A 144,179-nucleotide genomic window follows, 5' to 3' on the forward strand; every position below is an offset into this window, starting at 1 on the left:
CATGGGATGTGCTGAATTCCTCCAGGGTAAGAGCTAAGTCATTCTTTCAAAAGACAGTGAGGATACACTAAAAAACCCTGACTCATAAAGATGTTGAAATGGGACTATGCTTGGACTTTGAAATGAAAGTCATCCAGGACCTGCTGAGACATGCTTGAACACCTCAGGAGTACCAAAATTCTTCCCCTAAGTGCCAAAATGAGTGTGATTATGGATGTGTGTGGATATGACTTGATTGCTGTGGATGATCTTGGAGTAGTAAATCAATACCCTTTGATTTATTGATAATGCCATACTTCTGGGACCAGACTATTCATTTACCTCATATGTAGCTACTTATATTGGAGCAGGATAGAAACTCTTTCAGTCTGATTATCCTTGGAAGAAACCACAACCCAGAGCTCACAGATAGGACACGGGGCTTTTCAGATTAAATAACTGCTGACCAATATCCACATAAGCAGGTTGAGGTAGCAGAAGGGAATACATGTAGCAAATCAGGAATCACTGCATTCAGGCTTGTCCTTCCTAATTGCAAGGTACATTGATAAGTATATTATGTCACTCATGTAACTAGCCATGAAACATGACCTTTCTGACAGCAAAGGACGTAAATGATTGTTTAAATTCACACAGAAGTCAGAGGTCAGTGCTTACCTGGGTGGGTGAGAAGGGAAAAGTTCAGAGCGGCTTTTTCTTTCTGCATCATAGTTCTTCATATGTGTCTACATCTATCAGTGATACATTTGCCAATAGGTAAAAAAAAAATCTGATGACCTGACTAGAAGCAACACCAGCCCTAAAGGAACAAAGGAACTGCTCCCTGCAGAGTCACTTTTTCTTGTCAGTGAGATGAGTAAAGTAAAGCCTGCCAGCAGCACAAGGGAACATGGCAATTCAGCCTACAAAGGATCCACAGGTATCTAGAGATTTCTGATGTTCTGGAATTGAAAGAGAAATCCCTCTCTGAGCCATGAGTACAACCACAAAGATTAAAGAACAACCCCTGTGCTGAACCCTTCATGACCAGAAAACAATCAATTGAAGAACAAAGCAGTGAGATTTACTGCAAACACAGGAACTTTGTGTTCCACTGATGTGGCAAATTAAGTTTTTCGTAACACTCCATTACTGACCTCTCTCCAAAGCATGGTAATTATACACAAACTTTAGATCGGTAACCAAACGGAAGTAGTTTTATTTCTTCCTGATACAAATGCCAAATATCACAGCCATAGACATCAGCAAAAAGTTGTTCCAAATAAATATCACAGCTTGATAACAAATTTAAACACAGTAATTATTGTATAAATGATTAAACAAATTGTATTATTGCTAGCAGAATAAGCATCTCCAGGGAAAAGAGGATTGAATACACAATCTGGAAATAGATTAAATATATATATATATATAAAATATACTCAGTTTATTGTTTGGATAGATAAATATTAATATATTTGTGCACATCATTGGGAACGAGGCACTTATTCAAGTTAGTATAAACAAGGCCACTTGTTAAGTAAAAGGAAAAATGTTAATAAGCTTCCAAAACATCTTGCTGAAATCTGAAACCTTGAAGCCATAACAAAAAAAAAAAAAAAAGAAAAGCATGCTGCAGATGTATTTATAGTTCACTGAATTGTAAAAAATCCAATTTCTTAAGAATGGGACAAATCCAGCATGCCTTATTGAAAACATTGTGATTTTTTTCCCAGGAAGAGGACTTTGGTATCTGATTCAGGAATCTTACTCATGCTTGTCCAACTTTTCAGTGTTTGCTTTGTCCTTTTCTTTGTTATCGTCATTTTGCACTATAATTTTATATACTGTTACAAAAACATTAGTCTGATTATCCCCATCAACCTAAATATTTTACGAAGTTTTAATCAGACACTGTTCAAAGCAGTGATCAAGTTGTTTACTGGACTAAATATTTGGCTTGTATGGGTTTTGATACGGTTTTATAAAAACAAGTAAGAATTAAAAAAAGATTTTGCCTGCAAACACCTTTAATGATGTTTTGGTCTGGTAAAATTCAAAAGCAGAAAAATAGCTCTACTGATAAACATCTAATTTCTGTATTTTATATATATTTTTTTAAAAAAAGATCATCTCTGCTTATACAAAACAGGCATTTCATAAATATTAGAATGTTTTATTATTTACATGTGTCCCATTCTACCGTTGAATCATTGGCTGCTATTACCAAAACATGCAGGTTCTAGGAGAGAAATTCTGCTTTTCTTACAGTGATGTCACACATAGGCACAAAGGCAAATTTGATCTTAGTGTACATTTGCAACGTAGTGGTGAACTTACTAAATATAAAAGGTATCTGTGGATTAAGCCTTTGATCAATCTTGCACACATAATACATGAATCACAAAACCAGAAACTTCATTACAAGAGCAAATTGATGTCAGGTGACTGGGGTAAAGGTCTAAAGCATTGGGCATGGCTTATGGATAATTGTTTCAGGCTAGAACTCAGATTAATTAAAATAAAAGATGACTGCAAGAGTTTAGTAATGGAGTTTGACCCTGCAAACATCCTTCAATTAAGCTGTCTAATCACCACCTTCAGAAAACCTAGAAAAGGTAGGAGAGATCCTGACCTGACTTATTTTGTGAAAAGCTGATGAAATCCTATTAAATGAGTGAAGTCATAACAACACAATCCAGTGCAAGACATACCAGCACGAGTCTCTCTATGGGTATATTCACACTGTACCATGAATCACAGCACAGATATCCCTAGGCCAGTGGAGCTTCATGAACCTGAGTCTTTATGGCTTACAGGACAAACATGCAGAATTACCAGGTCAGGTCTGTCTGTGTTGACTGACCCCCACAACCAGGCCAGAAAGACTTCTGGATGGATTTTTTTTTTTTTTAAAGTTCAGAGGCAGCATTGTGTGCTTACAGGCTGCTTTCAGATTTCATCCTGCCCTGCTAACTGATCTCTGCAGCATGATCCCTGGAACACCAAATGCCAAGTGTACTGGGGACTGCCTCGACCCCCCACCACAAGATGGTGGTGGTGGAAGGGAAGAGACATTTTAGCACAGTCTCAACATTCTTATTCAGATTTTAGGTAGTTTAACTCTATTGAGAACTCCATTGACTCCAGTGCTTTTTGACAATCTCATGGACAGTGGGATCAAGCGCACCTTCAGCAAGATGACACCCAGCTGTGGTGTGGTGTGGTTGACTTGCTGGAGGGAAGGTATTCCATCCAGAGGAACCTGGGCAGGCTTGAGAGGTGAGCAAACCTCATGAAGTTCAACAAGGTCCTGCACCTGGGCCAGGGTAATCCCAAGCACAAATACAGGCTGGGCAGAGAATGGACTAGGAGCAGCCCTGCTGAGAAAGACTTGGGAGTGGTGGTGGATGAGAGGCTGGACATAACAGGCAACATGCACTCCCAGGCCCAAAAGTCAACATATCCTGGGCTGCAGCCAAAGCAGTGGGGCCAGCAGGATGAGGGAGATGGTTCTGCCACTTTAGTCTTCTCTTGTGAGAGCCCATCAGGAGCACTACATCCAGCTCTGGTGCCTCAACATAGGAAGGACATGGATATGATGGAGCAAGTTCAAAGGAGTGCTACAAAGATGACAAGAGGTTTCTGGCACCTGTCCTATAGACTGAGAGAGTTGGGACTGTTTAGTCTGGCCAAGAGAGAGCTCTGGGAGACTTTACAGCATCTTCCAGTCCCTGAAAGGGGCTTACAAGAGAGCTGTGGAGGGACTTTTCCCACGAGGATGTAGCAATAAGACAAGGAGCAATGACTTGCCTCTGAAAGACAGTAGATTTACATATTAGGAGGAAATTTACTATGAGGGTGGTGAGACACTGGCACGGGTTGTGCAGGGAAGTCCTGGATGCTTCATTCCTGGAAGTGTTCAAGGTCAGGTGGGATGGGGCTGTGAGTAACCTGGTGTGGTGGAAGGTCTCCCTGCCCATGGCTGTGGGGTTGGACCTACATGACCTTGAGGGTCCCTCCTGACCCAGGCCATTCTACAATTGTATGACTTAAAGGACTTACTTACATCAAATGCTAAAGGGACAGTTTCCTGAGGTTACATAGCTTTCACAGCCAAGGATTTGACAGGGACAGAACAGGCTGTGTCTGGATAAAAACTGACACAGGACACTGCGGATCCAAACTTGTCATGTTACCTAAATCAAGAATGCTGAGAGAAAATTAGAATTACTCCTGCAGAAGTACTCGTTAAAAAATGCCCAACAATGACCCAGCATGTTTGTCAAAATATGCTATGATTATACAGCAATAAATACTACTTGATTCAATCAAAGGTTAATTTTTTCTTCTCTTCTTATTATTTAGTATGATAACTAACTATGCTGGATTCAATATCATGATTCCTAGGCTCAGTTCAGCAGAACCTTGTCCTCTGAATTTTGAATCTATCTTCTCTAGGTACTGAAATACTAATGCTTGCATTTCTCAACAGTGGATGTGCACTAAGAAATAAAATTTACCTTACAACACTTCCATGATCCATTATAAACTTAAAAGGACATAAGTATCCAGTTTTAGTGAAAACCAAAATTTTTTTCCTGGATTTGTTGCATTCTTTGTCTTTATAGAAACATAAATTTATAAAAAAAAAAATTCAGATTAATAGATGAATAGGAATTTGCAGGAAAGAGTATGTATTGAATCCTGTGACATGCAAATGTTTATAATGCTATGCTGTATAATCTAGCTGTCTTTTGAAAAAAATCAGTTACATATAAGAAAAAAAACAAACAAAAAATAAAATACTGGTACAGATTAAGTGACGTAAAAAACTTACAGGAGGGAGGATCCATGCCTAAGAAATTCCATCACCTTTCAAACTATTTGTAGACATTGAGTTCTTTATGAGAAACAGTACAAAATTTTACAGAAGAGTGTGAGGATCCCTCCTCTCAAGTATTATGTGTTTCTGAAGAAAGAAATCTCCTCTCTTATTGCAGACAGGATATATAGCACCTTTTTTCAGCTTCTTTTATTCTTTTGAAATGTCAGAAAACAAAACCACAACAATAATGTCTCCCTTACAATGGAGTCCCTTGAATTGCTGCTTAAAATTAGTGCATGGTATAGGGACATCAGGGACATTTCCTTTCATCCAAAGCTGGAGGTTTCGTTCAGCTTCTTCTGTTGTTGATAATGGCAGTAAGAGCTCAGGATAACAAATTTCAAGTATACCTAGAAACACACTCCTCATGAGTCACCATTATCTGCTGCTAAAAATGTGCAGTTCGAGAGTTTTTATGAGGCACTCTGGACACTCTGGTTTGAATACTGTGGTCTTGGAATCAAACCTCTGAGCTGTCATGGCTGTAATTATGTGGTAGCATCATTGGTTCATTGCTGCCTGACTCGTTTGTGCTTTCCTTCTTGTCAGAATTTTGTTTCCATTTTAGCAGCAAAATGATAATTGCAATTAAGCAGATGGCAAGGAAAATGGCAGCAGCCCCACCAATGATTGTGACTAAGCTGATTCCTGCACTTTGGTTATTCAGTTCCCTGGGGAGAACACCATTGAGTGCAATCTCCCTTTGAGGCACCTGCTTCTTGCTGCTGCGATCCAGGGCTATGTGCTGTATGTTCGTTCCTCGGTTGCTCTCCACTCCAATGTCTCTTGCAAGTTCTGGGGCCTGCTCAGCTCCCCTCTTCTGCCTTCTCCGTGTGGATGCTCCTGAGCTCCCAGCACTGAGGAGCGAGTGGTACTGGTGCTCCACGCTTCTTTTGCCGATTCCGCGGTTAGCGTTCTCCTTGGAACGCACGGTGTAGATTGTATGCACATACCACTCCCTACCCAAAGACACCTGGAAAGAAACATTTTTTGTATTTAAACACACACACACACACTAAATATGGACAGCACTAAATGCAGAGGAAATCAGTCTCTCTTCTGAACTGAATGCCTGGACAAGCACTTTCAAACTCATGCACAGATAACTCCTGTCTATGTGGCAATGTACACCAGAAGAGTTGTATGTTCTGCCAAAATTTTCAGAGGGTTTCGTCTCCATTCCTCTCCACAGTCAGACTGTAGCTACCAAGTGCAGATGAAGAAGGCTATGGCCTTGGCATGGTTTTGGTGCTATTAGTACCAAAAGCCATACAAAGTATCTTTAGCTGTGGATGGGCCGCAGAAAAGGCACTTCCAAACCCAGCATACCAAGGGATTAGGCCCTGGCTGTGACTCCATCTAAACATCTAAACATAAGAAAGCAATTGTTTACTGCAATGATGGTTGAACATTGGAACAGGGAGCCTGTGGAGCCTCCTTCCACAGAGATGTACAAAAGACAAGTGGTCATGGTCTGGGCAACCTGCTGTAGGTGACCCTGCTTTGAGCACAGTGTTGGAACAGTCAATTTCCACAGGTCCCTGAAAATTATATCCACTCTGGATTGCGTGGGTCCCTGCAATCTGTGTGAGATGATACTACTTTCATTCAATTTCTCTCATCTTTCCTGGATACGTACAAGATTTGGCATCCACAAGGTGCAATAGACTTGTCTGAATACTATCTTAAAGCTACTGCCTGTTAATTTGAATAGTTGCAGCCCAGTTTTGTTATTTTGAGAAATAACATATTTTCTAATTTACTTTTGGTTTTCCAAGTATTTTTCAGGATATACTTTTGTTTATTCATATTCTCATTTTTTTGACAGGAAGAGGACCAAAAATCATGGCATTGGAATCCATGGAAATGGATTCCTCACATAAAAAATGAGATTTCATTTTCCTGGGTGCAGATTTGAAACTATTTTTATACTTTTAAGTAGGCCTTTTTGTTAAGTACTGTACTGCTTACAATTGGACCTTTAATATTGAAGTGGCCAGGAGTAGAATCAAAGTCTCCTTAATATTTTTCCTACTAATTTATGCACTTGAGTTGTGCATGCAGTTTTGCAAATACTAGAGACAAATAGCAAAGAGAGAACTTTTTGGCTGGGTTGTATAGATCAAAGACCTGAATGTACACAGCTGAAGGTTTATATATTATTAAGAAATAGTTGCATGCTTTAGCTGTCAATTTTTTAGGCTTTCCAGTGCTTCACACTGTGCAAGTTTGCAAGGCAAGAATTGTACAGAAAACCATGAGTATCAACTTGATTTTGATGAAGCTTACTATAAATGCTTAAGATTTTTAATTTTTTGTCTTTTAGAAGTGAGATGGGAAGAAAAAAAACAATAGTGTACAACAAGAATCTTATTAACTTCTTAAAAGAAATGTGCAAGAACAATTTGTGTAACTTCTGGTTAGCCTGTGGAATTATACAAGAGAAAAGCAAGGGTATCCCAACAGAAACACTTTAATAAGTGTTCCAGATTTTATATCTATAAGTTTCTAAGTATCTATAATTGTGTTTGATTGTCACTAGAATCAGAATAAATCTTTCTTTTGGTTTCAATTTGACTTACAGTTAACAACAATACCTGTGCAAGTGTTTCTTCCTTGGTTCAGCACTCTTGCCACTATGCTACAGAAATCATACCTGAAATAGGGGAGTTGAGTCTACTTTGAATCCATCAGAGCCTGGCTGTTTAACTAATGGAATTGCTTCAGGATCGTCTATTGCAAGTTTTGCATTAAAAAGTACATTTCCAAAGCTTGTGGCTTGTGTCTCTGGCTGAGCTTTGTCCTGCAGGGAGGGAAAAATCTTGTAAAATACAGATTTATTTCTACAAGGAAAAACAGTTTTAGCATGTATTTGCAATGAATAAATTGTGTAGTTTAAACATGATATTTTATGTAGTCTAGGGTAATACTACTACAAGAGAAAAGACACGAGAAGCACTTGTGGTCCCATCTGACTTGTACTAACTTCTACCTAATCTCTTGTCTTTCTGGAATAAAAGGGGAAAGCACTAGAGAGCAACCATAGTACAATTCTTAAATAAAAAAGATATATAAATGTGGTCTGAAATGAAAGTAACAAGTCTATTTCCCAGACTAAAGAAGCTCCATTTCATTTCATTAAAAGTCACATAAATTTGTTTAGATTACTATATAATCATCTTACTTAAAGTTAACTCTAAATGTTGGGCATCAGGTCTGTAGTTACCTGGGGTTACTCTACAGTTATGTTCAGGAAGGAAATTAGACCAGCCGAGCCAACTTTAGAGGTATTTCTCTTACCTGTGGACTACAGAGGCAACCTGGATGGCTAACTTTGCAGTATACACTAGATTTTGGATGGCTAAACATGAAACAAATTACAATCCCTCACTTGCATGTCTCCTAAAATTCTCTCTATGGTCCATAGATACAGACAACACAGAGAAAAAGCCTGTCTTGGGATTCTAACATGGGTCCCACTCTTACTGAAGGTAGCTCCCAGAAAGATAAAGAATAGAACCAGGAGGGAAAAGGCAAGATACTGCCTCCATCAGTTCATGTTAGCCTGGAGTTCAAGTAAAAAATTTGGTGCTGTCAAGAACATTTTAAAGAACAGTTGGGTTTTGGATAAAAGCAAGTTATAAAAAAAATTAAAATACATATCTCAGCATCCTCACAGACTCACAGAATTAGAGCACTTACCACAATCTTAAACCTGTACAGAAGGGATGGAGAATCAGCAAGGCACCCATATTCAGTGTTGGATGGATTATATTTGGGTACATATCCATCAGCTCCTGTGCACAGGAAAACCTTCTCGATGCTACAGTAGAAGGAATCACCCAAATTCTGCACTGGATCCACCATCACCCGACCGTATATGATATCACCTGCAAACAGTGCACACAGTTCACATCTGCTTAGACTGAACATTTAGCACAGCTCTGGGGCTGAGCAAATAAAGCCTTGTTAAAAAGCTTAGTGCAACAAGCACAAACCCTTACTCCTAGACAGCAACAGGATCCTGATAGTGTGGAACAGAAATTAAACGTGCATGATCTATACACAATTATACCTTCTGAGAAAGCAATGTCACTTTCCTGCCCAAAGCCCATCGAGCCATCAGACAGCCACAGTGTCTTTTTGGAGAGGAGGAACATCTGGGTGTTCAAGCTGAACTCAGCAGCCACTGGGTCACTGACCTAAAACCACAAAAGCATAAGGCTCTTCAACAAGACTTGTTAATGAAAAAAACATAGCATGATCTTAAACTCTTAAAACAAAGCATGATCTTCTCCCAATGTACATTACTTACCAGCACAAACCCTTACTCCTAGACAGCAACAGGATCCTGATAGTGTGGAACAGAAATTAAATGTGCATGATCTATGCACAATTATACCTTCTGAGAAAGCAACGTCACTTTCCTGCCCAAAGCCCATTGAGCCATCAGACAGCCACAGTGTCTTTTTGGAGAGGAGGAACATCTGGGTGTTCAAGCTGAACTCAGCAGCCACTGGGTCACTGACCTAAAATCACAAAACCATAAGGCTCTTCAACAAGACTTGTTAATGAAAAAACATAGCATGATCTTAAACTCTTAAAACAAAGCATGATCTTCTCCCAATGTACATTACTTACCAGCTCTGCACATCTACATGCAATAATACAGTTTAATAAAAAGATCTCCTGGTATTAGACATATATTGCTATGTATTTTATATGCAAACAACCTTTGGATTATCTGCCTCTCTGATATTTGATAGTATTCTAGGTTAGTTTCTTCCCACCATATTTTTCAACATCCCAGCTAAGGAGGTGTCCAGAGCAACTTATGTGTCGGGGTAACATGAGGAAAACTTTTCCCTCAAAAACTTGTCTCTGAGTTACCACAGCCTGTTTTTTCTATTCTATTTTCATTCTTACACACAAGTCCCACCTCTGCTTCTGATCCTCTGTCAATATTTGAAAGCACACATTGTTGAAGATTTATTTGCAAGTATCTGTTCTTCTAATGTGCTGCAGATATATCAGATGTGAAAATGCACCAAATCATTTGAACATCTTTTTATGCTAGTATTTATATATTTGACACACTTATCTATGGTTCTTCCTCGATTACATGAAAAGTATAAAATTAATCAATATTTTCAGCAGCAATTTTTCATGGGACCATAAAACAAGAAAGAAGGCTGTAGTGGTTTTGAGGCAAGACAAAGGCAAACTATAAAGCAACATGGCATAATAAAAGGGAAATTATACAGTGAATTGAGGAACTGGGGGAGCCTAAAGTTCAAAAGGATGCAAGTACCTGAGGAAATAATGTGGAAGACACATATATCCAAAAAAAAAAGAGGAAAAATAACAAGAGGACACTAAACAAATAAAAAAAAGCTAACATATATATGCATATTTATGTATATATATGTATATGTATGTATAAGTGTGTGGACAGGAAGGAAAGAAAACAACAAAGAAAATGTTCTTTCTGGCTCATGGACAAGGGTCCATTTCACAACAGAGTCCCAAAACTATCAAAGCAACAGGATCTGGCAAGAAGAATGTACAGCTCAAACCTTTTTATAAATGGAGTGCTACTCTTTAGAAAAAAGGAACCCTACCATCCCAGCCTTTACAAAGAAAAAAAAAACCAAAAAGATAAAAAATTTCATTCCCTTGGAATGTTTCTTTCTAAATGCCTGAAAAACAGGCCATTGGGTTGTAGTTGCACAAATAGTTGATTAGCACAACTGTTTTCCAGCTGTGTTATTTAGGACAGTAGTTTAAGTGTAATTACTTTTATGGGCATTTGAGACATTTTATATGAGAGTTCTTACAAAACAATCTGTAAGGATCTCCTGGGTGAGAAGAGTAACGGTCAATTTATTCTGCCTATTTCCCATGTCCATCAACTGCATATGGATGATGTGGGGAAGCTGCAGATCACCCATGGGATCAAAGCCCACGTAATACTCAGTACCTCAAGGAACAGAGCACTCTTGAGATTGGTTCATCCCAGGACAACAAGTATCCTGAGTATGGAAGGGCTTCTGTCAGGAAATAGTGATACACATTGAAAGAAAGGAGAGGAGGAAATAATTAGGATAAAGCAAAGCTTGGAGGTTGAATTTTTTTTTTCAGGGAATTCCAGAGTGAGATGGTGTTAATACAAGTCTCACTAGAGTTTCAGGCTACCTGCTTGACTCCTCAGGGGCCACAGAGAGAGGAAAAAGGAGATATGCAGGTGATATATGTCAAAAAAGGAAATGTTGAAACAGTGGGGAAACAGCACATAAATTTTTTTCTTGATTCTTAAAAAAACATTTGTAAATGGTTTAAAACCATTTAAAACTCCATTTGTAAAAGAATGGATACCAATGCTTATTCAGTTTTGCAGAATGACTAAAAAGCCTCAGAGGTAAAGTGCTCGATACTGCTTACTGAATACGTGCTATTGTACTGCTGCTTTTTTGGGACTTGCTTTGGGACATGTGTTTCCATCTGTGATCAGATGGAAAAACTATCATGGGCCACAAAAAGCCCAAGCCTGTTTCACTATGAGTATCTCAAGTAAGAGAGCTGGTCTTCATTTGAAAATTGTTGATGATGGGGGTTTAGCTGGCCACAGTCTGTGACATTGTTGCAACTTTGCACTTCTGCCTATTTTGAATTGACGCACCTGAAACTTCCATATACTGTATTATTAAGGTCTTCGCTAATATAATAACCCTACAGTATCCATTTATTTATTCCAAGGCAGTTCTAATTCTTAGCCACAGCTTTTACTTGTAGGCTACTTCCAGGCAAGAGTTAGGTCTCTTCCTAGGCTACTTTGCCCATTTTGCAATGATTTTTGCACATTTTTTGACCTTTCTTTGAAATATCAACACCTTATTGCTCATACTAGGATCAGGAACAAATTGTGGTTTAGCATTGCTATGAGTTGCTTTAGAGTCCCTAGAAGTAGATTAGAAGTGCCAGACAAAGGCTGAAGTGCTGAACTAGTATAAATTTCCCTCACCCATTCCATTCAAACTTCTTCAAAATGTTGAAATGTGGTTAACTCTGAGGAGGCAGGTTTCACATCAGATCGTGTATCATCTCTCTTCCTTGCCAGGACTTAATGCCATATCAGGAATCATCTGTTCTCCCACAGGTGGCATAATGCCAAATGAAAGCATAAAGACTGCATACATTCCCTTGTGTACTCTGGCTAAGTCAACAGAAAAGTGATTGTGTACCCCTGACTGATATGGATTTATTCTGTAAGATGATTTAATAGCATAATCTATACTATTAATGAGCATGAAACCACAGCCACACTGTTCCAGGATTGGCTGTACTGGCCCCAGATAACAGAAATTATATAACTTCCTCCTTACACATCCCAAGGTCACGGTAGCCCTTTTGATAACCTGGAAAGCTGGCAGCTCATGTTCTCTTAACTATTCAACATGACCTCCAGTTTGTTTTTTTTTAAACCAATGTTTTCTACAGAAGAATCCACTTCTCCATAATTTTTTCCCAGCTACAGAGCTTCACAGCTGGGCTTTGTGAAAGGTATGCTGTTTGCCTGTTACCATATGTTTCCATATGATCCATATTGCTATGGTGCAGATTTGTTATGGTCACTTTTGTGAGTTTTAAAGCTAAGGAGTGTTGCCTATCTACACTTCCCTCTACAGTCAGTGAGGTAAGTTCTATCTTAAGACTGAATTAATTTTCCTCTGGAGGTTCCACTTTTAATACCAGAGACCTAACTCTGATTTGGTGTCAGATGAAAACCTTCTAATAATAGTTTTATATTTTCCTAATTATCTGATAAAACTACTTACTACCAAATCTAACAGACAAAAAAAGAACCCCCAAATGTTACTATTGCATCACAGTAACTGTCCCCTAAACTAATGGTTATTTAGCAGGAGAGGAGTATGTGCTCTCCCACCAATTTAGGATTGCCTTACTGGCAAGAAATTCACTTTCTAGTACTATTATTACAAGACCAACAAATGGCAATCAAATTAGAAAGGAAACATGATAAAGATGACATTGGAATGGTACCTGCTGGAATCGGATGTCCAGATCAAAAGTGATGGGCTCTCTAGGGTTGCAGATCACGGGCAGGCTGTACTCCTGATGTGGGGCAGTGGTGCAGGCTATCAGCTTCACTGTGTACGTTCCAGAATAGTCCCGAACCTGGACACAGAGAGAGAGGGAGCTGTACCACCAGCATCCCAAATAACAGGCTGGGGCAGTCGAGGACTTAGTGAGGGCTGGGGTTTTACCGCGAAGTCTGAAAGGAAGCTCCACTGCTGGACTGGCAGGTTGTAGGTTGGCTCGCTTCGGATCAGGCTGAGGCTGAAAGTGAGGCCCGGGTGGTCAGCTGACATGACCATGGAAGTGAGAGATGAAGCTAGAAACATGCCAAAGAGACAGATTTGTCACCTTTAGTGTTTCATTGCAAACTCTCAGAGCCTGAAAAACATTCTCAATGATTTATAAACCATAATGCCATAGCGGATGTTAATACCTTCACAGGGCACTGGGTTTTATTAACTGAAAATAAAATAAATTACAGTCAGCTCAGCTGGGCCTCCTTGATTCTTGTTCAAGTGTCTATTCAGCAGCTGCTTTTGTACACAACGAAAGAACTGTATGAAGAATAAATTTAAGCGACAGTCAAAACAGTGAGAGTGGTATGGCAGAGATCTATAATCCCTCCTCTTTAAACTTGTCTCTGCCTATAGGCAAAACCAAACACACTAGAGGACAGCTGAGAAAAAGTAGAAGCACCATAAAGGAGTTTTATGTGTTAAAAAAACCTGAGTTAAACTAGAAGAGGTTTCCTATTTTTTTTCTCTTCTCAGTGTTGTTCAGCAGATTTAATTTAGTTAGATATTCTTTTCCATAGCTGGCATTCATGCTCAGATTTATGTCTGTAGACCGAGTCTTACACCTGTAATTATTCTGAATAAAAGGGAGTGGGTTTAAAGGGGTTTAAACAGATTAAATTGCAGGAACAGGTCTTCAGCAATGACTAACTGAATGTCAGTGAGAGTGTTATATTAACAGAATGATACAATGCCCACACAAGACTTTTTCTTGCTTTCTGAAAAAGGTCTCAATATCTTAGAAAAGCTGTTATATTAACAGAATGATACAATGCCCACACAAGACTTTTCTTGCTTTCTAAAAAAGGTCTAAATATCTTAGAAAAGTTTCAGAAAAATGTCTAAATATTCTAGAAAAGCTTCAAGTTAGAAAAGAAATTTTAATGGTAAATTTCTATGGCAACGTAAGTAAATAGTAATTATATCTATGGGGTTAAAAACATATATCTATAGATCCCTAATGGACATAATGGCATAGATCTTCATCCTTCATAAATCAGGCTCTTCATCAAGTGGAACTATTTGCCTTCCATCAGATTAATGTATATTTTAACAAGTTTGACAACCTGAATACAGTCATCAAGGAAAAGTAAGAAGTCTCAAGCAGAGGAAAAATCTGTATCTTTACAGCATAGTATCTAAAAAAAAATCAGCCATCAGAAGCAGAAATATAAAAAAAGGAGGAACAGTATCAAATTTGGGAAGGGTTTCTTTATTCTGTAGTGCTGCTAAAGGGTAGGTTACACTTACCAGGATGGGACATAACAAACAGACCATGAAACCGGGCTTCAGTCTTGAAGTTGACAACCAAGCGTCCCTCTTCACTGATGCGCATGCTGGTCGGGAACAGGGAACCTGCCAGCAGAAACCAATTAACAGGAATTAATTAACCAACTAATTCCACTTGCAGGTGACAAAGAAATCACACTCCTGTGAAACACCAGACCCACTCTTTTTTGCATGTCACGTGTTTGGGGGGCCCACTGGTACTTTTTGGGTTGACTCCAGATTCTTCTCAAACAACAACTTACACAGTGAGGCCTTGAGTTTTCAGGACGTGATGTAGCTTTCAAAGCATACAGGGAACTTCCCTGCAAAGCCATGCTTTTACATGTTACCATGGACCCACACAGCTGCTCTAGTATACTCAGGAAAATCCACAAAACACTCTGTGCTGAGGTTCAGGAAGCATGGTCAGCTGCCAGGGGGATTTGCAGAATGAAGACTTTTATTTTCACCAAGTATTCAGGCTGACTCCTGTCAATGAAAGCTACTTCAGAGATGCCCTTTATCAGTGCCTCCCTGCCTACTGTGCCAAGGCAGCAACCATCAGCATCAGTTGGAGCAGCTGGTTGTGAACTTCCACACCAATCTGCTCTAGGGTGCTGCAATCTGTGAAACTCCTTCTGACAGGCTTTGCATTGCTGGCAATTTTTGGCATGAATTTAGCACAAAACACAGGCCTTACATATTCTAATTTCAGATTACAAGATCTTGTAACTAGAAGTAGTTTGCTTCTGTTGCTTGCAGCCAAGACCCTTTTCTTCTTCTGGTGTTCTGCAAATCTTTAGAGTTTAGGCATTTCCTCCAACACTCCCTTACAAACAGCCAGTGATGTATCACCATTCTGCTTGCCAGGAAAAAGAAGGAAACAGGAATGTTCCCCCATTAATGTGCTGGAAATCGAACACACCAGTGACAATGTATACCACCTGTACAAAACCATCTGTACCAACCATATTTCTTGGTACAACACAAATAACTACATATTCATGTATGAATTAGGACTTTAGAAGACCTTGACTGCTTTACAGTGCTACTTGGAATTTATGTAAGAAAATTATATTAATTAAGAGGTATGGAAAGAAACTGGAAACTAGTTAACCCCTTCCTGCCCAGAAAACAACTGCTGAAAAAATACTGCCCAAGTGAGACTGGGATATGTTGAGGGTTGTTTTGTATTGGTTGTTTTCAAAGGGAGCTGAAAATGTTCAGCATCTCCAAAGATGCGGCCATCAGCTTCTTAAACAGAGAATTAAAAAAATTAAAGGTGGTAAATGGTGGCATAGATGCACCACATAACTGCTGAGACAGAGAATTAGACCTGGTTGTTATTTGGTGACTAGCACATCACATGATCTGCGGCATGTGGCTTATTCTTTAAGCATGGCATGACACATGCTTCATTCTTCATGCCCGGGATATGTTGAGGGTTGTTTTGTACTGGTTGTTTTCAAAGGGAGCTGAAAATGTTCAGCATCTCCAAAGATGCGGCCATCAGCTTCTTAAACAGAGAATTAAAAAAATTAAAGGTGGTAAATGGTGGCATAGATGCACCACATAACTGCTGAGACAGAGAATTAGACCTGGTTGTTATTTGGTGACTAGCACATCACATGATCTGCGGCATGTGGCTTATTCTTTAAGCATGGCATGACTTCATTCTTCATGGACTGCAGATTCCCCTTGCTGCTCCTCATTTCCTGCTCTCAACATAAGGACAGAAATGGCACAGCAATGATTTCTGTAGCTCATATACAGATTTAGCAGAAGCAAAAAGTGATTTTAGGTTCCCAGGAGTCGTGAAATTGTGTATGTACATAATTACAGCTGGTCCCTATATTCTACCTTAGATTGAGAGAAATAGGAAACACCTGAAGTGTAATGCTGGGAAATATTAAGTAAATTTGCATAAAAAGAACAATGCAGCACACTGCTGTAACTATATATTTTAATCTTGCACATACATCTGTACGTCACTATTTGTAAAAAGTAAATGAACTTTTTTAAAAGATCAATTCTGCAATGATAGATTTTTACTTGTTGACTAGTTATACTCACAAACATTTACTGACAGTATTTAACATATTGTAGAAAATCTCAGAGTTTACTACTCTCACACAGAGGACAGGCCCCCATTATACAGTTCTGTTTCTTTTTAATGTTTCATAACATTTTCAAAATATCAAAAGTTTCTGAAACTGGCCACTCATAATGAGAAAAAAATGGTATCACAGGAAAGCTTCAATTATTTTCATTAAAGTGTAAACATCTTGTGTACTAACAGAATTTGGTTACATAATGAAGTTCTGAGTAGATATAAATGTTTTACATTTTGCACATGCACTTCAAATATAGAATACAATTGTCTTTCTTTGTGGTAAAAGAGCTGATGTCAACTTTACATGATTTTCATGAACACTCCAGCAGACACCTGTGAGTGCTAGGAAATTACAGATTGCAACTGATAATAAATGAAATTATTAAATTTTTTTTAGTGTTGGAATCATTGAAAAACCATCCTGCTGTGTGCAAACTACACTCCTAGTAACAGAGCATGAGTTCTATGGCAAGAAACGCAACACCCACCTTGGAGCTCTGCTTCAGGCGGGCTACCGATCCCGTCCTTCCACAGGATGGCAGTGTCATACACAAACGTCAGCCGCAGCTCCGACTGCAGGTCGAAATGCTGCCAGCCCCCGACACCCACTGGGGAGTGGAAAACATAAGAGACGTACAAAGGGACTCTCAGCGTGACATAGGACTGCACTAGGTTGAGAACCTATAAAAAACAGAATTGTATATCAGGGTTAGTGATCATGAATGGCAGCATTGCACAGGCAAGCTAAATGCATGAGAAAGGGAAGACAGAACTTGAAACAAATACTGTGACTCAATGAAATTCTCTTATTGTAAATTACAGATGAAATGCAAAACCACGTTTCAGTGGTTTTCAGCTGAGCTTGCATCCCTTTAAGCTTCATCTTTGTAATTCAAACTGATAAAACATAACCCCCCTGAATTTTGACTCATCACTTTTTCTCAGGTTTTTTTAGTACATAAACATAACAGCTACAAATGAAGGCTTTAGAAATTTTTCAAATATGCTTTTGCATTTGCTCTATGGTTATGCCTTAACCAACTCTTGTTTACATTCGTGTTACTATCAACTAAGAAACTCTTCTGGAAGATGCTGGAATTGCTCAGATGTCATAGCAAGACTGAGTCCTTGGACTCTACTTAGCCACCTCTGGAACTCTTTCTTCCTCTGTGCATGGATGATAGCTAACACGCTGCATGCAAATACAGAAATCATTCTGTTCTTTACTGTCTGGAAGGGCTAAAAATAATACACAAGCTGATATGGATTTAAAAATAGAGCCTTTCTTTATACATTGTACCAAACAATTGTGCTGTAATTACGAAGGAATTACATATTCTTTATGTATACTTTTAATGAAAACAGACAGAAGAATAGTATCAGTAAACTGTCACCTCTAAAGATAGCCCTTCATGATACATGGATCTAAGCCTGTCTGAAGAGACTTTATGTTTGGTGACAAATACTTTGTCACTCACACATCTCTGAATGAAATGTGCAATCCAGATCCTTTTATACCATTCTGGATTTTCTTTGAAATACATAGAAGGAAAGACATTGACATCATCTCCCATTGGGAAACTTTTCAATGTCAAAAAAGCTGTTGAATTCTGATTTAGTTCCAACAGAAATTCCATATATAAATTTGCACATCTGAACATTTCCCTGATTACCTTACATCCTTCTAAAGAGTGTTTTGCATTATCAAAAATCCCCAGCATTCAAGGAAGTTTACACGGAAGCTGGGTTCAACCAGCAGCAAGTCATGGGGCTGAATGACCATCACCTTACAGCTGCTTTACACTTTGAAATGCCTGGCAGAACATTTACCAATATAATGTGACCACAAATTTACTGCTTGCACTCACTAAATACTTTGACCTAATTAAGGACTTCATTAAGGCAAATGTTCATAGTTGCCATAACTCACTTTCATGCGTGACTCTCCTTGATCTGCACTCTCTGCTAACAAAATGTTTTTGATTTATATTGTTTGACTCATTCCATAATATGTGCTAGCATTTAGATAATGGTCATTTGGAAACACACAGTATCACAGAATCAAAGAATTTTAGGGGTGGAAGGAACCGCAGGAGATCACCCAGTCCAGGCCTCTTGCCACTCAGGGTCACCTAGAGCAGGTTACACAGGAACATGTCCAGCTGGGTTTTGAATGTCTCCAGAAAGGGAGACTCCATGACCTCACTGGGCAGCCTGTTCCAATGCTCTGCCACCCTTCTTTCCCATGTTGTGGTGGAATGTTTTTTGTTTTAGTTTTTGGCCACTGCTCCTTGTCCTGTCACTGGGCACCACTGAAAAGAGTCTGGCACCACTGAAAAATAAAATACTAACACAGACTGGTAGATGAGATGCTACAGTTGTACATTATATTAATGCTTTGTTGGTTTTACATAAAATCAAGAACTTCATCCTAGATATTGGATGACCAATTAAAGTTAGACAAAAAATTTAGTACCATTTAAGTTGCAAGTTTATCTTTAGAATATCTGCATGAGTATCTGAGCAATTATTTTGGACACAAATTCACTAAATTGCTCTAAGTAACAACATGATATTCTCACTTCTATTAAACAAAAATATATAGCAATGAAGCAGCTCTTGAGTGTCTCATGGTCTGCCTTTGATTCAGGAGTAACCTCAAAAATTTCCTGGACCAGTATCAAGAAGTGAAGGAATACATTTGCTTGTATAAAAAATATATTACTATTGTAAGGTCATCCCAGACAAACTGTGTTGGCTTTTCTATCTCCCTTTTTGTTCTATATCTGGATGCTGTACAGTAAGAATTAGACACTGAAGTCAGAGATCTGAAATTTAGTTTGCTTATAAGGAAGAGAAAAAAAGTATGTGGAACAGGATTTAATATATGTCCATTATTTTCTTAAATAGAAGCATACATAATACTTAATGACAAAGTAGAGGACTGGAATATCAAAGTGAGAATTTAATGACCTTGAGGATTAGAATAATAGCAGTGAGATGAAATCTTATAGCTTAAAGTATAAGGTAATAGAAACCAGTCATAGGGATTTCTGTAGAAATGAAAGACATTCATTAGACACAATAGAGGGGAAAAAAATTTTGTTATGCGAGTTGATCACATCATAGCTACGACCTTCCTACCCTCTCCATGTGCTATGATCCTAAGATAAACTGAGGAATGGGGTGGAAATTAGAAGCATGCATGCCATTATTCAGAGCACTAGTGAGAGCTTATCTGGAACAGCTTTGATCACCCATGCTTGAACAAGTCTAATTTGCATTGTAGACTGCAGAAAAAGAAATCAACATAATCAGAGGAATGGCAAAACTATCTGATGAGAAGAGTCTAAAATAGCAGTGTTGTTGAGCCCAGTACAACAAAGGCTGGAAGGGAGTAAGAATGCTGTCTATATACATCAGGACACTAAGTGCAGAGAAGGGCCACTGATGATGAAAGATAGTGCTGACATGGGAACAAATGGCCATAAGATGGCCATGACAAACACAGCCTAGAAACCCGAAGAGTTTCCAGCCCTCAGTGTAGTGGCACTCTGCAAGAATAGTGAGGCCATGAAATCCTATTAGGATATAGATTAAGTTTACTAGTGTTGGAATGACATTATATAGACTTAAGGCAGAGGCCTGGATCCACAAATCTCCTTCTAGCTCAGTTCCTTATGATAACACATCAAGCTAAAAAAACCACCCCTCATTACAAAGCTTTTCTTGGCTTTCAATGTATCATTGGCTCTTCATGCGTGCTTTACATAAAGCAATCCACTAATGAGGTTTCTAAGCCACATTTTAGAGGTTTCTTGCCTCCATTTGATGGGACCATAGTGTTAGAGACGTCAGTTTATTTCCATTGGTCAAAATCTAGTAGGAGGATCCCTTCTGGGGCAAGTCTGCTAGGAACGCTGCTCCTTTGACATATTACCCCTGCTCTGGGGCAAAATATGAAATCTCTCCACTTCCTAGGACTGTACAATTTAAAAGGCTGTTCCCTTTTACTAAAACCTGCAAGAGGTATCTGGACAGCAGAGCTGCTTGCCTCAGCCTAGGAATTTATTTGTGCACTCATGTGCTTCCATCTGTATTGTTGCCCTTAAGTGTGATTCATGGTATGGATGGGGAAGGAAGAATTTGTTGCTAACAGCTCCTTGAGTTTTCATGCACAGGCACTCATGGACTTGCAAGTCTAGAGGCAAACCTACAACACTGATAGTCAGAGAATTACTGAATAAATAAGTATCTCTAACAGTAAATGAAAACTTTTAAGAGCCTCTCATTCCTACAGTCTCTTCTTCTGTAGGCAGAAGAGAAAAATCTCAAGACACAGTATATGAAAGGATCTTTTCAATATAATAAAAATAAAATAAAGAGGAAGTCAACTGCAAAGGAAAGCTGTGTCAATGTGAGCGGACATTGTCCACCCTACCCCCCAAAATGCATCAATGGAATGTGTTACACAGATGGAGGAGTTTGACTTCTCCAGCCCTCCTAATAATGCTGTTTAGATCAACATGAGAAAACATTCTTTCCATTGAGTTATCTTTCTTTTCCAGCACTTAGTGCAAAGCCTATTGGGAGTAGCCAGCTGTTCATTTTATATCTCAGTGTGACACTGATGAAACCAAAAGGGTGACTTAGAGCTGTGTAAGTGTAAGGTCAGCTTAACTGCTGTGGAGAGACAGAACAGGTGCATTATGTACCCATGCATCCTATGCACAGGAGAGTTTACCAGTTACACTGACAAAATTACATTCAGTAACATTGATTTTAAACAATAATAAGTTGGTGTGAATTTTAGTCTTCTGATACCAGGAGAGAAATACAGACTACAGCTACATTCCAGATGAACTGGGGAAACTGTGTCTCATACTCCATGACAATGCCAGGTCTGGAGAACCTGAGAAGACAGAAGAAAAAACTTGTTCCAAGGAGGGAACAGACTCTTATTGATAATATCTGGAAAAATTTAGATAAAATAATCATCAAACAGTGCACCTCAAAATTCACGTGTGTGAGAGCAGAATATGATTTATACATTGATCTAAGAAATAAGAGTTTCATACTTTTTTTTTTGTGAGATAAATTATCACTGATCATAAGGTCTGGTTTAGAATACTGACAATTCTCATTTAAGATTTAGAAAGTATTAATGGGAGTTTCTATACATGTTTTTCTTTTCTTCCCCTTTCATATGCAATCTGTCAAACTTCATTAGGTAAAATACACAATTATTTTGAGAATCTGTCACATAACAATTTAGAATATTTAAAATAAAAAATATTTTTAATAAAGGATTTTTGGCATGGACTCTGTTCTACATTTATAGCATGCTTTATTTAGCTGGCTTACATTTCCAGAGGGCAGAGCTTGTCACTGTATGTGTGTCTGTGTACATCGATAGTACTGATAAAATTGGACATTAGAAATAACAAAAGTTTGTGTTTTATTTTGTGTATCTCAATGAAACAGATTTTACATGAAAATTGTATTTTTATTCTCCAAATTACCCTAAGTCTCATTTTCTATTGTATTTACTTGCGATGTCTGTGAATTTGAGTCACGCAAGTTTAACAATGTTATCAATTAACTGTTTACACAATGTCAGTATGGCAAAACTAAGATTTGGCTCTAAGAAGACACCCAGACAGGTAGGTCACAGGTGAAATGCAAAGCAAGTTTGTTTAAAGAAGTCTGAATGGAGAAGAGAATGCAATACAGCCTTGAAATGCCAGTCGCTTGAAAAAATGTAACCTCTGACTTTGTTACACAGCTGGTGCATTCACTTTATAGTTTTTTTTTTCTTTACAGCTTACTAAATGCATGTTTGCAGCTAGAGAAAAAAATGTTTGTCTTTTAGTGAGGTTCCATGTCAAAGGAACATGAGTTGCCGAGTTTTCTTAAACTTGACTGGGGTCGCTAAAGTGAATAGAAAAATCTGAAAACAGAATCTCTGTCTGCATTTTAACAACACCTAGTGAGATTTTCAGAATAGGTGAGTTTTCATCTTAAAGTACAATTTTGGTAAAACTAGTTCCAATAAAGCTGGAAATATACTGTTTCTGTGTAATAAAAATCCTCTGCAGGCTGCCTCATATAAGGTGCAGCAGTACATTAGTGATTTTAAAACCTGTTTGCAGAGGGGATTTTGAAATGCTCAATGACATAAAATGTACAGCATAAATGTGACCTGAACATATTGGAAGAAAGACATTTTCAGTTTGGGCCAAAAATAACTGGTTTTGGAAGAGAAAAAAGTGAAATGTTCAGCCATACTCAATTACCACAGTTTCAAGGTATAAAGTTATACATTCAAGTATTTTACTACATGTTCTTCACCTTCTTGCTCCTATAAAAGACCTGATTAATGAGCAGTCATTAATAAAATTAGTTTGAATGGTAATTTCCTTGCTTCCCTCTTCCAAGTCTGGCAACAGGCTGAAACTACAGGAAGCAACATCCATACATAAATACTTGACCAGAACCACACAGAAGCCTTCAGATGCCAAACTGCCTGGCTACAGCAAACAGGTATAACAGTAGGAAACAGAATCAAATAACACTTCACAGTCCATGAAATAAGTGTAGGTCACTACTTCAGTGTACACTTCATTAAAGTATGGTCACTTGCTTGGTTTTCACTGTCTCATTTTTTCACTTCCTTTCATGAATATCTGTCATTGTTTTAGAACGTGTGTTGGGAGAATGTGAGACGTCTGTAATACTTGAGTCACAATGTCCCCAGGAAGTAAAACCCACCCTTTGTTAGCTACTTGAAAATACCAGAATACTGCCCTCAAATATGTGAGTTCCCCTTTTCTAAGGCCTATACATATCCAAATGTAGACACTGAATTTCAGGCCGTGACTACAGGTTGTCCTAAGGAAAACTGTTAATCATCAAAGCTGAACTTAACAAGGACAGAACTCTAATCCAAATTAATTAGCTCAATTTAAAGAGGAGCACGTCTTTAATTTTAGGTAGAAGTTCTTTAAACTGCACATCTAAGTCCATGTTTAGATACATAAATGCTTGTTTTTTCAGTTTTGGGCAGACCCCAGGAACAAACCGTCACGCTGTATGCTGAAAGGAGTGCTGCATCTAGCTCACACAGGGTTTGCTCATGCACAGAATAATTGAGAAAGAGAGTGGGTCACAATCAAAAGGCCTCAAAGAAAAAAAAAAGAGAAAACTAAGACCTTCTCTGTATGTATTATGACAGTTCATGAGTTCATGGGAACTGGCCAAGACAGCTGCAGCCTTCAGCAAACACTAGGAGCTGTGCCAGAAGAACTGCACCAGCTGCAGGTCTCCTACCTTACTTCTTGCTTACTAAAGTTCATCTTCTTCCCCTACCATACCAGGAGCTCCCATGAAGCGAAGGTCCATATAATTTAAGATATTGCCAGCTCTTAGTGTGAAATCTTACTGTCTGAATCAACATGGCTGTCTTTGACCACACAGGTACTGGAGAACTAGAATCAAGAAACAAAATTTTGAGCCTAAAGTTCTAGCCAAAGTATCTGGTAAATTCAAGATATTAAATTTGCAGTGGTAGCAGGATATGGTAAGAGTGGTTTTGTTATTTATCTGTTCTGTTTGTATAATAGAATTTAGGCTTCCTTTGTCTGCTAAAAAAATGTTGAAAACCATAGCTGTCAGTTTTCTGCTCACAGAAGAGGATTATTAATTGTTCACTGAAGGAGAAAAAAACAACAATGGTGACAACCACAGAGATAGGGCACTGACTGCCTCCCCTCTCAGCTGGAGAGGTCATGTGAAGATAAAGACCAAACCTGGAGAAGAATTAAATGGAGGTAGGGAATACAGGGAGGGCAGTGAAGCGCATACTGGCTGCGGGGAAATGCTTCACTGCTAGAAGTAATTCAGCTTGATATTTCACTTAACATACTGTAACCTTTTTTCCATAACCTAGATGGCAGTAAAGGATGACTTCAGCTGCAGTTTCATGGCTCTCACAGCTCATATTGATCCCTCTCTGCTTGTAAACAAGAGAACTTACATAAAGTACATAATGCTTCTGAAGCCTCAGGAAAGTACAGCTCACTTCTCTGGCCACATTGCCACTTATGCATGTCCTTCAAAACTCAATACACAGGTTCTTCCTATCTACTAAAATACTGCAACGGTACTTATTTCCTCTTCTGTTTATATGAACACAGACATAAATAAGTTTTATTTAGATTCATATTTGTCTAAAGCAGCTATTCAGCCTTTTGTCTAAAGGACACAGAAGTATTTAAAATGGATTCATACCATGTCTTCCTTCCTTTTCACTGAGGAAAAAGTGGCTTGCATAGCTTCATATGCAAGCTTCATACAGATACTTCAAGTTGTGTGTGCTTATGGTTGCTTTGTATGGGAAATAAGAATTTGCAGTTGCATATTGCCTGGGCATAAGGAGACAGTCAAAGGAATGATGAGTCGAAGAAACGAAGAAATGAAATCATACTAAGAACAGTGAAGACTAGTGTAATTGTTATCTTGTGGGAATGTGTAAGGTTTACATCCCACACTTGGATGCCTTCCCTTTCCCTCTGACAGCTTCAAAGACCTTGTGGAATGCACCTGTAGGAGGATCTGCTTTCAGCAGAGGCAAAGCCCAAGCAGAGCATGGACAGTGAGCTTCCAGCATGAAGGCACAGACCTTGAAATGGTCTCTGTAACAGACAAGGAACCAGAACTGATGAAAAAGTAGTGAGATGACATGTCCATCAAGGCCTTTGTATCTGAGACAGGCAGAAGCTCCATTTTATTCTCATCTTCTGATTTAGAGTACATAATCTCTAATTAAGAGGGGCAGAATGTTAAGAAGTTAACCAAGTGCTAAAGAGATCCTGGTGCAATTTCTTGTCAGCAAACTGACTGTATGAATACTGTGAACACTCATGGAGTAAGGTGGACTTTAGGCATGCAATTACAACAAAATAAAATTAAAAAAAATCAGTTTATCTGATTAGATATCTGTATGTCTATCAATGACTACGCTTTTAGTAGTAAATTAGCTCTGTTGTTGCACATGCTTATATATTTCTGTGGGCAATGATACACTTTCCACATCTGCTTTATGCCATTTGGGACTAAAAAAGAAGAATTTGGCAAATAAGTCTACTGAGGTCTCATAGCAGGTGGATCCCTGGCAAAATGTCAGAAGAGCAGAGAAATTATGGCCATTTCACAAAGCAGGCTCATTCTTTTGATAGTGGTTCAACAAGGAATGCTAGTGTACCAGGACAGTGAGTTAGCTGTGGATAGATTCTGATATGAGTCCTTCTTCCAACCTGTAGGATTATTCCCCAAATATATTTGTCTGTACATAAACTTCATAGTTACAGCCACTGTACTCCAGAGCCTGAGTGGGATCAGACAGGCTTATGTAGTAATTATACAGGGAAGATCCAGGGATTAATTTCACTGTCACTGCTCCAGAAGAAATCCTGCACCCTTTTCTTTCCATATTACTATGGATTTCTAGAAATTTTCCAAAGTACACCTGAAGCTCTCTCCAATCTCTTGCTTTTAACTTCCCAACCAGTTTCACAGCTCTGTTCTTCAACCATTCCGTATTGGTAGCTTTTTTTACTTCCTCAACTAGTAATTTGCTGCTGGGTAAGGTGAGAGCACTGTGCTGTCTGCAGTGATGGGTAGTCTCACCTAGTGAACAAGAGATCAGCAAAGCAAAGTTGCTGGTAGGACACTGCAGTCCATTGTTATTAGCAAAAACTCTCTCCAAATGTTTTAAAACTGCTTTTTAAGATATACTACAATGAATATTAAATACCCCAGTGCTATCTACGTGCTAAAAGCAATTCTTCAGAAAGCTTTAATTTTAAGAAAAGACTAAGTTGGCTTACCATACAATAAGAGGGGAATAGGTTTGCCCCAAAATACCCCAGAACTGTATTGGGAGAAAATCATAACAAATTTCTTTCAGAACAAATGATTCTCTTATTTCTACTAGCACAGATATATTGTAAGGGAAATATTTTTTTACAAGAATACAGTACAAAATCAAGTCCCATACCTGTCCATCTGTGCCAATGGTGCCTCCACAATCTGTGAGCAGCTCGGACATGTCATAATAGCTGGTGAACTCCCACAAGCAGGCTTCCAGGTTCAGGTTGCGGTAGAAGCGCAAGGTATTGAAGCCTCTAATTGTTGGGCTGTACTGATAGGGAATGGTCTCTCCAATCACATCTGGATTCTTGGTAGCATCAGTTAAAAAACCATGGTGGGTCTTTACTTCTGTGTAATCCAACAGGTTGGAGCACTTATGGTTTCCAACCCTAGTTCCATCAGGACTAAGTGTCAGCTCAAAGTTGGAGAGCTCTCTTGTAGAAATAACAGGCAGCATGCCTAAAAACATGAATTTATAGCAATATCACTACATGTCAGTTGTCAGACCTCCTTAATTTAGCCAGACTTTGTCAAACACCAAGCATGTTGCGCAGTGCTCTTGCATTTTGTACTTACACCAATTACTGTACTTCAAAATTAAAAGAAAGTTGATATGCTAAGTATGAAAGAGAATTTTACCCACAATAACTGTCATTATACTATGAAAAGACAAATAAAATATTTCTAAACATATTACTATTTAGATATATTATTATACAACATACTATTAAATAAAAAATAGTGTGAATAGTAACTAAATGGTATATTTCTATGCACTTCAAAGGAGCTTTACAAAGCTTAGGTCTAGCTCAATTTATGTAAATTATGCAGTTAATCTGAAAATGCTATTCTTCACATCAGAGACTATGTACCAATACAGTATCTTATGGATCTTGTTGCAAACTGCACTTATTAATTTGGTCCTACTATTAAAGATTACGTTATTAACTTGTCTGTTTAAAATAACCTGACCAGTGAAATAGCTCAAATAACAGCATATTGTATAAGTTCTCCTAACTCCACAGCTGATTTTCTCATACCATCAATATGTGGCATTGTGACGGTCAGCTTGATGAGGTTGGTGTAGTCAGGATCTTCTGGGCCAGTGTAGCGCAGTTTGGCAGAGAATGGCTCTGCTCCAACCACTCCTGATATACGAGGCTGACAAAGACCTAGTGGAAGAAAGAGAAAGCAACCTTACTTTATGGCCACAGGAAACAATCAATACTTTTCTTTCCACTATTTAAGATGTACTTTTCTTCCATGGCACAGGTATCCAAAAGACATGGAGAATTAGGAGAAAGGAAAAATTTTTCTTTATACAATGCTTTACTGTGTCAAGACAGTTTTTTCACCACCTCTATGAACAACAGAAAAAAGCTGATGTGGTAATGTTAAAACGCCTGATCATGTAACCAGCTTTTGTTAGGACTGAATTTGGGATCCAAAAGAGACCTGTGAATCTTGCAGTAGGTGATCATGCCTTACCTTCTGATGTGCTTATAGTGACAATAGGGCTCATAAGCTCAAGACCCTCATTCCCATCAGAATTCACAGCCCGAGCTGCACACTGGACACGAGAACCGGCTTGAAAGTAAATGGAGTCAAGTGTGATCATCTTAGAGGAAGTGAAGAAGGTGTCAAAGTCAACCTCCTTCATGGGGCTGGTCACACCATCGGGGCCAGTGGGGGCACTTACAAGCCACCTGTACTGTGTCAGAGTATTGTTGATGCTTTCACTGGCACATATAGAACCAGTCTTGTCGAAGTCTTCGTACTTAGGATTACAGGCCTGCAGAACAAGGCAGATGTGTTAAGAATTTATTTGCTTCACAGCAAAGGAATTTCAAGTCATCAAGAGTCATTACAAAACTCAATAACATGGAACTGACAATCCCACTAAATCTCATAAGAAATCAACTTATTTTGACAGTGATGTATTTAGCGCTACTAGGGTAGATTAAAGGCTGTATCTAAGTATGCTTACTGAAATAAAATATATTATTTTAAATTGATTTATAGGTGAAAATGTGGCATAGTTATGAAGGCAAAAACTACACTCCCATGTACTACTTTAATTTTAACTTCTCCCTTTGATCTAATTCTGCAAATACACTTTGAATTTAAAGATTTATTTTCTTTGATTCTTTTTTATTTGGAAGAACCATTCAGCTTGTGACATTCCTGTGCAAAAGCAATGTGTGAAAAACAAATTGAAGATGGACAAAACATTCTTCAAGGTATATGAATATTTATGTAAACTTTTCACTTGCAAAATTACTAGTGAAAAAATGAAAGAAGCCTGTATTCCTTCAGCACTCATTTTACAGTCCATGGCACTCATTGAAAACAATGGCTCATCTGTTATCTCCAGTGATATTAACTCTACAAATTAAGGCAGGATAAAGCAGGAAATACTAAGGTCATGCTATCACAGATACAGTGTGAGTATCAATATCAAATTATTCTTAGTGAGGAACAAGTGAAACATCTTTTTTTCTATGCTTTTTCTCCTCCTGAAAAAGAATTCATTATCCAGACAAATTAGATTAGCTCTAAGGATAATTCTAGCTTGAACTAATATGCGTGACTAATGTGTGTGACTCATCACCATATGGATTGATACTGGGTGTGTAAAATCCACTGAAAAAAATCCATATACTGATTTTGTTCCATTTTTTCACAGAGATACTCACTGTGATACAGATGACAGGATAGCCAGCAATGGGACTGCTTCTGTCTTTGGCTTTAGAAGTATCATCATATATCAACAGAGATGCAACTTGAGGGACAGAAGGAAAGGTGACATCTGCCATGCTGTTCATTTCTTCGATGTAAACAATGGCCTTGGCTGTCTGACAATGAAAAGGACAGAGACAGTTCTCTGTGAAAATTTAAATAAACAAGCTGGAGTTCTGGAACTCGATCAGAATACATCTAGCCTTCGAAATATTGTTCCAAAAGAAGTTCTAAAACCTCAAGTGGATGAGCTATTGAGAAAGGGTTCAGGCACTGAAAGTACACTGCAGAGTGCAAAAGGAAGAGCTAAAATGAAATTTTTCTTTTCAGAACAGTGAAGACCTCAGACCTTTTAACCCTGTCTCCCTGCTTTTTTGTTATCACTTCAGTATTCTGGTAGAATCCCCTATGTGCAGTGTATGCTTTAATGCCTGGTGGAAATGGGGTGTTTGTCATCTGCAAAGGCTATGTCTCTTCTGTCTGGAGTCAGACTGTATATGGTGTGACACTGATGAAGCAGACAGGGAGTTTCAAGCACATTTTATGCCAAATCAGAGGAGTATACTGTTTGAATTAAACGTATGCAAGATACAGTACTAAATAACAAGAATGTGAGGTTATTTCATCTTACACAATAAGAATAATATTAACATGATTTTGACAGCAGAAGTCATGTTTCACCCGAAATTACTCTTTTTACAACATGGAGGTTGTATTCCCAGAGAGTGTTTCCGAGAGGACATTAGTTTCTAAGACTGATTATATGAGCAGAATATGTCTGGAATGATACCCTGAAGACTTCAGTCTTTCATTGACTCTGTGGCCCCATCAACATCACTGCCTTGACAACAAACTGTTTTGTTTAGGTGTTACTGTGACATGTAAAAAAGATGGCTTTCTTGTCTTTTAATATACAAGCCAAGATGGTGTGAATAAATCTTAAAATAAGAGTAAAACAATGAGCCAGACAGTAAGTAAGAGGTCTGTTTACCAGATTTTGTTGTTCAGGACTTTGCATAAACTTGTTACCTGTATTTCTGCAACCATGTTCTCATCAGGCTTCAGGTGGACAGTGAAGGCTTCTCTCATCTCCCTTACTCCATCAAAGAGAACTTCAATCTCCACAATGTGCTGTGTTTCACCCTCCTTGAACTCAATTTCTGAAAACATGAGAGACTTAAAAATAAATCTGTTGTTCATAAAAACCTGTGATTCTAGGCCCAGACATGAGAGATGGCAGTTAATACTCACTTTTCAAATTACAGATGTTTACAAATTAGTTTAACCTATTTGATGCTACAAATAATAATAATGAATAGCAGGGGACACAGAAATCACTGAAAATAACACAAATCAAAAGATTTGCAAAGCTCAAGATTCAATCTAATGGATCTTAATGTTTTGAAAATTATCTGGGACTAATTACATAAATGCTGGTAACCTATGTGAATGAACAAAAGACTGAAGAATTCTAAATAAATGGTATCCAACAAAATGTAATAAATACAATGGTATATACCAAAAATAAGGAACACAGCTGTAGCTCCACAAGAATATTGTATTTTGAAAATCACTGTTTCTGAAAAAACTTCCTAAGTCATGGTGATAAAAAGTTCAACCTTAGCTGACTGTATTTGGTTTGCGTGTCAAGGCTTTGGTAGTGGGGAGCTACAGGGGTGGATTCTGCAAGCAGCTGCCAGAAGCATCCTCCAAATCTGACAATGCCAGCTGGCTCCAAGATGGACCCACTGCTGGTCAAGGCCAAGCCCAAGCCCAGCAGTGTCAGTGGTAGTGCCTCTGGGATAACAGATTAAAGGAGGGAAAAAACTGCTGAACCGCAGCAGCTGGGAAAGAGGAGTGAGAATATGTGAGAAATCACTCTGCAGGCACCCAGCTCAGTAGAGAAGGAGGGGCAGGAGATGTTCCAGAAGCCAGAGCAGAGATTCCTCTGCAGCCCCGTGGTGCAGCCCCTGGTGATCCAGGACGTGCCCCTGCAGCCCATGGAGGCCCATGGTGGAGCAGAGATCCACCTGCAGCTCGTGGAGGACCCATGATCAAGCAAGTGGATGCCCAAAGGAGACTAGGACCCTAGGGGAAGCCTGCAGTGGAGCAGGTCTGCTGGCAGCCCTTGTGACCTCGTGAGGACCCTCACTGGAGCAGCTCATGAAGAACTGCAGACCACAGGAATGACCTATAGTGTAGTTTTTGGAAAACTGTTTCTGGTGGATGTGATCTCATACTGGAGTAGGGAAGAGTGTGAGGAGAAAGAAGCATCAGAAATAATGTGTGATAACCAGATTGCAACCCCCATTCCCTCAAGCTAGTCAGAGCTAAGGAATGTGGGAGTGAAGCTACCCCAAGAAGAAGGGAGGGGTGGGAGGAATGTCTTATTTCTCATCACTGTGCTCTGGTTTGATTAGTAAAAAAAATGAAACTAATTTTCCTAAGTTGAGTCTTTTTTCCCCATGCTGATAATTGGTGAGTGATGCCTCCCTACTCTTATCTCAACCCATGAGCCTTCTGTCATATTTTCTCCTCTGTATCTGAGAAGGGGGAGTCATAGAACAGCTTTGGTGGGCACTTACTGTCCAGCCAAGATGAACTCATCACACTGAGTTAGGGAGTACTATAATCCTTGACTGTATTAACTACTAAAGAAATAAAAAGTACAGAAACTATTTAACATTTGTGCCTGGAAAGAGTGAGAGTGATAATAACCAAAATAATAATAAAATATTTCTAATATATTTATTTTTAAAGGATGTCAAATTCACTTTGAAGATGCACAGACATAACCAAGAGAAACTTAGGACAGGAAGAACTTGCAGACAGTGATGTTCTCACTGGTATATAGAAACATCACCATAATCAAAATATACCAGGTGATAAAGACCTCTGCACTCTAAAGAGACAGGCACAAAAAGCAGTAGTGCATTAACGCTGAATTGTATATGGGCAATAAGGCACAGTTAGGTGATAGAGACTGATCAGTGAAGCAAAATGCTGAGAAATACTCTTCCTCTCCAAAGTCTTCAAACCAGGACCAGATGACCTTTCTAAAGGATATATTTTCTCCAATCAAAGTTATTTGGATCAATACAGAAATAACTTGGGAAAACTGGGAGAATTTTGCAATCCACAGTGAGTCTTATTAAGTGATCTAATGGTCCTTCCAGTCCCAAGGGTTATCAAGCCAGGGAAATACTCTTTGTGGTAATAAACTAAAGTATGGACTCTCCACACTTCCTTCAGAGAACCCAATGAAGGATATGGGTTTTGCACTTATGGCTGAATATGCAGGTTCCCTAAACTCACAGGTATTCTGAAACCTGTGGGGAAACTCTGTACACCACAGACCTTTCTCAAAGGCCTGGGGGCAGAGGCTGAAAGCATCTTGTTCTGCAGTAGTAGGTTTCCCCTGAAAACCTTGTTCCCATGTGCTGTTGGTGCACAGCAGGGAGAATGCAAGCACAACAATGCCTACAGGTAATGTGCACAGAGAATAAGTTTCAGCTGACACTAGAAGTTCCTGTGGTTTTCAGGGGAAAGAGCAAAACTCTAAAATACAGGAGCAAAGTGACTGGAATTAGCAAGGTCTGCGTTGATGATTTGCTTGTGGCTAACAAATTGCCTCTTCAGATATCACTAGTGGGAAATGCCACTCCTATGGAATTTGAAGATATAGCGCAATGTTGTTGTTGGATGTTCAAAGGTAAGTCATATATTCCAGCTGGACTGGATGCCAAAAGAGTTTATCCAAAACTATGAAAACACTCCAGCAATGAATGATTAATCTTAAAACACAGAGTACTATCATGCAATATCATAAACTTTAAAAGAAAAAAAAATCATAATGCTACAAACTCCATTAGTCATTGCCTAAAGCAGGTAGGTGGGCTATTGATGGAAAGAAGCTTATCAGCTAGAGAAATTTCTCATTCTGTTGTACAACTTCTTTTCTCATTCATTAGTGCGGAGCAGCAGGCAGTGAATTCAGAAATACAGAACGAAAGCTTTATTATTACTAAGATAGAAAAATAAAAAGAAATATACATTAATTCCTACATACAGCAAATCCCATTATCTTAATGAATTGCTCAAGAAACAACCACATAATCATATCCTATAAGTAGATGCTTCTTCAGAGTAATATTATTACACTCTGCAAATATAACTAAGGTTTAAGTCACATATCTTCCACAATTTCTTGAGCTACGGATGTTTTCAAAGGAGTCACAATCCTTTTGTAAATATCTTCACTGATAATTAGTATACCAACAGCAACTGGCTGTTGTATACCACAGGGGATGTGGTATTCCTGTTCAAATTTAGTTTGTCCCATACTGAATACAAAATACATTTTGGGATGTGGTTGCAAAGTATTCTAATCGCAAAGTTATTTCATTTTTCAAAAATTATGTTACAGTCATGAATGAAAACAAATAGTTGGATGTGATAAGTATGATCCTACCTTCTGATATAGGGTGATAGTCTTCTCCAGAAGTAGCAGATCCATCCTTTGTATGAACTCTCACAACAGAAACTTTGGAATTGTCTCCCAGACGCAGCACCGGGATTTTCACAATTGCTACTTGCCTTGTGTCCTTCGGTTCACTCACACTAAATTTGGTCTCACCAAACTTGATGACAGCCTCTGTCATTAGAAGAATAAAAAGGGGTTTTAGAGCATGCAGATGGGCTTCCAAAAGCCAGCAACAATAAGCTATTCTCTTACTGTCTGCATCATCCCGAATCTTTATCAGCGTCTCATTTTGCTCGCCAATAGAGGCACCAAAGGACGAATCGCTTCTTGGACTGCCAAGAACCAGGCGTAGCTCTTCCTCCTCCTCATGGAAAGTATCATCCGTAAGCACCAGCGTGCAAGGCTTCTCCGTTTCACCTGCAATCATTCTGAAGGTAGTTATCAGGCAGAACTTAGGTGTTCTTTGCTCTAACACAGCACTTCTCTCCAAGCTCAGGGCACCACAGGCTGCTCCTGCTGGCCAAGGCATCCACTTGACACCATAGAAGTTAATGAGCAATGACAGCAGTGAAAGCAGAATTAGCAACCATTACCTTTCTATGGAAACTCATTAAAGTGGAATCCCCCATTCTGAGACTTCTGTAAGACAAGTTTCTATTTGGTATTAGTCCTTTTGTTCTGCCCAAGAAGAAAATGCTCTTTCTCAGTGACCTCTTCTGCAGAATGCACTTAAAAAAGTAAATACTCGCACAAGGAAACAGAATAATAAAACCTTTCTAATGGCAATACTAATTACTAATTACCATTACTAATACTAATGGCAATTTTGTCCTGAAGTTTTATATTTCAAGTCTCTTTTGATTGGACACCCTCCAACTGTGTGGACCTTCACTTATATTATTCTGTTTGACTTTAACGTGTTATAACTCCCACTGATTCCAAGTGACAGTGAATATTGCCTTAAACATGCTTTAGAGTAGCAAACCTCTCAATTTTGCACCCACAAATTAATAGGCCCTGACTTACTAGATGTTCAGAAACTTGAACATCTTTTCTTATGTCTTTTACACAAGCAGCAAGACCTATGAATGGTGTTCAGTGTCTGGCACCCAGCATGACTAGGTGGGCTCTCCCTCACAGAGACTCCTACACCCCAGACAAAAGGAACAGCACAGCAGGAGAGAGATTAGGTCAATTTACTGTATTTTTTCATCATCACACATGCAAATAATGATCAAGGCTCTTCAAGACGAAGAACCAGACCAGGATGCTGACTGTGCTCATTTTCTGAGTTTGCCTTTCCCCCTCACTATAGAAAATCAATTATTCCTTAAGGAGAAAAAAATGCAAAATACTCATCCTGCTTATTGTTACATGGAAAATGCGAAAACTGGAATGAAACTACTGCATATTAAACATGTCTAAGAAGCTTATGGAGTCAAAATATAATTCCAGTATACCTCTTTGTTACTTGTTTTTGCAAAGAAGTGGTAAGGCAACACTCAAGATAAGAGAAAAGTCACTTCTAAGTGGCCCAGATCCATAAATTCTTACTAGCAGGACTCTTCTCTGGTTGCACAGAAGCAATAGCAAAGGTCTAGAGTACAGGACAGCACTAAAAGCTGAGGCCAGCACTAAATAAAGACAGAGTGAACAACCCACTTTTTCAAGAGAACTATGATACATGTCTACAGAAATATAAAGGTTGCAATTTCTGTGATAAGGTTATACCAAGGATTTCATGCTGATGACATAACTTGTTTAAGACTTGTAAAAAATAGCACGTGTGTAAACTTCAAAGGCTAGAAGATCAAACTGCCTTTTGCACATGTAGAAAGAATTAGCCAATATTCTTTCAACGTAGTAACATTTGATTTATTTGCATTTCATCTCTGATGAAATGTGGGATATTAAGTACCTGATATTCATGGGCGGTCTTAGGAAAGCCTTGGTGGGAGAAAAAAATTCAAACAGGAATTAGGAAGCTGTTGAAAGATCTATTACTCATTTCAGTGCAAGTCAAACATATTTACCAGAAATCCACTTTACAAAGAGCAGAACTTCTGGATTTTCCTTTCTGACAGCAGATCTGTACTTCTACTGTGCTGCGCCAAACCTGCTCTTGCTATCAGAAAGATTCTGGCACTCAGGCTGAACCTAAATGAAGATATACTCTTTGTTTGTAACAAAAGAGTATAAGTCTAAAGTGAAGAAAACAAAGGCAACATCATCCCACTGGGCATGAAAAAACCCCAAACCTTTGTTTTCCAGAGTGATCTTTTTGGCACTACTTTATGAGAAGACACAATTAAAACACAACAAAACAAAACAAACAAAGCAAAGGAAAGCAAAGCAAAAGAAAACATGGTAGACTAAAGGCTTGTAAAATAAGATCAAGAACTTACCAGGAAGGAATGTGATGATGGAACTGTCAGTATTAGGTCGTTCTTCGAAGTCCATCATAACCTGAGCTGAGCCTTGCCTTGTATAGCATCTCACAGTGGATGTGTATCGGATATCCCCACTCCTATATATCATGGCAGAAACCTGCCCATCATCTTCATTGGCTACATACACAGATTCTTTAAACTGCATCTTTGGCACTGGGCAGAAAAACATAGAAAGCACATGTAAAGCATAACTACAGAAGTTATCATATCTTCCCTCCACCATTTCACATTTACTTATGCCACACTGCACCAGATATAGAACACAAGCAGCCAGACAGCAAATGACTTCATCTCCAAAATATGACGTAAAAAAACAACAAAAAAAAAATTACTCACAATCAGACACTGAATCATTAATGAAGATGGTGGTCTTGCTGGGTTCTCCAAGGGCAGCATTCATGGGCATCCTTAGCACAAGCTCAAACTTCTCTGTTCCTTCTAACACTGGCTGTCCAAGATCATCGAGAATTATCACACGAAATGTCTGCATATTGACTCCAGGGGAAAAATCCAAATTACGACTGATGCCTACATAATCTACTCCAGCTACCAAAGGAAAAGAGACAAAAATAGCATTACGTATAATTAAAAATAAAAATATCATTAGGCAGTTAATTGTAGATAAATATTTTTCCTTTATGACTTTAGTATTTGTCAAATTCTGGCATTCATGTAAAGCAAAACTGTCTTTTGGTATTTAAGTGGGAGTAAACAATAAAATAAGTCAATATTAATTAATTTTTTGTTTAATGATGATTTGAGTCACAAAATGAGGCAGATTCTGTTCTGTTGTAAAGCAACAGTTTTTCCAGAAAAAGTAATGAAATTTGCTTGAAGTGAGAAATGAAAGTAAGCAAAAAGCTTTGAGAGAGACTCTGGAGATGAAGCAAAGTCTTTTGGAAAGAAATTTCATATTATTTTGTAACAAACATGAAAGTTTTAAGATTAATGTAAAATGGAAAGGAGACAAGGCCAGTGAGCTGACTGGGGGAAGAACTGTTGCTCAGAAGAGTTGTGTAGAACAGAATGAATGGAACACAAATCAAATTCTTCTCAGAGTATATCAGGTGAGGTCTGCCACTTTACTCTTAAAGGAAGATTGATCTGGGTTTGTTTTCTTTTAAGCAAATCAAACCAATCCATAACATGTCAATAAGAAGAAGGCAAACAAAACAAGATACTGACTAAAACATGACATTGTCTTGGAACCAAGGCATTAAATGTATCCAGGACTTTAGGGAAGGACTCAGTTTTAACATTAGTTTTTGGGGAGAATAAACAACAGAGCTCTTGACAACAAAGCTTTGGGGGAAACACTTAAATTGAAATGGAAATCAGGTTTGGAATTCTGTGAATTTGACAAAATTTGGCCAGATTAAAGGCCATCATCAGATACGCACTTGCCTAAAAGCTCTACTGCTGTACTCCCCTAGAGCCCAGCCTTTAAGGCAGGACTCCAGGACTGATAGCTCAGAGCAGCAGATCCACTGCTGCACTGTGTAAGGCAAAGAACCAGGTTCATGGTTTAACAGGCAGCCAGCCATGTCAGAGCTTTCATGCTGTGACCAGAAGACTAGAGAGCTCAAGAGCAGAGCCATCCCTAGCTTTTAATCCTAGAGGTCCTGGCACAATGAATGAAGATCCTTAGTGTAAGGAAAAATATATTTTTTTACCAGAAATACAATAACTTAAATATTCAAGATTTCATAAGTACATCAGATTATAAAATCAAGTTCACAACTGAAGCAATCACGTATTTTTTCAGACTTAATAATTTTCTTTTTCATAAGAAAAATACATCTATGTTATGTATATTGTGTTATGCATACACCATAAACCACGTTCAGATATCCCTGAAATAACAGTAAAGTTACACTCAGGATAAGCATCTAAGGAAGAAAATTTTTATGCTGCCTCTATATGAATATCCTAGTTTAAACATTATGATATGTTTTGTGAAAAAAATAGAGTGTGTTAACACTTGATTCTGCCGACAAATGTTCTGCCAAAGCATCCAAGAACCACACAATGGAAGCAATCCTGTTCCTGAATAGGATACTAGGTAATAATTTCTCATTGCCTACAGTAAAAATGAGAAAAGCAAACTCAGCACACTGCCGGTGATCATAACTGTGCCCAGAGCATGCTCTTGAGGCAGCAATCAACTGCGTTTGTGGCAGTCTGTGTATGAGGATTTAAAGGCATTTCTCTTCATGCTATACTTCATATCAGCTCTCACTCCTGTTTCTCTGAAATTCTGTAACCACTTAATTTGCTCTAAGAAGAAGAGAACTGCGAAGGGCAAGACATATACAATTTTCATTTTATGTGGTTGAAACTGTACCAAGACCCACCGAATGAGCACTTGTGACACGCAGCAGCACGTGCCAGCAGTGTGCTGCAGCACGTGCAGAGTAGCAGCAGTGTGAAAGCAATAACTCACCCTCCGCAGTCACTGGCTCCGACTTGCGCGACCTCACCGTCACGGAGGCGGCTTTGGACAGATCGGTGCCAGTCCTCCAGACACGGACCTCAACGTAGCCAGCACTCTCATCTACATAGTATTCATCATTTCCAAAGTAGAATGCTGGTTCTGGTGAAAGAGGAATAATGTCCATAAATGCTTCTTTACCTTACAATGAGGTTAACAAGAGACCATAAAATCCACATTAAACAGTGGAGAGCACTTTGCTCATCTAAGTAAGTGAAATAAAGCTTCTTTTTGTAAGGTTTAGAATTCTTCTAGCTATTTTTGGCTTCTTTTCAAGAATTGGTTAGTATGGTTTTAGACAGCAATTTTTGTATCAGCACTGTGCTCTTTTTCTTGCCTCCTAAATTTTCAAGTTTTTGTGTCAGCATATATGAATCTGTGTGCAAAACCGAATGTGGTATCTCACTAAACTTGTTTTAGCGGAGTCCTGCGCACAAGCCAGAAAATTCCATGCATTTTTCACTTTGGTGCAAACATATGAAGGTGAACACAGATAACAAAACTCGAATGTTCTCACAGATTCCTGTTGCTAAAACCAGACTGGAACATGACATGCAAGTGGAGCTACTCTTGGTAATGTTTTCCAGCTAACTAAAGGCTCAAATACTTAATTTTAGTTCTCCCACATCTAGCATTTAAAACAAAATCAATCTTATTTCATGTAAACTGAAATATGAATAGTCTTTATCTTCATATTAAAGCTCCACAGTTCATAAGAAAGAAGAGCAAAAAGCAAAGGAGATTAAGAGCTATTCCATTTAACAGACACATTGTTTAGCTTAATTTTTTCCTCCCTTTTCCAATTTTCCTACCCACAGTAATTTCACAAAGTAAACAGCCTTAAAAACATATCCAAGCTTCATCCTGGATGTATATCATCTCCTCTTTTCTATCCTTTCCATTCCTGTTTCAAACATGCAAGATTAATCATGCACAGCCAATGCCTCAGCTTTCCCTCTGCACAGCAGAAATCACAGCTACCTCCCACAAGCACAGAAAGACCTACCCAAGTTCTCCTTGCACTTCATCACAAGTTTCTTATGCTGCCTTGTGAGAATTTATTAGCATCATTATCAGTATCACAAAGTGTTTGAAATACCATGCAGCATACAGCCAACATGAATTCAGTTGGCAAAGATCACAGCAATTGCTCAGTGCTCTATGAGCAGCAAGAACAAAAAAAGAAAAAAAGAAATCCTTTAATATTCCTCATCAATGAAAAACTGCAGTTGCCTCCTTACTTGTCTGCTAAAACTGAAATCATGCAACAAATTAATGGAACTGAATGTATTTACTGAAAAATAGTGCAGATTCATAGACCTCTTTGAGCATTATCAAAGTCATCAACCTTTGCAGGGTGAAGGACTAACTTGGAAGAAGTCTAACCTTGGAAGACAAAAATGTTGTTGGTTCCAATTTAACTTTTTTTTTTTTTTAATTAATTCAAGAGTATGTGTATTTAAAGGTGTGTGTATTTGTGTGCACAGACAGACACACATCGATTTTACTTTATTTGCCCATAGAGCCTGGCTTGTCAGTAGGTGTTTTTATACTTAGAACTGCAAAGCTCTTATCTGAAACATTTTTAATGGGTGAACAGGATATACCCTCTGTACCTTTTGTGTAACTACTATTAACTTTGATGAGAGTTCTTCTTACAGGGATACTGAAGCACTGGATATTAGATCTGCAAAGCAATGTGTCATTTTGACATAAAATGTTCTCCTAAATTTTTAAGATGGACAAAGACTTTCTCAGCCTCTAGACAACAAAAATACAGAATACCTACTAAGACCAAATAGTTATTAATGTGCCAATAGATAGATAAAGGCAGTTAAAAAAAATTATCAATTCTAATACACGTCATTTCTTAAACAGGTTTGCTTAGGGTTCAGCACACTTCCCAAGCCTAATCTTGTTCTTATGTCACAATGGTTCCGGAACTTGATCTGGACTTGGCTGCACCTCATTTTAAGCACTTTAGTGAGAGGTACTCACAGGGAGCCTGCTTGCTCTCAGTTTGCAAGGACAAAGGCCATTGCAGGTTTCCCAGCACAATGAGCATACAGGGGGACAGGTGGAATGGCTCACTGACTGCAATCTGAAAAATCTGAGGAGGTGTGGAAGCATTCCTTTCTACTTACTGGCTACATAGGGAACTTACATGATATGCCTTAAACTAGGTGGAAGGCATAAAATAAAATATTGTTTGTTTCTTACAGCATTATCCTAACACTTGTTTCACTGCTGATGAAGAAAACTCCTCACATACAATTTATTCCTGTAGTCACAGCCAAACAAAAAAAAAATCTACACACTCAGCTAGCTTGCCTTGTACTTCAGAGTGAGTTTTTCACACTTTTTGAGGTATGTATGTTCAATGAAAGACACATTCTGCATGGTTACTCATCCTAGGAAACAAATCCTTACAAATGTTTTCTAAATTCATTTCCTGTAAGCTGTGTTAGTAGCTCCCCAGGGGAAGGAGCAAAGCCAAGTTCCTAACAGGGAAAGCATTGTCTATCTCAGGTCATGTCTGGAAAACACTCTGCTCAATGACTGCAGGCTCACTTACAGCAGACCTTTAATCTAGTAATCACTCTGAAGAGAGACTACTGCAAATTTAATGGTTCCTCTTAGAGAAATAAGAGGAAGTTTTCTAAGGTTTTTTTTTGTTCTGACCCACAGATTTTGCTGGCATGAAGTTGCAATAATCAGAGGAGAAAGGTTAGGAGCTTTAGTCCCAGGTTTCTTGGCACAGAAATGAAAACTTTGCTTCGTTCTTGTACTTAGAGAGTCAGAGGCATATCTCAACTACAGCACTTGTCAGTCATCAAGCAGGAAAACAAACACACTTCTCATGTTGTTAGGAACACATCTAACTTTGAAGGTTCATCGTCAAATCAATGTGATAGCACAAAAATGTTTATTTCCAAAGAGGCTTTACGTTTTAAAATTATATCCTTATAAACTGCTTTAGGGAGACATTGCAAAAGAGTAGGTTGTTTATAAAAAAAATAGTTTTGGCAGGTTATTTAGGACAAACACAAAAGAACAGACTCTTTCATGCTGACACCTTGGTAAGGCTTAACACTAAAGTGAACTTCAGTGATACATGCTGCTACACACACACACACATATACATATGCATATATATACATATACTCTCAGGAGAAAAGAGATAATAGAAGAAAACATACATGGCACTCCAACATATTCAGACACGAACCAGGAGAAGCAGTCTTTACAAATGAACTTATGGCTCATCTTTTCTAGGATTAAGACTATTTATTCCTAAAAGCTTTTGCCTTCCTTCTTTCCATTAACAGTACAAACAAGGCTATGATGTGAATATTATGAGTTGCCAGAGCTAGCAGTAGTCTGCTGTGGTAATACAAAAGGTGCAAACCAGGCTTTGCAAGCCTACAAGCCTGTTCTGGTACAGTCTGGACATGATAGGGCCATGCTGAATCTGAAGTAAGAAGCCCTGATGGCTGGCACAGGTCATTAACTTGGACACAAAATCAGACAAACATGGCCAGATTTGCTGGACCTGATCTGGCTCATACTCAGGCAACACATACATCCCTACACAACGGCTACTTGCATTTCAGGATCAAAGCTGGCATTAAAGGACTATATGATGAGTCCCTAACATAACAGATTCCAATGTTACAAACATGATGTGTGTGAATTGTAGATAGACCAGTTAAGAATGAGACTTCATTAAATGTAAGAAGGTATGAGTGTTTATTTACTGTTTCATAACAGTAAAGGTCACCTTCTGAAATCTCTGTCATATATGCATGTTAATAGCAGCAAAAGAAAACCAGAGAAACCATCCATTACAAAAGTTTTATATCAAAACAATATCAAAGGGGACTTTAAAATCTGAAACTAGGTAGCACCATTCTGCAGCTATTTACACACACTTGACACTATGCAAGCGACTGAGCTTGCATTTAGCACAATGAATTTAATTTGCCAAGTCATTTATTTTCACTGAATGCTGTAGAAGCTGGGGTCAAGATTACAATCGAAGCTCAATTCTGTAGCAAGTACCTATTGTGCAAATGCCAGTAGCTTTTTATTTGATGTGGTCAAAACAGATTATTTTCAAATTCATATGTTGCAATCTTAACAGCTTTACAATTTTCCTAGTAGTGTTGTCATAACTTTTGCAATCAAAAAGCAAATTCCCCTCAGAATCAAAATTGCTAGTTTCAGCCAAATTGCCACAGACATTATCTTAAGCAAATAATGTCTGCTTTTCCATTTGTGTCAACAAATCATTTCTGTCTATTGAGTTAAAAAGGGTTTTTAAAACAATTCTGCAAACACTGTAACAGGATGGATTCAAATTAATGCAATCTTTACGAAACACATCTTGATTCTGTAAGGAAATTGGTGTTTCTTTTTTAATCCACAATGGCAGTGCCATACAATGATTACGCTGGCCCATCTATTAATTACTCTCATTTTATGCAACTTAACCTAGTAATTTCAGTAAAGTAACATGGTGTGAAGCAGCAACTGCTATGAACATTATATATGATTCACATTTAATTAATTTATGGTCTACACTAATTTAACATAAGAATTCATATTTTAACTCATCCTTTATGTTAAAGTGCATCCATGCTTCAGTTTCTCTAGACACAGTACCATCATAAGCAGGCTTGGAGTCCCTATCTAAACTCTCTGCTACATCAATAAGCAAAACTCAAATGCGAGCAAAGCAACATGCTAAAGGAAGCAGACTACAGCTCTAGCTGCAAGAGTGAGGATGGCAGTGAGATGGCTAGAGTGACACCCCATCTCTGGTCACCTGCACCTTCCTTCTTGACAGCCTGCAGTGTTTGTAGCCTGGAGAACAGAGCTAATTCTGATTTTACTTAATGTCAGGCTGCTGATCATAAACAGTGCAGTAAAAGCTCGATGAGCTACAGAGTATTCCTGAACAATGGAGAATAAAGACATTTGAGTGTATGAGGACAAGCTGTGGCTCAACTCGTTGAAGATGTGTGCCTTTAAAGTAAAAATTAATTTTTCAAAAATTTGTTAATTATTATGTACAAGATAGTAATGAGCACTCTTAAATTTTTTCCCAGCTACAAATGGCATGCTAGTAGAAAGGCTAATGTGTGCAGTTCACTCTAATAAGTGACCTCCCCTTGAAGCAATTAATTTACCTTTGTTGGTTTGCTAAGACACATTGATATCTTTCTGAAACACCAAATTCATATATCGGTGAACTACCATATCTCTGAAAATATTTATTAGCAGGGTAGGATTGTTATGATTCTTCCATACCCTTCAGGGTATAACCTACAGACCTTGATATCACTGGAACTACTACACATGTTGGAGGAATTTTTCCTGTGTTCAGTCTGAGAACAGGGCCAGAAGAATTTTTCTGCTGTAAGCAGATCAAGATCCAATCATTTGCCTAAACCATTCCATAATGCAGATAATTGCCTCATTCACCAATGGAAATAAAAATATAAAGACTAACAGATGAAGAAACAGACACTGGAATCTGGTGACACACCCAACCATGATTATATTGCCTGCAGTAACCATCTGAATTTCACATACCTTTTTTCTACTAGCTATACCTCCCACAGAGCATGAAACCAATTCAGAATCTTCTACATGCTCTATTTTTTAAATTAATTAGTTTACTTTTATATAATAAGCCTAGGAAATGGGATTGGTAACATTATCAACAAACTGATGAAACAGAGGCAGACAGATAAATGGAAAGTTCTTGGCAGTAGCACTTAAATATACCACACACAAGGTTCTTCACAAAGAGGTAAAGCTTGAAGGTGCTTACAGTCAGTGATTCAGGTAAAAAAATGAGGGCTACAAACAGAAATGGCGTGAGAAGTTCAGCAGCATTTTAGAAATCAGGTAAAGATACAGTAGCAGCCAGGCAAAGATACAGTATGCAGCTGTTTCTGGCTGATCCGACTTTAGATTTTTGCACTTTTACAATTCAGTCACAATGCTGGTTACGTTGTTTGCTTAGCCAGTGGAAACAATTTCTTATAGGCTTTTCTGCCCACATAGAATCAGAATATATTTAGCTCACCGAGGCTGTAGAAGAAAAGCATGCACGATATCCCTTAACCAGAGCTACTGTTGAGGATGGGACTTGGCAGCGAAGACAGAGCAGAAGTGAAAATAGAGCAGCAGCCAGACTTATCAGACCACAAAAGCAGAGCTCTAATGAAAGAAAATATGGTTTCCTGTATGCTAAAACTTGCTGTATTCTGTGTCTTGGACTTTTGATCCCATTTGTGTGAGAGAGAAAACAGCATCCTGGCAGTGAAGCTAGATAGTAACTGAGTTAATCTTTTGAGGATTCACAAGTTCCAAAGGAGAATCGATGGCATTAAAGCCCAATGGGCTACCGTGGTAACAGTGTTCAGTATCTTTTGGGTCTATATGAGCAAAGTCTCAGTATGATGAGATTCAAAGTAAGGAAGATGATTGAAGAAGCCTTAGGAAAACTGAATGCAACAAGATATCCTACTCAACTTGATTATCCAAATCTTAAACATGCAAAGTACTCACTCAGTTACTAAACTCACTCCCTACAACCATATCCAACAATGAACAGATGAAAAATTTAGAATGGTTTGCTAGGCATTCATTCATTTCCAAACAGTGTATCATAAATGCAAGATCTACAGTACAAAGACCAATGCCATCAAAAATATAATATACTAGAGCAAGACACAAGAGAGAAAGCAGCTCAATGTACTCTTGAGTGAACTGTCATAAACCAATTAGGCTCTGGGATGCAATACCAGTTCACATAAGAACACCATTAAACTCATTCTAAATTTAACAGAAGGCATAATTTTTTCTATAGTTCATGTAATCTTGTGCCTTCTGCTTATTGGCTATTTTGTGTGCTTTGAGTACAAAACTAAAAGTTTTCTGCATTTCAACACTTTCCTCAAATTCTGCAATTTCACTGCAATTCACATAGAAGTGTAATACTGGATGTGTAAGCAACCCATTTAAAAACATACAGTAGTGAAGGCTGAAGAGCTTAGTGCTCCACCAGCTGCATCCCCTACTGTAAAAGAGCCATCTGAAACAGATGTGACAAAGTACTGCCTGGAGATCATGTTCTGTCCTCCTCTCCTATCAAAGGAGCCCAGATCACAAGGTTGGACTATAATGCTAGTTATTAAGCAGATGAATAAAAGTGAGATTAATCCAACATCTGTAGTTCACACATGCATATATATACACACACACCTATAAAATGGGACACGCATATGCATAATAAACTGTAAGCAACAAATAATGCTAAGAAAGCAAATAATAACTGTGCCTGGTTACTCTATAGAATGTCCTACTGTAAGGTATGACAATTTATTTCTGTGATAGGTAGCAAGCAGGCAGTACGTGAAATCTTTAAAGCTATCATCATGGATTGAACATTTTTCACTTTGTTAAACTGGTGATAGCAAGAAGCTATTAGTAAAGAAAACTGGGAGTATAACTTGTCATAAGCTGGCTGTCATCCACTTTTTCCCTTGATAAGTTGCCAACCTGGCCACCTGCCACAGGCTGGGGAAAGAGGAGGGGTCATATAGAGATTTTACTTAATGGGAGGACAAAAGAAGTTAAAAGCTGCTCAGAAGTCCCAGAGGCATCAGACTCACAAGCACTGTAAAACATTAAAGGGAGAAAGCAATCAGAGATGGATGTGCACAGGAAAAAAGGACTAGTTCACTATTTCAGGCATCTCCAGAGAGTGGTGATGGATAGTTGGCCAAATCATGACTCGAGTCTGCAACACAACAGTGGGTATGCTCTGCCTGTATTGTTCAGATTGTAATTAAAATTGGACAAATGCACTAGCAGATGTTAACTTCCAAGATTAATCAACCACCTGTTCAGTTTAAGATATGACAGATCTACTGGCAAAGAAAAAAGGCACATTTGACTGCCTGCCTTGGAGACCAATGGAAATAAGGAGATTCCAACTTGCCTTGTGAGATAAGGACATTCGTCCAATAAACAGGGTTACTAACAAAACGCTTATTTATCATAAGCTGTAAATTTGGCTTAGTACACACTCTGAGAGTTAGTTCATAGTGCCTACTTGCTAGAAGCCAATGCAAAGCATATATTTATACTGTAGCATTGCAGTGCTGACTTTTCAGGCCATTGATAGTAAATATTAATATGTATTTTACACTCCAAGGAAGCTGGAAAAGTGTTAGTGGGTACCAATTTCCAGAACGTGGTCTAAGGATTTTCAAAATTTAATTAAGTGTAAGGAAAGTGACAGCAAATGCTTTAATGAAATCTCCAAAAGATGATATAATTAATCTGTTCAGTTTCATGTCAAACATTCCCTTTCTACATTAGGATACCATCATCCAGTTTACTCATCTGTAAAATATTCCCAGACAGTGCTACCCTCTATCATGTGGATGGTACGAGTGATTGATTCTGTTGATCAGGTGTAAAGATAATGGTCACCAAATCTCTGACATAAATCTGAGTCCTTTGCTTTCCCAGCCTTGGTGTAAAAATGTCAAGAAGAAGTTTGAGCAGCTTCTTGCCTATCTAATGTGAATGAAGTGGAAGAAATGTATTTAATGTACTTCCTGCTGTGAACAGCATGAGTCTTCAACAATTCCACTAAGGCAGGAAGAGTGTTTGTCAGGCTGGCTGTAAGGCTGCGTGCTCTCACGGCAACACTAAATACAGCAGCATGGAATTAAAATCACATGGGGAGACAGCCACTTACAAAAAATGTGTAGCACGCAAAATTACTGGAAGTATTTTCCCTTTAGGTGCAAATTTCCAGCTCTGCATTCACCACACCTCTTCTGGTTTCCAAATGTGATTACGAACTGAGTTTTAAATTTGCCCACAATAAAAAACCAAGTAAGTAAAAGAGAGTCTAAATTAGCACAGCAGTCAAAATATTGGGACTATGAAAAAGCAGAGCTTTGACTCAAACCTTGTTAAAGCATTTTGTATCAGACTTGTGGCATACAACACAGTAACATTGTTAGTGCTGGAACCAAATTACAGGCTCTTCATTCCCATATGAATACTAACAAAAGACTTGGATCTCATTTTCTCTTTCTCTCTATGAAATTATTTCAGAGTCACCGCTTCAGCTGGAAAAACAGAGAGCACTTTCAGGCTGATCTAGTTTAGTTGCTAAGTGCCTGAGGATTAAGGCATTTCCACGGAAGAGCAGGGTCTGAGTGTTTTCATGAGTCTCAGACTGAATTCCAGGATTCCTCTGTCTAAGGAGAATGAAAAGTGCACATTAACCTCATCTTCCTTTTCCTAGATGCATATTTATCTGTTATGTAAAGTGCTTCCTTTAAATGAGCTTTATGCTGAACTCTGTGCTCTCCATGCAGTATAGGTACGTTCTTCATGCCCAGTAGTGCTTAAAACTTTGTATTCACAAATTACATTTCTGAAGTAGGGTTTCATAAATCAATGTATTCAGATGCACCTGATATCCATGGTGACTGGGCTCAACAATTTAGATAATTGTCCTAGGATGGGATGTTTCCTGGGAGTACATCTCTCTTTTCAATAACTATAGAATAATCCTGTAACGGCGTATTTGAATCAGATGTCTAAAGTTACAGAGGCTAATACCAAATGAGATTAGTGCCCCCCCCAGAAGCGGATGATTCACACAGGTCTTTTCCCTATGCATGGTTTTCTTCCATGGTTCACAGTGAATAACTATCACATCTGACTCAAGCCAACCATGTTTTTACTTTTTAGTGCCTTAACTGTAGTGGTATGTGTAACTTTGAATTCAAGATTTCCATGTGAAGTTTTTTCTGCTACTTACTTCATTAACTTAATCCTTTTTTCTATCTAACTTTAGTACCTATCAGGAAAAGTCCCTTCCAAATTAGGAGATGTCCCAATAGCAGCACCAATCTGAAAATTCACCATTCACAATATATAAATATACCAGTACATGTTCTACATACTACAATATTTTTCCCCCAGATTTGGCTTTGGCAGAACAACACAACTGTATAATCCCCAATTAAACTTTTCAGTCGCCTGGAATTTAGTGAATACACTGTAGTTCACCAGAGCATGCCTTTTACTTTTTTTATTGTCAAGATTATATAGCAACTATAGCATTTTAGTTAGACCCTAAGGGCATTCTCTAAAAATAAAAGACTTGGATGGTAGGTGCTGAAGGTGAGTTTCCTAATTAACTCACACTGAATGCCAGAGGAGATAAGACAATGCTGCTAGTGCTGACTTGAGTTCCATAGGAAAGATTTCATGTAGTATTTTTAAACTTTGACCTTTGCTATTTCTGTTGTTTGGCCTAAAGAAGTCAACGCATAATGTTAATCCAGTCACAGTTCTTGGAGACATCACTTAATGACACACTGTGACATTTGTCCAAAGAAACTCTGTTAAGTAGAAGATGAATTTAAACAAACAATGAGAAATATGTATCAGGTGTGAAGTTGAGACTAAAGTGGACCACAGAATTTAGCATTACAGCATTACTATAGCTGACAGGCTATTACAAATGTGCTGAAGCTTCTACCAACCTCTATCTTAGACATCTTCTGAATTAAATCTTACTGTTAAAAGCTAAATATTTTTTTTCCACATACCACACTGGTTTAAATTAGTAAAATTAATTTTGTGCACTGCAAACAATAATAATCAGTGCTGCTAAAAATCCTCTGCTTATTTATGCAGAATTTCAATCATGACTGCCAGCCTGCTAAAGCCTTACAAAAATATGTGCTTGTAAACATGTATTTGTATGTGTATGTGAATGCATTAAAAACAAACATGCAAGGTGTAATCTATAATTTATCTACTCTGTCGTCTGCTCTCTGCTTTTTATAGATAGGACAGCACAACAGATGTTAGATGAAATAAATACAGACTTTTCATGCTTTATATTTTTATTCAAACTAAAAAGAATGTGGTAAAAATTTTACTGGTAAGTGAACTGTTTTTGCATGTGCTGGGATTCTTTGTGGGAGTTCTTTCACTGTAAAGAGAAGTTCTGCTACATAATTTCAAGTACCACATACATAATATTTTGGGTGTAAAAAGCAAAGTGAATGTTTGCAAAGAAGCGTTCCAAACCTATCCTTCAAAAACCCCTTATCTTTCAATATCCCAAATATTCTTTACTCCTACCAACAAACATAGATATTTCAGTTGCTACATAATGAAAATATTCTATTCTAATTCCCCAAACTTCCCCAGCTTTTTAAATAAATCCCATAAGGTTATTCTTTGCTAAATTAATTTGTGCAGAAAAGTTTGTAGCTCTGAGGCAGCTTGTGCTCATAAATGCAGAAACTTAAAACTGAACAATGGTACACAAACTAAATTACTTCTCCTGCTTTCTAATGGAAGTGTTAAAGGAGATTTCTCATTAACTTCCCTAATATTATGTGTGAATTTCATAAAATATTAAGTTTTATACCCTGTTGTGACTGGGACTCACTGAGATTCCCACTGAAGAGTTAATGGTCTAATTTCAGCTCATCTCTGATATTAATTAATGTTTTGGAGAATCATTCTCTTCATCCCAAACTCTCCATATATATGTTTAAGCAGTCAGAACACCTTCAATTTTTGGGTAATCAGCTTCTCCATGAATACATATTTTTAATAGTTACTCTCTAAATATTCTATACTCTGCTATGTACAACTTTAAAGTTTTTGAATTAATCAAAATTATTCATACTGTTGTAGAAGCTCCTAAATGAATAAATTAGTGTTTGCTGTAATAGCAGACTCAAATAAAGATTTCTGTTTTGGCTTGCATTTGCTATATGATCTCCTACTTTACAAGACCTGCTTTTTCAGCCTGTTGTAGTCATTAACGCTATATGATTCCCCAAATGCTCCACAGAGAAAACAAAGTCACCTCTGTCACAGGATTACAGGTGAGAAATTTCAGGCAGGCTGAGTATTTATGAGGCAATTAGCTGGGTGCAGACTTCCTGCCTTGAAGAGCTGCCTTTTGTATCCTCACCTAGAGAGAAATCACTTTGCTGATAATAATGGTCTGTTTTGGCATCCGACTTTCAAAGAGTACTGTGCTATGTAATTGCTCCCTTTAGTCATTAGGAAATATGATGGTGTCACAATAGATGGTTTATGGCCTCAAAGAGAGGACTCAAACAGCTTATCAGTAGTCTTATCTCAGAATTTACAGTTGAGATGTCAGTCTCCAAACTCCACACCTAAATAGGGCAATTGTATCAGGAAGATTTCATGCTATTTCTCCTAGAAAAAGAGCTGTCACACCAATGCTGAAGCATAAAGGAGAGACTTGAGGCAGAATTAATACATGTATTTATGAAAGCAGCTGCTGATACAGTGTACTGATTCTACTCTCAGTCACACCCATTTTTCTAATCACCACCAGGTGTCCCTTTCAAAGCAATATCTTAAATCTATTAACCATTTGAACAAATGACATGATTCTGTCAGTATTTCCTTACTGAGGCAATTTCTAATGCAACTTTACTCTTATCTGAATATTTGCTTTATTAAAAAGACAAAGAGAGTACAAATGGGCACTTCTACGCAGAAGGTCAAATGCAGCATCAATTCAGAAGAAATATAGCTTTCCTCTTGGGAGATGCTAGATGGCTTCTGTCCCATCAGGGCCTCCAGTAGGGCCCTTGCAGCATGATTGAATGGGCCCAAAGGCTTTGCAGACACAGCCTCAGAATCACAGAAAAAAGGCTGCCCATGCAAGGTGACATCTTGGATTATGTCTGTTAATGTGACAGGATAGAAAGGTGCAGCTCCTTGCTCACAATCACTGCTCATGTGATTTTCTCAACCAATAAAATAGCAACACCAAACACTTTCAAAAACCCGCACAGCTTTCCAATAATATTTTCTAATCTCAAGATGGAAGCAGCATGTGTTCTAACCAGCAGGAAGAAAAACAAAACCCACAAACTGATTTGAATGTGAGTTTCTTTGTAGTTTCTGTCCTGCACTGGGGGTATCACTTCAATTGTATGATAGCTTACCGTCATCCTTGTCAGGTACAATGGTAATGCGAGTGCTTGGGAATTCTGCACCAATTCTTCCACCCATGGGCATGCTCAGCAAAACATCAAAGGTCTCAGCCTCTTCATACAAGGAATCATCTATGATGACGATCCGACATGTTTTTTCTCGTTCGTCTTTGTCAAAACGAAGAATGCTGTTGTGATCCTCTGGCCTGGATATGTAGTCAGAGTAGGAAAGTACAGAGGTTGGGGCAGTGCCTGATGCTGTTCCTGTGGCACAAAAGGAAAACAGTCACTACACATACCATGGTTACAATGATCTCCTCACAGAAGTGGAATTTTCTTTTCATTATCTTTGAATTTCTGTTTACTCTTTGGTGGTAAGGTGGGCTGTGGACAAGGTCAGAGGTCTACAGACCCACTTTTGAGATCTCTACTACTTCTGTATATGATACAATGGAAAAGTGCAAAAGTGCGGTTCTTCAAATCATTTGCACCTTTCCAGTCAGAAGGAATGCCTATCACAAGGGACAGACTGACAAAATAGCCCCTGTGAGGATTATCAGTTAACTATCTTAGTATATTGTACCCATATTGAAGATACCAGTGGACTTGAACAGACAGAATATCATGAAAACAATTTATCTGGATTCTAGATCACTTTACACAAAATAATGCTTCAACTCTCCAGATAAAAAAATAATAATAAAACCACAGGTGTAGAAAGCCCATGCCCTGCACATGTATTATTAGTAAGAGACTGAAAGTCAGAGGAGCAACAAGTATGACAATTAAGCAATATTTTTTGGTATAATTTTTTCCAAGATGCAAGCAAACAAAGGATAGCCAGGGCCATTACTGCAGTGCTTTCAGTTCTCATCACTTTCCGATATAAGGGGCTGCATATAAAAATCTTGCAGAAATATAAAGAACACAGGTCCTCTTTACCTCTCCATGATGCTTTTTAAACTGCATTCAGTAATACTCTTAGACAGATTACAGACACGAATGCATTTCCAGTTGAGACTGAAGATATTTAGATATTTAGAAAAAGTAATTAACAGAGTTAAAAAAAATTATTATAAAATAGATGGAATAAGTATTTTTAAATTTATGTCTCTTTTCCACGCTTGCCATTTTGTTATTCTATAGTAGATTCTACTACCTTGCTGTGTGTAGCAGATGACCATCAGTTCCTGACTCACATCTCCACTTCTTCTGACTGGAATAAATAACTCACCAATATCTTCTTCAATAGTATAGGTGGACTGAGGAATAAAGACTGTTGACTCTGCAAAGAAAAGAACCTCATAAAGTCACCTGTACATTAGCTAAGAGCATTTTTGAATATTCTGAACTGCAAAAAACAACTTGCATTTATTGGCAATGCCCCTAAATTGTCAGTAAAACTTGAAGGGTGAGAGAAGTAGAGTTCCATAGTGCTTCAGAAATGGAAAAGTAAATCAGATCATTCGGTCTGAATTCACAAGCCCTTATTAAGTGGTCTCTAATGTGACTGATTTGTTTATCTAGGGTTAATGGTGCAAGACAGTGTTTGGAGAATTTGTTCTCAAAGTCTGTCTTTTTATTATTTCCATGGTATTTAATTATTAACTGTTAACTGCAGAAGTATCAATAGCATAGCTTACACGAGTCTGTGGTTCATCAAGGCCATTATTTAATTTACTGCACCAAGATAACCAGGATAATCATTTGGCATTGAGGGGCAAGGCTGAGCTCCTGACATCTTACTCTGACTTGGACATTTGATTTTAGTTGGTTACATGTCTACACTACTTTTTTACTAGGACACCCAGCTAATACAGGCAGTGTCATAAAAAAGGATATCAGATCTTTTTTCAGGGGAAAAACCCACTAAAATGCATTCTGAACTCCTTCATTATTTTACGCTCATATAATCAGATTGCTGGGTTTATGCTGTAACTGGGAGTCACAACCAATTTTCCTCTTGCTCTCTCAAAAACTCAAGAACAAAAGGTGGCTACACACATAGTTACAAAGCACCTTTACAGTTTCATTAGTGTGACTACAACCCAAACAGAATATAATTCTGTATAATATCAAATTAAGTGATATCAGCTGACTGCACAAAGCAAATTTTTAAAAATTTCAGAGTACTTTAGCAAACAGTGTTCTGAAAATCGTCAGGTGACTTCTTTGAAAACATGTTCCAGGTTGTAGTTCTCCAACTACTACTAGCATGACTTGAGGTCAAAAGCCTGCTTTAAAAATGCTGTAATTCAGGTTTGATAAGACCAAGACTACTCACTATTCTGGCAAGGCAAAAATTCAACATGATGAAAAATATCAAATCCCCACTTCTTTGTTTTAAAGTAAAGCAAAAGGCAGCACTAAAAAAACCCCAACCCATTTCATCCCTTCTATTTCTCCCTTTAGAATTTAGTTGGCAAAATAAAAAACTCTAACCTTCTAAAACATGCAGGAATCTGATTTATTTGGTTTCCTCTCTCTCTCTCTCATAATTATTCAACTAGGAGTAAAATGGCACTATAAAAGTTTAACAGACATCATGAACAACATAGAAGTCTTGAGGAGAATGAGCTACACCATCACAGCTAGTATAAAAAACCCATATCCCTATGCAATCTATATTTCCAATAAAACATTAACAAATGTCCCATACCTCAAGAGACTGGTACAGCTTTCTGAACAAACTCACAGTCTTGATCCTAAAGCCACACAATTCAAATCAATGATTTTTTCACTGGAAGCAGAATAAAACTTTTGATGGTTCTTATTCAGTGAGCTTGGTAAACCCTGAGCTTCAAAATGCTGTTAGGAAACACAGCCCATCCCTCAAAGTTCTCTCTCTAGATTTCTTTTAGATATTCCTTGATTTGCAGCTGCGTATTTAATTTTGCCCTTTGCAACTTCTCTTTATGTATAATTAATACAAATTCTCTGGGACTAAAAAATTTATCTTAATGTAAGAAATACAAAATATTGTTGGTGGCATAAAGAAGAGTCAGCCAATTACCTCTAACTGTGCTATCTTACTGATCATAGAAAAGAGATTTAACACATTTTCAAGTTGTTTCTCTGTCTCATACATGTTGTTTTTCAAGTTAAGCACTATTTTTCTCAGTGATTAAAAATGGATGTGAGATAAGCTCTGGTTTAACTTGCATTTGTAACTAGGAACTAAGACACATGCCCTACACTCTTCAAATGTAATTAAGGAAGACCATTCAAGTTGTATGGTTGTCCAGCACTTACAAGATTTCTTAAGGACAGTTCTGTGTGACTACAGCCCAAGGGTTCAAGCGTCTGGATGCAGCTGAAAAGATGCAAAGCAACCAGAGCATGAAGAAAGAAGAATGAAAAAATTCTTCTTTTTTAGAATTTTTTAAATTCAGCATGTTTCTTGATTTATATTTAAACATAATTTTATTTGTTCTTGACACAGCATGTGCTACACTTGGTCTAATGAACTTTTCAATTACTGAGCTTCTCAGGTTGGTATCAAGGCCTGATAAAAGTAGTTCACTCCAACACCAAACTTCTTGTGATCAACCGGCCTAGACATTCTTGTACCATCCTCTCCAATGTGAATTACCATGGCAGAGTAAATCTCAAGTAAATCTCAGAGTAAATCTCAGAGTAAATCTCAAAAAGTCAACCTCCAACCAACTCTTCAGACACATTCAGTCTGCAAACATATTTAATGGAAAACCTGTTACACCTAAAATGAAAACAAAGCCCTTAGAAATAACATATAATAAAAAATGCAGGTATTTCATAAAAAACATGCTACCTGAGTAAACCCTTCATCAAGCACTTAAAGTGATAGAGGACAAATGGCTACCTGATGCCCAAGCCTGTCTTCAGAAATATTTTGAGGACTGTAAACCTTTTGTACCCACTGCTACTCACAGCATTTGCACTCCAGCTTATCTTTTGGTATATGCACATATTAGCAGTACAGTACTGGAAAGGTTCTCACCATCTCCTGGGTCAATAATTTCCACTGTGGATGCAGCAGGAAATTCCAGAATTGCCATGACGGGCTCAGAAAGAACAATTTGAAAGGACTCAGAATGCTCATGTTCTCCATCACTCAAAATCCGTACTCTCCATGTAGCTAAGGTTTGACCAGGATTAAACTGCACTTGCTTCTGGGCTTTTCCTCTGAAGTCTTTATCTTTCTTGGCAGTACCATCTTTGGTGCTAATACCTGTCAAAATCAGAAATTCAGATCATTATCAACATCACTGGCAATTTTTATCCCATTGTGGCACATTTAAAAGACATGTAGAAAAATATACTTTTCACAACCTGAGAACATTCAAACTAAGTCCATTACTCTTGATCAATTTTATATTGGGTGTCACACAAAGAGGTGGAAAAACTCTACATTCTCTGAAGTTACACCAAGTTTCCATTTCCCCATAATCCAATTATGGATGTCCAAAAAGGACAACAGACTTTCTCTCTCCTTTTAGCCCTCTGGATTCTCCTCTTTTCCAGAACATCTAAATAGCATCCTGCCTGAAACCCTAGAAAATATTTATTTTTCTTAGAAAAAATACAACACCCCTGGAAAGTTCGTACTTTAAAGGGAAAGCTAAGGAAAACACATAGACACAATGAAAATATACTGAATAAAAATAAAAGAAGATGCAAAACCTGAACCCTTGCCCACATTGCCATTGCAATAAGAATTTTTAAAAATTATTATCCTCTTATTTCAGTGTTTGCAGAATGACAACCATTACGTTAAAGTGAAGTTGAAACTGAAAGTCCATTGGAAAAAATTCAAACAACTCAATCCAAAGAGATGGCACAGGCCTTCCAGCCTCAGATTCAGACTGCTCTGAAACAGGTTTTTACAGGAATTTCACTCCCACTTTAAAGCAGTCTGAAAGACCCTCTTGGAAATTAGACAGTATTTCAGAACTGTCTCCAACTCATGCATTTGGCCTTGTTTAAATCCCACAGTACAATTGAAATCTTAAAGGCTTTTTCCAGGTTTTCAGAAAAAAAACCCTTAAAACTTCTCCCTTCTCTGATTGTTTCTTCCGGCTGCATTATTTAATGCATTGGAACACATGACCTTTCCCTGCAAACCTTGCCTTTCTTTCTTCAGGCTTACACCTTGTCCACAGTCATAGCCAATTTTATGTAACCTATAAACCTATATAACCTATAACTTCAGCTACTTTGGCGCTGCATACGGACCAGAAAGGCCAGTAAGCATTTTGACCAGTATATTTTATGCTCTTTCCAATTCTGTAATTCCATTTGCTGGATTAAGGTAGTTGGAGGCAAGTTACTCAGACTGGTTTTGCTGATTTTTCAGTCAGCTGAATACTGAAACTGATCTTGAATCCATAGGTAGAAAATTTCGTAAACACTCTACCTGAAGGATCAGAAGTCACATCAGTATCTGTTATTCAGTATCAGTAATTAATTTAAACCACACATCCTTAACTATATATATTTATCTCTTCCATTCCTTTTCTTTCTTTAAAAGAAATATATTATCAAAGTTTGTTCACTGTTAAAAACAGAGTCTTTTAAGTAAGATCCTGTTGGTTAAGGTCTATATCCCCAACATCTCATGCCAAAATAGATATCCCTACTGCATCTTGCAGAAATATATTATCAAAGTTTGTTCACTGTTAAAAACAGAGTCTTTTAAGTAAGATCCTGTTGGTTAAGGTCTATATCCCCAAAATCTCATATCCCTACTGCATCTTGCTACCTGAAACTTTGGTTTTTAATCAGAAAAAGCCATAAACAGAAACTTTCCAGGTAAATGCTTACATATCTCTGCAAAAACAGCTTTAAATTGAGTGTTTTCTCTAAGCAGTATAAACTCACCATAGGTTTCAGTGTGAAATCGTACAAGGATAACGTTCCCTGGTGCAAATGCATCAGAGGATGAAACAGATCCAGAAGCTGGAAACAGGTGTGAGGTTGCAGAATGTGATAACACAACCTTTTTTTCACCTTTCCACTCCCAAGACACTGCAGTCAGATTTCAACACCTCCTGTATCAGCCTCAGTTGACTGCCAACATTGAGTGAAGAAAATGAGCCTAATGTTCATGTCTGCTGGTCAGACCAGCTCACAAGAGCCTTCCTGGAAAATGATATATGTTCATTGTTGTCTTTTCAATTGCTACAACTGTATTTTTTCATTATAGGGGAAAGAAGATCTGGACAGGAACTGTATTCTGTGACACAAGTAAACAGTGGTATCAATCAAGTCAAAGAAAAAAGGACCATGTCTTGGGTTGTTTATTCAGAAATTAATTGCAAAAGACAAAAAAAGAACCAGAAAAGGAAAAATTTCATTATTTAACTATAGAAATAATATGTATAGCATATAAAAGATACACTCTTTAATAAATAAACATATTCCTTTGAATGTAGTTTGCTTGTCGGGAAACAGCAGCAACAGGATACAGTTGCATTGATACATTAAATCAACTGCCTGGGCAGTGATTTATAGAAGCAACTGATAAGGTCAGAATTGAACTTACTTATAAAAGAGGTTTCTCCCAGGTAACCTCTCCGTTTAAGAACAACATCAAGATACTTGGTGTCTTCATTTACTAAGTAATACTCCTTTTCTAAGGAGATCCATGCCCAGTTTAAGCGAAAATGTTGATTCTTCAGCTTATTGCCTCCTGCAAAACAAAATTTAAAAGATACAATTAAAATATTTCATTTTTGTTAAAGATTACTTTGTCTTTTGAGGTTAATGCAACCTTGTATCCTGGGTAAGATATGCATCTATCTGGACATCACAAGCCAAAAGTTTTAAAGATTTAAAACTAAGAAATTACAAGTAAAGAACTCAACCACAATTTGCTACACATAGGAGTAAATATTTTCTTAGATTCTTACAAACATAGTACACTTTTTTTTTTTTATTTCTCAAGAGAAAATGATCAAGCATTAATAAAAGTGTATTTGGCATGCCTTCTGTATATCATCCTAATGGATGTTCTTGTTATTCCTCTAGAATCCTGTAAGTTCTCTGGCAGTAATAAAATGAGCTGCTCAGCTCACTGATGGCAGATGCTCACTTGGCAACTGTCCTCTAGGAACTCTGGGCTGTGTGTCTGTAGACTGTAGTCTGATTTCCTTCCCACAAGGTGCTGCTACAGAACAAGGTTTGCTCAGGTAACAACTGCCTTAAATGTGTAAGAAATTTCCTTTAGAAATTAACACTTCTGTACCCAAGCCGGTGAAAAAAGTGAACAGCAGAGAGACACATCTAAGCATTTAAATTAATTCACGGCTTAATTACTGGAGGAAGAGACAAATGAATGTTGGTTTATCCCTTCCAGTTTCTTCCATGAGGCAGCCACTCCACATGCTTTCACTCTGCTTCAAAGATAAGCCTCTATGCTTTTTATTGACCTGCCTACTAGAAAAACCAGGAACTAAAGTTGTGCAATCTCACACATAGGCAAAAGTACTGTGTAAATGAAAGGATGGAAATGGTTATTGGAGTATCTCCTGCACTCCTCACCCTGCTCCTTTCTGCTCTTTTGATCTCTATTGTTTCTGACATAGGGGAAGGCTACAAACACACATATCAGAAACTAATGGGCAGCAGAGAGAACCAGCAGCTGTAGTGTTACAGCAGTAACTACAACAGCACTTACATTAGGTTAGCTGGATGTTATGTCTTCCCCTTGGTTTACGGGGACAAATGTAACAGAATACTTCTTGTTCTCTAATCCAGCGAGAAAAGCCATTTGTGTGCCACCCTTGAACACACTGCCCAATTTTACCATAAATTTAACAGAAGGATAAAAGTTTCTGACCTATAAAAAGGATGGAAATTTACTGTCTTTTAGAGGAGAGAGAACTTATTTGTACCACTAGTGAGAAGAAATACTGCTGCATGAACTTACAAGCCTTGATTTTTACAGACCTACATCTGTCCCTGAAATAGATCAAGTTCATGTTTGGTATTGCACATTTTAGAATGTGCAATACCAAACCCAACAGCTTTAAAATTTTAAGAAAAGAATATAGGAATTTTAAACCTTTATGTCCTCACTTTGTGCTTTTTTCTTGTTCAAAATACATGTTTTCTGATTTATACAAGCCTTTTCACAGTCCAGTATCCCACAGAACAAAACTACTCTTCTTCTTCTTATTAGCTGCTATTACTACTACTATTGTTATTATTATTATTACAGACGTCTAACAAAACAGAGCAAGAAGCATATGATACCTTATCATATTAGCTTTACCTCATTTCAGGTATTTATTTTGGGGCTAGAAATCCTAAACTGTCTTTATAGCCAAAACCAGGAAAGAGGCGTTTTATAAAGCTTTGACTTAATTTAGGTATTTATTTTTGAATAAGATTAGCTTTGCCTTGAAATATACAAAAGTATGTGCATTTTTCCTCAGCAGTGTTTTAAAACTCCTGTTGTGACCCTTTACATTGTAGACACTTTTAATACAGCTATCTAATGCTGGGTAAGATGAATTCCCCCTGCCTAATACGGATGCTACAACATAGTAGAGCTAAGCACCACACAAACACAACACCTGTGAAGAATATCAAGAGTATAGCTTTTAGAAGTCATAAAATGTCAGAAATAAAACAGCACGTGCCACTTTAATTGGGTTCACTACTAAAATAAGTACCAGCCCTACAATAATATTTCTATCAGCAGATGGATTGTGCACTGCTCGCAAGCACTGCCCTTGGGCACAGTCAGACATTTGGCTGCTGGGCAAAGCATTAAGCTACTATACCCCAGTGGCAGTTTTGCTTTTATTCCTCTTCCAGACAAGTGTTGGCAGTACAAGTACATCAGAAGTCTGCATAGGGAAGCCATTCCTTTTAAAACTACACAAAAGGATGGAGGGTAGTGTAAGAACATGGTAAATCCAAAGGAACTTTGCATGAGACGTGGTTGGCAAGATGCTGCTAAAGTGAGGCATGAAAACTTGTTTCCTGAATTTTGCCAGAGATCAGAGTGCAGCAGTGCTAAATCAGAAGATGCTAGATGGGAGGTGGTGCAATGAGATATTAATGAGAAATGAGATGGCAACAGTTGTGAGACACATTTAGAAACTTTGTAAGGCACTGAAGGTAAGGATCTAGAGTGAGGTTAGTCACTAAGTGACTTCAAGACCGAGGCTTTGAGGACAAAACCCTCTGAAAAGGTTTGCCTGTATATGACAAGGCATAGGAAGATATAACGTGGACTTGGTCATTATAGAAATCCTGTCAACAAATTGTTTGCCTGTCAGAAAACAGGTGATGTATTATTTTTGCATAGGTCCTCAAACAAGAAATTCCTAAAAAGATCAAGTCATCTGAAAAAAACAGATTTGGTTACACAACATGAATACAAGAAGAGGGGAAGGAGGATTTGGTCAATCAACTGCTTGAAGGGAAAAATATTTAAATTAATATTCCCATTCAAGCATTCATCTTTCCAGCCATGCTACTCAGATATCTTGAAGTTATAAATCCTTCATGAAAAAATACATATCAGATTGTCAGAATTTTCCATCATGGCGCAAAGAGCTTAAAGAAGGAAAGAATCAGTTCCAGTTTACTCATAGATCACAGAGCTATGTAAAGACAGTACAAAATATAATTCTAACATTAAATTGTGCACCTTGAGCACTGTTGACCTGAGGAGTCAAAAAAATAGCCATTCTGTAAGGAAAGTCTGATCGCAGTTTTGCTGTCCCTACAGAAAGTGATGCATCTTGATGCAGATATTGACTTCCCTGCTGAGTATCCGTGGCATAAATCAAAGACGAATTAGCAAAAGAGTGCCTACCCTGCATACCCACAGCCACACACACTCATTGTGTGCACAAGATATGTCTGTACAAACACAGCTATCTGGGACCTGTAGAGCTTCAAGGCACAATGTATCTGCTCTCTTTAGTCATTAGCTAAGGTTGCTTAATGGGGAAAAAAGCCCAACCTGTAAATTTCTCCCGGACAAAGAACACATATCAAAAACATGAAAGAGTGGAAAAAGAGTTTTAACAAATCTGATTCTATGATCAAATGCTATTCCCTCTGCTATGACCATCAGAAAGGGTATCCTGTAAAACTGCCTTAACTTCATATGGAAATTGCAGAAGTGGAACGCCTAAGTTAACCCAGCACACAACACATGCCACTACAAAGTTTTGAATTGACTTTAACAATGCATAAGATGACCTAATGATATTACCTAATTAGAAAAGCTTTAAAATGCTTCACATTTTTAAATATACTCTTTCAAGTATACTGAAATAGACCCCAATCACTAAAACAACTTGCTGAACTCTGCACTCTATCTGTGACTGTAACTCAATATATTTGCAGAACAGTCAAAATGAACCCCCTAAACCAGCCCCAAGTGATTAGGGACTAAAACAATGCTTTCTCTGAACTACTCATGAGAAAACACACACTTCCCAGCATTATGGACTTAGCTTGCCTGGAGTATAATTGCTGGTATCCAATGAACTGCAGACAGTTTCCATCTTTCAGTACTTTCTGTAACTCGTTTTTCTATCTACTCCCAAGAAACAAGTTGGAAGGGCCACGTTTGCCAAGGCTTAGAATAAGCCTGAAGCCACGCAGCGGAAGAAATATCTGAAGAATACCATGTAGCTGCTTTCTTACAAAAGGGGTGGGGAAGTCAGAGACAAGATATAAATGTCAAGGTTACCTAGTGCATACTAAATTTGGATCCTCATAAAATCCAACCAAGCATCACTAAGGATGTCTCCAAGTGCAGTCTGGAGATGCACGCTGGGTAATTCAAGGAATTCCCAATTGAAGTCTATGTCCCGTTCTGCAGGAGATTGATTGGGTTCTGATTAAGAGGTTAACTTGATTTTCATTGACAAAAACTGTGCAAGAAAATATGCACTGGCTCTTCGGCCAATTAGTCTCATAGCTTTAAATTAATTTCATTATAAATCAGCTCTAGAAATTCATTGAGAGCCAGGATATTGTCACTCTACTGGCTGCACCAAGAGACTATGAGTTTTCAAAGGAAAGAGCAAAGTGCATAAAGCTGAACTACCAAAGAAGATGCTGGAGCACTGTGTGTGTGTTTGAAAGCCTTCATGTATATTAAGTTCTTAGTTTGTAACTGACTTCTAGGGCACCCAAAAGATCCACTTGCTGGTTTTGCATTCTGTGCAGTAAGCGAGGGACTAGCTCTGCAGGATGACCACTGATTCTGAGCAAAAAAGAATTCAGAACAAAAAAATTCAGTATCACCTGTGAATAACCACTCCTGGCAAAACACAGTATGTTTTTGCTCAGGTTCCAGAGCACAGGAACATAATCAACTGGCTCCTGTTCCACAAAAGGTGAAGACAAGAGATCTCCCTCAGAGATCCTTACAAGAGATCTTTCCTAGATGTAGGATTCATATCATATAATGCTAGCCTATAAAAGATGTATGTTTAATTAAACCTAGCTGTCTAGGCACAAGGAATGGAAAGAACTACATCTTCAGGAACTGCAGGCACATCTTATATGAACAGCTAGATCACCTTATGGAAAGGTTTGACCCACTCCACTGAATGTAATGGGAGTGTGTTCAACCCACCAGTCTATATGGCTAACTAAAATCCAGTTAAGTCATCTTCTTGACAAAGGAGGGTGCTGAGAAAACTAAAAGACACAACTGGTCCTGAACTGTAATATGGTAGACTTGTAAATTTAAACACTTTAGAAATAATCTTTGGCATATTTAAACATGGCAACAAAAACCCAAATCTATTTGGTTTAGAAGAACTGTTCTGCTACTATAAAGTTATTTCCATGCTGTTATTAAACTTAATAGCATTTTGTGTAGTCACTAACTAACTTTGCATGAGAAAATTAATTTAAATTGCCTTGTGAATATTAACAGAGAAAACCCAAACATACCACTCAAGCTGTCATGTCTATCATTAAACAATGCCCACATTACCTACAGCACAATACCTTTTTCCTAAAGATCCACACCCTGCACCTCCCTCTGAGGGAAAAAAACCCCACCACCTGGATTAGTTGAGGCTTCATACATGCATGGCCTGCAGCAACAAGTAAATTTATTAGATCTCTGACAACATATTCTTAAAATAAACTTAATACTTTTCAGTCTAAGCTCACTAATTTGTTTTGTGGCGCCAGACAACTCCTCCCAAGAGGCTCCAGCTAAATTGAAGCAAGGTTTGTTTCCTTGGCTCATAGAATAACGGGTTTAGCTCAACCATCTTAGTTACTGTCACATAGGGGACCTCTTTTCTGGTTTATACCTTTAAAGTACACATGTATTAGCCCACAGGACAACTACTCTCATTTAAAGCCTACTCAGACAAAGTATTTGAGGGTCATGGCACATCCTAAGCCCCAGTCAATTAATGAGTAATAACAGAAAAGTGTACAGCAACCTCACAAATGCAAGATGTTACAATAAAACAGGAGTCAGTCAGGAGAAATATAATTAAAATCAAAATATTATCTTGTCACCCTGTTCTTTTGAATTCTTCTAAGCCTTCTAATGTTTACATTCTTATAACAACTTTCTCACAGACTTTATGTAAATAATTGTTTTACATTCTTTTCTAGAGGATAAGAAATTTGATAGACTGTTGGTTTGTCCAGTGCCATTGGAGAGGTAGCACTTTCACTCTCCAATCCACTGTCACTTTTGAAAATCTATAAATGTTAGAGTCAGAATTAAACTGCCCTCTTTTTTACCCTAGAGATTTCAGTGTCCATGTCATTCTATTTCATGTCCTAAAGTGACATTATCTCACTTCACACTGTACTATTTTAAGAAATTCCTCTATTCTGGGAAAATTCCTCTATTCTGGAATAGACCAATTTCCCCTTCATTAGATTACATTTTCATTAGAACCCACTACTGCAAACTCCTACATATGTGCCTAATATTTCAGTGCTTGCAAAATCATTCTCATGCTTAAAACCAGGGTGCATGAAGGGCTATCATCTGAAACTGAGACCTCTAATTTTTCACAATGAATTTTAAATTGGGGTTTTTTTGTGTCAAATTTGCAGATTTCACTTGAAGAAGTAATTGCATTTTTCAACTTTTTTTTTTTCAAGCTGTTGACCACTGTCTTGGTAGAAAATTCCCCTCCATTTCAGATCACAATCCAAACTCATAAATCTCAAATTGTACAGACTTAATAGGAAAATGTATGCAAGAGGAATTAAAGAGGTTGTTACTATTTGCAAAACCTACTCTAAACAAGTTGGAATAGTGTTTCCATTTGATCAACTGGACTTTCTATAGCTCACTGAACATTGACACAAAAAGCATTCTTTAACTCTGTGTCAAAGTGATTGAGCTGCTTTTTGTTATTAGGAATTTACTTCCAGACACATGAATTTTGGTTCCTTTTCTGTTCTGGCAATACAACAAATAAAATGCCTGACTGGCTGGAGGAGAACAAATGTCAGGCAGGTTTTTTAATTCCTTTCAGAGTAATTGTACCAGGTAATATAAAATATTTGACTTTTAATATTATTTGACCAGAGAAACTCCTTTTTGGTGCTTTTCATCCTTTTTAAGCTATGTCAAACCTACAACCTTTTGCAGGTGATTTAGTCCTGCTCAGCAAGGGCAGATTAAAGAAACAGAAAACATATAAAATTGTTGGTATAAACAGGAACGGAAAAGGATTCCCTTTGAAGTCACTTACTTTGACTTGAGACAAGCCTTGCAGAGTAGTCAAAGATATTAGTTCTGCTGAGGAAAGAAATATTTTTGCAATAATGTGTTATTTTTTATATAATGATAAAATTTTTAGTGTAACTTGAAGTCTATCCTAAGGGGCGAAATTGTATATTCCTATGGCAGTAATTATAATATATTCCTGTATTATTTAATCTGAAAATCCTACGTTGTTGTCATAACGTATATTACAAGAAGGAAAAAAACCCAAAAAACAACCCTGGAAGAAGCCAAAGATTCCTTAAAAGATTCAAGCCAAGAGGTCAAAAATCTGTTTAAATAGTAAAAATAAGTGCACAAAGGTACTTCAGAAATTAAGAGTAGATTTGAGAGTCCAGAGTAATATGAGCACTGTGAGTTTTCCAAGAGAGGATCTCAACAGACATAAAGCAGAAGGACAGGGGACAGAAGTGACTGTGAAATTATGACAACACAATCTTGATAGTATGTTTCTTCCAACACATCATTTCTTTCTCCCTCTTCTCTCCATGAAATCTTCACTTACACTTCAAGATAAGTAGCAATTAAATTAAAATCAGGAATAGAAAAATTGCATCTTTACCATGAAATTTGTTTTTATTACACAACAGACTTTAACAACTTATGTACGGTTCACATTTTATTTGGCTTGAAAAGAGATAACTGTTTAAGCTATTTAAATTGATTTGACATTCCTCAAGCTTCTGAAAAATCTTTGATGAAGATTTCCACCACCGCCCTCCCACATGCATTGAGAAATTAAAATCCTTCAGCTTTTTCCCAAGGGTCAGGGCGGTAATGTTTTTTTCTCAAGTCAAGTCTGGCTCCCACCAAATCTGCAGGCTACAGCATACAGGCAGGTGAAGGCCTGGGTATCTCTGGTCTCAAGTTTACATTTTTGCCTTAGACTTTGTACAGAAATGTGCAGAGGTGCAATCACAGCAGTTTGAATCTGCCAGCCAGCACAAATGGCTTTTTTGCTTTTGGTTTATTGCTTTTAAAGAAAGCTGTCTCCCGCCCTTTCTTGAAAGGGAGCTTAGCATAGCACTCACCTGTTGGGATGTGACCTCAACCTCCCACATGTCACCTGCTGTAGCTGCTGAGGTTGATGAGACAAAACCAGGGCAGTTCCCTGGGCTGCAGTGCCATGGGGGGCACTTGGGAAGTCGCTGGGAAAACTCCTGCCTACAGCAATCTGAACAAAGTTGATGATACAGTGCTAAGCTGTCATCACCTACCTGCTCCTTTTGGCTGGGGGTGTTAAACTTGTTATTTTAAACTGATTTCATGGCTGCTCAAAATACTAATTTTCTTTCCCCACTAAATGTGACAGTGCCCTTGCTACCTGTTAGGAGTTCTGCTTCTTGTAGGATGCAACAACATGCTAGTGACCGAGGCCCATGGAAGCGCATCCCAGGAATGTCAGAGAAGCCCCATGGACCACAGGGCCATGAAGAGTAGAGGATACTGCAGAGGTTGGAGTACACAGAAGAGGTGAGTTAATCTCACTGGTTGCTCAGTGAGATTAACAGGACATCTCAGATGGAATCAGCCCGGGCAGCCCTCTGGCTGTGTGAGTACAGATGGCTCCAGAAACCCTTCTAGTCACTGATTGCCACAGAGCTACCTGTGAAAGCCTCTCCCCTGGATATCTTTTAAGAATACTTCTTTCTCTTCTTACCCTAATTCTAGAAGAAAATTGATGTCTTAATTATCAGGATTGATTAATGAGAGGTACACAAGAGGTACATAAGAGCTGCATAACATACAGGATTTTTTTCAGTGTTCTATAGGATCAAACAGGCGTGGATATGAATTAACAGCAGAAAATGAGATGGCAAAGGTATTAATCTTCATACAGATAACTGTGCAATGTATGAAATGTCACTGATTGCTGGTTCTCTGTTTGACATCTCCAGAAAGATGCACATCTATGAAAGCTGAGAGACCAGTTGGTCAGCTTGAAAGCAATACACTGCTGATCCTCCTGTGCAAAACAACCTATGCCACATATTCTAAAGAAAAATATGGCAGTGAGTTCTTAGTTAGAGATAGATCTGAAAAGTAATGTGATCCATAATAAAGTTTCAATCATTCCAACATATGAACATGTAATGCCCACACCCTTGCTAAGTCAGATCCTTCACCGGTTTCTCTGTGCCAGAGAAATTTGTCGGTCCTATCTTGTCACTTGGAAGGGTGAGCTCTAGCCTTAAGCTTTCCAAATAAGTACCTACTACATTGCCTATTAAAAAAAAATCACTTGTCTAGCTAGGTTGCTTTCTCATTCCTTTTAAAAGAGGGCAAATATTACTAATATTATTTATAAGATTGCATTGGGTGTGGCTGAGATGGAGTTCATTTCCCCATAGAAGTGCTCACAGTGGTCTGCTTTGCACTGGTGTTGATAACCAGTGTTTTTGGCTCCTGCTAGCAGTATCAGAACTGTCTCTCCAACTTTCCACCACACTTCAGTTGGCTGGGGATGGCAAGATCTTGGCAGGGGACACAAATAGGACAGCTAATCCAAACAGACCAAAGGGATATTCTCACCAATCTCCACCTACAAAAGCAGGGGCTTCTTGTCTTTGTCTCCACTTCCTACTGTGGAACACTCCAGAATTGTTGAACAGATAAAACTAGACATTTTTTGACTAAATGAAATAAAATGTTTAAAATCAGTTGAACTTTAAGGTCCTTTCAAACCCAAAATCATTCTATGATTCTAAAATTGGGTGCTGTAGTCCAAACGAGGTCTCACAATAAGTTTTTTTTAATACACTTTAACTCAAATATCTTAAGAGAACATATTGAGACCTTGAAACATCTTTGTCCACACATATTTCTAATCCTTTGGACATGATTCCTATATCATATTAATAAATCAATATATCTCAGATTTCTTAGCTGCTGAGACACAAGCAATACTTCTGTTCTTCACCTCTTCACACACTCCCTGAGTAAGTTCTTGAGAGGACAATGAGGGTAATACTGTCTAACATAACCATGGGAAAGCACTTTCTTTTCACTTTCTAGTTAATGAGCAACTTTCAGGATAAGTTTGAGAAAGGTCCTTATGTTAAAGAACATTGGAGCAAAAAGCAAAAAGAAATGTGTGTATACTGTCTCAAAAACTACTTGTTCAATGCAGACACATTTGCTCTAGTATGTGCTTACATTAAGAGCCCTAGGTTGTAGTTCTTTTATTGAACAGGTATTTCAATCTACAGTCACCAAGATGCCTTAATGTGCTTTTGCACATGAACATGGGGGCAAGACACAGTATGTGCATCCTGTTAGAGCGGCACAAACAAGCTCTAGTTGAGTAGGTACCTCTTCATGGCACAAAGGATAGTGCCACATGACTCAGCCCTGCCAGAGGCAAAGCTTTACCAGATGGATGCTCTGCTGAGCCTCCTCAACCCTGCTGATTCCTGAGACAGTTCATTAAGCTCTGTCTTGAGTAGCTCACTAAGGGACTATGTTGCTCCATAGACAGAAAAGATTTCGTTTTGGCTAGAAGGAAATAAATGAGGGTAGACTTGATCTTGGGTTGTCTGTGTTTTTTGACAGTGCACTCTACAGGTTGTTGGACACACTTGTCTCTCTCTTTCCTACTCATGTGTGGCTGCAAAAACCATTTGCTCCCCAGTCTGTCATCACATGTTCTTCTTGGAGTAAATACAGTAACTGCTTACATGGACATACAATACATGCCAAATCTTCCAACCTTTTTTCTTATGCTTTCCTTTAATATCACTCAACAACTACAGATGTGCCAGCCTTATGTGTCAGACAAATTTCACAGCCAGTTTTCGCACCAGTGTCCTCAAAGGGCACTGCTTTCTCTGAGTCACATTTTGATAAGAAGAACACTTATTTAAATCTACTGGAGAACAGGCTGGCAAAACCCATGGTATGAAAACGGGCCTGGAATCTCATTCAGACTATGGTTAAACATTTTCTTCCTAAGAGATCTTGAGAATGAGATTTGGACAGTGCATTTTATGGGAAAGCTATAACCTTTCAGGTTAACTCTTTGCTCCCTTAACAAGTATGCAACAAGATCTGAATTAAAAAAAATGTTATGCAGAAGTGCATGGAAGCTCAAAATAAAAGCACATTTATGATTTGTGCTACATGTAAGTATACTTACTCACATATATATATGATGATGAAAATATTTCAGATTAACAGTTGAAATTTGACCATATCCCAGTATGGTTATACATCTATTTCATTTTTAAAAACTTGAAAGAACTACATGCATTCTCTTCTTATATCGTGCAGTCTTGAGTGAAGCTGGCTTTATAATACCTAAATTTCTGCTCACACCAAATCAAATTTGATGATTAAACATGCCCTGTCACTTAGTGTTCCTGCACACCTGCTGATTGCAAAATAAAAAAAAAAAAAAAATCACCCACAAATCCATATTATTACAAATAGTGCAAAACTTACTGTGAATCATTCCTGTGAATTCCTGAATGATCTCTGCAATCTACTACTTAATATTTTGTACAATTTTTTTTGTCTATGGTTGACACACATGTGAACTCCTATAAATATACATAAACTCAGCAGTAACCAAGTATTGCGTGGAATTTTGTAAAATGTTTCAAAGAATCATAATGTAGCATGATGGAAAGACAACAAAGTCTGATATGATGCAGCAGATCTGCTTGTGGCAGGAAGGATCTGCAGGGGGATTTGGCCAGGCTGAATCAATGCACTGAGGCTAACAGTGTGAGATTCAACAAGGTCAAGTTCCAGGTCTTGCACTTGAGTCACAACAGCCCCATGCAGCACTACAGGCTGGGGGCAAAGCAGCTGGAAAGTGACCCAGCAGAAAAGGACCTGGGGGTGCTGGTCAACAGCAGCTGAATATGAGTGTGCCCAGGTGGCCAAGACAGCCAGTGGCATCCTGGTCTGGATCAGCAATAGTGTGGCCAGCAGGAGGAGGGCAGGGAAAGTGCCCCTGTACTTGGCACTGGCAAGGGCACACCTCAAATCCCACATCAAGTTCTGGGCCCTTCACTACAGGAGAGACACTGAGGTGGTGTGGCATGTCCAGAGAAGGGCAAAGGGGCTGGGGAAGGATCTAGAGCACATAAGGAGTGGTTGAGGGAGCTGTGGGTGTTTAGCCTGGAAAAGAGGAGGCTCAGGGGTGACCTTATCACTCTAAAACTGCTTGAAAGGAGGTTGTAGCAAGGTGGGGGTCGGACTCTTCTTTCAAGCACTAGTGACAGGACAAGAGGAAATGGCCTCAAACTGTACCAAGGAAAGTTCAGGTATGACAACAGGAATTTTTTTTTTCAGTGAAAGCGTGTTCAGGTATAGGCTGCCTGAGGTGCTGGTGGAGTGACCATCCCTAGAAGTGTTCAAGAAATGACTGGACATGGAACTTGACGTGGTGATGTTCAGTCAAAAGTAGGATTCTATAATCATGGAGGTCCTTTCCAACCTTAATGATTCTGTGATTTTACAGTTTTATATTTGAGTCAATATACAAAATGTTCTGACACTTAGTAGTCAAGAAATGGGCATTATCTGGGTTAGTAATAGAACAGTGAAAACTTTCATCACCTTCCTATGAAAACTAAATAGTTTTTCAAGCAAATAGCTTAGAGTGCTTAGAGTTCTTTATACTTTTATACAAGGTATTTAAGTCAAGAGACAAGGTACAGTCTCTTGACTGCAGTAAGTATAATATTTATATGTTCTAACCTATACCAGAATAGGTTAGAACATATAAATATTATACTATTATTTATATGTTCTAACCTATTCTAACCTGTTCTAACCTATTTATAAATATTATACTATTAATATGGGGAAAAAAATTATAAACATACGTGTTTTAGAGAATAATATTTCTACAATTCCCTTCATTCCTAGCATTTCAGCATTGTACTGCAAACACCAGCAGCGAACTCAAGGCCAGCATTCATTTCTGTGGTTTGAGTCTGCCCAATAGCCTGTGTAAAGTGTAATCATCACCAAACAATGAAGTATGAATATTAATTTATGAGTTAACATGAGTTATACCAGTATGAGTTAACACCAATGTATTTGTGTGGAATATGGAGAATAGAATTAATGCTAAAGAATTTTACATCTGATATGCTCAAATGATTGACATCACATTTTTCGACCATGGAGATTTACATTTTTCATATAAGTTTTGGGAAGAATCTAAATTTCTTCCCAGCAGCTATATATCCTATATTTTAAGAGACCATGTGAACTGATGAACTTAATCCAGCTTTCTTTGTACATAGATTAATGAAGAAAATGGAGATGCACTACTTTCATGGAATACTCTTTAATATGTTCCTACACTGCAAGTCTCTCTCTTTCTCTTTGTCTCTGTATATATTGATCAATATAATTATATATATATACATAAGTTCCTATGGATACATACACACAGACCTATATAAGAATGAACTCAGTTAAACTTCATTGAGTACAGTGCCTTCACTCTGTATTCAAAATCAGTTTCATTCTGCAGCTCAGCTGAAGCAAACAAAGCAACAATTGCCCATTAAGATAAAGACCTGGTCCACAGTTTTTATTCTTCTCTGCCATCACAGAATCTGTAGTAGGTGCTTACCAGTGATATTCACTTCATATCACCAACATAAATGGGAATAAATGTGCTCACAGCACCATATCCACAAAAATGGTGGATTTACCATTTTTTAAAAGCTGAATTTATGCATTGGGATATGTTTTTAATCTTACAGAGAATTTGAGTCTTTATTAAGCACTGGAAGAACCTGTGTAACAGGGTGAGGATTAATAATTTTTGGCTGTTTACAATAAATCAGTAACATGGATAATAATATTACAGTTATGGATAGTAATATATGCTGCTGATCTCCAGAGTAATTTTTAATGTATTTATGGTTCCGTTCCACCTGACTCACACTCCATTCCCTGTAAAAAACAATTCCAAGAACACTTCTTCATTAATCTAGTCCAGGATTGCAGCAGGCTCCCACAGAACACACAAGAGAAATCAGTTCATACATTTTCCCACAACACGTAACTAAAACTTCACATTCTGTCAGTAAACCAAGACTTAGCAGTATGTTCTGAAGGGAAAAATTCATTCTGCGAAAACAGCACAGTAATGTCAGGCATTCTCTCCTACCTTTAACACTGTAATCTAAGTTGGTATAACTCACTGACCTTTCTCCTCCCATTAGTCAGACTTTGACCTGCAGTCCATTGAGCCTTTGGCCTGGACACTACCCTGGCTGTGGACACTGCTGGTTCCACTGAGCCTGATTCACTAAAAATATCCCAGTAAGTAAAGACACTGTAAAGAGTAATGGTCTGGGAAAAAAAAAATAAAAAGAAAAAAAGAAAAAAAGAAAAAAAGAAAAACAGGAAAACAGAAAAAAAGAAAAAAAGAAAAAAAAGAAAAAAAGAAAAAAAAGAAAAAAAGAAAAAAAAAGAAAAAAGAAAAAAGAAAAAAAGAAAAAAAGAAAAAAAGAAAAAAAGAAAAAAAGAAAAAAAGAAAAAAAGAAAAAAGAAAAAAAGAAAAAGGTGATGGATAACCAGAGTGGAAAACTACATGAAACTACACATAACTCATAGTTATAATCACAACCCAAATCCTTGCCCTTTTAGGAGTGCTCCAGGCTGTAGACCTGTTGGTTCTAGTAACTTCAGTTCCTTCACTGTTCCTGCCAGCAGCAGCTGGAAGCCTCTGTCCACTTTCTCTCCAGAACTCTCTATGTAGAGAGACATTCCTGCATTGAATTACACTTATGCTGTGTTCGACAGGTTTTTTTGAAAAGCATTTATTGACATTTGTTTCACCTAACTTTGGATGAGGTAGATGTCTGCATCCTAAGATAGTTATCCTAAGCATCCTGTATATCCAGGGCAGACTAGTCAGTGGATTTGTATCCTACTGTTTAAAGATAGGTATTCAGGGTAATTTGAGACCCTTTAAGGTATCTGAGACATCTGCAGACAGCTGGCAAATATAACACATGATTAACAGGAAACCCATGCCCTTTGGCAGGGTTGGACAGAGGTCAGGCAGGTTGGCTAGAGCCCTCACAGTACACTTGGTGCTATGCTGAGGGAACTGAAACATGCCCAACAGCGTCTGGAGAGATATTCAGCTCATCATAAAGAAGACACTTGCATTGGTTGAATAGTTTTGTAATTCCAAACTGTACAATCTAGTTATTCATGGACCACAGTGGGACCTTTGACAACTAGACACATTCAGAAACCTGCATTTAGTCATCTAACTTAATCTGTCTTCAATCTAGCACAAACTACACTTAAAAACTTTCCTCAGAAAGGGGAGTATGCAGGTTGAAAAACTAACACATTACATGACCTTGGACTCTACTACTAAAAGGGAAATTTGCAAGCCCTACTGAGTAAATCCCCACTTCAGTACAAACTGATTTGTACTGAACATTAATCCAGCTATAAATAAGAAACACACCACCTCTTGGTACCCTATCTTTGAGATGAATGTGTGCATGTTTGCCTGCATCAAACAAGAAGCCTGAAACAACAGGCAAACAGGGTGGGTCAGGAACACGTCTCAGAGCAGGACAAGTTCTGAGGGAGGCACCATCCATTTAAGTGTTGGTCTCAGATTGGGCTAAACTGACTGAAAATGCATCCCTGAGCCAAAGCTTCCTGTATGCATTTAGCAAATGCAGACTAAGCACTGCCTAAGAAATCCAGGATTGCCTGTTCCCCCACAGGCTCTCAGTCCCAGCTCCTGCTCTGTTTCCCCCCTGGAGCTGGCACAAGTGTTTGCACGGCCATTTAAGGAACCGCTCTAGGGAAATGATCTCTAGTAGAACTAAATGTGGAAAGAAACAGTTTAATTTTAATCTGGGTGTTTCCCCTGACCCAGAGTTCATGGCACCAGAGTAACAGCGCTTGTGCCAGTGGAAGGGAGGCATCAGCACAGTGATAAATACCAGGGGTGGAGAGAAAGTGGGACTGCTGTGCTTGGCAGCAATGCTGTCTCTTGATGCTGGAACCAAGCCCTCACCCTGACATTCCTTGCTGGTATAAATTAGTGTGTTAGAATGTAAATCTGGCCCTTAACCTGAAAAGCCAGTTTTCCATGTTATTTCCACTACAAAACAACTTCATCTCTATGTCTGATCCCTAATAGAGAGTGAAACCAAGAAACACATGCTTTGATGGTGACACAAATCGCATCACTTTGAACAACAAGAAAATGATTCCTGATAGAAGGCAGGAGTTGTTGTGGCAACCATTTAAAGAGGTCATAAAAGTTCCAGCATTACAATGCTTTCCAAGGTTATTCCTATAGATAACCAGCTTTCTGTTAAGGCCTATTTCCATCAGATCCACAGGCAGGACACAAATGTGACTGAAGAACAGTTTTCTGAAATACTGCAACTTGCTCCCTTTGATAATTTTTGAGGCACTACCTTACATCTAACTGCCCACCAGCCACACCTTTTAAAGGTAAGAAGTCACTCCACAAAATGAAGATTTCACGTCCCAACAGAAAAAAACATACATTAAAAAAAAAAAACTAACCCTCTACAAAAATTAATTCTCTTAAACTTGTGCTTTATATACACACTGACAGATACCTACCTAAAACATATACCTAAACCCACAAACATGCAGCTTATAAAGCATCCACCAGAAAGAATTCTAAAGTGAATGTATAATTTAAGAAAGAAACTAAAAGAACAGAAGCCTGGTTTGTTTGACTCACTTATACTAACATGTTAAATATGAAAACCTAGATAAGTATAAAAAAATTAAACATGTACTTTGTTTTCACAGACTTAATTATATTGAGAAATAAATTACTGAAATCACTTCTGAATCTATCCATAATTGTATCCTATTTACTAAACCATTCAACATCTTGAGCTCACAACAGAACAAAGGACAAGGAATACAGGTCTCATCTGAAAATCAAGATCTGTGTATTATTTCCCCTTTCAGCAATGCTTCAGTTGAGTGTCCCTTCCCTACATACTATATGTACATGAAAACTGGAGAGGGAGTCTTTACAAGGGCATGTGGTGATAGACAAGGGGGAATGGCTTTAAACTCTGAAATAGTGGGCTTAGATTTAACATCAAGAATAAATTCTTTATTGTGAGGGTGGTGAGACCGGCACAGGTTGCTCAGAGAAGCTGTGGATGCCCCATCCCTGGAAGTGGTCAAGGCCATGGCAGGGAGAGTTGGTACTGGGTGACCATTAGGGTCCCCTTCTAACCCAAATCATTCTACAACTCTGTGATTCTATGACACTAGCCCTGCAAAAACACAAGTGACCTTTTCCAGTATAACACTTCTACGCATATTAAATTATTCATGTAGATAAGTTATATGAATTATATGAATGATTCAGAAACAGATATTTGCTGGAAAATCCTTTTTTCCATTACTTTTTTTCATTTATTTTATATTTGAGAGTAAACAGATCTGCCTGACTGTGACAGACACAGGGAAGAAAATGCACTGAGAGCAGGATGAATATGAACAATGTGTTCTTAAGTTTTCTTTTTTTTCTCTTGATTGTGCTACAGTAAACGTAACTAAGACACATGCAAAATAAATTTCACATGAACCTCCTTAATAATTAAACTCATAATTTCATGTTTGTTCAAATTAGTTTTAAATGCAGAGATGTTTTAACGGTATCTGACATGGCAAGAGAATCACCATATTCTCCAGCACAGAAATTATGGAGAGTATGGAAAGAATCTCATATCTGATTCAATGGCACTGTTTTTAGGTTAATCTGAGCCTACAACAAAGCAAGGCTTGCTTCCTTTTTAGTAACATTAGGAGAATGTAAGAATCCATCTTTAAAACATGTACAATCCACACACAAAAGGTGGTGGCAATCATTCCAGACACACAGAAAATAGGTCCATGAATGAAAAAAACAGCAATAAAATCTGAAAGACAAGTGGCACCAGAATGACTTTTCTGTATGTCATTGTAGGAAACATAATGATCAACACCAAGACCAACTGGCTTTATTCTATTATTATCTCACTGACTGTTTAGATGCAAAAAACTTTATCGGGTATTTATCAGTTTCTCTAATTGCTAATTATGAATAAATGCTACAAACCTGCAGAGTAGCTTCCTGCAGAGTACCATTTTTTGCTTTTGTTTTCTTTCGTACATAGTTATTTTGTATTTTTATATACAAGAAACCCTGTGAAATATTTTCTGTTTTATACTGAAAAACCCAAATATTAAATACAAAATACAACTTAGCTACCAACATACAGAAAAAAGGGCTACTTCTTGTTGTCTTTCTACTTAAAATGGGAAGTTTTCTAGCTTTGCTTTGCAAACATTGGAACACATAAAACCTTGTCCTATAAAACAGCATTGTGGTTAGAGTACAACTGCAGGAATCTCAGAGGTCCCCTGAACATAGATGGAGAGGACAAGGTAAAAACCTTACTTCCAGAAGCCTAGGTGCTGTAGTCCCATGTAATTAACCTCATATCTATCAAGTGGGTAGGATCTCATCATAAAACTGTATACAAAATACAACTTTCAAATTACACATCAGTAACATGAGTGTTAAAGGCACAAAGATGTTCTGAGAGCTTTTTCACAGAATGGTTTGGGGTTGTGTTGGAAGGGACCATAAAAATCACCTCGTTTCAACCCTGCTGCCATGGCCAGGGATGCCACTCACCAGAATATAAATTCAGACAGGCAAACTTCACATTTTCTCACCATTTTTTTTCCTCCCATGGAAGCAAAATATCATTAAAAAACAAAACAAAACAAAAGTTTCCTTTTTCTGTAAGTAGAATTTTAGGCAAATAAGGTGCTATAGTTTTTATCTATATATTTGCACTAAAAATAAATTCATCAGAAAGGTGTTGATTGCAGATTATTCCTATAGTAGAGTTTGGAAACATAAAAAGAGTTTTTGTTTTCATTAGGGAAATGCATGTCCTATCTTTATTTCAGTCTTTCCAACTACTGTTCTACATACTTAGAGGACAGAAAACATTTTCTGAACCTATGGGGAGCAAAGAATTACAATTCAAATTCTTTGAATTATATTCCCAAATATTGGTAGCACACGATCTTTTGAAAAATGACAGGAGAAAGGTTAACTGTGGCTGTAATCATTCAATCAAGTAAGGAAGTACAAAACATCTCTAACATTTATTTTTTTTAGGCATTAACTGACTAAACATGTAAAAGCATTGTAGGTGACATGTCAATTCTGGGATAAATGGGCACCTAGCCCACACTTTCGTGCTTTCACACTCTGGAGATACAACATTTTCTCTCCAGTAACATCTCCACAACCACCAAATATCAACAGAGAACAAAAGAAAATATTATTTTTTTTTCTGCAGAGATTGTCACCACTAAAGCAGACACTGCCTCTGCACAATACAATAGATTTCTCTCAAAACAGTAATCAGCTATTAGAAGTGAAGTAGCTGAAATGACCTTGAGTATACTTTCAAATAAAACTGAGAAGAACTCCGTTGGTTAGAGCATGGTGCTAATAACAGCAGAATTGTCAGTTCAACCCCTGTGTGGGCCACTTGCTTAAGAGCCGGACTTGACGAGCCTTATGGTGCCTTCTAACTCAAAATATGCTCTGAATCTGTGAAATCAGGTTTATGTTCCTGTATGTCTGCTTTTTAAGAACGGATTACATGTACAAAATAGCTATGCTGTCATGATGAGTTGGTAGAAGGAAATATCATGTCTTCTTTTTCAACATTACTCAAGCCCAAAAATTTAGCTCTTTGCAATAATAAATGAAAGTTGATCTTATAACTATGAAACCATAAATAGGAATCTCTTCACCTGATTCAGAGGTAAAAACCCTCTACACTAACTTCCCTTCAGAGACAGATATATCTAGTATGTGATACAACAACATATCAGTCTTAAACCTTCCTCTTAACTTCCCTTTCTTCAGCATGATTGAAGAAAGGGAAGAGGGCAAACTTTTGAGCAAAGAGATGGCAGGAAGCACTGTTTGTAGACATCACTGAATGAGAGGTGGCATCACTAAAGAAAGTGTAAGGAAGCACTTATTGGATTGAACATTTGCCAGCAAGTGTTTTTACCAAAGAGCTGTAAGCTTATAAGCTTTACATCAGGTTTTGTGGTAGGCCAGGAGTGAAACTAAATATCATCATGTCCAAGATACTAACTTTGAAAAATTAATGTGTATTTGGCCTATTTCTGATTTTGATTATGGTAATTTAGGCTTAATTCTGGTTGTAATAATGTATAAAGGATAGGTTTCTTCAGAAACAACTCAGATTGTTTTATGTTTCATGACAAAAAGAAGGATTATATCACAGAGCAAGGCTTTGCTTTCATCGTTAATTACAGGAAAGAAAAGGCTACACTTATTTTTATCACTCTTCTCATGGTCACAGTGATGTGATATATCTTTAACATGTGTCCTTCAGTCAACAGAGAATGCTAAATGATAACCAAACACTCCCATTCATCTGACCAACGGAGACTTTAAAGGGTGTGTCCAGTCTTTTTGTTAAACAGTTTTTGATGACTTCACAGTGAACTTTGACTTAAGTTTAAACCAAAAAAAACCATTCTTTCAAGGGGCTCATTATTGTGGGCTGAGCATATTTAAAACACTGCTTAAAGCTCCAGTTCAACTGGCTAGTCAATACTCCTCAGGCACAATGGATTTTGCTTTTCTCCTGAAGGTAAAGCCTGTCTGTGCAGGAAACACACCTTGCTTGGGAGCTGGTCTGAGTTTGTAAAATGAACTCCCCCAGGAATAAAGCAGGAATCTTCTAATTTGAGTCAGAGCGTACACCTTTGATTTCTTTTTAACAAACATAATAATAATGTAACAAATACATTAAAAAAAAAAAGTGCTAGGTTACACTGCACACACAATTCTGCCCCAAGGAAAGGATGAAAGAAAGAACATTTTGTGACAGATGCTAATCATGTTTGCTCATGTACTACTGAAAGGTGTTTGGATACTATAGGAAGGGGTGGGGGGTGTGCAGCAAGAACCAACACAGAAGAGAACAGCCACACCATCAGTCATGCCCCGACATGCTCTGTAAGGCTGCTTCCCTCTCCCAGTGCAATGCTCTGTGCTTCATCAGGAACACATTCTCTTTGCTATCTCCAAAGGCTCACATCTTAAATGAACCTGACAGTTTATCTATCCATCAAGCCAGATTCCTAAACAGAAAAACATTACAATGAATCCAAATGAATCCTGTAAATGTTAATTATTATTATCAACAAACAAAAAATTGGAATGTAAAGTAAGACTGACAGTACAGGGAGCTATCAATAAACTCAGTAATATAAAGGTCCACAAATGTCTGCATATGCTATTAAGCAAATATGGTTTTCAAGCTCTGTTTCCCAGTTCCTCAAATATTTCTGAAGTTTTTTAGTTTATCTATTCTTATTTCAAGACAGATGAATACCATATTGGACATCTGTTCAGATGTAAATCCTTTTAATGCCCTTTTGATGAGTTTTCATAACCATGTAATTTGTAAAACTTTCAGATATCCATTTCTATTTCATAGTAGATTATTAATCCTCTGCCAGAAAACTGCTGCTAAAATGCAGTCTCCATTCTCCACTCCAACTTGCTGTGTGCTGACAGTTGCATGATTTTACCACAAGCAACATCTGTGTACCCCTTATCCAACTGCAGGCATAACATAGGGGAAGGAAAGAGACCAGGTGATTTTATTTGATTAATTAGTGAAACTAAAGAGAGCATGAAAATATTGTGTATCTTGCAAAATGGCCATTAAGCAGTTTTACAAATTTAATAAACTGACAATAAAACTTTATGCTGGATGCTTTATTGTGTCACATATGTTTTCATTTAACAAAGCTTCTGTCATGATTTACCTTGTAATCTTACAATATTTCTCAAACTGACAGTTTCAATAGCAATAACCTGCATTTTAAAGAGATTTGTTGGTGTTATTTGTATATTTATGACTAAAGTCTTTACCAAACAGTCAATTCGGGCACTGAAATAAATGTGAAACTGCAAAACTTCAAAATGTCAAAATTGGTCTCCAGTAATAAAAATGAGGCTCCTACAGAAAATAACGGAGAGACTATGACACAAGACATTTAATTCTGTACAAGAATTTTCAAGAGTAGGTTATTATCAGGTAGCCTAAAAGATTTGGAAGAAAGAGCACCATGAAAACAATTTGTGGCAAGTAAGCAGTAAGTCTGTTTTATTGCAGCATTTGCACATTTACTCTCTACTACTATAACAAGTTGCCCTTTGGAGCTGATACTTTCCTCCTACCACACTTTGCTTCCTTTGGCTAAATTGTTCTTAGTGCAACACCAGTCTGAGCCTGTTCTCAGATTGCCTCAGATAACAAAAGTAGCACACAAGCAGTCATCTCACTGCTGTGGACTGGGTACCCTTAAGACCCCGTCCTTCTCTCGTGATGGGAAGGACTGGCACTATGGAATAGAGGAATATGTAATGATGATGGGGAGATGGTTCTTCCCACCTGTCCTCCCCAGTCCTGGCAAAGCTGGCCAGACAGGCATTCATGCCAGAAAACTCTCAGACGGGCTTCTCTCTGAGTCAGAATCTCCCTGGCACCTCTCCTTGGGCCCTGTTGCTTTCTGGACAAATTGCAGTACACAAAATGCTGCACACTCCAAGAAAAACTTAGATGCTACAGGCAGATTATGAATTACTACAGACAGGTGGAAATTCCATAGCAGATGCATCTACGTGTCCAAAGTCTAACAGGATTCTTGAGTTCAAGTAAACTCTCATGAGAATCAATACAATTCCTGTTTTATAAGGCTGTGATGCAAAATGCAGAGCATTTAATGTTGTGTCTTCATTTCTGGTTTCAGGGCACTAAAGTCACACTCCAGTATACATGTATTTATTGGACAGGGGCAGCTGGGAATCCTGAGAGATGAGCAAATGGCAAGCCAGAGATTTTGGTGTCCAGTTAGTCTTGGATAGGGGCAATACTGTAAAACACTGCAGTGAGTGAGCATATGAAGAAGATTAGCTATACGACTGCAGCTGTTTAAATTGTTATATTTAGTTTTAGGCTGTAGCCAGACATTCATTAAAGAAATGAATGAGATGGTATTAGAAGCTGATATACCTTGGCTACTTGTTTCTGCTCCTTTGCTGAAGGCTTCCCCTACCAATACAAATCAACAGATCTTGGAGCCTCTCTCATCTACTCCAGCACTAATTAACCAGCTTAACTAAAAGCCTCTCTATCAACAAGTCAAGGTAACTGAGGTAAGCATTATGCTGAACCAGAGAAAGACTGAGTTCTGTTGTCTCCCCTCATCCTGTTTGGGATGCAGCCTCTAGCAGCAATTTAGTACTGAACAGCTGAAGGACAGGGACATCTTAAACCAACCCAGCTGCCGCTGTGATGATTGTCTGAGAGGGTCTCAGTGTTAACTTACAGAGATTCATACACAGGGCAGGTCATACATATGCTACCACAAAACAGCATGCTTACAGATTTCAGAATAAAAAGAATACTGTATTGGTGTGCTTTAGATGCCAAAGTGCTGACAACTAGTGCAATTTAAGGTTATGGAAACCAGACAGCAATGCAGGCTGACTTTGGGGCCTATGGAAAACCTGGATTGTTGTGAAGGGACAGCTAGAGACCAGAAAGCTACTTCTTGGTTACCCTGTACTTGGATTACTGCAAGATATGTATATTTAGGCAATTAATTCTTATAGCAATTAGCTTGAACATGAGGACTGGGAATGCATTTTTAAAATTAAAATTCAGGAGAGAACTTTTTTTTAAACCCTTCTTTTCTATGGTAATTTTCCTATTACTACTCAGCAAGGACAGAACAAGATTAACACTGGACACTTTTTCAGATCATACCCTTCCATTATGAAACACAGTATAAAAAGGCAAGATTCTGCAGCTAAATAGTTGTAAATATATCTAGGAATTTGTCTGTAAGACATTAGTGAGCCTTTATGTTAGTGAGTTTATTGTCATTGCTATTTCCTAATTCCCACAGGCATCACTGTTACCTTCCTCTACTGAAAAAAAGTCTTTTAAACATCTCACACACTACCAGCAGAGCTCAAGGAGAATCAGTTTGTTGGAAAGGTGTAGATGGCTGTAGATGATTTATACTTTGAACCAATCTGTTAGCCCACAGCTGATGTAGGCCAGAAAATACACACTCAAGTGCTGCAATGAGGTTTCTGCCAGTCATGAGCTGGCAAGTGTGTGCAGGATTAGGGAAGGGTGCTGCACAGCTCCTGGACAAAGATGCTCAGTCTTGGGATGACATCTACTGGCTAACCTCAAAGGCACTAACCCACCTGTAGGGAAGCTTATTCCAACATTTTGTGTTCTTGAACATTTTAGATACATGATCTAACCTCAGAAAGGGCAGGTTAAAACTGAAAGGAAAATAAGGACCCATTGAGAAACTCTGGTGTTGATGCGTATTCTGACTGTGTATCTTATCTTCTCTCATAGAAGAGAAATGCAAAACAGACATGTGATGATATGTATTTGGAATGTTTTGTAGGTGCAAATTTTCCCTTACTGTAGCAGTTTTTCAACTTTGCAAGTAGCTGAGGAGCTGCACTAAAGAGAGTTGCAATGGATTGCCTGGCCATGGCAGCCAGCTCAAGGCAACAGTGCTAAACTGATAGATTTAGCAGATTTTGTACATAGGCATGACACAGTCGAAAGACAGCTCTAAAATCTTGACTTGCAGAAAAAAAAATTAAGTAATTTAACTAAAGAGCAAAGTTTGCTATTAGGAGTCTGGTGTACCTGTGGATAATGAAGTTCAGAAAATTATTTCACACACACACACACATTTTCACTTATTGAAAGGCCTTTTAACATTTTTTTGATCACAACATAAACACTAAGATTAAAAATTCAGCCCACTAACTAATCAATATTCCTGCTTTTTAACAATGACCTTTTAAAAGCTTAAGGTAGAAGATACCCCTGGGTAACAAGAAAGGTATTTCAAACTATGTCACATGAACGGGAGCATTGCCAGAAGCCAGCTATTACTCTGGAAGCACCCTTCAGTGGTCATTCAGTCAGTTTGTGTAGTTTCTTTTTTCTTTTCTTCCCCCTAGGTAGGACCAATTATTGGACACAGATCTGAGAGCACACAGGCAGCTCTCTCTGAGGTCAGGAAACAACTACTTAATGTATCCTGCTTTCAACTCTGCTAATGAATGGGTAACTCCTAGGTTAAAAATTATCTTCCAAGGCTTATGTACTTTATGCTAGAAAGGGCAGGGGAAAAAAAAAAAAGAGGTCAATTGAACCCCTTCTTGATGTATGTTTAACCTAGGTGTATGAAATGAAATGGCAGTAATCACAAAATATCTGTCAGTTTGCTAACAAGTATTTTTTATGTGCATGCTAACGCCACCACCAAGAAAAAAAATAATATTGATGTTAATGTAGCTCCTGAGAGAATTTAAGCGTAACTTTTTCTAAAAAGAAAAAAACTTTAATCAATTTTCAGTTTCAATACTTTTTTTTTTTTAATCAGGTGATTATCTCTTCATTTTACAAAGCTGCCTAAAAATCTGCCCCAAATATAGCAAACATCCCATACTTGATTCTGAAGAAAGCACAGCGCCATAAGCTGTGGCTTTTCTAGTGGCCACAGATAAACATACCAAACAAAATAAAATATGGGGAGAGGGAGAGACAATAAAAGAAGTATATTGTTAATGTGCCAGATCTGGGGCAAAACCAACACAATGTCTCATAATGTAGCCTCATTTCAGGATTCACAGAGGGGTTGGTTAATTTTGAGCACAGAACTCATCAAGTGAGCAGATACATCCAATCCATGATGCCCATGGCTGAGCCTGTACCTTGAACACCTGCAGAACCTTACACCAGCTCTTTTTCTGCTTCACCACACCCATGTCCCAGAATTTTGCTTATTTTGTCAGAGAAAGAGAGAGGTTGCTATCTTACATAGCCACAAGGATGCAATAATGTACGTACAGTGATGTACAAGTGATTCATGATCAACAGAGTCCTGCTAAAATATATGTTTTCCATCAACAGCTTATATAGTGTCACAGCCCAGCTTATATCCTTGGACTTGGCATGTCCCACCAAGTGACATGACACAGCCATTTGCAAACATTAGGCTGCAAGCAGGCACCTTGAGCACTTCACATACTTTGGAGCTCTGCAGATATTAACCCCCTGCCAGCTCCCCAAACCACTCCTGGATTCCAAATGAAATGAAAATTCCTTTGCAAGGCCTGCCAATAATAAACAGCACAAACGTGTTCATTGCAGCCCTTAGGAGTTCCACTGAACATATCAAACGCTATTTCCGACACATTTCCTTGGGGCAGTCCTGTGCAGGAGTACAAAGGTGAGGTTTCCCTGCCTCTCTACCACGTGTGCTCCAGTAAAACCACTGTTCTGCACATTTTCTGCACACTGCTCACCCCATCCTGGCCATCCTCTCCGAACCCCTCTGTGTAGCCCATCTCTTTGTAGTGGCCACTGCTGTTTCACCGGCTGGCTAACAAACTGAGGCTTTGCAGTCTGCAGCCCATCATACCAGATATCTTCTGGTTTTATTTCTTTAGCCCATGTCCACATTTGCAACTCCATATTTGTTATGCATATAAATTTTTAATAAAATTCTATGACACTGAAAACGTAGTACAGCAGTCCAGTAAGTATAAACACCACACTTCAGCTCCTTCAAAGTGTGTCTTTTGTCAACAGAGCGAAAAGGTGGGATTCATCTTATCCCAAAACATATATCTAAACTAAACCTAAGTTAGATGAAATACATCCTTTCCTTTAAAGGCAGTTTAAAGATGTTGTAGGCTAAACAAAGACAATGAAAAGGAGATTTCCTACCAATGGGGAGGGAGTGCAACAAAGGAACACTACTCAAGATTACTAGCCAGGTGAAACACGACTGAAAAACTGAACAGAGATTTCAATCTGAGCCTGGTCTGGTGCCTTTCTCCAACCTCCTATTTTCTCCTCAAGCACAACAGATAAAGATCTTTGAAGTGAAGACAGAGGGAGATAGGAAGATAGGTTTAGGAAAAAATATTTGTAAATGTGTCTCTATGATCACACTGAAGGGACTCAGTTTGAGTTATTTTTCTTTCAATTATTTAAAGTAGGATCATTTTTCTATTAAAATGAAAAATGCATTTTTAAAAGCCTCCTTAACAGGTCACTGAAAAAATCCTATCACACAAAGGGCACGTGTAACTGTATACACTCTTGTGACAAAAGAGCAGACTGCTGACATTTCTCTCACCACAAGAAAAATCAGATGGCATAAAATTTTAAGACTTAGGAGTGGGTATAACCAACATTCTATTCTTTGTTGCAAATTTTGAAGTGCTGTTCCAGTAATACAGAATTACACTTAAGTCTGTATTATTCAAGGTTCAGGTTAAGGGGCCTGGGAAAGCCCAGAAAATAGAAAAAATAATAACAAGGGAATTATGAGACATGCTGGGGAGGATGATGTGCAGATAGGCAAGCAACTCTGTAGGGCAACAGGTCAAGTTTAGCCCAGGGTGGAAGCAATTAGTTGAGCTCACAAAAACTGTGAGTGTGCTTATATAATTATTCCTGAATTCCTCTCTGAAGTACTTCTTTACCAGGTAAAATTTTCAAAAAACATCTGAGTGACTCATAAGCCACTAACTTTTGGAGAAACTTCATCCTCATCTCCAGTTCAAAGGGACTAGTAGTAAAACAGCACCAAGATCACCAGTTATACATCGAGGTGTCAATTCAATTTCTCAAGGCTTAGCGGTGACAAGCCCAGCAGATTTGACTGCTTCAGTGGCAGAATATAATCATCATGAAGACAATAAAATAATTTATCTTTCTAGGATAATGAAGAACTCTACCTATCTTGCAAGGGTTTGCACTATTCACAGGCTTTAGGTCTAATTTCTAATTTTAACACTTTATTGGCTAGCAAAACTTGCTGAGTGATTTCTTCCCTTGAATTGCTCCCCATAAGAACATGGGAAAGAAATGTAAGATGATTTCCTTCTAAATGCTTATGAATGAACATTATTTTTCTCATAAACCCAAAAGCACCTAAGTGGACAAGTGCTTATCAGCATCACAAACTTCCATTGAAATGGCTTCCCTTCCTCCTGCCATGCAGGGATGTGAAAACACAAAAAGTATTCCTTATGTTGGTTTCTCCCTTGGAAGCAGCCTACATTATGACAACTGTACTTTCCTGACCCTCTGTAATGGCCATAGAAAACAGTGTGAAATTGCCTTGCAATTGCCTAACAAAAGCTCTAGGCCTCATGCTCAGTGCCTGCAGCATATGCCAAAAAATATGGCAGCCAAAAGAGAAAACACCTCCTAAGCCTCCAACTCCACACAGAACATCTCTGTTTTACTTGATGATAACAATCTGATCAGCCACAGCCACAGCTTTTGGCAGCCTAGTGCAAACCAGCATTCATGGCAGATTACCAAAAAGCTTCAGTGAGCTCTACATCCATATGTACAATTTCTAATTATCATGCTTCATTTGTTCCAGGGATACCTAAAACTGTAATCACTTGGTAGAACACAAACAAAAAGTCTGGAGGAACTACTCTGGTTAAGTAGTCATCCATCTGATTGCTTATAAAGTTAAAATCTCTTCAAAAAGAGGCATGTGACTGAACAAGAATAGTCATGAACACATGCAGTGTGAGACTGGTCAGAATACTAATACTGCAATTTGCACAAGAAGCTCAGCTCCTTATTGCAGAGAACCTGCAGCCACTGCTTCACCCAGGATCTGTCTCCACCTTGCTACATCTGCACCCAAACTATGCAATCATCTTGCTGAAATGTATCCCACCTTCTGAGGCTCCTGTACCACTGAATTTCTAGATGTTCCTGGCTAAAGCAGCCACTGGACTGCACTGGATACTGCAACGGATGGAATGGACAGACAGAGTAGAACACTTCCATGTGTCCTACTTCTCATCTTCCATAAGCCAAGAACACCACTTCAACACCAGTATGTCCAGAGACTCTCACAACTTAGGAAAACAAACATGCCAGAGCAGCTCAGCTCAGTGAGGCCATAAGAGCCCATTCTTGAGCTTCAACAAGCTCAGCACTGGAAATCTTGGCAGGGATAGATGGCTACCTGCTGTGGATTGACTCCAGCCCTGCAACATGAATACTCACAAGCAGACCTGGATCATTTGCAGGCCAAAATCTCCTCCAGGACCCAGATGACAGTGCAGAGAAACACACCTTCAGGGAATTCTAATGGCCAGTCTGCACTCAGGTAAATCTCCCAATCTACTTCATGGAAACCCCACCAGTTTCATCTAATAAAGTACTTGATGATTAAACAAACACATAATTCTAGATTCTTGCAATATGTCTTAAAAAATGTGATATATTTCTGAAGATGAAAGTAGAAGGCAAAGAATATTCTCAGTCACACATTAAAAAATCTGCTTCAAAGATCCCAAAGAAAGACCTTTTCCCTTTTAAAATAAAGCCACCAAGAACACATTTCTGCCTGGATGATAGGTCTCTCATTAAAACACATAAGGAGAAACAAAAGGCGTATAAAAAGTAACCAAATTGCAGAATGAAATTTAACCTTGACATTCCAAACGAGCGTATAAAAAGTAACCAAATTGCAGAATGAAATTTAACCTTGACATTCCACATGAAGCTCCTATTAGGAAAAAAAAAAAAAAAAAAAAAAGATTCTTAGTTTAGCTTACATTGTAAGTAATGGAATAAGCATAGCTTAAAGCTCCAGCTGGCAAAGAAAGGGTAGCACAGAAAGAACAATTACATAGAAATCATATTTTGATTACTGTAATTCTGTAGGCTCCATAAATCATTACCTTTTTCTCCTGCAGTACTACAGAAAGCACCTTAATTTCATATTACTTTAGGGAAAATTCCTTCTATTACTTAAATTAATTGTGTAACAAATTAAAACCCCATTTTTTTTCCTAAGTTGTTGCTGGATGTATAGCACTTGTTTTGAGTCTTGATTTCTCTGCTAACAGCCTTCTCTTTGTTCTTTCCCTATAGCTGTTCAAACCTGAAAGCCAATTTTTTTTTTAATGTAGTTGCATCTATACCAACACATCTGCCCATTTCCTCCAAATCCTAGTTTTCTAACTTTTATTCTTATTTTTCTTGATTTATCCTGCATGTTACTCCCTATTATATTAATATTCATATTCACAATTCTACTTGGCAATCACTATGTCCAAATTTCAATTCCCTCTCAACAAAGCATTCCACCATTAAGTACATGTTAGCATAAATCCATTCTAATATATCCTTCATTTGGTAGGACAGACACAGGCAGTACAAATATTTCTGTAGTAAAGAAATTGCTGGCACTGTGATGCTCATGATATTGTCCTATATCTTTAAATATGAAGCACTATTTATAAGAAATATTTATTTAAAGTGCAAAAGTCTGACTGCATCTATATCACACCCAGAGACCAAAGATTGTTGACTCGAAAACAACGCCTTCATAGGCAAACCTGAACTTATTTTACATTGTTGAAATGACATATTTTTAAATCAAATTTTAAGATTGAATTTGCCTGTATATGCTCATTAAAAAAAACAGGATTACTCCGCATGTTTTTTATGCCCATATTCAAGTGGACATATGTCCATATTTTATGTCAATATTAAAGTGTCCATAACTGCAATGAAAAATACAGAAACAGTATAATTAAGAGGGTGGTGGATTTAATGATAACTAGACTGTGGTGTTTTAAATCTCTGTGCAGTCAGGGTAGGTTTCAGCTTATACTAACTTCGACAGGCCATACAAACCAACATATACTTCAAATGAGTGGTGAATAAAAGCTCTTAATGAGTTGCATGATACTGTACATTCTGATGCAAATCTTGATCTGGTGACCATATTGGACAGGAAAGCCCTGACAAATTCTAGCAAGCATTAGCGAAGCAGAGTGTGCATCCCTGCCCTAAAACACCCAGAGTTCAGCATCTTAATCTTGCACTGCTACAGAGCAGGACTAACTCTGGATTTACTAACATATGCATACCACTCTGCTGACTCTGGCAAAAGGGGATTTAGTAACATATTAAAACAACACACCTGTTTCCTCAGTAAATGACAGTCAGAACTTGTTTTTTCAAATATGGTCATTACTACATTACTACCATCTCCAAGTAGAGCTTAGGGACAAAACCTGTGACAAGCAGACTCAGCAAGTTTAGATACACTCATTTAAAGGAAAAAAAGGCATGCTTTTCCACTGGAAAAGAGAGTATGTTCAGACCCTTGTCCTCACATGGGATCCTTTGCTTTGCCAATGCCCCAGTGAGTACACTGGAGCAGAAGACTCCCATACTGTGGAGGAGCAGCAGTTTCTGCATCATACCCTACCCTCAGCACAGAGAAAGGGAGTTCTAACCATCAACAGCTCCCAGTTTTTGTTACCACACATTGACACTGTGCATCCAAATAATCAATTGCAGCACATACAGATACAATGCACCTAGCTTTAAACTGGTTAGTTTAAAAACTTATCTGGCAGTGGCAATGCAGAACTCAGTATGAACACCTGCAGTGTTTCAGCAGATCAATCTGAATCCCAAACTGTTGGAGCTACAGTCTTATTGGTACCTTGTTGAGATGGTAAATTCAGCTCAGGTACCTCTCTACAGTCATTATTCGGTCTTAGAATCAGTCTGCTGTGATTGACACACAGCATCAATCAAGAATAGAGGATTTTGGTGTGCTTTGATACAGACCAGAATGATTATGAATATTCAAAATAGTTTCAGAAGTACGTGTTAGCTTACCAGATCACCTCCTCTAGAAGTACAAAAAGATTACATTTTATTTTCAGGCAAAACCAACCTGGTTACCTGGAACACTAATACAATATTTTTGGATACTCTGTTCAAACCAAATCATGTCTATTAAGCTGTAAAATAGCTTCTTATTACATGGTATGGAAAATTTGAAACACTTCATCATGGCTGCATATGAAAATATAAAGTACATTGATTTGATGTACAGTATGACATTATGTTAGATTTTAAAAAATGCAACCAGGCACAAACACAAAAGGAAAATATGGCATGCACGTGCACGCACTGTCTCTAAACAGAGATGCCTTCAGAAAGAAATCTCCGGAGGCAGCCTTGCCTTTGTTACGCAAAGGGGATAGCTGGCATCTCTACAGACACTGCATGTCTGAACAAACAGGCTGCAATTTCTTGTTTTATTAGAGCACTATCTCTGGCTATTGTCTGGACCTGCCTCTCCAGCTCCCCCTGAAATCCTTGCAAGGAGAGAAAGGCCTCTTCAGTGCAAACTCGGTGCAAAAGCTGAGTACTCTCAGCTGATTTCTGAAGAAGCCTTTCTCTCCTGGGTATAGGCCTGCGAGCATCCTGCCTTCATCCCCAGCATCACAAAGCCACTGATTCAGTGGAAGATCACTTTGTCTTGACATGCACACCACCAATAACTACTCACACAAAGCAATAGAGAACATGTATGAATTCTGGAGATTTTCCCTTAAAATTAAGAGGATGCACTTTGTGAGGGTTTTGTTTGTTTGTTTGATTTTGTTTTTTTAAAAGATAGAAAAACAACTTACTTCTGAAAAATCCTGTGGTTCCCCACTAGCTTGTACTCAATTCTGAGTGACAGGGTTTAGTAGTTTAGGGGTTTCAGTGGTACTGCTGGGTTGATAGGTGGACTTAATGATCTTAAAATTCTCATCCAACCTTGATGGTTCTATGATTCTATGAAACACTAAAGTATTTGCCTAATGATTTGGTTCACCACTCCTTGCATGTTTTGCCATCTCAAAAGAAGATTGTTTTGATGGTGTAATCATTGCATGACAGCCACATTTAACTTGTTAATCAAATATTTGTTGTAAGGGATGCCATTTACTATGGTAGAACATGAGATGTAGTCAGCTCTACTGACAAGTTTTATGGGATAGTAATCCCAATACATTAAGGTACACAACCCATTATTTCAATGATCTAAATGCACATCTCCTATCCCATGCAAACCGCCATTATGTGTAAGGTAGTTAAAATGTTTAACCCACTTTTGATCTAGTGATAATCAACTTGCAGCACATTGTTCCATACACAAGAGCAATTAAGCTATGTTTTCATCACTTGTTATGCCAATTTCAAGGTAAATCAATCACTAACACTAGTGCTACTTTCTAAATTAAATGGGAGAATGTCCTTTATTAAACAATTTAAATTATTTAAACAGTTAATAAAAATTACTAGAATATTGTTAAGTATAAGACATAAAACTTTCTCTATTTTATAATGTGTGTAATGCTATACCTATGGTTCTTTTCTCATGCACAGATTTAGATATTTTTCTCCTAAATAGCACAGATATGCATATAATTTTTCACCTTATTTTTTTATTATTTTCTTCATTTTAATGTTTAGATGGTTATCACAAAATGCACAGTCTGTTTCAGCATATTCAAACTTCCAAGAAAAATCTGCCTAAGTGCTAATGGAGATGTCACGCTGGAATGTCATCGTACAAATTAAATGGGCTTGTTTTATAAACTGCCTTTTCTCTGCTGCTAAGCCACTAGTCAGCAAAATGTGTTATTATTATTTTTAAAACAGTAGCTGGAAAGCTGTTTGTTCATTCACTGATCAAATCTTAGCCTGAGGAGCCCATGAATGTAGTTCTAAGATGCCTTCAGGGTGTTTAATTATGAGATGCTGTAGATAGGGAGAATACATGTTTTTGCACATGGTCACACCACCACTTGTGCTTGCACAGACAATGGGTTCAGCCAGATGAAATGAAGAGGTGGGACTTTCCCTGTGGTGGGCAGCACAGCTTCCTGTTTCCTCCAGCAGCCAGAGGAGTGAAGGCCCATCTGAACTGAGTGGGAAGCAGTTCAACTCACCTGAACCAATACAGCACCTCAAGGTCTCAACTGGAGAGACTCCACTTCTCTCCCACCTCCTCCAGTCCTTGCATTCCTAAATGCCTGGTCTCGCTGCCGCTCATCCCTGGTAAACCAGTTCAGCACCCTACCACTCACTTAGCCTAAAACCCCACTGGCTTTCTGCCAGAACAGTTAGTTGAATCAACCTAACATTCTATAAACTAGGGTGACATGAGATAGGAAAGGATGAGGGAGGGAGAGGGGGATCTTGCTTGCTTGGCAGTACTAAGTCATCAAGTCAAATTTGACTGTATAATTGAACCACATTTTAAGGGAGGAACCTAACCACTGTAAACTCCTTAAACAGATGATTGAGAGAATTAACAAACTCTAGACAGCTAATTGGCCTGCATATGAGCTAAAATGTCCTCTAGAGGTACCTACATTTCCTCAGTAAAACTCTGGAAGCATCACATTTAGTTTTAAGAACAAGGTGGCAAGGATTTTGGATTCTCTCTCCCCCTCCTACTTCTCTCACCCAAACATAATCTCATTCATTAATCTAAATTAAAACATAGGGATGGATTTAGCCCCAGCTGTAAAACAGTACACCTTTATCATAGTCCAGCCACTTTATGGTCCTTTCATACCTCTTTCTTATACTATTCTTTTAAAGTACCCTAATTCTAGATAGCTAAATTGAAAGAAAAATTTAAAAATTTTGAGTTTGTCTTCCAGCTCTGATTCTTCTAATTTTACTAGCCATTATGGATATGAATCTCTACGTTCCAGCCTATAATAGTCATACAGAGCAGGAAGAGAGAAATCAACAGCTTGTAGCTGTTTTGCCATGAGCCAAGGTAATAAATGGTAATAGATTTTGTGAGCAGCTGACAAAGCCTTCTATGAGATTTCCCCAGAATCCTACTACGAGACAGACTTACAGTTCTACTTACAGTTGGTGTTTCCTAGCCATGCTTCATTTCCATGTGGAACATGGAAAAGAGTCTCTAGCCCTCAGCTATCAGTGATTCACACTAATTTGGAAATGCTCCTTGCATATAAAATTTGTAAGGCACTCACATTTGTGGTAGTTTGCACACTTGAATACTAGAGTTTTGCTTCTCCATATGAATGAAGTAACAGGGAATAGATTTTTTTTCTTACTGCCACAATATGAACCCTGCACTTACCTAGTTTGATCCATGACAGTATGAACATAATCAGCATTCTGGGCTGAATTAGGGTAACCTGCCAGCAGCTTGAAGTATGTGATCCTTCCTTTCTATTCATGAAGAGACACACGTGCAGTGTTGGGCTCAGTGCTGAGACCAACACGCAAGGGACAAGGACATACTGGAGCAAGGCCACAAAGGTGATTAAAGAACTGGGGCACCTAACTTTTGAGGAGAAATTGAGAGAGTTGTTATTGTTCAGCCTGGGGAAGAGAAGGCTGGAGTGGGAAACTTAACAGTGCTTCTAAGTACCTGCTGGGTAGCTGTAATGAGAGAGAGTCAGGCTCTTCTCAGAGGTGCCCAGCGACAGGACAAGAAACACTGAGGACAAACTGAATTACAAGATGCATTCAAACATGACAATAACACTTCATTGTAAAGGTATCCAAGCTTTTCATCAGACTGTTCAGAGAGGGTGTAGAAGTCTCCACCCTGGGGATACTTCCAACCTGACTGGACTCATTCCTGGACAATCTGCTCTAACTGATGCTGCTCTGCACAGGGGTGGGTATCAGACTAAACAATCTCCAGAAATGGGCCCAGCTTTGTTATTCCATGAGTCTGTGGCTTGCATGAAGTCACACACCAAGTGTGAAAAATTAGCAACTTCATTTCAAAGCCGTCCTTTCTCCACTTAGAGAGACAAACAGAACTGGAAAGTAACAGATTCTTTTCTATTCATATTATTTATTATACTCCTAAAAGCTGAGAATATTCAGAATATTCAATATATCTTTCTTTAACTTCACAGCTAATATTTTCATTGCATTTTGTGTATGGACATGCATATAAACATATGTGATCAGGACACCCTATGCCCACGTAAGTATTTAGAAAAATGTAGATAAAGGTTCATAAAGAAGTGTTTGCAGTATTTTGCTTTCAATTTTGTAGTCCAGTGCTCAACTCCCTATTTGCTCTAATCATTTAATGTATTAAAGGATTATATATATAAGATAAAATTTTTCCTTGCACTTCTAAGCATTTTTTTTATCTGAATCACAACTTCTTGGTATTTCATTTCATCAAAAATTATCTCTGTATTCTTTCCCAACTATTTAGACAAAAGGAATGGCCACTGCAAATGAAAGGGGCTTGCCAAGTTTACACTGAAGAAAAAAGATAACACAGTCTTACTTTTATTAATTTTCTTAACTCATTAAAGCTGCTCTCAGTGTCTACTGCATATTTTGCAGCACTTGAGCTTATAAAGAAATAAAGTAAAACCATGAACCACCTCCAAGCTCCAGGAAAGGCGAAATATAGAACTTGAATTTACGTTTTCTGAGCAATACATAGGTAAACTTTAAATAAATGCACTGAAATTACTGCATAAATGTTTTTAATATGATTCGTAACTACATTTTCCCACAACATTAATTTCAGCAAATAAAGTCATATGTGGAAGTTACAGAACTATGTATGTAGATGAAACTTTTTTTTTCTGAGTTCCACTAATAGCCAAGATGTGCCATGACATAAATGGAGAAATGAGCACCTCAGGAGAGCAATTCAACTCATCTATTAGCTTGTTTCTTAGACTGAGATGAATCACCCTTATTTAACCTCCATTAACTACAAAGGGATCCCAAAACTACCATTAGATTTGCAACCATATATTTGGACATTTTTGTTAAAACATGAGACTCCCATCCTTTCTAGTTTCCTTCTGAATTTAAAAGAGCAACATTTGTCTGGACATTGAGAATATTTTTTGTTATAATGTAATAAATGAGCAGACTGCAAAAACATATGACTCTTCAGATCTTGCATTTAAAACCTCAAAAACTAAAAGTTCCCAGGAAAGTATGCTACAAGCTCCCCCCAAAGCTAGTTAAATCTTCAGAAAAATTAAGAAACTAATAAGAGTACAGGACAGTGTACCTGTGCTAGCTTGATCTAGCTAGCACCCAAACATTAGCAATTAAGGGATTGAAATGTGGGTTTTAGCAATGCTTGTTATTTGTATAGCATGTATAACCTCAATGCACAGAAAGGTTGTGCCTGGACAAACGTATGTTGGAATTCATGCTGTGGCTTCTGCTGCTCTAAGAAATGCAGCTAGATTGAAGTAAAACAAATATACTAGCACAGGCAATTAATCATGCCTTTGTTCCTCCTGTGTATCCTATTCTATGTCATTTAGCACACAACCTTGTATTTTGGAATGAAGCTGAACAACACTGCCCAAAGGGGAATTCTCGGAGGTAATGTGTTTGTGAAGGAGAAAGTAATTTATTTTTTTTTTTAGCAAGAAATAAGACAAGGACTACTAAACTAGGTAAGTAAGAGAAGGATTTTAAAAGAAGCCCAGAAAAAGAGATATTAAAACAAAAAAGGAAGAAAATCTGCATTTGCTCATGGACACTACATTGCACTGAAAGCCCACCCCATACACTTCATTTTACCCTTAATCCTTAAGCTTGTGTTTATCAGCTTCTTGACAATCTCTTATCAGTGTTACACTGGAAAGGTGGGTTGGGCTGAAAGCTGTAGTTTCAGGTACTGTGATCAGTGAGAACTAAGTTTACCTAAAAAGCATTCTGAAGAAGTGTGGAAATATCTCTTGATCATCTTTTCCCTCCAAATGACTATTTTTCATCAAAAATTGGTCTTTCTGATGCAGAAGAAAATATATTTTATATTACTATAAAATATATATTTAAATATTTTATACCGTTAATATATCTTTAATATATTAAATATATAAAATATATTTGTATTAATAAAATTAATATATTTATTTTTAATATATTTTAATATATTAAAAATATTTTAAATACTTTTTAAAAATGACTGCTTCTTGAAACAGTATACTCTCAGTCTCCCCTCAGTGTAGCTGACTGGATAACAGTGTCCATGAGCACTGGTCAGGGTAAGGAAGTATTTATGCAAAGCTAAGCACTGAAGGAGGAATACCTGCTTTTCTTCAGGTGGAAAGCCAGTTCAGGCATGTCAAGAATCCAAAAGTTAAGACTTAACTGTGAGCCATGCTACTCACCAAAGCAACCTCAGCATTATATAAGGGGGAAAAATAGGAGTGAAGCAGGAAAGACAGACATCCCATAATCAAAACAGAAAGTCACCCATATCCCCTCATTTGGTGTCACGGGACAGCACATCCACAGAGAAGCCAGAAGTGTGATGAACATGACATCTCCCTCTGATCTGCTGAACTCCTCCAAGCAAGACACTAACCAGGCAGGACATGTCTTGGATAACCTCTGTGGGAATAATTTTGTTGAAAGCGGGGTAGAAATCTGCCTAGTCTGGTTCCACATTCATTTAAATAAGGATGGAGATATTTCACTTGATTATGTCAGAATAACCCTGATCTAGCTAATAACAACACAATAAATAATGGAATTCTATAAAAATATTGTCACCTACATTTATATAAAATATTATTTTAAGAGTATCTGGCACATTATGCAATTTTGAACATAAAAAAATAAATAAAATATGGAAAATTTAATGGTTTTTTAACTGTTAAATACAAAAAATCAATTGGGTCAAATTTGTTATGTTTTAGTGTTCTTTTTGGTTGTTTTTTTCCAAGTGCTGCTTACTTATAGAATTCTTTGTAAAAACTTCCCTGAGGTGAAAAATGTTAAGATAACATTAAGATTAGAAAGATATACTTTACAAGAATGTGTGTAGGTGGGAAAGGGATAAGATTGTATGTTGAAATACTAAACAAATAATAACTACTGACTATATGAAAAGCTATAACAGTCCAGAGGTTTTGAATTCTGTACCATTCAGGTTTTATTTTATCTTCTTTGAATTCTTGGCTTCTCACTATGTGATTTAAAGGTCCTTCTATGACTTTCTCAATAGCACTTCTTAACTTCCTTAAGGATCTTAGAGTAGGGTCAGGGAGGAGTAAGGACTGTTTCTTAAATATACAATTTGAAAGAAGAGAACTGATAAGAATTCTTACAAATTATATATTCTCTTCTCATTTTTTTCTCACTAAGTTTCCAGGAGAGATTTGCTGCTGTCTCTAGATGCAGGTAAAATCAGTAATCTTTGAGAGTTTCTACAAATTCCTGCTCTATTGATTTCAAGACCAAAAAAGGCATTTGAAATTATTTAGTCTGATCTTCTGTATTGAGAGAACCTAGTAGTCCATTCAGTAACTTTGTGTTGGATGTAGTTTCACAGGTGGGCTTTTTTTCTTTAAGATATCTGTTCTTGAAGACATCAGAATTCACCACTTGCCTTGGAAATCTGTTACCAGTTAAGATCACCCACTCTTAAAAACTACATTCTTATCTCTAAGCTGAATTGTTCTGCATTCAAATTCCAACCACTGATCCTTGTGATGCCACTTCCTAACATATGTGGAACATAGAAATCAAGCATCCAAAAATTGCCAGCAGACCAGAAGCAGCTTACCCTCTTTGTTTAGCAAAATCACCATTACTGTTATGTTTCATGAAACAAGGCTTCTCAGGAAATTATACTTCCCAGCTTTCGTAAAACTTGACAAGTTCCACAATCCTTCAAACAAAACATTATAAACTGTCCAAACTGTCAACTTCATGAAACTCAGTGTTTGCTAAATGTTTAAGATCATTTTGTGATGCATTGCTATGTCAAATGCTGTAGAAAAAAAGGCCTATATTAACTCTTTATAGTTATCTGCATACCTAATACTCAATCTTACCACTCAGTCTTTTTGGGGTCATCAAACATAACCAAAAAAACCCCTAAAAACCAAAAAAACTAATCCCCCCCCAACAAAAAAAAAAAAGAAAAAAAAAGAAAAAAAGAAAAAGCCCACAAACAACCACAAAAAAAACCCAATGAAAAACAAACAAAAACCCCAAAAACCCCTTCACAAGTCAAGTCTAATTCTTGAAAGAAAAAACCTACACAAAAATTATGTTCAAGAGTACTCAAAAGGTATGAAAACCACAAGACTTAAACAAAGAATATATAGATATAGATGTTTTACAAGATATTTTTGCTTCAATGTCGATATATTCCATTCAAAGAACAAAATTGAGGAAGTGCAGGAAAAAACAGTGTAGAAGCTATTTTTTTTAACCTAAATTGCACATTTTGTGTTGATGAGGGACTAATCAAGCAAATCCATGCATAGTCAAATCAGGTTCCATCTGCATTTGCAAAAGTCCGTCCCAGCTAGGAAAAGCAGCTCCATCCCAAAGACCTTGCAGACAATCTTATTAAAAATATTAGTCAAGTCCACAGAGGATTTAGATTCATTCTCTTTTGGTTGTGGAAGCCAAAGGAAATCTGTTCAACAACAAACAGATTCATCACACATAAGAGGAATCTCTGAGGTGCCCCAGTTAAATGAAGTTTCCCTAGAAGCTGACAGCATCAGAAAGTAAGGCAGTCACTTGAGATCTCAGTAACATGGTAACATGATATTGATCCAGGAATGTCTCCTCCTCAGAGGTTTAGATTAATCTAGGACCTCAAAACAATGAATAAGGCCTGCTTCATGTGTGTGTAATTAAGGGAAGTTTAAAGAACCATGAAAAATCAGAAGCTGCATACTTAAGTTATTTGCTTTAATAGGTGGTTACAGTAGCAATTGAGGGAAGGACACAATTTTATCATATTATTTCAAACAGAGTTCCTATGACTGATGATTATCAAACTACTTGAAATAATAGCAGTAACTACAAAGAGACTAACAGTCTAAAACTACATTTTTAAAGTACTCAATATATTGAAATTTTTATAACTTTAACATTTCATTCAATGTGTTCGCATTTCTCAGGTCTAGATTCTTTTGAGGCTTCTTTCAATTTTCTAGCATGCTAAGAGTAGCAAAATGCATTTTCTCAGAAACAGATCTCTTGAATAACAGAAAAAGAGAATTAGTTAATGGCTATTTTGAGGGATACAGTGAGGAAACTCAATGAAGAGAAAAAAAGACTGACCTCATAAAAAAAAATATTTCTCTGTCTCATCCTCTTTCCTAAAGATTTAGTAAACATTTCCACATTAAGTGGAATAGGGTGCCAATATATTTTCATGGGCTGATCAAAATAAATCACATAATCTTGAATTTACTTGTGCTATGAACCTAACAATTCAGTAAAGGAGTTTAAATAGCAGCATAATTTGGGTTGGTAGAGACATGATACAGGGAATCACTGCAGGCTCCCTACCTTGGCGTAGAGATGTGGGTGGTTGGGTTGTGTATGTTGAATGGGGAATAGGAACACAGAAAATAAGATACTTTACATGTCAGAAGTGCATTAGTACTTCTTTTAAAGAATTATTTTCCCTTAAATAAACAAGTGACTGAATAAAACATTTTTTTATTGTGATCTGTTCCTCCACACTTCATAATCTGAAACTCAAGAATTATGCATTTTATGATTCAGGGCAGAACAACACTGGGAAAATGATCCTGCTTATTTGAATCTAGCCCAGTTGTGATCCTTCAACAAGTCAGAAGTAGTACATTTTAAAATAAGAACTAAGCATATAGTAACTGTGCAGCTTAAAGAGACCCACAGGACTCTGCTGTACTATTGCTACAATACTTGCAGGACAAACTACTAAATTACCTTCTGCCTATCTTTAAGTGGCAGGGAGGGGAGGGGAAAGGTGAGCTAGATTAAAGCATTTGAGCTCATAGGCTGGCTGATGAATCCCAAGGAAATCCTTTATTTTTAGGCCCCTTCAACCACTGCAGTCATAAAACTTCGGTTTAATGCATAAAGCCAGCCTATTCCCGCTACTCTTTCCTCTTCTTGACTGTGTTTTTTCATTTTTTTCAGTTTTTCCAGTTTTTTTACTGTGGAAAAACAGTAACAAAAGCAGTACTTTGCTTTGTCTCATTCCCACTTGCCACTGGTGTACAAACAACAGGATTCTGCAGGAGCACAGGTTAACTCACACTTCCTGCAGCCTAAAGGTAACAGCAGTTTTATAGGAAGTATCTATTTAAGATTCCTCAGGCAGCACAGAAAACTGAGCACAGGTCTCAAATATCTGCAACACATACAATAGGCAATGATTTAATAAGTAAAAGCAAGACACTGGCAATCTCATATCCTTTCTTATGTTTAGTGCAATACCCAAATCAGCCAACAAGCTTGAAAATGTCCACTTCATCGCTTAAAATGTACAACTTGCCAGTGCAGAACACTGCTCTGTTTAATACTTACATGATTTATGCAATTTTAAGTACACATTAAATGGAAATTATGGGCAAAATTAGATTAGAATTCAGAGCAATTGTTACTATGCCACATCTAAATTTACTCATCCTCAAGGCTATGAACAAAACCTAAATTTATTATGGCTATTAATTCAGCACTTTAAGGACCTCCACTTGATTAGGATTAATGCAGGACAAAGTCCCACCCAAAATGCCCACTAGAGAAGCTCTGTCCTTTGGATCTTGAATGTACAACACTGCATCGTCTATCTCTAAAGAAGAAGCTGAGTGTGATGCACTGTGCGTCTGACCAGAAAAGAAAAAGGTATTGATGAGTTTCCTTTCCACTAGAATCTTGTATCTCTACCCAAAACACTCTCAGTGCAATTCTCTCAGGAGGAATGTATCTGAGCATACTGTACTACAAATGCTCTATGGTCATGATGAGCCAGTTTAATGGCACAAACATTGACTGAATTCAGCACAAAGCCCAGGAAAGTCTTGAAATAATATACAGAGTACCTCAGTATTTTTTTTTAACTGGCAACACTGTCTCAGGCTTTGAGTTCACAAGTTCTGCCTAAAAACCAGACATTAGAATAAGAAATCAAATACTTTGAAGGCCATAAATTAAAAATTTCTCGGGCAAAATAGTTTCAGAGAGAGCTGAATAACCTTTTAGCTATGAGAATCTTAACTTGCACACGTGCTCTGAACACCACAGTAGTGAGTAAAAATAATTTCTCACTGATTTCAGTGATGGAGGCTCAAACAAAAAACCTTGAGGCACAAAGAGCCTCAGTGGAGGCACTGGGCTTTGAATTAGGCTTCAAATGTTTCTTTAAGGGTATCCTTACAATTCCCTCTCTCATTATTATGTTATTCCCTAACTACAAAGCTTCAGAGAGGCAGCAAAGTGTGTGGTAACAGCATTCCTACAGTCTTGAAGAAAATGTGCATTATACAGCAGTGACAGAAGTGCAATGCTGGTACTTATAGTTAAGAGTTACTGAGATTGGAATCCTGGCAAACATTCAGGGCAATGGAGTATCAAGCTGACTGAATTAATGTTTTACTAATGACTTGAACTTAAACAAGTCAAAATCCTTCTTCAGGAAGGGGAAATCTTTTCTTGTCTTTTAAAAGAGCTTCCTAAGGGCCTACTGCTAAATGAAATATTTTCTAGTAATAAAACCAAAATCTAATTAGTTGAATCTGTTAAAGAAAAATTAACTGAAGGAAACCCCAGAGAAAACAAGCCACACTATACCAGTCTAAGATATTCTGACCTAGACCAAACCCAAACAATCAACACAAGTCTAATTGATTCATTTACTCTAATAGGATTTTAACTCCACTTGGTATCATTCCTGGCTTTTAATTTCATAGAATCATATAATCATCTAAGTTGAAAAAGACCTTTAAGATCATTGAATCCAACCACAAACTCAGCACTGCCAAGTTCACCACTAAATCATGACATCCACATGTCTTTTAAATACCTCCAGGGATGGGGATTCAACCACTTTCCTAGGCAGCCTGTTTCAATCCCTGATGAGATTTTCCATGAAAAATTTTCGAATATCTGATCTAAACCTTCCCTAGTGCAACTTGAATCCATTTCCCTTTGTCCTGTCACTTGCCACCTGAGAAGGAAGCTCAGGGGAGATCCCATGCTCTCTACCTACTGACTTTCAGGCAGTAGGTAGAGAGCAGTGGGGTCTCGCCTGAGCCTCCTTTTCTCCAAGGTAAAAACCCCCAGCTGCCTCAGACACTCCTCACAGGACTTGTGCTCCAGACACTTCACCAGCTCCACTGCCCTTCTGTGGACATTCCAGCAGCTCAGTATCCTTGTTGTAGGGAAGGACCCAAAACTGAGCACAGAATTCCCTCACCAGTGCTGACTACAAAGGGAAAATCACTGCCCTAATCCTGCTAGCACACTATTACCAGTACAGGCCAGGATGCCATTGCCCTTCTTGGCCACCTGGACACATACTGGCTCATGTCCAGCTCTTGTCAGCCAAAACTCTGTTCAGGCAAGTTGATCATCTTCCCTACTTCCAGCACATGGAGACATCCTAATTCTGCACTTTTAAGATTTCCTTCTTGAAGAATGTGTGGCTTTCTTGGCCCCCTCTGCCTTTCCACACTGTCTCCCAAGAGACTCTGTCAACCAGGCTCCTAAACAGGCCAAGGTCTGCCCTTCAGAAGTCCAAGGTGGCAGCTCTGGTGATCCCCTTCCTTCAAACTCATAAATTTTGTGATAGCTGTGCCCAAAACAGCCTCCAACCACCACATCTCCCACCAGTCCTTCCCTGCTCACAAACAGCAGGTCCAGCTGGACCCCTGGTTGACTCACTGACCAGCTGTGTCAGTAAGTTGTGTTCCATACATTCCAGGAACCTCCTTAGACTGTCTCCTCCTTGCTGTCCTGGACCTACAGCAGACATGCTACAAGCTGAAGACCCCCAAAAGAACAAGAGCTAGTGAATGGGAGACTTCTCACAGCTCCTTATAGAATATTTCATCTGCCTTTTCATCCTGGTTGGGTGCTCTATAACAGATTCTCACCACAAGATCTACCTTGCTGGACTTTTCTTGATTCCTACCCCTTGGTTCAACTCTACTTTACTGCCTCCATTGTTAAGCTCTAGCCAACCAAAACACTCTCTAACTTACTTCAACACCAATTATAAAATACAAGTAATATAATTTCAGGAAAAATTTGAACAGTATCCAAGCAAAATTTGGGCTTATGAAACAAAAATAATTGTCTTTATTTTTCCAGAAAAAACACAGAGGTTGACAAGGCAAGAGTTGCCCTTATAATATCTAGCAAGGCAAATAGAAACTTGCACCAGGGAGAATACTGCAAATTAAGATGCACAAATTGTGAAACTGATGACAAAATATGCCATCATTATATTTTCTCTATTTTTAACTTAATTTGTTTCTTAGCATCTTTCCATAGATTAATACTCACTAACTTTTTTTGTTGGAATACTTTTTTTCATGTACCTGTTGTTTGTTTCAGATATGCTTATCACTCTTTAAAAATTAGGTTGATATTTATTCAATGAAATCCAGAAACTTCCTGCATTCATTTTTTTATTACTCAAACAGACCTGTGTGGGAACTCTAGAGGACTCTACACATTAACTGGCCACTGAAGTGATAAAAGCTAAACTTATCTTGAGGGCTGTTTAGAATCCCTTGATTAAAACAAGTTGGGAAATTAAACAGGCCATTAGAAGGATTTCTTGACAGCAGCCAGTGCCCCTTCTCTAGAGCTCCTCAGAATATCCAAATAAAAAAATATTTCCAACTGACTACCAAGATAATTTCACAAGCTTATTATAGTTCACTTTAGGAATTAGCGTCTTTCTGCAAGTTCTCATGTCACTGGCAATCAGTGTTACTGCTGAGAGTTCTCAATTCTTTTACTTAAGCCTAGTGTGTCTTCTTAATCCCTTTAATTCTTGCATTTTGACCTAATTTTACTGCTCATTGTCATGCTTCTTTTGCTGCTATCTGGGCCTTACTCTTTATCACAAGAATATAGAAGCTAAATTGTGGATTATTTTTAAGTAAAAAGCCTGTTAAGTACTTATAGGGCTACCTTATACCTTCCTTATCTCTCATCTGACCAGGTCAAATGAAATCAATGGCATTATTCAGCTCAGGAAAACAAGAGGGATTGAGCTTCGTGGGCTAAACTGCTAAACTTTGTTGCAACTGTATCTGTTCTTTGAAAGTGTGGTTACTCAGCAAGTGATCTCAGGTGGAAACTAGAAAAATACTATCAGCAGATATTGGTGTTTGAGACATTTCCTTTTTATTCAACCAGCCCAACAGTCCATGCACCCATTCCATGCAGAAGAAAAGACCATTGGCCCTGACTCAAGGAGAACTGGAACAGAATCAGTATCTGGTATCTGCCTTCTCTAAACCCTGACCTAAACCACCAGCCTAAGGGTTATTCTGGAAGGCACTGATCCTAACTGGCCTGTTTAAGCCATTTTATTCTGTGGAATATAGGTATCACCAGCAAAGGAGAAATATAGGGGGAAAAGGAGAAAAGGAGAAGAGGAAAGAACAAAAAAAAAAAAAACCAAACAAAACAAAAAACACAAAAAAACCAAAAAACACAAAAAACAACACCAAATTTGTTGGCCTCATGGTAACAATGCTTAGGTGAAACATTCAAGCGCAGACAATATTCAAAGGAGCAATCAAGAACTCATATACTTGGGCAGCAAACAGAAAATCAATACAAAACAGGCCAAAATGTAAGGGAAGGCACATTTGTGGAAATATGGGTTAAAAAGCCTCTCAAATGAAGGAAGGAATTGTATCTGAGATTTCCATGTTTGGACAAAGTGCCCTAAGTTTTGTATAAAAGACAATTAAAACCACAATTGACTCTCCTTTACCCAGGCAATATCTAAACCCACACCTTCAATTATACTGCTTTATTTTTTAAAGAAAATTATTAAAAATCCAGGATGGGGAGCAGAGGGAAAGCTTTGGTTTTAGATAAAATCACCATTTGAACTCAAATCATCAAAACCAAACAAAAATTCTCCTGCTAAATCACACAGCTACCTTAATTTGTCTCAAAAAAAAATCTTGTTTCAACTAGACAAAGCAGGTCTTTTCTATGTTCATATTTGGAGGATAAGGTGATATTCAAGTTAGAAACGGAAAATTGAGTAATTCCCATGATTCAATCTAAAATGCCAGGATAAGGAGACCAATATAATAAGTTATACAGAAGACGATGAAAATTTTTCCACTGAAATTAGGAAGGCTTGTACCAGACTTTCTGTATGCTCCATATAAGCTTCTCTTACTCCTATATATTTTCACAGATACTTAATTTTGCTGAGACCTTGAAACCACATTCACAATAACAGTCCCATGAACTCATTTTTTATTTACAGTGAAGTTTATTTTGGTTATTTTTTATATAAGCTGTAGTGTCAAACAAACTATTTAAATCCCCTGGTAATACTTACAGTAAGAAGTGTGACATGTGGAAAATTGTTTGTGCACCATCCTAGAGAATATTAAAACAGCAGCAACAAGTCTGGCAATGGACCAGAATCCAATGCAGTACTTGGCAAATGATGGCAAACAAACCACCAACATGCAATGTCCTCATTTTTAAGCCAAAGATAAATGTAGTTGATGTATCTTGCCAAGACTAGTATTCCCAGATACCATAAGTGAGGTCAAGCAAGGATGCTGCAAATAATTTCCAATTGTATTTTACCAGTTTGCTATTTTAGGAACTATCAAATATTCAGTCCAAAAGGTCTGATACAACATTATTATTATTACAACTCACCCCGGAAAACACATCGGCATTTTGGCTTTGAAAAACAGCACTAACAACTGTTATAGTTTAATTATTAAAGTCAAGGGTGAAATATATTATTTCCTCACAAATAAATATAGCATACCAGAATGGTGAAGTTCCTAAAAAAAATTTATTTGTCTAGCAAAACAAAGGATGACAGATGCAATAATTGTATTTCACAAACTTAATGGAGAGTTTTCTCTAGCCAGTGGAACATGATTCTTTATTTCTCGCATAATCATATTTGGGAAAAGTTTATGAAATTTTCCCATAAATTTGGCTTAAAAGCTAATTTCAGGGATTTTTTTTGAAAGATTCTTGCGTCAGTGGGGATTTAGCCAAATGTTAGTACAGCAAAATGCAGAGCTGTGTTAAGGCATTTAAGGATCTGTAAAGAAGAGTTTAAGTAAGATTTAGCTAATGATGTAAATCACCAGTTTTAGTGAGCCGTGGCTTTGCGATACTTTGGCTCTAAGTCAGAAAAGCTGCCCAAAGAGCCTGAAATAAAACAATTCTTGTTTCCCTAGTGATCCTTACATTCCTAAGCCAGCTATGAGAATCTGTCATTACTTCCCCTTTGAAACCATTCTACCCTTGAGGCAAGGTGTTGCAAGATATCATAGCAGCCCTAAAGAAGCAGTTTGGAGGACTCAAGCACTGAGCAGAGAATGAAGTTAGGTAAGGGACAGGCAGATTATGGTCCAAATTAAAGCTGAATAGGAAATGGGTTTTCCCCTCACACAATCAGGGTTTTTTTTTTTAGAATGCTCCAGACCCAGAAAGCCCACATCAGGGTTATGTTGTTTTGTTACTCAAAACAGGAAAATGTAATGGAACTGACTAATGCCACACTAATAATATTTTGCATTATTACTAGTGTGGCACTGGCCTCATGCAACAAAAAATACTACGGCTGAACACAGAAATTTCTTCCATGGCTGCTGCAATCCTGGTTGACAGCTTCCCAAGCTTCAGAAGACAGACAGGGGAGGAGGGAGAATAAACATGGCAAACTACTGTGATGAGAGCACCAGTCAAGTAACAAGCAGTCCAAGAACAAGGTCTTCTTTTAAAAATATCTGGGATCAGACCACTATTTAAATGAGATGAACATTCCTTCACTGACTTTACGTGACCTATCTTGAACATTTCAGTTATCTACAAAACCTAAATAGAATAAAGAATTTTTCTTATGGGAATCAAAAGAAGAATACAATAGCTGCTCTCTAACAGGCAGTCCACAGCAGTAACATGCTGTCACAGCAGTGCTGCTACCCCAGACACCCACTGCTGGGCAGGGGAATGTATTTAATCTTGATACTGCCTCTGGAGGCATGGAGGTTCTCCTGGGTTTTTGGTTTTTTTTTTACTGCCAGTTTTGGGGTATGTTTGTTTTACACTATACAATCAGCAGAATCAGGCAAAAAAACCCATGCCTTAAACCAGTTCAACCAGTTTCAGATTATTTGAAACAGCACCTTTCATGAGAAAATATCTTCTACAGAATGGATAGCTGCGTATTAAATCCAGATTCTTAGTCAATTATTATGATTTACTGCAGTGACAATAATGAATCTCAGATGAGCAAAGAATAAAGAGAAGGTAAACAACAGGCTTCAGTTTTAACTGCATTTTCCATGCCCAGTTCACATAAGGAGTAAAAATGCCTCAGACAATTTCTAAGAGATGCAGCGTAAAATTGCAGTGTGCAGTTTTCTGAAACAGGCACCAGAGCACAACACACTGGAGCTAATTTCTGTGTCAACTTTCATTCCATACAGATTAGTGCCATTTTGCACAGCTGAAGCACCAACTCTATGCAGTGCCCTACACACATAATTTTCCCAAGCTTCCAGTAATATGAACTTGCTGCAGAAACTGCAGCTTCTCCTTAAAATGATCAGATAAAGGCTAGTCTATGAGTGTGGTTTTCACTTATTAAAAGGCTGAAGCTTTTTCAACTGGATCTTTTTTTTTTTCAGTCTAGTGAGTCTTTCAATAGTGTTGAAACTTACATACCAGAAATACAAGCAGGAGTTCAACTATCAGTATAGATATGCATGTTACCTCCCCACGAGAAATAAAAATCATGTTTCCCCTGTGTTCTGGTAGCATTCATTCCTTTATTAATCATTGAATTAAGAATTTTATAATATAAACATCAGGATCCACCACTGTCACATGCTTGCACTTGCTAAGAAGGGTTTTTTCTCCACCTTCCTAATGGAATGTAGAGGCCACTCTTGAGGAATGTGATTCAACTCCGACTATTTTGCAACCTTTGTGAAAAAGAAAATTCCACACTTCTTTCAAGGTTTCGCAGAAATGGACTCATAACACTTTTTCACCATCAAAAGATCTCCACATGATTATTTTAAGATTAGAATTCAAAACAAAATGGAAAGTAAATTCTTAATATGAACCACAGTAGTTTCTTTCAAAATGTCACACAGCTAACTCAGCAGCATCTGATACACTACAGAGTCTTCTCATTTAAAGTACAACAGAAATGCATGGGCTCACCCACTTTAGCAGAGGCTAAATCCCTACATAGGAAGCATAAAAACACTTTCTACCTTTAAAAAACATTGGTGTTGATAAATAGGTGAATTGTGTCCAGTTAATTTTACTTTTTAATTGTTCTTATTAAAAATGCCATTTAAAGCCAGAAAATCTCTACAGCCATACATTTGTAGGTAATTGATACTGATAAGTCTCCTTCAGAGCTTTAAACCTGAGCCAGTTCTTCCTGGTGAAACTTCTAATTTTGGATTGAATACAGCAGGCTATGCTCTTGCTTGTTAATTATAGTCCTAAGGACTTACTTTCATTTTAAGTGGATCTCCTTTCTCTTCATATTAAGCCTATTTCTGTTCTCTTTAGTTATCATGGCAAAGTTTATTATGAGCTAGCCATAATCCCCAAGCTACTCCTCATTTGTCTGTATTTCAGTTTTCTCTGCTGGCCACTAAGCAAACAACCTTGTTCCAGTACCACATTTCATGTTTTCAGGTCCCAGGTCATGCTTTGGGATGCAGCATGGCACTCACCTTACTCCCACTGAGAGAAGCAGAGCAGGCAAGGGGCCAAGAGCTGGCAGAGGGCTGACTTGGCCCTTTCCCCCTCACCAACCCACCCAGTCTGCTGTTGCCATAACTTGCTTACCATAAATACTACTGCATGTGAGAAGATAAACAAAATTCCAAATCCACAACAAAGCTCACACCAGAGCAGTTTGATGACTCCTTGTACTTGGTCTCCAGGCAATTAATTGTGTGAAATAACAGCCTCGGGCCCCAGTCACACTTTAGTCATTTAAGAGGCTGACAAAAGAGCTTCTGTATTTGTTTTCATAAGTCATGGTATAATGAGCATGGCAGATCAGCCACCAAAAGACAGACCTAGAGGAAGTCATGCTATTCTTCTATTTGCAGTTCAGAGACTAGGAACAAATATCATAGAACATGTAGAAAAGTATTTTATAGGCAACACTACAGGTCTGGGGCAAAAATAACTTTCATGTCACATGAAAAGATCAGGAAGTGGTGTTGTATGTTCCCCTTGCTGAGGCATGAAAGCCTAGAAGATACTTGGGTTGCAAGATGTGACTTATTTTAGGGTTTATAAGTTATTCGAAATTACATTAGCTAAATTAGACAAACATATTCATTCATTGAATCATGTTTTGAAATGCTTCTTGATTTGAACCAGATTACTCAGGGACTATCACACAATTCAGTTTAAGTGAAGTCCCACTTACTTAATTTATAGCATTAGGCACTGCAGGGTAGCATAAACCTGTTACTACTGCAAAAATCTTGACACAGGAGATGGAAGTCTGAAGTGTGGCTCTCTACAATGGATGTTGATCACCTGTGCTCCATCTTTCACTCAGCTCTTGTGTGGAATCTCTTAATATGATTTGGCTTAAAATCAAAAAAACCCTTAAACAATAGCCTTGGTACAATTGAAAGTCTGCCAAAATACATCTGAGTTGCAAAACACCAGCTTTGAAGTCTTTCTGAGGAGGGTGGAAATAGAAGTAGATTAAATTGCTGAATTTTTCATCTGTTACAGCCATTGCTAATAAATTTGAGGTATTTCAGACAGACAACTACAAATGTTTTGATCATAACTTCATCAACTTTAAATGCGTCTTTACCATCTTCAAAATCAGAAATACTCTGAAATGCAACACAGCTCATTTCTGTGTCAACAAATAGCCTCAGGATAGCAAAAATCATCTTACCATCTAGCTAAGTAGTGTTTATGACAGTAATGTCACAATTTCCAAAGGCTCTAAAAAATCAACAAGCACCTTGTTATCATGATTCTTTGTATTCTGAAAAATAGCATGCTGTTACAATTGACAGGCTGTTACAACTCTGCCAAATAGAAGCTGATGTGAGAGGTAAGCTTTCCAATTAAAAAAAAAATTCATATATTAGGTGCAATTTACTTTGACTACATATTTGCCACTATGAAGTGTTAAACAGCACAGAGACAAGTCCCACAGTGTTGGTCTCTCGAGGGGCAACTCAGTTTTAAGAACTGATGCTAAACAGCTCACTGAGAGCAAACTTTCATCAGCTTTAATTACTCCCATCACACAAAACCTTGAAACAATCTCAAGACTGAATATTTGTCCACCTGCTAAAAGAATAACTCAAAAATCATGAACAATGTCACCTTGTGGTGACACCAGTTATAAAAAAGTATTACTAAGAAAGGACAGCATCCCATGTTCCATTTTATGTACCTTTAAGCATCTCTATCCCATATCTTAGTGAAAAGAAAACATTTATGGAAAATAAGTCGAGTGTTGCAAATCCTTATGTCACTACCTGGTCTCTAATGTCACAAAGATTTGCAAAGACATTTCCAAAAGTCTCAAAAGGTAGTCTTCCCTCTGTGCTTGTCCAGCACAATAAACAGTAAAACATGTTTTAATATCCCACTCCAGCAATGGTAGATAGTGACAAAACTGTCCAGTCTGTGATAGACAGGACAAATCCCTGTTCACTGATCTTAATACCCTTAATTGGCTATGCTTCTTGTGAAGCAGTAACACAAGCTGTGCACATGAGCTGACAATCAGCTAACTTGAAGCATTCTAAGAAGTATATTATTAAATCAACTAATAAAATTCATTGTCAATTACTCATAGAGCTATGTATCACATATTTATAAAGGTATTAAAGTAACATAATCTAGCCACCTGTTACCACACAGAGGAATATCTACATTTAGGAATATCCACATTAAGTCAGACTTTGGAGGGGGGAAAAAAAAAAGCCTGTTGTATTTTGCTTACCCTTTAAACTGTTCTTTCTTTGTGCTTTTAAAACAAACAAAAAAACCCAACATAGTTCTCCCTCCAATGAGTACATGCCAGCAGTCTCAATTTTTTAAAAATAATTTTCTTTTGCATCCCCCACAATCCCAGAAAATAGTATCAGCCAGGAGAATTCACACCAGTCGCCAAAGATCTTTGACAAGCCATGGAGGATTCTGTTAAGTACATAGAATAAAGATTTGAACTCTACACAACAAGTACATGTTTCGATATAAATAGTCTTAAAACTGGAACCTTTAAAAAGATAGACAACAATAACCATAAATGAAAAGATATCTTTATCTTTCTCAATAAAATGACTTAGGAGAATTTATGTGTGAAGAGCCTGAAGACGGAATACAAAGGTAAAACTACAGAAAGCAGTATCTGAGTATAGAAGGTATTTGAGTAGACTTACAGAATTTCACTTTCTTGCTAGAGTAGGCTGAGGTTTTTTCTTTAGGTGCAAATACCTTAAAAAGATAGACAACAATAACCATAAATGAAAACATATCTTTATCCTTCTCAAGATAAAGACTTAGGAGAATTTATGTGTGAAGAGCCTGAATACGGAATACAATGGTAAAACTACAGAAAGGAGTAACTGAGTATAGAAGGTATCTGAGTAGACTCACAGAATTTCACTTTCTTGCTAGAGTAGGTTGAGGTTTTTTTCTTTAGGTGCAATTACAATTTTATCGACACCTCTCTTCATAATCATCGGAAATATTTCAAAATGTAGGACACCCATAAAATCAATCACATTCCAGGATATAACACAGACTTCCCTCAATTAAATTCAATGTTCTTTAACTCCCAAAGCATACTTAAATTCTTTTTCTTTAAATAACAAGAAAAACTGAGATTTTAGGAGTACTCACCACTGTCTTCAACCAAAAAGTGAAAAATGTCACTGGTGGCATTGTCACTCCCTCGTAAAACATAGCATATCTTCATATCATCAATATCAGCTGGAAAGAGGAAAAACAGACTTTAATACATTTCAGATTTTTCTAAAAAACAGTTTCCTACCTTCATAATTTAAAATAAATAGTTTAGCTTCAACAAGAGGGAGGTCAAGGTCCTACAGCAGAATTGAGGAATTTCAGTATTAACAGTGTTGAAGTTTTACAGATATCATTCTTTCTCTCTCCCTTTACTTCCTCCTCCCCAGGGCTCTCTTTCTTTCAAGCTGAATTTACAAAAATAACTGAAATTAAATTTAAAAACATGGGATTGACAGTCAGAACTACTTCATATTTTTAGTGGTTCCTTTTCTTAAACAGAGGTGTATCTTCACAAGGATTCTGTCATTCTTCAACCTGCAAAGTACTGTAGAGGACAGTTACAGTGATTGACTGTTTTAAGAACCCAAATAGACGCAATTAAATTAAACAGGAATTATTTCAGTAAGGGAAGAAACTTGATGTAGAATTTTGAACCAGCAGTTACCATAAAGCATGTAAAAGATAAACAAATATTTGTCAATATTGGCTTTATTCTGGTTTCCTTGAGTAGTGATGAGAAACATGTATATACATAAAAACTAATTTTTGTCATTTTCTTTGAAGGACTGCTGTTGATAAAAACCCAAGTCTGATACTTTTTTCAAGAAAATGTTAGAAATTAATCACATTAAAGTGGAGCTCAAGTACCACCCAAGTTCTCCTCTGATGTTAGAGTGGATGCATGAGTAAAAAAACCAAAAGCACTTTTGTTAGAGCTTCACAAAATCTTCAGTTCCAAAAGTAACCAGATATCTTTGAATACAAAGAAGCTAAGAGCATTATTGGCAAATATATGTAACTGAAAAATCTCTTCCATAAACGTTTGAAAGTTAAAGATCAAAAATTCACAGGGCTGTAAAAAGGATGCAAACAAACACTTCTTCATACCAGTGGAGCACATAAATCTTTCATCCAGCAAACATACAAGTACTCAGCTCTGCTCATATGGGTAGCTTTATCAAAATCCATGGTTCCAGCATACATAAAGATAAGCACCTGAACTGGTGTTTGCAGGACCAGGACCACCTCATAAGGCAAAAAGGCCCTTTGCCATCCAAAGATTTTAATTTTGTCAAAATAATTGCAAAGAATGACTTGTTTTCTGTTCCTTAACAACACATGTGGAGTCACTTAAGCAAGTCTATGCTCTCCTTCCATAGGTGATTAGGTTGTACTAGTGATATCAAAACTTGCCTAGTTATAAGCACAATTCATAATCGTGTAACTACAGTGCCTGATAAAATTAATTTTACACTGGAATTCTCCAACATAATTTTGAAATACATCAAGCATAATTTTCTATTAAAAAAAATAAAATTATCCCCACTAGCAGAAAGTTGTGCTCTAAACAATTGCTCTGCCCTCTCTTTCAGTTACAGGAATCTGAAAAACCAGGCTGTTCCTGCTGCTTGCACACAATCAATCTTGTTACCCATTTAAAGTGGTCAGGCTGCCTGCTCCTACAACCACAGGAACAAATCCAAGAAATGAGAGTTTGAGTGTGGACTACACAAACTAGCAAGCAGCTTTCAAAAGCGTGTAATAACAGGTCCAATAGTCAATGCAGAGGCTTCCTAAAGTCCTTTGCAAAATCTGCACTTACACTGGGATCATAATGAATATGACCAAAGAGGGTCTCGTTTATTTCTGCCCTGAACATTAGACAATTATTTGTCTCAGTGTAGCATAAGCAAGACTGTCTCAAAGGTCAGTCTTATTGAACATTAGACAATTATTTGTCTCAGTGTAGCAAGACTGTCTCATAGGTCAATCTTACTGAAGAAATGTGTATTTCTTAAAAACACTCTTCAATCCAACACAAAATAAGAGTGCTTGTGCTGTGTGTGAAACTGTGAAGTTACACACTTTCTGGGGATTCTCACCAGCTTTAAAACCAACCTTTCATAAGGGTTGCATGCTTCTTACTCAGCTTGGGCAGCCCCAGGATATTAAGACAGACTTCAGGACATATGGTTGGACAGCCAATTCAAAACCAAGTAGCAACTTCATTTTGGTCGTAAGACAAATGTACACCAGGCCACATGGCACAGGAGGAAATGGAATATGTACTTCTCCTAAGTGCTACACATCCTCAAAAAAAGGGATATCACTGTTCCTCTGCTTTCAAAGAAAACCTATTGAATAATTACACATTCTTCAGTGTAAGAGAAAACCCACTAAAACATGTGATAATCTGTTTATTTGCTCACTCCCTTTCTCTTTTGTTTCTCACTTATTCCAACAACACTCTCAATATTACTCGCAGTTCACTACTGAAGCCTTATTGGCACAGTTCCTTAAGGAACTGTGGTGGCACCCAAAGCTTGGACAGTTTGGTCTCTTCTCATCCTCCTTCTTGTACTAAAACTGCAAAACTTAAGACACTTCAGGCATTGCAAAGTTCATCAGGCTTATTTGAAAGATTTGGTATATCTGACAAGAACATTGCTACAGCTAAGACTGTAACATGGATATGTACCAGTATGGGCACTGTGAAATGAAACACGGCCAACAGCAAGTGTTCACCTCAAGCCTTTTCACCTACACAGCCCACCCTGGCTGGGCCCATTAACTCTGAGTGTCCATGCTGTTGATGCTGTTTGCTCATTCCACAGCTGCAGAAGCTGAAAAAAAAAATCTAATTTCATTGTTAGTTAACTAGCCATTAAGTAACATAGAAAATTCTCCAGAGAATAGCTAATGCTCCCATTTCAATTAAAGTTACTTCACAGCTTTGGGTTGAAGGTTTATTTCAGAATATATGACACATGTGGCTTTTGCCCTATTTATAACACTGAATGTTTTAGTTCCATGTTAAAAGTGTAAGTATCACTAACATAATTTTAAATGTTTATATTACCTTTTCATTTACCACAAACACTTTGTGGTAAAGATTTGTGTAATTAAGGCAAAAAATGCACTCATAATATGTTATTTCCCATTGGCGGGGAAAGGATTTTGCTTTTACAGTTAGGTATGCTCAGACTGTAAAGCAACCGATACCCTGGCCATTAGTTAATAATAGCTTGGCCACTCCCATAGCATTTTCTAAATAAAACTGGTTAAAGAAAGCACTGTCTCTTAAGATGTACAGCCCAATTCTGTTATCCAAACTTTTATCACTGTGACTGACAGAAAGCGCAAATCACAGTTATTTGGACTAAGCTCTCCAAAGAAATTAAGATTCTTTAATCAATGTTTACCCAGCAGACCACATTTCCTGTTTAAAGCTGTCATAGATGTAATAAAAAATAAACAGATGTAAAAAATTATGAAGCCATTTTAAAGAAGCTTTTTGTTGGAACATTTCTCCCATCAATTATACAGACTTTAGCATGAAAAATAATGTTTTCAGTGATCTAAAGAAAGCACATGAAGTATTGTAATACCTTGTGTGAACTGACTGATGCTATGGTTGCCTTTCCCCAGGTGAATCAGGAAGCCATGGCGTGGACCCTCCGTGATTCTGATCTTAAGAGTAACATGTAAACTGTCCCTGTCTTCCACTTTCAGCACTTTGTTGGTAATCAGAAACCCGATGTGACCCGTGGCCAGAACACGGAGAGTCTGAGCACCCTTATTTATTACAACTTGAGGTACACTGTTGTCCACAGCCATTATTCGAATCTTCATAGTCTGAGGCTTCCTTGTTTCAAACACAGTGTTGGGGAAAACATAGAAATCAGTATGAGTGCCATCTGTAACAGTGAAAGAGAAACTGTCCTCAACTGATTCCGAGCCGTCATGTTTGTAGCTGATTAGATTTTCATTCAGATCTTGTTTAGTGAAGGTGGTGACTGGTTTGGAGTTATTGAACATGATCTGGCCATGAACTGGTATTTGAGTGATGATAAATTTTAGCAGTGCATCAGGTGTATCTCTGTCTTCTGCAGTCAGTTCAAATGGCGTTATCAGTTTGTATTCATTTTCACTCAGCACCAGGTTATGGATTGTGACAACAGGTTTCTTATTGTCCACATCACTGATAGAAATTCTGAAAGTACGAAACACAGGGTTATAGCCATCAGTCACCTCAAACTCAAAGCTGTCCATTTTCACCTCATCTTCTGAAGTATGAATGTAATAGATTTTATTGCCTGCTAACAGGAGTTGAGTGAAAGTGGAAATGGGTACTCCGGGCTGATCTGTGCATTCAAGATGACCACGAACAGGTGGTCTGGTAATAGTGAAAACTAAGTTCTCATCTGGACTATTCAGGTCACTGGTACTAAGTAAATCAGTAGTAAGGGTTACCTTCCCTCCTTCCTTCAGAGAAACTCCTTTGCTGATGACATCTGGGAAGACAATATCAATGCTGCCTATTGTCACATAAAAGTAGCGGTCAATGAGAGGATTTATTCCATCTGTCACATCAAACTTGATAAGATCACGAACTCCTTGTTGGCCAAAATGCACATATCGAATCAAATTTCTATCCACTTCATCTTGGGTGAAGTTCATTCCCCGGGTGATATTTTCAACTCCACCTGAAGGCTTTATTCTCTGTAAGAGTCCTTGTCCTGGCCCGTAAGTTATAATGTATGCCAAGGTTTTGTCTTCAGAATCAAGATCAGTAGCCTTCAATATTCTATTATTAATAGTTCTAGTTTCCCCTATTTCAATCTCCAAACCATCATTGATGGCCATTCTGGGCGTCTCATCATCTACAGGAATAACCATGATGGGTACCACTTTCCTAATGGTGTGTTTACCATCTGAGAGTTGCACCTCAAAACTGTCCACCCTGGTCTCAGAGTCATCGTGTTCGTAGAGAATGTTGGAGCTCTCTGTTATCTGATCCAAGGTGAAGCTCTCCACTAGGACAGTTCCATTGACCAGCTGGTTCACAATGTGGCCGTGCCTGGGAAGCCTGGTGATGGTGAACGTTAACTCATCAGCAGGGACATCCGCATCCACTGCATTGAGGATAGGGGTATCAATCACCAGGCTCATGCCTTCCATCACAACAAACTCTCGCAGGAAGATTTCAGGCTCTTCGTCGTTGATCGGCACAACAAAAATGGGGAAGAAGTGTCTCTGGGAAAAGTTAATGCCATCAGAACAGCGCAAAGCAAATCTGTCTTCAACAGGCTCTACACCCTTATGGATACTCTGGACATAAAAAATGTGCCCTTGACGGAGGTCCTTCAAGGTAAAAGCACTTATAGCTACACCTGCCCTGGATTTTTCAGATCCAGGGGCAGGAGAGATGTTCTCTACATACCCAGATGTGGGCTGAGCAACAATTGTGCATAGTATATCATCACTAGGAGTATCCACATCTTCAGCCCTGAGGTGAGCAAGAGTAATGACCCGTTTGTCACCTTCCGTCACCATGAACTGCTCCCCCACAAAAATTTCTGGAGCTTGACTGTCAACAGGAAGAATGGTCACCAAGACTGAAACTCCTTGAACAACATTGCCCCTGACACGCCACTTCTCAGAGAGGTCAGACAAAGTAAGGTTGAAAGCATCCTCTTTGGGCAGAAGGCCTATTTCGCCACCAGTGTGAGCATATACCACAGCACCATCCAGCAGATCTCTCTGGGAAAATCTCTCTGCAGGCACCCCTTGAACCAAGATGCTCCCATGCTGAGGAGGATCGTCTACAATGAAGGTCAACATAAAGTCATCTGTATCCTCATCCGTGCCCTGAATGACATTAGCAGTGATTTCAGCAGCACCATTCTCCAGGACATCGAGGTAGGAACCAAGAGTGCCTGGGGGCAATCGCAGCGTAGGGACCTCATCATCAATTGGGTGCACACTCATTTTCAGTGTGATGGGCACAAAATGAACCCCATCACTCACATCAAGCCTGCAGGTATCACTGTTGGTCTCAGCTCCACTGTGCACATACACCACCCTGCCTTGTCTGATATCTTCCAGGCCAAAGATACCTCCTGGAACCAGACTGTACCCAGAGAGCTGCAACTGGCCATACCGGGGAGCCTGGGTCAGGATAAATCTGAGACGGGCAAGTTCAGTGTCCGTGTCACTGGCATCCAGCTCAGCTGGACTAAGGACGTGGCTGCCTCCCTCAGGCAAAGTGAAGCCAGTATTAGTGATTTCAGGAGGTTGGTTATCCACAGGCTGCAGGTAGATGGTGAAAGTCCCTTTGGCTGCATTGCCAGCTGCATCTTGCACTTGATACTGGAACTGAATCAAATGAGGAGCCACCCCCAGCTCCTCCTGTGGGGGACGGTATGAGATCTTGTGATGGTTGATCTGGGCTTGGGTGAAATGCGTAACTTCCACAGAGTGATCCTCAGTCAGCACGAGGGATCCAAGGCGTGCTCCATAAGCCTTGGGAGGGTGGTTGGAGTCAGTGTCAGTGGGGGGCTGGATTACTGTGTAGCGAAGTTCACGGTCCCCTGAGTCCTGGTCTGTGTAACACAAGTGCTTCCTGCGCAGGGGGGTGACCTGCTGCTCTGCAACAATTAAATGCAGGCTGCTGCTGCTGTGGAGCTCTGGGGCTAATCTGTCTACAGGTTGTACCCTGATCACAAAAGTCTGTGGTCCAGAGCGGTTGGGGGGGTCATTGTCATCCTGGACTCTAAAGATGAACTGGTCCAACACAACCCCAGGGCCAGGGCTATGAGCCCCAAAGTGGTGGTAAAAGAGACGCCCTTCCACAATGTCCTGTTGCAGCCACTCTCTCACCGGCTTTTCATAGATGAGGGAACTCCCTGCTACACCTGGCACCTTCCTCCAAGAAAAGCCATCCTCTTCTTCCTCCTCTTCCCAGCCAGGAGGTGGCTGTGCCTGACGGAGCAGGAGCTGCCCAGCCGAGGGGCCAGACTCCACTGTGAAGAGCAGGATGGCATCCTGCGAGTCAATGTCTGTGGCACTAAGAGCACGGGTGGTGATGGGCACTGTTTCACCCTCAGCCATGGCAAGCCCTGTGTTAGCATTAAGTAGGGGTGGCTGGTCGTCAGTGGGCACCAGGGTAATGGGGAAAAGGAACTCAACGCGGTGGCGAGAGCCACCATCTTCCAGCCGCAGCACAAGGTTGTCACTGAGTGGAGACTCGCTGCCATCGTGCTGGTAGATGACTCGGCCTGCTGCCAGCTCAGCCACTGTAAAGTGTTTACGAGGGGCAGCGGGTCCTGGGGTGTCCTCCAGGAGAGTGAGGTGGCCATGCCTCAGCCCTGCCACCACACTCACCCGCACGTGCTCAAGGTCATCCTCATCACTGACCACCAGGTTGGGGCTGGGGCCTGGGCCCGACAGAGGCCTTGACTGCCCCTCATAGAGCACGAGACCAGTGTTGCGGGTCACCACAGGCGCCAGGGTATTCATGGGCTTCACCACAATCACGAAGGCAAAGGGCTCTGAGGCAGCACCCTCCGGGTCCAACACTTCCAGCTCAAGCTCAAAGAGCCTCTCGCGATCAGAGTCCTCCATGGGTGGCTGATAGGCAATGCGCAGCTCCCGCACATCCCGCTGGCTGAAAGAGGTGACAGGCAAGCTCCGGTCGTCTGTGCTGACCATGTGGCCTTGGCCAGGACCAAAGGGAGAGGTGATGTTGAAGAGCAGCAGATCGGGCGGCGACTCCGCATCCTCAGCTGACAGCATGTCAGGCGTGAGGGCGGTGAGCACAAACTGGTCCACCTCCATCATCAGCATGGCCAAGAAGCTGGGTTTGGGGGCCACGTTCTCACTCCCGGCACGGATCCGCACCAGCACCTGGAAGTACTCCCGCTTCAGCAGCGCCCCGCCGCCGGCCGCCTCCCGCAGCTCGGCCACCAGCGGCACCAGGTCGCGGTTCGGGGAGCCGCCGGCGGCCGTGTGCCGGTAGCGCAGCCCCAGGCGCAGGAACTCCTCGCAGTCCCACATCACGGACGGCATCGGGCCGCCGCCCGCCGCTTCCCCGGGCCCGCCCGCCGCCGCCGGCGGGTAGTTGAGGATCTCTCCGTAGCGGGGCAGCCCGGCCAGCAGCGGCAGCAGCCCCACTCGGCAGCGCTGCCGGCCCGGCTCGAAGGCGAACTCCAGGCTGCGGGCGTCCAGCGGGTTGCTGGTGCCCCGGAGGCGCTCCACGGTGAGGGGCAGGTTGCGGGTGACGATCTCCAGCTGGGTGAAGAGCACCTCCACCTCCAGCACCAGGGGCAGCACCAGGGCGCGGCTCGGCGAGTCGTAGCGCAGCTGCAGGCGGACGCGGTCCCGGGCGGGGCTGCGGCCGCCCAGGTGCGAGTACTGCACCTCGCGGGCACCGAAGTCGCAGGGGAAGCGCCGGGGGCTCAGGCGGCCCGGGCGCTGCCACAGCGGGTCCTCGTCCAGCACGGTGAGGTGGCAGCGGTCACCCGGCTGCACCTGCAACACCAGGTCCCGCGCGGGGTCCAGCCAAGCGGAGCGGCCCAGGGGCACCCGCAGCCCGCGGTTGGCCACTACCACCACGGGGTCCGCCTCCGGCGACCACGGCGAGGAGACCGCGGGGCTGCTGCCTGGAGGCGGCTCCGCCGCGCCAGCGGGTTCACAGCCGGCCAGCAGCAGCAGCAGCAGCAAGCCGGCCAGCAGCCGCCGCGGCCCGGCGGGGAGAGGCTGCATCATCCTTGCCAGCGGAGAGAAGCGTCGGGAAGCTCCGACAGCGGCCGAATCGCGGCCCCGGTTCTGCCGCCGGCGCGGCGCCGCTCACTCCGCACACACGCTGCGCTCTGAGCGCGCCGCGCTCCGCTCCGGAGGGGAGCCCCGCGGCCCGGCAAGCCCCGCCCCGCGCCTCCGAGCAGCCAATGGGCACCCGCGGGGGGAGAAGCCGCCATGCGCGATTGGGCAGAGCTGCGTGCCAATCATGCAAGTTACGAGAGGGGCAGGGCTCCCACTCCCTCCTTCCCTCCTTCCCGCGGCCGCCCAACAGGTTGTGGAGGAGAAGGCGCCGGGAGAGCGGTGGGATGAGCCCCGGCGGTGCGGGAGCGGGGCGGCGGCGCGGATTGCTCTGCCGCGGGAAGGCAGCCCTCCAGTCGGAGGGAGGGTGGCGCGGCTTTCCTGGAGCGAAGGAGCGCACCTCTGCTAGTCCCGGGAGCGGCGGGAGCGCACCGCCGCCCCCTGCGCTGAGCTTCCCCGCTCCCGCCCGGCCCCCGGGGGCAGAACTGAAGCTGGGCTGTTCGCGGCTCGCTCGGGGTTTCCCTCCCCGCGGGGTGGCGGCGGTGCCGCCCGGGTTCCAGGGGCGGCAGGAGCGGGGCCGCCCCAGAGCCGCGTCCGGATGACGGGGAACGGGGCGGGAGGGGCGACAAAAGCGCCCGAAGGAGAACGGGACGGGACACAGGGAGGCAAGCGGCCCGGGAATGCGGCGGGGCTGCCTGTCGGCACCGCGGTTCTGTGCGCCACAAGGAATGTTGGATACACATCTGGGGCGCACGGCGCATCAGTTGGCACCAGTGAGTGCCCAGTGTCACTCCTGGGAGGCGGCGAGTCACAGCAGCGGGAGAATGAAAGCCTCACCGTACCTCTGCCACCTTGTGCCTGCAGATAAAAGCACATTAATGAGAGCCCGAGCTTGGAGTTTCTTGCCTTTTAACATTCCCGATAGCAGGCTCTGAGTTTAGATTCAGCGTATCACAGTTGCTAACATTCTTTATTGTTTATGAAATGGGATCCGCACGCTGGTTTCTAACAAAGCAAAAAATACCACAAAGAGATTCAAAGACAGCACAAGGCTGTTTCGACATTTGTGTAATTTTTTTGTTCCTTCTTTTAAAATGATCTCTTACGGTGTCCTCCCGTGGTGGAGCAACATTGTGGTGGAGCAACGTGATCTTGCTTTCTGTATGGCAAAACTCGAGTTTGGAATTTGAATTTTGCAGTGTGGCCACAGCTACATTCACATTTAAGTATTCTTTCTAATAAATAATTCAGCTTGGTTTGGGGTGAGGGGGATATCAGTAGACATCCACATTCAGTTCTACAACACTGGATTGTAATTTGTGATATATTTTTATATTCTATTACTGACATACCTGTGGAATACTGCTGGAAGCTATTTTATTAAATAAACCTCTGCAGTAGACTTACGGACTTGGATGCTACAGCAGGAGGTGGTAGTTCTAGTAGTTAGATGTCTGCCAAGTTAAGCCATACTAATACCATTTGTCTACCCCTCTGAGACATTCACCCTGGATTTCAGCAATGAATGTCTTATTTGTAAGATTCAAATGAAGATATTTTAACTGAGTCCCAGGCATCAATGACCAAGACATTCAATATTCAAAAGATTAATTGTTTTTGAGATATTTTTCTGCTTCTCAAATAACCCCCCCCCCAAAAAAAAATAAAAAAAGGGATGGAGTTGCCCCATATCTTACACTGAAATTTCTTATTTTCCATGGATATATGCTCCGGTTCTTTGACCTCTGTTATCTCCATCACAAAGTAGTAAATCTCCATGTACAAACAGCAGAAGTCCTCTTTATTTTTAAGAGTTGCTGCCTTGTCAAACAAATCAGTGAGCTCTTGTGCCACAGTCCAAGTACAAAGTGCAAGAGTTGCTTTATTTTTTCCCTTTTTCACAGGACAACATAAACAAAAATTCCAGTTTATAAAATTGATGAGAATTTTGAAAGTATTTTCCTTGGCTTGTGCCAACACTTGTGTTCAAATTGTACCTGAAGAAAATTCATCTGGGCTAAGTTTTGATCTAATAACATAGACGTAATTTCAAACTGTTTTCCTACCAATTGTCCCTGAAGTTAGCGTGGCAAATAAGAACTGGGCCCAAGAACAAGTCCATTATCTTTTAAAATAAATTTTTAGTGAGTAAATGAACTGGTATTTGACCAGAGGGAAAAAATATACGTATCTTTGCATGAAAACTTGCAGTTTTGCTATATTATTAAACTTTGTTTCCAAATCTAAATAGAAACAGAAAGATTTAGGGGACAGAAGACCTCCTCATTTAACACAGCATTAATAAATAACTATTTTAAGACATTTGTTTATTTTAAAAAGAGTGTAAATATATTCTTATTTTAAATGCAACCCTTCCTGGCGGCATCTGGCTTCTGCTTTTGATGATGGATCATAAATGTTTATTCCTTACTTGAAGTCTACTCAATTCACAATCCTGTGTAAAACAAACAGAAGTTTACTGCTCTCCAAGTCTTCATTCAAGTGTATAGTTATCAAAGACTGCCCTCTGTTGATAAGGCATAATCTTAATATCTAAATAGTAGTGATGCCTGATTTTTGTTATTATATTACATTTTGTAGCTGTTCTGTATGAAACAATGTAAACAATTCCAGATACACTCTTCAAATCAGTTAGTAAAAATAAATTAATTTTGGTTCCTAAATACCGATAAAGGAGGCAAAATATGGCATACATAGTAGTGATGCCTGATTTTTGTTATTATATTACATTTTGTAGCTGTTCTGTATGAAACAATGTAAACAATTCCAGATACACTCTTCAAATCAGTTAGTAAAAATGATTTTTGGTTCCTAAATACTGATAAAGGAGTCAAAATATGGCATATGAATGTCAGCATTTTTTAATATTTTCCAACAATGTGAGTATTTCATAACTTTCAAGTGCAAAAAGACTTGCCAAAGTGTATTTACTATCTTACTAAGGAAATGAGGAGAGCAGGGGAAGAGAAGGGAAACGGCAAGTGGGATTCATGGGAGTATTTGGATACTTAGTTGGTTGTGTAAGTAATTTTGCTATTACAATTCAACTCTGAAGGCCATGTAGAAACAAGGTGTGCAGTATCTACTGTGCCTCAGAGCAAATGGCCATAGTTCACAGTATGTCAAGTAATTTGGTGTTCAAATGCCAAAGATCAAATTAATCTGCTGAAATATAGTGAGAATTTGAAAATTTTAACAGCCAGCTGTGTTTCAGTTGCCTGTGTATTGCTGTACTTTACCAACAACCTTTCTGTTGCTTCTATATATAGTAAGAATTTGAAAGTTTTAACAGCCAGCTGTGTTTCAGTTGCCTGTGTGTTTTGCTGTACTTTACCAACAACCTCTCTGTTGCTTCTATGCTCTTTTTGTTCTCTTATTTAATTAATGAATTACTATACAAGTGGCTATTTATAAATTTTCATACATGAGGTTTTGCCTAGGTTTATGCAAGCTGTAACTTTCAGTCATCCTTTTCCTGCCAGGTATCTCTAGAGGCAGAGAACTGCCTAAAGAGTCCTCCCTGAAATGTCTTCTTTACCTTCACCTTCTGTAAATGAGGCATTGTCTTGAACCTATTCTCCATTTTTTTCATATCTTCTGTTTTAATCCAAATGTCTGTTGCCATGCAGCAGAGGTATTTGTGAACAGTCCAGCACCACTTAATGTGGCATCCACAGTTAATTTCCCATTGCCTCGTGGTGTGAACAAATGTAACTGGTTTCTGTCAGAGTAAGTTTCATTCCTTCACTCATGAAACTTACACAGTCTGTTCTCAAAATTGTTTTGGTTTGATGCCAGGATGAGTATAGTGCTGGTTTGTACATTTCATGTACTTACAGTAAATGTGAACACATGGCCTAACCAACACTGACTTCAAAATCCAATCCAAATTCACATCCAGCTTTCTAAAGTTCTTCTTAGATTTTTGTCATATTAGCTTATGATGTTTCTTCTGCTGCTGTCCCAGTAATTTTTTTCACCTGTCTGGCACTGGTGCTCTGCCCACCTGTCCTGGGCACTGTGCATGTCTCCCTTTTTACTTCAGCCTTGGCTCTCTCAAGTCAACTTTCTTCAAGCTCCTTCCCACTTTAGATCTCATCAGAAGCAATGTGTTTTGCTTTATGCTTTTTTCCTATGCCTTTTGATCACTCTTACTCTTTTTGTTTCAAAGTCAAAATACAACTTCTTGATCTATTAACAAAGAGAAAAGACTTGGTAATTTACTAGACTAAATAAGTTGTTCCATCAAGCTTTTTTACCTGTAGTTTATGTCTTCTGTTTGGACTCTGAAGTTTTTTTACTGTGATTATGGAATGTATGACATCCTTTTTAAATGTACAGTGACACACACATGCATGTTCTTTGATGTGTAATGAAGGCAAGTAAAAATACACTATAAGCAACATAGCTGCTCCAAAAAATATTTAGAGACCTTAAGACCTAGAATCTCTCTCAGATTGCTCTTGGATAAAATTGGTGAGGGGTTGGAAATGTTGACAGGAAGTGACCGAGTACTGTCACCAGTGACAATTACAATTTAATCTCAATGTACAATCCAGAATAGGTACTTTTATGTGGTTATGTATAGTGTTAGTTATATTTATGTAAATTATAATTATAACTGAAATTGTGTTATCAACAAGGAATTATTGCCAAAACATTTCATTCTAGCACAGATGTTAAAGGAAGTTGAGGTGAAACTTTTTAGAGTACAAACTGACTACAGTTTAGTATCTTTGTTAATGGCAATATTCAGTTCAGTGTTAAGTTTATGAATTTAGTTTTACCCCCTTATAATAAGAGAAGACTTGTACATAAAAGTAATACTCTTTAATAGATTTAACAGAAGTTGCTATGCAAAAAATAGAAAAGTGTTTGACCACATAAGCTTGTCTTTTCTTCTGGCCTGCCCTAGAAACAGAGCATTAGGAATATTTGCCCAAAATTAATTTTTTATGCTAAATTTGTGAAGTAGCTTGAGAGAGAAGTCTGGCAGTTCCTGTAGAATGAAACTGTGCGTGCTGAAATTTAGTTCAGAAAATTATCTTCCTCCATTATGGGTTCCTATAGTTAATAATTTTGTGTATGTTTCATGTTTAGCTGAAAGATCAGTGGTGAGGGGAGACTGTACTGTACCAAGTGCTCACATCATGTTAAAGTTTTCTTTAGAATAGTCACAGTGGTTGTGAGGCATTTATAACATAAGCGTGATATATTATCAAAACAATTGCAGCAATACCTAGATGAGTGTTACTGTCTTTCACATATAATTTGGATGTCTGCTGTTTTTATGGAAGGAGGTGTATTTGTCTGTGGGTGAGTTAATTGATGAAAGTAGTGCAGTGATTCTGCGGCTGACACAGGATTGTATTTAGTAGAAATATTTAGAATTATTTTAATTTATCTGAGCCAAGATGTTGATTTTTGCCTATTAATAGAACTCTTTTATATCAACTAAATATTTTTTATACACACCTATACTATAAATATGACATACTGCACATTTTATATAGTATGCAGTCATGTTCCATGACTAAGACTGTTAAACTAGGTCCAGAAATTCAGTCAAGCAAGCTGTCAGGTATTGCCAAATTCAATGCTTTTAATAATTCAGGATGCTATGGTATTTGTTATAAAATGTAACAAAACTCTTTTGAAGAATGATCCTGCCACCTCTGTGTTGACCTTGGATAACTATTAAAATTGCATATCAAAGGCTGAAGAAATTGCAGTTTAATCACTTAAGATTCCCTTCACTGTAATTTTTTCTATCCTGCTTTATAAAATAAATTTTACCTAATCTTTGTAGCTTTGGTTGTCATAACAAAAGCACCCTACACAGGCAGTTTCACTGTGTTATAATTCAAACAGTATCACTGCCATATATACATTTTCCTGTGACTATAAACTACTGCTCTTTATGTTAGACAGCCACAGGCTGGAAAGTAAATGAGAACTAAGCCTCAAGATTGTGAAGAGGACAAGAACCAGCATCCCCCCTCCCTCTTCATGTCCAGGTAGTGATATCAACCACTTACTGTGTTTCCTTTCTCCATAGAGATTTCCCTAAATTAGCCAGTGTTAACTGTAATCCCATTTTACACACAACTGGAGTAAATACATCTTAAACTTTTGGGTCTGATACTGTGTCTTCCATTCAAATAAACCTCATATTGTCTTCAGTGAGTTTTGCCAAGGTAAGAATCCCACTCAGTTTAAAATATGATAGATGAGGATTTTATTAATATACAAATCATATGGATGTAGGTATCTGTTCACCTGGATACCTATTAAAAATTGGCATTTTGTGATGTTGCAAGCTGATTTCAGACTTTTCTGTAGAATTGTTTCAAACCAGTTCTCCAGGACTTTCAAATGAACCATCAATTTGTGTCAACATTTACTATGAAATAGGAGCTATTCTGGAGCAACAACCATTGAACCAGTAGATTAAACTGATTTTCCTTGCTAGGATTGCAGGTGTTCATCACAGAAAAAATAGTGGTTAGCCACTAAGAATCCCAGTTGCAGGTTACATTGCATTTTAGAGGGAAGATTTTTGAAACCATGGATAAGTACGTAGTGCCTAACTTCAAGCAACACAGACACTAACTGGAAGCCAAAGAACAGCCAGGATTTGTGTTTGGAGCAGGATATTTGCAGCACCACTGAGGTACAGGTCTCTCAGAGAAAGTGCTCACCACAGAGTTGGGAGCATGCAGCGGGCTGCCCTTAAGCAGAACCCTAACAACCCAAAAACTTGGGCACAGCAGTTTCAGATCTCCCATCTCAGTTATGTATGTGTTGAATGTGAGAGGCAGAATATGGCTCCCTAAGCTCAACAATCCTTTGGTACATGCCCCTTTCTAAACTGAAATTTTGTGCTTAAATGAGTTTATAGCATTTTAGTAGGGAGACAGTCTTGCAAATGTACCTTGAATAAGCATATATGAGATGTGTCATTCCCCATCCCTTTGGACACAGAAAGACTGCATTCAGGCCATTTTAGATGTCTGACTTAGACCTTGCACCTCACTTCCTCTATTGATAGTATCTTGAACCAGGTTCTATCAACCCCCTGATAGGAAGAGATTTGAATCACTTATTGCTGCCTTTATAACAGAAATTAAGAACTTTTGACAGCTGTCAGACACAACTCCTCCTATAATAAATGAAGTGAGGTGAGGGATAGAGGTATCTCACCCTGTGAAAGGTGCTTAAAAAGTGCTCATTTCTTTTCATGCCTTCTATGGAAAGTTTATGTTCCTGGCTTAGACTAGGTGCTTAAATCCTAAACTTGCGAAATTAAATGTGAAAAAGGCCACTCCGCATTGAGAGATTCAGAAGCTCTAAGCCTGTTGCCTCCAGGACTCCATTTATAAATTATTTTTTAAAAATTTTCTTGGATGCACTTCCAGAAGTTCTACCACTTCATCTGTACTCATATTCCTGGAGAAGCCAAATCTGAAGTATCCTCAGTCTAGCTTCTGATGCAGCTCTCTTTAATGCTCTGATATGGAATGGGATCCAGAGCCCAGGTGTTTTAGCGTGTTCAAAGGTGCTGTGACCTTTTGAGATTTCTTACTGGTTTGTTTACAAGAAAGCAAAAATTGTTAACTTTTGGTTTCAAAAGACTGCCCACCATTCTGATGTCTCTGTATAGCACAACTTGGTAAATCAAATTAATCTCTGACAAGTGCAATGGGAACATATTTAGCCAAATGGCACAAAATAGAGAGATCAAGTAGGATTTTGCAGAAAGAGTTTCTGGACATGCTTAATGACTGAACAGACAACAGCTTCCTTTGCCAGTTTTAAAAGCAGTTAGCTATGAAACTTTTTTTTTAACTTAAAAAAAAAGCCCAATTAGCAAGCATGCACTCACCAAATAATGAGGGTCAGAGGCCACCAGTATCTGACCCACCATAAACTTTACTCTTGCTGCAATATGTAAACCTGCAGCTAAGCAGGTAAACCAAGAACTCCAGCAGGGGCTATGCAACAGCACTGCCAATTGCCTTAGATAGCTAAATTAGTATTTGCAGTCAGATAACCTTAGTATTTGCAGTGTTTAGGCTATTTCCAACCATATTCAGGGAAGTAAAATTGGCAGCTTTATTTGAAAAACTCTCAGCCGGAAGGTGAGGTGTATGTGGCTGGTACACATGCTAGATTCACTGTTCACTGAATATTTTTGAACTCCATCACATTCAGGTCTTTTGTGCTCACTGAATCTGTATAAAGGGTGTCAGAACTTTATGGGAGATGTGTGCTTGGCCTACAGCCTTGTGATTGCCCTGCACCCAAACAAGCACCTTTGTATCTTTGCACCATTGCCAGACATGGCAGTTTTCCCTGTTACTATTTCAGCCCTTGGTTTTCAGTATTGTGCACTTAGGCTTTAAGAAACTACTTTTTTTCCCCCCATCTGCTCTGTGCCCATTAGGGATTAAATCCCACACTGAAGGTCCAAATCAGCACTTAACACATAATATATATCCATAGGAGAATTCTCCCTCCCCAGGATTTTCCAGCTATGAAAGCATTTGAATTAACCAAAATTCTCACAAAGCAAGTTGCCATTTCTCTGTGCAGTATTCCAGACCATGTATTTATGTAAAAAACTTAATCATTGTAATGTTATATCTTTCATAATATGAAAGATATAGATATGAAAGGTTTAGATTTTCTTTTCTGCCCCTTACTGTACACTGGTAAGAGGTCAGTAGTGAATACAACACAATGGTGCCCTGAGCAGTCAGTCCTTGTTCAGAACCCATTTAAATGCCCCAGAAAATTTACATTGGTTTTTTTTTGAATAAAATATTTTGGACTTCTTGAAGTTAAACTTCTTCCATCACTATCACTTAAATTTCTCAAGTCTGTAACTGAGAATTTTCTTATATATCTGTTTATCCATAAATACACCAGGACTTATCAGTGACGAAATTTTCAGCTGAGAAGTAAATGTTTCATTCTCAGATCTTAAATCAGGCAGTCCAGAATACTGTAAAGCAACAGAAGCAATAACTGAAACACATGGTCTGAAAGAAAATAAAAAAAGGATATGAGTATGATATCTGGTGAAAAAATCCTAAAATATATACATAAACAACTGAATCCCTGCAAATCTCTCTCCAAAATAAAGTGTCAGTGATCATAGACCATCCATTGTGATTTCATTGTTGTTACTGGGTTTATGTAAAATGTCTGAATAAGACAGTGAGTGGTTTGCCATAAAGATTTTGAGTCTTTATAGTCTGTTGTAAGGAACAGGTAAATCAGCTGGTATGTGCAAATAAGCACTCCAGAAATACTGGAGGTTGATTTTACATTTTTGACTGTCAAAGAGGACTTAAAATGTTCCTCCCAATTGCCTAAACTTCCAGCTGCAGAACAGTTTTGAGATCTGTCCTTCCCAGTGAAGCTGTACTAGCAGGGAAAAGAAAGGAAGGGGTGGTTACTCTCCCATCTAATGACTCCACTCCCTTACCTCAGCCCTGAAAATTAGACAAGATGCAGGAAATAAGGAAGAAATATTCTTTGGAGCTTTTCTTGGTGTGTACTTCACAAAAACCATCAATTCCCTTCAAGTGAGTGCACTCCCCCAGGATAGCTGGGAATTTGGGTGAAAGGAAATGTCTCATTATACCTTACTTCAGATGTATACAGTGAAGGTTCTTCTGTGCTCATCACTCCAGGCTCCTTTTTTATCAGTGGAAAGAAAAGCTGCTTTAATTTGCAGTTCATCCAACCTACCTTGGGTATCTACTTTAGAATAAGATGAATAATGCTCTGAAAGCATCCCTGTCTCCATTTACAACAAGAAAAGCCTGGGTGAGTAGGTCAGGTGCAGTGCAGGGATGAAAATAGACAGACACTTCTAAAAGAGCATCCTTTCTATCCTGGAAATCCCTTGTAACCTCTGTACTCTGACTTAACCACTTTATCACTGCAATATACAACAGGGAACCTGAAATCATTGCTTATTTCAGAGGCCTGATGTTTACATGTCTGTGGTTTTTAATATTTTCTCCTACATGCTACAAAGTAGAAAGAATAGCACTTAATCTTTGGAGAGGACAATATGTTAGAAGTTAAATGCCCTGAAACTACAGTAGTCAAAGTACATTTTTCTGAAGAGCAGCAAATTTTTTTTGGCTGATGTAACTGATGAAATACACTGAAAGACATTGCATTTCATGTTGTTTTTGCTAATTTGTTGGGGGTTTTTTATTGCAGTTTTTTTTTTTTCAGCACTCATGATTAGGTGCTACACCATATCTGTATTTTTGTCCATTATTCAGCACAACAGCACAGTCTCCTATAAACTATATTTGATATTGAATGGGATAGTCTACTGTACCAACACATATCTTGTAATAAATACTTTTCCAAGTCATGTATACATATAAATATTATGCGTATATATACTTTGAATTAAGTTATATTTTATAACTTGTTATGTTTTTCAGGAATATTTCAGAGGATAAAATGCTCAAAGGAAGACAGCCATGGTCACTTAAAGTGTTGCTTTTTTAATGTAAATATGTAGTAAAATTGCACTGTACCTTTTCTGAACACTTGAAATACAGTTTCTGACCTAGAGAACTTCAATAGTTTAGATATTATGTAGAAAATTTACATAAATCTCTCTAAAGGATTAGATCTTTGTAGTAAAAAAAATCCTTTTTTTATGTTATAGCTTCTTTGGCAAGGATCTTATTTACAGAGCACTGAAGCTTAGAATCTGTGACGTAGGTCTCTTCCCATGCCAGGTGATTTTGAGTGTGAGCTGACCTTGGGAGCACCCAATTCAAGGTCTGACAGCATTCCAATGTATGGTTAAATTCATTGTTAAAATGGTGTTCAATCTAACATTGATCCATCAGGAAACTTTCCTTATTTCTGAAACAACAGCTAAGGAAAGTCAGGGCACTGTCATTCCTTCAATATATTCTGTAGAATTATCATCATATGTGTAGCTTACTGCCAGACATAACTTCTGGGTAGATTATCATGTACACCTGAAAATGAAGCTGGAATATTCAGAGTCCAAAGGCTGCAAGTGTTGTTCAGGAAAGATTGTGGTCCAGCCTTATCTAAGATAATTGAGTTTTCTACATCCATTTGAAAGTTGTGACACTTCTATTTTTAATATTTTTTTAAAATTTTATATGTATAATATAATTTTAATTTTTTTTCAGGATGCAGTGATAATTTTGGGCTTGGATTCTGATTAGGGCAGTCTTTAGCATCTCAGTTTCCACAGATATAAATGAAGTTTAAGCCTGTATATACATTCATGGATTCAGTCCTTCATCCTCATATTTTTCCATTGCCTAACCTTGTGAAGAGCCCAGCAGCCTACTTATCAGGAAAGAATCACAAAACTCTAGGAAAAAATAGGACTAAAAAGGATGTCAGGTGGTCAAGTAGTCCACCTTCCTGCCTTAGGGTGGGATTAACTCAACCTAGACCGAATACCTATTTGTCTAATCCAACAAAGCAGATTGCCTGGGGAGGCCATGCAATCTCTGCTAGTCAATCATAAATAGAGAGTGCAGATCAAAACCTCTCACTCTGCCTCGGAGCAAGCATGCTCACATAGTGCACTCAAGGAAGGACAAGCTAAATCCCAGGAGATCTTTAATGATACAGTCTAAAGGCTGAGATGTCAGTTAAACTCCCTGGTGGGAACAGATCCACCTGACATGCCATAGGAGAAACTGCAACAATTCAGGTTGCCTGTGCCAAAACACATATTTCTACCATACAGTCTTAAAAAACATTAATTTACATAGAAGAAACAAAACCAAGACAAAAATAATGTTCTTTTCCATCACCCCCTTTTCAAATAGGCATTATTTTCAGATGGAGTGACTTTATTGTCACTTCATCTGAAAATAAGGGGGTTAATGGAACATGTGCTGCTTTGGGAGTGGCTTCTTCTCTAATGTTCTGGTTTTGTATGTGTCCATGAAGGATAAATGTTTCTCTCTAACACTTTGTGTTAGTAGCTCTGTTATGAGTTCTTTGAAGAGAATGCAATTTTATTATTGTATTTTGTAGAAATGACAACACTCTGCTAGAACGCATCTTTCCCACTGTTTTAAATGTTTTGGAATCAGTACTCAAGAGGGTCTGATTGGAATAATGAGAATACCTCTGTTACCACCAGCAGAACTTTTTGCTGTCTTTATTTAATTGCTGTTTCTAGTTATTGGTACATTTTTCCAGTTGCTGCATTTCATACCTACTTTCCATGGTTTTCCAAAGAGGACTAACAGGAATCTATGTTTCTGTTCAGAAATTTACTCCTTGGGTGGTTCTAGGCAGGCATCTTGTCTTAAAAACGGCTTTTGCACAAGGAAAAAAAATCCAAACAAGTGGTAAAATACAGGATCTGCAATGAAAATGCAATAGAATACACAAGAACTGAAGCCTGGTTTATATGAAACATAACTTTTATAAGCAGTAGAGATACAGGACTCACTACACACATGGATATTCTTTGGCAAGCAGAGTTTTCTTATTTTTTCCTTCAAGTTCTAAATACATTTGTCTGTATTAGTGTGTCCCACTGAAAGCACAATCCTAGAGACAGAGGAGTAAACAAAGGCTTCCTAATCTTGCTAAGATTCAGTGCAAATACGTGGTTCAACCTCTATTCCAGAAGTGCTGTCTAAGGCTCTTCGATGTATATCTTAGCACTCATGCTAAGCTCTTGCATTACAAGCCTAAACAGTGACATCCTGTTTTCTGCCTGGAGGGGTCATAGGCTTGTCCTGTAGTCCTTCCAGAGTTGTACTGCCTGAATTTCCTTTAAAACACCTGAAACATGCCCAGTATGTGTCCAAAAGGCCATAGGTATTCCTAGAAGATTCCTATAAACCAGAGCCAGCATATTCAGTAGACTAAGGGCTCAGGGGGGAACTGATTAAACTCCCTTCCATCCAAAAGCATACACATAGAAACATCCCCCACTCCACCATTTTGATATATTTTTATTTAAAGAAATTAATTCTGCCCTAACAAGCAGTCAGACAGAGAGAATTTGCGATACCCAGGGGTGATCAGCCCACTCTCAGAAATCTCTCAGGGAGTGATCTATCTGTTAGATGTTTATAGCACATATGTAGCATGTCATGCTGGTAGTATATGAACTCTCAGTATATGTTGATATAAAATCTGGTTTGCTTTAAAAAAATTAAAGTAATAATAAAGTAATAATGCTGGGAAATTCAGCTACCTAAGTATTCATGTCTTCACTCTATGTCCTCTCTCCCCCAGATTTTTTTCGTTAGATACCTTGAGAGGTATTCAAATGTCTAAGCATAGGTGTCTAGTGCTCTCAGGTGCCACACAGAACTTGAGACATCAAACTGAGCTAGTAAATATGTTACAAGGAACATGTATGTTACATGTTACGTTACTTCTCTAGGAAGAGCAGCTATAGTTTTATGACTATATGACTTACAAAGCACAGAGGCAAGAAAAAGACCAACAAAGCATCTAACAAAATGCTATTGGGCGTGCTTAGTAGCACCCTGCACGTCTCAGCTCCTCATTTCCTGTATCCAGTATAACTTATTTATTAGCAGCTAGCTCCTAAACACGTACAGGCTGTAATTCTCAGGTGGTGAACTGCATTAGCAAAGCTGGGGCCAGGGAATCAACTCCACTTCTTCACTACTGTCAGATTCAGGACGCAACGACATCACCTGATAACCTGATCCCTCCTGCCTCAGTTTGTTAAGAAACACCCAAGAAACACTCTATGGGCTCCCCTCTTCGCTGTTAAAGCAAAAGTGCAGCTCAGTTTCCACCTCACCCTGCAGCTCCTTCTCTTTTCCCCAGTGTCTGAGTCACATCAAGTACTTGCTGCTCTCAGTCTTAACCTCCTATCCATCCTTCACTCTACTCTGCTGTGCCTCTAGCACAGCAAAATAAGAGCTGCAGACTTTCCCAACTGAGAGAAGCAGAGGAGGGAGCAGCACAGGTATTCCCACCATTGCTCCAGCTCAAGCATGTTCCTTGATATCAGACAGCAGAGCTCATGCCAGGACACAAAGGAGACCTTCTCACTTGGAAAGCAGTCCTAAAAATATCACATGGAGTTCATTCTGCATTTCCAGGACAAGTCTGCTGGGCCTGGTGAAAATCAGAGAAATAGTAGAGAACTATTGTAGGTAATTTCACTAGAATCCATGATTTAGTAATACCAGGAATGACTAAATATGTCTGAAACTTTGTTAGAAACAGCTGGAGAGTGTTGAAATCATTCAGATTTGACTGGGTCATGATCTCTTTATAAATCACACAGTTGCATGATCAGTGGGGGTGTATGGGGCTTATGTAGGCTGCCAAACGAGGACTGTAAAACAGATCTGAGCATTGCCTGAACAAAGTAATCTCTTCAGAGCTGCAACAAGTGTGAGGTGAGGAGAGGCCACATAGCAGGGGTGAACATGTCCTTCCTCTTGCTGCTGCTCTCAAGGAACGAGGGCCTCAGGTCTGCATGAGCAGAGATGATGGGAGGAAGGGGAGGAATAAACAACAGGACAGGTGGATGAAGGAAAGTCAGGGTTGGGCACCACAGATGTTAGCATCTCATAGTACTCTGATTCTTGTTTGTGAAATATTGATAGTCCTCTAAATTGGGCGGGAAAGGAGAGAGAGGTGGGGCAAAAAACCCAGAAATGGCTAAGAATGGACAAGGAAACTTAGGGAAGATAAGTCAGTATGAGATAATTTGAATCATTAGTGGCTGTTTGCATACACTTGTTTCCACCAGGTTTTCTTGTGTTAAGTTTAAAATGTCTATTTTGCTAGCAGAGGTCTCAAAAGTAGCACTTGCAATGAAAAATTGCATTGTGCCTGTTTTGTGGGGATTTTTTGTCTTTTTAAATGCAAGGATGACTACAGCTATTATAGTTTGTCATTAAGCTGGAAGCTTGTACTTGCTTTTATTATGTGCAGGCCAAGCAAAGATAACAGAGCTTAACTCTGACAGGTAATTTGACAGAGTGAGCATTAGTAGCATGGTTTAGTGCTTTATACCAATTCAGCAAAAGGGTTTGGCTGTTCCTGCCCACAGCTATTCCTGACTTTTCTTCTCAGAAATTCTTAAATTGTCAGGAATGTACAGTAACTAAAATTTATGGTCTATTTATAGGTACAAGGACAAGTGGAAGGCCTGATAACCTTAGCAGTGCTTTTACAGTAGAGTAGAGCTCTGTTCTTTCTCATATGCACACGCCCAGCAGCCAGCCCTAAATATATTGATGTTTTCACATGCATGTACATAAGTATCCAGTGACAGTAACAGCAGCGAACCAAGATAGACTTTCAGAGTTTTTCCATTTGGAGAGGGGATGACCTTCAGAAAGCCATTTAATCGTGATCCTGGTAGACATTGCAAGCCTTTTTATAAACTCTAAAATACTTCCATTAGTAATCTCAGGAAATATAGCTTCAGTGCTTGAGAAGCTTGTTTTAGATGAATATATTAATATTTTGTAACTTCCATGTCTTTTCATGTTGATAACATGTTTGTGACTTCTTTGCATTTTAGTTATATTATAAGACTCAGAAGCATTGACCCTGGAGCAATGTGATTGACACTCATTTCATTTAATATGAGACACGTTTATGATGGGTCCATTCAGCAGACAGGCACAAGGTTCACCCATGAGAGAAGGCAAAGGACAGACACACCAATAATGCTAATAATGCTGCTGTGGGGCAGCAGGCTCAGGGATGCAGGTCCCATGGGGCTGGAAAAAGTGAGTCAGACCTTGTGGTACCCTCAAGGCCCTGATGGAAGCTGAGAGAGAACTTTTCTGAGTTAGAAGAAGCATTGAACTTGCACTGTCCAGTATGAGTCACGATGGTAAGAGGTGGAGGGATTTGTCTGGAAGGCCATCGGCTGAGCCAGGCTTGCTCTGAAAATCATCCTCTGGCAGCTAATGGTCCCTGTGGCACCAGGCACATGAAGGGATTGTTTCTGTTTTGTTCTTAGCTGAAAAAGAAGCATTGAAGTGACTAAAGCAGAAATCAGCAGGGATTGAGAGGTGAATGAGCATTACCTGAAGGTGATAAAATAAAATGGCAATGTGGAAAGAGCAGAGATTTCCTCCTGTTTGAACATGGGAGGAAGTGGAGACAAATTTGGATGTGGTCAGAAGGGTCTCCAGCAAATGGAGCTTGGAAGTGCTTCAGGATTCCTGAGCCTCCTCTACTGTCAGATTTAAATACTGCTGGCAAAGTGTGTCTCTTCTTCTTGATTTATGCAGAAGTTGGCAAATGTGCCACTATTAACTAAAAAATATCTAAAGAGCAAAATTCTGATGATGAACCTTGTGGGTCACTGTAATGCTACATAATGGATTTTCTGAGGAGGTCAGTTTCTTTTTCTTTAAAAACTGCAGGATTTTCCATTAACATTCCCTCTTTCTTCCCTTTACTCCTCCTGCTAGATTAATAGATGAATAAATCTGCAAAGTCAAACATTCACAAATATGTAAATGCTAAGATGAATGTTACTTTTGCAGGAGAAGAAACCTCTGCTGGTTCTGCCACCTGCCAGTGTACTCAAAGGCAGATAGCTTATTTTTTCCCTAATCATTGCAACAGAGTTATGGCCAGCCCTGTGTGATCCTTATGGAACAGCTGCCCTTACTGCCAGAGAACATCTTTGTGTACATGTCAATCATGAATTCATTCAAGAAAACAAGGGCAAATACATAAAATATTTACAGCTCAAGTGATCTCTCAGCTTCATCTTTTTTTCTTCTTTCCTTCCATTTCCCTCAGAATTATCCTTGAATGAATCCAGTAACTCCAAAGGCTACTGCTATGCTCTTTGACAGATGTGTTTCAATACTTAAAATATACTGGTCAAACTCTCCCAAGTCACTTTCTGAAAGTGATGGCAAAGAAAATCCCTTCTCTTTTAATTTCTTCATTTCTAGTAGATTATGCTAAGCATGTTTGGGCATCAGGTTATGTATTTCTCAAAAGAGCAGGGTTAAAATGCATCATAAGATGGATGGCATCCATAGTTATGTGTGAGGGGGAACCTTTTTGTGCTTTTGTGAATATACCAACCTGTTTGATAAGTGTACGTTACAAATCTTGTCAAGCAGGACTGCAGGCTCAAATAAACTTGCTGGTCTCTGATCTCAAATGGAATGTTTTAGTGTGGCACTATGTGTTGTTAATCCATTACTAAATATTTAACAAAGACATAATTTGTGGGGCCCAATTTCCTGGGCAGAAGGACATTGCTCCTATCTAAAGTTTCCAAATTGATGCTTTTAATCTAGACTAAAAGCTTTTAATTAAATGTCTTCTGAGAAAGTTTCAGCACAGGCAATCCTCACTGAAGAGAGTGGGAATTGATGAGCCCCTCAGAAGTGGGAATGTGCACTTTGAGGGATTGTATCTTCATTACTCAATAAAGCTGCAAATTATTTTTACTGACTATTTTTGTGGATTTCCTTACTTTAATCCCAAAATGAAACCATCTGGTCTCAGACATTTTTTCTCTATTCTCATCAACAAATTATTAAATTACCTGGAAATCTGAAAAAAGGTAATGAGTACTTAGGAATGAAGTGGTTTTGTGATGTAGCAAATGCTGTTCTCAGTTGTGGATGTTCTTATAAGTAGCAAAAGAGAATGCATTAACACATGAAGGGTTTGATTTGTCCTGTTCAAATGTGGATTTCTGCAACTCAAAGGGCCACATCCAAACCAGTTATGCAAGTTCCCTTGATGGCCAGACATTAAGCCAGTTTTTGAAGCTGAGCATGCAATTAATCTCATGTTAAAGCAGAACGCTGTAGCCTTTGGTGAAATGAACCTCATTTCCATGGTTAGACCTTCACTGATTGTGTTAGAAACTTAAATGTATCAGATACAGATACCAAAAATCAGTTAAATTAGTCCAATTCATGCTGCCTTTTAATCATTCCCCTGCAAAAGCAGTGGGATCCCAGGGCTTTCTCTTCTTATTTGCATAATAGAATTTAAAAAGTGGTATTGCAGTCCTGAATGTGAAGAACTAAAATTTTCCTTCCATTTTTGTGATGTGGACTTGTAGCATTACATTATTGCTTTTATTTCCTCTAAATGCTTAGTTATTAGTATTCAAAGCTAGAAAAATCTTTTCAATTGACTGCACAAATCAAGAAAAATTACACTGCTTTATGCAAGCCTTAGAATGAAATGGAAAATTCTAATTTGGGAAAAGAAAAAAAAGAAACATTAGCTCATTTGGAACCTTTGTTTTGTTTAAATTCTTTTTGTGTTAAGTGTAGGTCTCTAGTTTATTTGGGAATAATATTGACCTCCTTAAATAGTTTGACAGTGAAAATGTAGATAAGTTGGTTTACCTTGTAGAATAATTTATCTGTCTAAAACACCACTTTTCAGATTTAAAAATTCATACAGTAATTAAATTCTTACTAGCTAGGTAAATTACAGTCTATCAGTGTTAATACTCTTTCTTTTCAGGAAAGCTCTAAGAAATCCTGTCCAGGAATGCATCTATGTAGGTGACATAAACATGTGCATTCTGAGCACAACTGCTGTTTCTCTCTTATTGATAGATTCACCCTTTTCAATGCAGAAACCTCCCCTCCCTACTACAGGCGTTCCTTTTATTTGAGAAAAAAATTAGATATAAATCCAAGCCTTCTTGTTGTTCATAAGTACACTGACTAGCTCTCTATACTCACCTGTTTATGCATCTATTGGTACAGTCCCACAATGACTAGATTCTAATTTATGTTCATGCCTGTTCATGCCTCATGTTATATTTACATTTTGTTTTCTTAACTGTGTCCCATTTTCCCACTTAAGATGGCAGTTTTGTTTGTGAGGGCTTTTTAATTTCATTTTTAAGACCAGGATTCTGTTTCTTCTCATTTTACCAGATCTTATTTTAAGAATATCAAATAAATAGTAAAAAGTAAGCCTTTTTTTCCAAGCAGTATTTTTCCCCATGCCTACACCCCTCATTCATTCACTTCACAGTCATTCCTAGCTTTGTGAGTAGTATTAATCATTGTGACTTTCTTGTTTTCAGAGCTGAAAATAACCCAGCAATGTTCACTCTCACTGTCTGACTGTTAACTCAGTGACCTCTTATCATTTGTGAAGCGCTTTCCTTCAGTGTTTGCCCTTCTCAGGTATAGGACTTTGGAATTAGGAGACTGTAGACTCCACAGTTAGGAAATTCCAAGGCTGATTTAATATTAGCAGCATAAGGACCTTCAAATATTTCCTTTCAGTTTGAAGTCCTTCACAACACTGTGATAGATAGATAGGTGCTAAAAACTCCCAACAAAGTAAGCAAACAAAAAACCCCAACACACAAGGGAAAAAAAAAAAAAAATTTAGTTGGGTTGTTCTGTCTGACTTGCAGGGACGCGATGGGACTACAGACATTTGCACATTTGTTAGAACTGTGCACTGTAAAGATGTGGTTTATCTTTTTTCTCAGTTATCTTTACCTCAGGCAAGGTGATTCTACTTTTTTCACAATTGCTACCTCTCTTCCCACATTTTACTCACTGGATCTTTTCCTACACAGATTTGGACACTGAATGTAAGCTTCTATTAAACAGAAATCTTCATCATTTTCTAGTATTACTAACAAGATTAATTCATTCAAAATTTGGCTGCTTTGACCCTTCTTCTTCATCACTAATATTCCCCAGCAAGCAGGAAAAAGGAATCCCTTTTTTTTTTTTTCTTTAGTGTTATTACTATTTTTATTTGGTTTTGTTTATCGTAATAATTCTTCAAGTATTAGAAACTATCATTATATCTTCTGAGGGAAAAAAGTGGCTGAAGAATCTTGGCAAGGTTCTGTAGTCTCTGCTGTCACAACAGCACGATGACATCTGCCTGTGTCATCCCTTCCCTAGGGAGACCTGTCAGCGTACTTTACCAGCTTTTTGCTTGTAGACCTTTAGTAAACCAGGGGGATTTCTGTGCAAGTACAGCACTTTATAGCATCTGAATAAAACTAGTTTCTAGGCATTTGCTTGCTTGGGGCAGGAATAGCTAGGCCTAAATTTAAATTCTCCCTCTGAATGCCAACTCTTACCATGGATATGTTTTCATGTTACACCCCCATCGAACTCTGCAGAAGAATGAAGATGCTGTCTGGGGAAGGAACAGTGAGCCAGCTGCCCAAATGGTCTCAGCTAAATAGAGAAGCTGATGAGTGTTTTTTGTCATATGATATTTTGAGAATTACAATTTAGAGTAAAAGATAAATACAAGGAGCGTGACAGTGCTGCCGGGAATGTCAGTCCTGAGGAGATGTGTCCCTAAGGTCTGGCAGTATTGTTATCAATCTCCGTGAAGCTCAGGAGCAGTAAAACTGTAATTTGCCATTTTCAAAAGACATTTCTATCAACTGGGAAAAAACCCATTCAGATGTTTGCCAGTTGCTAGCGTTATTTTTGTTTTAGTGATAGAGATGTTACGATCCATCTGCCAAAACTTGTGAAAAGCTTAATCTGTGAGGATGAACACTTCAAGAATGGTCAGTTGAAATTTTTGGTTTTCCCTGATTAGGAACTGTATGGCTGTCTGCAAAGCACAAAGGTTCTTGAAGGGAAAGCTGCATGTTCCTCCTGCCATTCTGATGCAGAGAGTGTGAGTACTTAATGTGCAAACTGTATCAATGCTCTGCCAAAGAAAGGCTCAGCAGGTAACCATTTAAACCTTTAGACATCATTTAAACAAGTGTGCTGGAGAGAGGTCCAGCAAAATCAATTCTACAGTCAAAAAATGTCTTTCTCTTCCACTGGAAACTGTTGCTCTAGAGTTTGGTGTGTTTTAATACCTTCATAATGCTCCTAGGAGGAGCATAATTCAATTGCAGAATATTTTGCGTGTAGATTGCACACAGTGACAGTAGACAATCCAGTTATCATCCCTTTCAATTCTCCATATGGGTTTCCTTAACCATGAAAATATAAGAAATTCACCTCTTCCCCAAGGTGGCAGTAGCATTAATTACACACTCAGTTGAACTGTGCTTTGAAAGTGCAAAATAGTTGTTTTGTTTTATGAAGAAAAACAAACAAACAAACAACATCAAACACAAAACAAACACAAAAAATTTAAAAAAATGTAAAAAGTAAATAAAGGCAGCTAGCTTTCATCAGCTCATGAGAAGCAGAGGAAAATATCATCTGGCTCAGTGTTTTCTTGGAGTGCCTGTGACCCAGAGAGGATGTCTGTAGCTGTTCCATGAGCCCAAGCACACATTAATTAGGAGTTTGATGATAAGAATAAGCTACACTCTCTGAAATCTTCTGAAGGTTGTCAGTGTCTGAGATTCAAAGTTCCCTAGAACCAGAATATTTCTGGAGACGGGAGAAAACAGAGGTCATACCTACATTTGCACTGTCTAGCTTTGGAATTTTCCTAGGATTTGACTTTCTGTTGGTAACGTGTAGATGATGACACATACTCCGTTTCTGAAGTGGGAATTAAGAAAAACATTAAAAGGAAGAACTATAAGAAATATCTTGTATTTATAAGCACTGGGATCTAGGGATGGAAAGAGATGTGTGTGTAGGAATTGTTTGTAGTAGTGAGTCATACTCTGAATTCCACATCTTAGGAAGACTTTTGGGGCATTTGATTGTCACACCAAGAAATCATACACGTGCTTTTTGTTTTCCAGGAATTCTTTACAGATTTTGGAAAGTTTACAAAAGGAGATGCAGTTTTCTAAAGAAATAGCTAGGCATGATATGAGAAACCACATGGATTCCGTAAAATATAAACAAATTGAATAACATATTTGAAATCATTTGTGCATTGTAGTCAAATAAAAAAACCCCAAATCCTGACTGAGACCAACTATTAATTTTCTGTGCTTCCTGTTTGAGATAATGCTGAGGCAGAATTAACCAGTAGAGTACTTTGAAGCTGTTAAAACACTTCATTTTTAACCTTTGTCAATGAGGCTATCTCAAGCAATGCCTTTGATATATCCTAAGTTTTGAGAAAAGCTTTTCTGTAGCATAAATTTACACACAAAACTATAGGTGAGCTGAATGCTCACACCTAATTTTGCAGGCACCAAAAGTCTGATAATGAAAAAGCCCCCCATATTTAATGAAAGGAAGACTGCTTGTTCTATGATATGTAATCTGTGCCTCATTCTCAAAGGAAAATCTTCATTTAAACATATCCAGCATGCAACCACTGTAAATAAAACTTTCTAAGAGGCCTTCTTGTTTTTCCACCCTCCTTTTCCATTTTCTTCTGCTTCCCTTTTCTTTACCTGTAAAATTTAGGTTTAGCAAACCCAGTTCTATCTCAGATCTTTGTTTCCAGAATGTAAATTGAGAAGAATTTCTCATTATCTATCTCAAAACATGACACAATCCATCCAATTCCTGTTCAATTCCTGCTCCAATTCCTGAACCAACCTGTGTGGGTTCATCCCTCATAGCAGGAAGATATTGATTCTATCTCTATCTGGTGCATCAACATGGGTTAGTATTAAACTGGCCACTGTACAGCTTTTCCCCATTAACTCATCTTGTCATAGACTGTGCAAACTTAATGGTTTCTACAAGGGATTTGACATTCCTACACTCCTCAGGATGTCCAGAGCCCTAATGAAAGCAAGGAGAAGAAAGACACATGGCTCCTCCAAGAACTAATCATCTGTCCAGTAATTCTGTTAAGAGAGTCAACACTTAGGAAGAGGGGCATGCTTCCCACAGATGATGGGGTCTTCACATTTAATTAAGGTCTAACCCAAGCTATGCTACACTAAGATCCTACAAATTTGTCCTGCACATTGCCAGGATAAATAGAAACCGAGATGACTTAGAGAAGTTTCTTTAATCTGGGGAGAGAAGAATACAGGAACCATTTTCAAATATATAACAGGATATCACAAAAAAAAAAAAAAAAAAAAAAAAGGAGTAAATGA

The 144,179-nt window shown here is 38.6% G+C and overlaps 1 protein-coding gene across 1 annotated transcript; it reads right to left on the bottom strand.

The window, feature by feature from the left end:
- Positions 1-1,213: 1,213 nt before the first annotated feature.
- FREM2 (FRAS1 related extracellular matrix 2) lies at positions 1,214-121,120 on the bottom strand. Its single transcript, XM_039696650.1, has 24 exons — positions 115,963-121,120; positions 112,448-112,537; positions 58,308-58,454; positions 55,764-55,994; positions 52,944-53,069; positions 51,797-52,048; positions 38,685-38,834; positions 36,578-36,787; positions 36,197-36,394; positions 34,044-34,208; positions 33,780-33,962; positions 30,338-30,468; positions 29,266-29,424; positions 28,058-28,361; positions 27,610-27,741; positions 26,697-27,028; positions 17,128-17,320; positions 14,509-14,613; positions 13,153-13,280; positions 12,929-13,063; positions 9,270-9,396; positions 8,570-8,757; positions 7,524-7,670; positions 1,214-5,840 (listed from the first exon to the last, which is right to left on the bottom strand). The coding sequence occupies exons 1-24, from the start codon at positions 121,118-121,120 to the stop codon at positions 5,328-5,330; spliced, it is 9,504 nt and encodes a 3,167-aa protein (XP_039552584.1). The 3' UTR covers positions 1,214-5,327.
- Positions 121,121-144,179: the final 23,059 nt, after the last annotated feature.

Source organism: Passer montanus, unplaced genomic scaffold (assembly GCF_014805655.1).
Source record: "Passer montanus isolate IOZ18808 unplaced genomic scaffold, ASM1480565v1 scaffold99, whole genome shotgun sequence".
Classification (NCBI taxonomy): Eukaryota; Metazoa; Chordata; class Aves; order Passeriformes; family Passeridae; genus Passer; species Passer montanus.

Coding starts and splice junctions, on each gene's coding strand:
- FREM2 (XM_039696650.1), bottom strand. CDS start 121,120: ATGCAGCCTCTCCCCGCCGGGCCGCGGCGGCTGCTGGCCGGCTTGCTG. Junction 36,395..36,577: donor TAATGATTCAGTGTCTGATT/GTGAGTAATTTT, acceptor TTTTCTGCCCAG/TGCCAAAGATGCAGTTTAAA. Junction 17,321..26,696: donor CCATTGGCACAGATGGACAG/GTATGGGACTTG, acceptor TGTTTTTTATAG/GTTCTCAACCTAGTGCAGTC.